Genomic DNA, 115,527 nt, shown 5'->3' with positions numbered 1-115,527 from the left:
AAGTAGATCCACAGTGAATGATATAAAATAAGAGATTTATTATAGGGATTAGACTTTATGCACATATAGGAGACAATGGAAAAGGCTGCTTGATCTGGTGTTGGGTATTAAATCTGTACAGGTAAGCTGGGCCAGAGTTAAAAAGGAGAGCTGGATGTGAGGTGGAGGAGAAGCTGAATGAACCCATAAGGACAAACTGGAAAAACTGGATATCCATTTGTGGAAAAAAAAAAGAATATTTACCCCTAGTTCACACCATATAGAATAAAACATACAAAATAAAATTATTTGAATATGTTATTGATCCAAATGCAAAAGATAAAAGTACAAAACTCTTAGAAAGGGACTTCCCTGGTGGTCCAGTGGCTAAGACTCAGCGCTCCCAATGCAGGGGGCCCGGCTTTGATTCCTGGTCAGGGAACTAGATCGCACATGCTGCAACTAAGAGTTCACTTGCCACAGCTTAAAAGATTACACATGCCGCAACGAAGATCCTGCACCAGCAATGAAGATCGCGAGTGCCGCAACTAAGACCCAGCACGCTCTTCAATAAGTGATGCTGGGAAAACTGGACAGCTACATGTAAAAGAATGAAATTATGAACACTAACACCATACACAAAAATAAACTCAAAATGGATTAAAGACCTAAATGTGAGACCGGGCACTATAAAACTCTTAGAGGAAAACACAGGAAAAACACTCTTTGACATAAATCACAGCAAGATCTTTTTTGAACCACTTCCTTGAGCAATGGAAACAAAAACAAAAATAAACAAATGGGACCTAATGAAACTTCAAAGCTTTTGCACAGCAAAGGAAACTATAAACAAGATGAAAAGACAACCCTCAGAATGGGAGAAAATATTTGCAAACGAATCAATGGACAAAGGATTAATCTCTAAAATATATAAACAGCTCATGCAGCTCAATATTAAAGAAACAAACACGCCAATCAAAAAATGGGCAGAAGACCTAAATAGACATTTCTCCAAGACATACAGATGGCCAAGAAGCACATGAAAAGCTGCTCAACATCACTAATTATTAGAGAAATGCAAATCAAAACTACAATGAGGTATCACCTCACACCAGTCAGAATGGGCATCATCAGAAAATCTACAAACAACAAATGCTGGAGAGGGTGTGGAGAAAAGGGAACCCTCTTGCACTGTTGGTGGGAATGTAAATTGATACAGTCACTATGGAGAACAGTATGGAGGTTCCTTAAAAAACTAAAAATAGAATTACCATATGACCCAGCAATCCCACTACTGGGCATATACCCTGAGAAAACCATAATTCAAAAAGACACATTCACCCCAGTGTTCATTGCAACACTATTTACCATAGCCAGGACATAGAAGCAACCTAAGTGTCCATCGACAGATGAATGGCTAAAGATGTGGCGCATATATACAATGGAATATTACTCAGCCATAAAAAGGAACGAAATTGAGTTATTTGTAATGAGGTGGATGGACCTAGAGTCTGTCATACAGAGTGAAGTAAGTCAGCAAGAGAAAAACAAATACCGTATGCTAACACATATATATGGAATCTAAAAAAATGGTTCTGATGAACCTAGGGGCAGGACAGGAATAAAGACGCAGACATAGAGAATGGACTTGAGGACACGGGGAGGGGGAAGGGTAAGCTGGGACGAAGTAAGAGGGTAGCATTGACATATATACAATACCAAATGTAAAATAGCTAGCTAGTGGGAAGCAGTTGCATAGCACAGAGATATTAGCTCGGTGCTTTGTGACCACCTAGAGGGGTGGGATAGGGAGGGTGGGAGGGATACACAAGAGGGAGGAGATATGGGGATATATGTATATATATAGCTGATTCACTTTGTTATACAGCAGAAACTAACACACCATTGTAAAGCAATTATACTCCAATAAAGATGTTAAAGGAAAAAAAAAAAAAGACACATGCACCCCAATGTTCATTACAACACTATTTACAATAGCCAGGTCATGGAAGCAACCTAAATGCCCATCAACAGATGAATGGATAAAGTAGATGTGGTACATAGATACAATGGAATATTACTCAGCCATAAAAAGGAACGAAATTGGGTCATTTGTAGAGTCATGGATGGATCTAGAGACTGTCATACAGAGTGAAGTAAGTCAGAAAGAGAAAAACAAATATCACATATTAACACATATATGTGGAAGCTAGAAAAATGGTACAGATGATCCGGTGTGCAGGGCAGAAATAGAGACACAGATGTAGAGAACAAACGTATGGACACCAAGGGGGAAAAGTGGCAGGGGGGATGGTGGTGGTGGGATGAATTGGGAGATTGGGATTGACATATGTACACTAATATGTATAACATAGATAACAAATAACCTACGTATAAAAATAAATAAAATAAAATTGAAAAAAAGATGTTAAAAAGGAGACCCAGCGTGGACAAATAAATAAATAAATACTAAAAAAAGAAAATGAAAAGGTAGTCAACCTTACTAGTCCCTAAGGACATGCAAAATAAAACTCACAAAAAAGGATAACTGAAATTCAACAGATGAACAATACCAAGCGTTTGTAAGGGTGTGGAGCAGCAGGTATTCTCTCATACCCTGCTGGTGGCAGTGTAAACTGATAAAAACTGCATTGAAAAGGAGTTTGACTTTATTTACTAAAGTTAAATACACATATACCCAAGGATTTAAATTTTTTTTTCCCTAAAGACCCAGCAGAGGAACTTCCCTGGTGATTCAGTGGGTAAGACTCTGCGCTCCCAATGCAGGGGGCCCAGGTTCAATCCCTGGTTGGGGAACTGGATCCTACATGCATGCCACAACTGAGTTCGCATGCCACAGCTAAGAGCTTGCATGCTGCAACGATAATCTGGCATAGCCTGCATAAATAAATAAGTAAATTAATTAATTAATTAAATTAAAAATAAAGACCCAACAGAAATGCCTGCACACATGTGCACTGAAAGACATGAACAAATATATTTATAGAAGAGCTATTTTTAATAATTTCAAATTGAAAATAACCTAACAATAGAGAAATCAATGGTGCTATATTAACTCCATGGAAGAGTACAGAGCAATGAAAAAGAACAAATTACAGTCACACGCCACAACTTGTGAGAATCTTACAAAATAATCTTGAGTGAAAGAAGCAAGATATAAAATAATACCTATCATATTATTCCATTTCTATAAAGTACAAAAACAAGCAAAACTGATCTATGATGTTAAAAGTCTGTTTAAGGGTATCCTCAGGGGAGGTAATGACTGGAAGGGGGCATGAGGAAGGGCCTCAGGATTGTTGGTAAAGTGCTCTTTCTTGATCTGGGTGCTGGTTACCTGGTGTGTTCATTTTGTGAACTATATACTGTATATTATTATGGTGTGTGAATATTTGGCCGCTGTTACACAGTCGTCATTGGAAGCAGAAGTTCTGTTGAGGTATTCCTCACAACCAATAATCGATTTTTATAAATGTTCCAAGTATACTTGACCAAAAGAAGGAATTTTCCAACTGTTGTATGTAGAACTATATACATGTCCATTAGGTCACCGTCATTAATTATGTTATTAAAATCTTTTATATCTTGCTTGGTTTTTTTTGTGATTTTTTTGACCTATTTGTAAGCATGACAGTTGTGGTGAAATCTTCCACTGTGATGGTGTGTGTATCAGTTTCTCCCTATAGTTCTAGCAATTTATTTTTACTGAAGTGAAATTCACATACCATAAAATTAACCATTTTAAAGTGAATAATTCAGTGGCATTTAGTACATTCACAATGTTGAACAACCGCCACTTCTATCTAGTTCCAAAATATTTCAGTCACCCTAAAAGGAGACCCTCTACCCATTAAGCAGTTGCTCCCCATCCTTCTCTTTCCCCCTAACCACCAATCTGCTTTCTGTCTCTATGGATTTCCCTATCCTGGATATTTCTTACAAATGGAATCATATAATAGGTGACCTTTGTATCTGGCTTCCTACAGTTAGCATAATGTTGTCAAGGTTCATTCATGTTGTACTTTTTCTCCATTTTTATTTTACTCTTTTTCTGGAATTCCTATTGTGCAGATATTAGAACTTGTTTTTCTATCCTCCCATATCTCTTTTCTGTTTTCTCTTTCTTTGTTTTTTATTTCTTCTTTTGGGAGAATTCCTTAACTTGGTCTTTCCAATTTATTGATTCATTCTCGATTATAACTTTATGGTATTAGATCACCTATTGTGTTGTTTCAATTATTGTGGTAATTTTAATATATGGTCCCATGTGCTTCTCCCATCCAAAGATGGGTTCCATGTCTGCCCACCCCTTGAATCTGGGCTTTGTAACTGCTTGACCAGTGAAATATGGCAGAAGTGATGCTGTGCCCATTTCCAGGTATAGGCCCAGAGAACTGTCCTGCTTCTTGGGATGCTTACTCATGGACTGTAGCCACTATACTATGAGGAAGCCAAGCAGCCCAGGGAGAGGTCCACATGCAGAGGACCCAGCCCCTGGTCCACAGCCCCACTGAGCTCTTAGCCAATAACAATTTGCTGGTAATGTAAATGAATCATCTTTTTTTTTTTTTTTTTTTTGGTCACGCCCCGCGGCTTGTGAGATCTTAGTTCCTGGACCAGGGACTGAACCCAGGTCCCTGGCAGTGGAAGCAGGAGTCCTAACCACTCAACGGCAAGGGAATTCCCATGAATCATCTTGAAAGTGAATCCTCCAGTCCTAACTGATGCCATGTGGAATAGAGATGAGCTTACTCAACTTACTGATTTGTGAGCAAATAAATATTTTTGTTGATTGTTGCTTTAAGCCACTGTTTTGGGGTAATTTGTTATGAAGCCATAGATCACTGGAATAATTATATTTTTCTCTATCTTATATTTCTGCTTGTTCTTTTTTATATTTTCATGTTTCATATTGCTAATATTCTCCCTTATCTTTTGTAATATGTTTATTAGGCTAATTTTGAATTTTTCATCCATGTATTCTAATCATTTTCCTGATAGATGTTTTCTTTTGAAATGTCTGTTCTTCTAAATGGTACAGGCTATTTGACCAGTCAATAGTATGGGGGAAGTTGTATCCTAGCTACAGAGTCCCCCAGAGTCTAAGGTTTCAGTTGTGCTGTAGTGGCCTGTCTTCCACACAGCACCTGACCCCACCCCTGAGGAGAGAGGCCAGGTAAGAACTATGGGGAACCTTTGCAGAGCATCAGGGAAGACCAAGGAGGGGGCACCTGTTCATTCTTTAGTCAAAAAATGTGTTGGGACCAGGACTGAAGATACCAAGGTAATGAGACCAAAATGGTCCTGACATTGTGAAATCCACAGTCTAGTGGGCATGAAAAATATTAAAGATCTCCACCAACACGTTTCTCCCTGCAGTGGATCCTATGAAGGGAAAGTGCCCCAGGGGAACACAATCCAGGGGAGGGTGAAGCGGGGTAGGGGGGAGGTGGGGTGTGTTTCAGAGAAGTCTTCTGGGGAAGTGGAACTCCAAGCTGAGGCCTCCTCCATACAGAGGAGTTTGGTAAATGAGGGTGGGGGCAGAGGGTTGAAAGGCATTCTGCCAGGTGCAAGTGCTGCACAGAAACTCCTTGAGTTTGGGGAAGTGAAAGAAGCCAAAGCATCTGAGCATCTGGTCTTCCGTGATGCTCAGCCAGAAAGGCTGAGGCTGGGGAGGAGGATAGGGAGAGATGCAGCTGGAGAGGTTGGAGGGGCCAGAGGGAGCAGGGCCTTGTGGACCAAGAGAAGAGCTTGGGCTTTTTCTTCAGAAGAGGTGGCTCTGCCAGGAGCAGGGAGTCCATTGGAAGGCTGCTACTGTGGGCAGGTAAAGGTGGCATGAAGGACAGGACAAAGCAACAGACCCTGGCCAGGATGACTGTGGGGTAGGGGAAAGAATAGGGGTCAGCTCCGAGGTCTTCCTGCAGGGCCCAGCGACTCTGATCCCTTATTCTGCTCCAGAGTTTGGAGGTCAGAGGGCGCAGAGTCTGAGGTAGGTTGGAAAGATACCACTAATTCTGATATTCTAAAGCCCTCTGAGTTATAAAAGGGAGGAAAAAAAATGGAGACAGAGGTGTGAGGTGGCCTCTGGGCTTTTCTGATAGAGAAACAAATAGCTAAAAGAATGGCCTAGAAAGATAAAGATGTTAAAGTAAAGCCAACTGGATACGTTATCTGAAGCAGTGGAGTAGAAAGTGAAAGAAAATTTAAGAGCAAAGAAGTAAATGGCTTGGGTAAAGGAATCCCTAAGAGGTGAGACAGCAAAAGATAAAACTGAGATGAAAGAACTTGGCTAAAGAATCCAATGCAGCGTCCAAAGAGGCAAACGGGTCTGGGCAAGGGGGATGGGTGTCCTTCCTACCGAGGAGGAAGCAGCCTCTACTGGAGGGGCAGGAATCCCCAGCAACCTCCAACAGGGAGACATGGAGGGTGGGGGAAGGGAGGGGACTTTCCTGGGTTTCCGTTTCCAAGGTTGCGGAGGAGAGAGGTGGAAGAGAGAGATGATGAAAATGGGGAGGGGGTACTCAGGAATGGTGGGAGGCCCTGGGCAGGACCGAAATGACCTTTGCGCTCCTCCCTATCCTTCCCCGTCCCTGAATCACAGAAATGTCACTGAGCGCTCACTAGGCACAAAGCGCAGGGCCAATGCACCCCGTACCCCATCTCACGGCCCTCAAGCAGCCCCAAGAGGTGGAAGCACATTTCCCCATTTTACAAGTACTGCAACTAAGGCTCAGAGAGGGCGGCTCACCACCCGAGGTCACACAGGAATCGGGCCTACCCAGCGCGTGGAGTACTACTCCCGCCCCGGGGGCTTCACTCCGCTTGGGACTCCCCCCTCAGGGAGGAGCCGGCCCGAGCCCCTCCTGCTCCCCGCCCCCGAGGGGCGGCCCGGGGGGCGGGCGGAGGAAGTGAGCGCAGCGGGGAGGAATGTGAGCGGGCGGGGCACGCCGGCCCGGGGCGGCGGGGACAGTCAGGCGGGCGGCAGGGGCGGCGGGCGCGGCGGGGCCGAGCACGCAGGATGCCTCATTTCACCGTGGTGCCGGTGGACGGGCCGCGACGCGGCGACTATGACAACCTCGAGGGTATCAGTTGGGTGGACTACGGGGAGCGCGCCGACCGGGAGGACTCGGAGGGTGAGGACGCGCCCGGAGGGGTCCTTGGCGGGGGCGGGGGCAGGGAAGCTGGCCACGCGGGGCCCGCTCTCACACCGACGCCGGCCGGTGCGCGCACACGTCGATGCGGGCCCAACTTTTCTTAGACTGAGTCGCCGCCAGCAGTCCCTTACTCCGCGCGCGCAGAAACAATTTTCTTCGGCCCCCGGCGCTCGCGCTTGCGGTCGGGCCTCCCTCCCCGCCCCAGCTCCTCCCTTGCGGGCCGCGGGCGGGGGCTGCAGACGTGGCCAGGCCTGCCGGGCCAGCCGGGCCGCCCGGGGCGCGGAGAGCGCTGAGCCTCCATCCCTGGCCCTTCCCGGCTGGGAGCAACGACCGCAGCCCGGACCCCAGACCCTTCACTTCCTACCTCCTGTGAACCGCCCCTAAGCGCTTCCCGTCTTGCCTACACTTTTGTGCGGCAGCACCTCTTTCCCTAAGACTACCCTCTCTCGCCTCCCTTCCCCTCCCCTTCCCCCTTCCCTCCCAGCACTCCCGGGCCCTGGAAAGAAGGCTGTGCCTGCCTGAGGGGGTCAGTGGGTAACTGCCTGTGAGTGCACTTGCGTGGATCCCAGCTTACATCTGTAGGTACAGTGGGCATCTGTGGAGCACTCACACGGGACCAGGCTTGTCTAGGCACTTGAAGTGAATTAACTCGTTTAATCCTCCTAATTTCCCCCATGGGATAGGTCATGTTACTCACGCTTAGAAAGGAGTGAATTGAGGCATGGAGCCTTTATGTAACTTGCTCTAGGGGATTCAAATCGAGGGTTGGAGCCTCCAGAGCCCTAACTCTTAACCTAGATGTTAAACTGGACCTGAAGGTAAACCCCTCCTCCCCTCCTAGGTGTCTGCCCTTGACCCTTTCACCATCTCCTCCCCCAGGAGCCCCCCAGTGGGCTGTCCTTGCAGGGCCACTCTTGGAGTGTGAACACTGCCGAGAACATGTGTCTGTATGTGTAGCAGCATATGCATGTGTAATTGTGCTTGTGCAAGTGTATAGCTGTGGGCTACCGCAGAGTGAAGGTGGGGTCAGGATAGCACTTCTTGTGGGCCACCATTTCCTGCAGGGTTATCGATGATGAGGATGGTGATGTGACTGATGACAAATGCTTCGTCTGTGACTGACCATGATGCAGATATGCAGGGAACGTGTGTGTTGGCATGTATCAGGTGATGTGATGTTGATCTGACTCTGACCTGTCTGTGATGGTGACATGACTGAGGTGATCCATGCCTGATGTGGGTGATGGCTATATGTGTGTCACCTGACTGCTGTGTGAGGAGATGGCACAGGACGGTGGCATAGGCTGCTGGACATCATGGTCATTTAACAGGCTTCACAGCTGTGTGGGTGCACACATCTCAACCCCTGCCCCATGCCGGCACCTGCCCCTAGCCTTGTTCCAGTGGCCAGAGCAGGAGCCAGCATCCACGCCTGCTCCTCTGTTAGCCCTTGGAGGCTCGCTCTCCCCAGAGGCTGGGCTGGGCTGGGCTGCATCCCTAAGATCAGCCTGGACCAGTGGGTAGGCAGAGCGGAGTCCTGCCTCTGGCCCCGCCTTGGCCTCTCACAGGCTGACTATAGGGAACTGGAGCTACATTGGCTGAGTCCTGTCAGGTCCCTCCAGGCTGGGCCAGCTCCTCCCGCTATCCCCCTTCTTCCTCCTCTTCCTCCCTTTCAGCCAGATCTTGACTGCGTCTGCTGTATGGGGGACACTCTGCACCCTGGTGAGTGGTTATGATCCTTCTTGGTGGGGGCTGCAAAGGGTCAGGGGCACAAAAATAGTGACCCCTCAGGTCCATCTTATGGGGACCCCCCAGCTTGGTGTCTGAATCTCTCAAGGCCCATACCTCTGCTCCAAAGGCCTAGATAGGCCTGTTCACCCAGCTCACTGTGGTCTGTGGGCAGGGGGTGAAGAGGCTCTAGAGGGGTACCCCTGGCAGATACCTGTGAGCAGAGGGATCAGGAGTGTCACCTGGATCCCTGCTTGCAGCTGGTACATTCACAGCTGCTGGCAGGAGCACACATATATATGTACCTCACAGGCAGCGCCCAGGCCCAGCCTTCATGCTGTGGTTCGCCAGGGGTCTCAGGTGGTATCTGAGCAGCTTTGGCCTGGCAGGCATGCCCAGACCTGCCCTGGAATTTTTGGAATAGCTGAGGGCAGTACAGATATCCAGGCACTGCTTAGACACCAGCCCCCCCTCCCACCCAATTCCCACAATCCTATGGGAGCTGTCTTTAGATGAGGTTTTGGGGAACTCCACGGAATCCCTGCTGGGTGTCTGGCACCAGATTGTCCCTTTTCTGATGCATCTGGGCAGTTGGAAGAGTAGGTGTTACTAGCTCTACTTCATAGAAAAGGAAACCAAGGCAACACAGAGAGGGTAGGCAGGTTGCCCTGGGTCACACAGTGGGAGGTTCAGGAATCCAAGCTAGTCTGCTGGCCACTGAGCACCAAGAGCCTTGGGTATGCACACCCTGGCCAAATTGCAAGCCCCAGACACTCTTCTCTAGTTAAAGTACTGCACCCTGGGGTGCCTCCTGGGATGGATGGGGGTCCAAAATAGGAGTAGAACCTACAACTCAGCTCCCACCTGGCTCTGGTAGATCCTGGGACCCAAGTTTGGCCCTCTCACTGAGTGACCTTGCCTTTGAATCTCTCTGAGCTTTACGTTCCTTGTTAATAAAAGGGGGTAAATGATATCTACTGGAGTGTTGCTGTGAGGACTAGAGGTAAGCCTTGCAAGGGCTCTGAGCTGCCCTGGACTCATGGCTGAGGGACAAGGATCAGCTGGGTCTTAGAGGACCATCCACAGGCATTTTGGGGGAACTGCTGTGTGCTCAGCTCTGTGTTTTCCGGATACTAGTGCAGTCTTCAGAGAGATGAGGTAACAGTGGTGGGGCAGGCTGCAGTGCAGGAGTTTAGAATAATTTATACTTTACTTTCAACCTACTTCCACAAAAGGATCAGAAGAGATATGCAACAGAAATGCCTCCCCAAGGGACTGTCACTGTCAGGTCAAAACCATGCAGAGGAAAGAGGCAAGGACTCTGAGACGAGGTAGATGGTGACTGCCATCTAAAAAATAAATTTAGCTTAGAGGTTCCTGGCAGCCAAGGTAGAAAGGGAAGTAAGATGAGCTCTTATAGTTGCCTTTTTTTGACAAAATGAAGCCTCTGACTTATTCAGGGGAGATATTTTTTTGTCACAAAAATCCAAGAGTACTTTTCAGAGGCTTCTCACTGAAGGGCTGTCAGTGTAATGGGCATTGTTACTGGGTTTTCAGATTTTTGTTGTGGCTTCTTATCCTGATCCTGAACAAGCATCAAGGGCACAGCAAACGTCACAGGGTGTCTGAGGAGCTACGTGACCCCACGAGGCTTTTTTAAAAAAATTATCTATTTATTTATTTTTGGGTGCGTTGGGTCTTCGTTGCTGCGCGCAGGCTTTCTCTAGTTGTGGTGAATGGGGGCTACTCTTTGTTGCGGTGCGCGGGCTTCTCATTGCGGTGGCTTCTCTTGTTGCGGAGCGTGGGCTCTAGGCACGTGGGTTTAAGTAGTTGTGGCACGCAGGCTCAGTAGTTGTGGTGCACTGGCTTAGTTGCTCCATGGCGTGTGGGATCTTCCCAGACCACCGCTCTAACCCGTGTCCCCTGCATTGACAGGCAGATTCTTAACCACTGCACCGCCAGGGAAGTCCCTCACGAGGCTTTAACATGGTTCTGTAGGTTGGCCTGAACTCCCACTACCTTTGTCCACTGTGCCGTTGGCATTACCCTACATACAGCCATGTAGCTTCTGGGACTGAGCTTCTTGGCTTACTTAGCTAATCCAGGTTCCTAGATGAGGCGATGTACCACTTTTACATACTGTGGGAAGGAACAGCTGATTTTGCCCCAGAAATTGTCATCAGCATGCTTTCCCTGTCAGTCTCTTTGGACAGTAAAGAATCCACAGTGCAGCACCTGCTGAGTGATTGTTGGCTCAGAGAAGGCAAGTTAAGTCTCATACTGATGGCAAGAGGATGTATCAGATGGAAGAGGATGTATCATCGTTCAGTATTCTTAGCTGCAAACAAGAGAAATGGATTGCGGGCTATTTAACCAGAAAAGGTTGGCAGGTAGCTCTCACAAAATCAGGCATGGCTGGAATACCCCACTAGGCTGGATCAGTGAAGACACTTCTGTTGCCGCCTCCATCACTGGACACCAGGCCAACACTGCTGCCACAGTCATTGCCATCCAACACCAACGTGGCTTCTTTGAACCAAGATGTCATCTTTCCATTTGCTGTGAAGCCTCCAGCCACTGCCACTGCAGCTGTCAGACTGTCTGAAGGGGGTTTTACTGTTAGCAACTAGAAAAGGAGTACTTGGTGTCTTCTGCCTGCTTGATGAAAAAATGGGAATGTCACCCACTGAGACTCACAGTGGACACAGTTTGGAAAACAGGGAAGAGTGTGAATGCCGGTGGCCAGAAAATGCAGCCAAGCTTTGAGAGTTGAGGCAGGCGTATAAAAAAAAGGTGCATCTGGCTCCTTTCTGTGAGGTTTTCTTGGTGCTGAGGCACTGCCTCACCAGCCTGGGGGGTAGGTGGATGCTGGGATTGGCCACTTGCCTAGTCTGGAGCAAGCAGCTGCGATCTGGGGACAGGGAGGTAGGTCAACAAGAGGGTCCTGCCAACAGTCTTGCTTGGTCCCACAGCCACCTGGTCAGGCTTCCGTAGGGCTTTCCTAGATGACCCTAGACAGCTTCAGGCACCCACTTCCGCTCTCTGGCCAGTCTCCTGCTTGCCCCTCCTCCTGGCATGCCTCGGGTGGCCCTCAAGGACGCCCCTGCGCAGTGCATGGTGGGGTGGCTAGTAGGCGGCCGGCTGGCCATGGCGGCAGAAGGAGCCCTGTGTGGCTTCATCTGTCTGGAGGGCAGCACCTTGGGGGAGTCCTGAAGACACCGAGCCCTGGGCACCCGGCACACTGGATATTCCCGAAGGGCTGGAAAATGCGAGTGTGTGTCTCAGGGGTGGTCTGAAGGTGGGCCATGACTGGGCCACGCCCTCCTGCAGTTGACTCTGCCCCTTGGTGTTAACACGTGCTGTCTGGGCCCTTCACACCTGTGCCCTCTGCTAGATGAGTGTACACGCTGTTTTTTTTTTTCTTTTTTCTTTTTCTTGCGTGGTACGCAGGCCTCTCACTGTTGTGGCCTCTCCCGTTGCGGAGCACAGGCTCCGGACGCGCAGGCTCAGCGGCCATGGCTCATGGGCCCAGCCAGTCTGCAGCACATGGGATCTTTCCGGACCGGGGCACGAACCCGTGTCCCCTGCATTGGCAGGCGGACTCTCAACCACTGTGCCACCAGGGAAGTCCTCTTTTTTTTAATTTATTTTTGGCTGAGTTGGGTATTCATTGACGCGCGTGGGTTTTTCTCTAGTTGAGGCGGGCAGGGGCTACTCTTCGCTGCGGTGCGCGGGCTTCTCATTGCAGTGGCTTCTCTTGTTGCGAAGCACGGGCTCTAGGCACACGGGCTTCAGTAGTTGTGGCATGCAGGCTCAGTAGTTGTGGTGCATGGGCTCTAGAGCGCAGGCTCAGTAGTTGTGGCGCACGGGCTTAGTTGCTCTGCGGCATGTGGGATCTTCCCGGACTAGGGCTTGAACCCGTGTCCCCTGCGTTGGCAGGCGGATTCTTAACCACTGCGCCACCAGGGAAGCCCTACGTGCTGGGTTTTGATCATAGGCCACTTCCAATTCTGGCCCTTTCAAGGAGGCTGGCAGGGTATGATGGGGAAACAGGCCCAGCATGGTAACACTGGCCCACAGAGTGCTCCACAGAGATGACAGCACGCCTGCTGGGGAGGAGTGCATGCTGGGGTTTCAGTAGGCAGCCCCTGACTGGGATTCCGTTCTTCTCTCTCCACAGGACATGGCAACCACAAGGAGAGCAGCCCTTTTCTTTGTCCCATGGAAGCTTCCAGAGGAAGTGACTACCATGACAGGAACCTGGCACTGTTTGAGGTAGCTGAGGAGCCACTCTGGGCCCCAGGTGTGGCAGGGAGGTGGGTGGGCAGGGACCTGTCAGGACCCAAGCTTTAGCTCAGCAGACAGGCTGGATGTTGTGCCTCCTTATGTCTCGGCTTCTCCTCCAGTCTCCCCTTGTCTGTCTCGCTCCCTTGGCAGTCAGGCTGTGGTTCCCTCGGCCCTTTGAACTGAAACTGCTTTCCCAGAGGCCACTGTACCCCATTACCACCTCCAGGGGTGTTCACCTTTGACTTCCATGCAGCCCCTCAGCAAGGTCATCACCTCTCAGTATTTCTTGCCTCAGGATTTCCTTTGTCCCCTTCACTTCTAGGACTTCTCATAGTCCATGATTCTTCCCTCTCCTGTGAACTCTTCCCTGGCCTTCCTGGTTGACTCCTCCAACTCTGTGCCCATCAAGTTTACTGAGCCCTGGTCCTTCTCACCGGATCTGCCCCCTCTAGCCATATCTGCAACCTCAGTGGATGTCTCTTTGGAAACATTCCCAATTTTGTGCCTTTGAACTTGAATTTTATCATTTTCAGACTCAAGCTTAGAAGTTGTATCTGGATTGAAGTCATGGTTTAGGCCCCTAAATTCTGACCACACATTCAGCTGCCCCATGGAAGTCTCATAAGCTCTTCAATCTCCATACACCTGCAAAGACCTGCATCTTTACTTCTTACACCAGACCAGTTTCTCCTCGTGTGTAGGGTCAGAAGGGAGCTGATAGACAGGGAAAGACTAAATGTGGGCCAGAGGCAGGCGGAGGCACAGTGCTGGGGAAGCTGTGCTAGATGCTGCACGGGAGCTGGAGCCCTGGGAGGCCTCTTGACCTGGCCCCACCTGCAGATGGGCTAGGGCTCCAGGATCCCATCTTGGGGATTGAGGTGGGTTACTCACGGGGTATGAGGCCTGGTGGAGAAGACCATGCAGGACAATCAGGGTTTGGGCAGATAAGAGAGACTTCACTTGTCCCACACCTCTTTTGACCTCCTTGGTTCCCTGGGGTGACTAGGGTGGCTTTTTTGTTGAAGGCAGATATGAGTCCCAGAGGCCTACTCACAGCTGGGAGGTGGCCAGGCCGAACAGGCAGACTGAAGCGTGCCATTCCCCTGTCTGCCAGCCGTGCCCTGTCCTGCCCTTTCCCCCCAAGGCAGGTAGTTTTGCAAATGGGCTGGTAGTGATTGTAGCCAAGGTGGGGCAGAGAGAAGTGAGTGCTGGGGTGTGGCACCCACACCTGCCCAGTGGGCTGGCTTGGGTTTCCCCAGGTAAGAGCCCAGGCCTGCCTCAGGGCTTGGCAAGCGGCCAGAGGCCAGGCTGCTGTCTACACACAGGTAGCCTGGTGCCAGTTGCCAGATTACCCTGTGGCTCTGTTTACAGGAAGAGCTGGACATCCGCCCGAAGGTATCATCTCTTCTGGGCAAGCTCGTCAGCTACACCAACCTCACACAGGGCGCCAAGGAGCATGAGGAGGCTGAGAGTGGAGAGGGTGCCCGCCGGAGAGCAGCCAAGGTGAGCTGGTCAGGGGCAGCAGAGAGGCCGCTCCTCGGAAGACAGATTCAACACCATGGAGTTGGCAGTTTCCCCACATGGTTATGAGCATCCTGGGGGAAGTAGGTGCCAGGTTTGGTGAGCATGGAGAATGGGCACTGAGTGCTTTGGGCTCAAGGAGACTTCAAGGGGTGGGCCAGGGAGGTGGCCCTCAGGGCATAGGACCAGGGAGGCCCTCAAAAATAACAGTGGAACGTGACGTTACTTAGGCCTCTCTGTGTGTGAGGCATCATGCTAAGCAGTGGGCTTGGGTTCTTGTATGTCGTCTTCACAACAAAGCTGTGAGGCAGGTGCTGGTTTCATCCCCATTTTACAGATGAGGAAGCTTGAGTGTTGGGGTATTAAGTAACTTGCCTAAGTTGACTAAGCTAAACAAGATCAATGCATAACGCTGGGAGACTTGTGGGCTTACTGTGAGGTATGTGACTATGTAGAATGCCAGATTACTGGCATCCCATCAGGATGGATAAGGATATTACCTTTGGATCCAGGAGCCTGGTTGTCCCTCGGGGCTATGTGACCTAGAGCAGTTGACTAAACCCTTTTGCTGTGTTAGCTCCACTGGCAGACCCCTCCGACAGCCCCTGGGTTCCTTGAGCACCAGGGTTGGGGGTGATAGGAGCATGCCTCTTGGGGCTTCCCTATCCCTCTGCTGGTCCCATCCCTAGTCGCTATCCAGGCCTCTGGGCCTCCAGCCGTCCTCTCTTCAGGATGACTTTGCACATCTTTGCTCAGCTCCCCTGTGTGACAGGGCTCAAGTTAACTGAATGCTGGGTTTTTTTCCCCCCTACGTTTTCAGCTTGGAGGCAAAGAACGTTCCCTCCATGTCTACTGACTCCCTGAGGTTTGGGAAGAAGCTGTGATTTGGAAGCAGCTTGAGTCTGGCACTAGCTGTAGTATTCTTGCTGGAGATCAGCACAGGCAGGAGGAGCTCTTGGTTGGAATAAGCCAAATCCCCAACCTCAGACCTGCCCATGAGATTTGGACCTTACTGAGGTGGGCCAAGGCGAGAGGCTGATGTGCACCCCTCGATTCTGGGAGGCAGACTAGCCCACGCTTGAGAGAGGGTTGACTATCTGTGGCTATCTGTGTTTAGCCCTGCAGAGGGTGATGGAATCCTTGGGTAAAAGCCTCCTCCCTGTCCCTTCAGACCAAGCCCAGGAAGCTGGTGGCTGGGAGTAAAAAGGTCCCTAAGAAAGGCTAGTGTACATCTCAACAAGGTGTCAGAAGAAATTCTGAGTTGGCGAAGGGCCATGGTCCCTTGGCCTTATGAGGAGCCTGTGAGGATGCTGGGGTCCAGCCTCAGCTTACCTGCCAGCTCACCTGGCCCTAGGTTAAAGATGTGAGAGGATGGCTGAGTGTCCCAGCGCCAGTGGCTTTTTCATGGAGAAAGCAGGAGCCTGGTCAAGTCCACAGAGAGTCAGTAGGAAGCTAGGGAGCTGGGGCCGCTGAGCTGTGGCCCTCGCCCAGGCAGGTCTGAGCAGGGGCCTCAGAAAAGGAAAGCTTAAAGCCGGAAGGGCGGTCCTCCAACCAGACCACACCAAGACCCAAGGCAGCCTCTCTATGGCAGCTGCTCCGTCTGTGGCCTGGTGACCTTCTGAGGCTGCCAGAGGTTATTTGGAGATGCAGAAAGCATTTCCGGCCCTGCCCTTTCCCACACTGCCCTTTTCCCAGAGTGACTCAGCCTCAAATGGGGGACTGGGAGCTGCTACTATCCAGCGGGTGGTCTGAGAAGGGCCTCTGAGAAGGGCTCAGACAGAGCCCAGATGAGGTGTATCTGTCACCTACACTGTGCAGGACAGTTTGAGGGACCATTTGTTTTTACTCGGGCCCTTCTAGGCCCTTCTGTGGTCCTTAAGGCTGCACACAGATCCTGCCCCAGGCCTGGACCCTTGAGAAGAGTTCCTGTGGCCAGAGTTCTTTCTCCCACCCCAGCTCCAGGGCAGCAGGCTTTGCTGGGGCTCTGGTGGAAGCTCTCAGGGCCCCAATACTCTGGGCTGCTCTCATGTGAGGCTCAGTTCTTCAAGAAGGCACCAGCGCATGGGGCTCCCCTGGTGGTCTAGTGGTTAAGACTCTGCACTCCCAATGTAGGGGGCCTGGGTTTGATCCCTGGCCAGGGGACTAGATCCTGCATCCCGCAACTAAGAGCCCACATGGCCGCGACTAAGACCCAGCGCAGCCAAATAAATATTTTTTTAAAAAAAAGAAAAAGAAGAAGCCACCAGCCCTAATCCTGTGCTTCAGCGTCTGCCCTGGCCTCCTGTTTGGCCCCTACTCTACCCTTAGGTAGCTGAGAAATCCTGCCTGGATATGCCCATTAGACCTTCCCTACCTGCCCTCCAGCCTGAGTCTCTACTCTCTATGCAGGATTTTCCCAACAGGTTATCCCAGAGGCCTTCTAAGGCATCGCTTGCTGGGCTCAGGAGCACCTTTTGAGTACCAGCAGGGCCTGCTGATAATACAACAGTGAACAAGCCACGTCTACCCAGTATGGTCATTTGAGTGAACAGTTACCGTGACCACTATGATAGAAGGGTATATCAGATGCTGAGGGGATGCAAGAGGAAGTACCAACTCCAGCTAAGGCAACCTGGGGGAACTTCCTGGGAGAGGAAAGAGTTAAGTCTCCTGAAGGTTTAACTGAAGAGGAATTTGCCAGGCAGTGAGGCAGGGGTAACCCTCCCAAGCAGAGCCCAGCACATGCCCTGGTTCAGAGGCTCTGAGGGACTGATGTTGTCAGGGGCTGAGGCTGACAAAGGTGATGGGGCAGGCCTGGTGGCCCAAGCCAAGGAGGCTGGCCCACACTATGCATTACAGTATAGACAATGCAGAGGGGTTTTAGTAGGGATGATGAGATTGGACTTGGTTTTCAGAGACCTGTTCTGGCAGCAGAGCGGGCTGGAGTGTGGAGAGGTTGAGAGGCACAAGAAGGCACCATCCAGGTGCCCCAGATGTAGTGCCCCAGGTTCAGGGGACTAAGGCTGAGGCAAGGAAGGCTGATCTCAGGGCAGCTTGAGAGGCAGACTGGGCAGGACTCAGTGTCCACTGGACTGAACTGGGGGGTTGGAGAGAGGGAGGGTCAGGAACAACTTCTTAGACTCTGGCTTGGGTGACATGGGTCATGCTGAGTGGGAAGGTGGAGATCTGACACAGACCTCACTTTGCAGAAGTATAAAAGAGGAGAGGAAGGGAAGGGGGCAGTACCATGAGGGGGAGGTGAGCCTCAAAAGCTCACACGTGGGGTTTTGAAAAGAATCAGGTTTTATACCTTCCCAGTCCCAAACTGTTTCTTCATGTATCAAAGTCAACACAGACATCCTCTCACCTTACCCCCTGCACTCCCCAGGACTCCACTTGGAATATCCCTCTCCAACCTGTTCTCTGGTAGAACACCCTGGGGGCGGGCGACTGTCACGTGACCAGGGGCTGGCCTTCCGTGGAGCATCTGGGCCCCTCTGACGCTCTGTCTCCCCCTCCCTCGCTTGCTCCATAGGCACCCAGCATGGGCACCCTCATGGGGGTGTACCTGCCCTGCCTGCAGAATATCTTCGGGGTTATCCTCTTCCTGCGGCTGACCTGGATGGTGGGCACGGCCGGTGTGCTGCAGGCCCTCCTCATTGTGCTCATTTGCTGCTGTTGTGTGAGTATCCCAGCTGGGGCAGGGCCAGAGCCCACCCAGCTGAGCTGCTCACCTAGGCCCTCCTTTCCACAGACCTTGCTGACGGCCATCTCCATGAGCGCCATTGCCACCAACGGCGTGGTTCCAGGTGGGTGAGCACCACTCAGGCCTGAGGAGGGGATGGGCCCAGAATCCACCTTGACATGCCTAGGAACACTTATTGCCCCCCCCCCCAGGCAGTTTTCTGGTGGGATCTTAGTCCTTGATGCCATGACAGTGCTACCACTTAGGAGCATCCTTGCTTGACAGAGTTTGAGATTGCTGTTGTTTTGTGTTTTGTTTGTTTGGGCTTTTTTTTTTTTTTTTTTTTTTGGATAAAAGTACTTTTTTAAAAGCGGGGGCTGGGGCTGATAAAGAAGGTGATGGGGCATACCTGGTGGCCCAAGCCAAGGAGTCTGGGCCACACTGGATTACAGTATAGACAATGCAGAGGGTTTTCAGCCGGGATGTTGAGATTGGACTTGGTTTTCAGAGACTCCGTTTTTTTACTTACTCAACCATGTATTTATATCACTGTGGACTCCTGGATATTTATTTTGTTCTTTGGCTCATAATCTTAGTACCATCATTATTTATTGTTTTGCTTGACCTGTTCCACTCTGGCTATTTGGCTATTCGGGTTGGCTTCTGTGTTTGAATCCTTTTCTATTTTTTTCAAATAACAGCTTTATTAGCATTAGTATAAAAGTAATAGGAGGAAAAAGGCAATATATGTTTACCATAGAGGGTTTGAAAGTGCAAAAAATGTAGAAAAGAAAATGAAAAGTACCCATAATCCCACCATCCTAAGGTCAAAACTGTTAGCCTTTTCATACATGGTCTTAGGGTCTTATAAAGTATTGAGATGTATTGTTTTCCCCAAACTGTGTGTGTGTGTGTGTGTGTGTGTGTCTGTGTGTGTCTGTGTGTTTCTCAAGTGCTGGAAACGGTTCATTTGTTTTTTTAAAACAGGATTGACATTACCTAATTTTTGTTATTCTCCTACTCTTGTGTTCTACTTTTTCACTATTGTAAACATTATTGTCATAAACAGCCTTGCACACTGATCTTTGTTCACGCCCCTGGCGGTTTCCTTAGAAGAGGGTCCTAGAGGTGGGATTACAGCATGAAAGGGATTATTAGCCTTTTTAAAGCTTCTTGATCCCTGTTCCCAGATTTTTCACCAGAGAAGTTTCATCAGGAGCAGCTTCAACCAGCAGCATGGGATTGTTCTTGTCCCCTGCACCCTCACTGGCCCTGGGGTCCAGTGTTGACTCAGTCTTGCCAGGGGTGTTAGACTCTGATGGAAGCACAGATTCAGGGCAGGAGGGTCAGCCATGGATATTCACCCAGTGGCTGGCCCTAGCGGCAAAAAGCTAGTCCCTGCCCTGGTCTGGAGGGTCAGACTAACAGAGATAGCTCTTGGGAGGGGTGAGGCATGCTGAGATGGGACACACCCAACCAGGGGAGGCTGCGGGGACTGACCTAACTGCAGGGAGGTGGGGGACAGTAGGCCACTTAGGCTTTGCTGCGGACCTAGAGCTGCCCCAGCAGAGTATTCGTGTCACTGGCCCGTGCTGGGTGTTGGAATCAAATGGAAATCAGGTCTAACCGCAGCCTGGCCACTTATTAACCATGCTGCCTTGGGCAAGTCTTCTAACCCTTCTGCTTGTTCATAAATGGGAAAAGCAGTCCCTGTCCCTCTGGATGGTTGTGAAGGGTTGTCATGGGAGAGGCCCCCTTGAAGAACCAGCCTTGACCTATGTATGCTTTTTCTGTTGTAGCTGGGGGCTCCTATTTCATGATCTCCCGCTCGCTGGGACCAGAATTTGGAGGGGCTGTTGGCCTGTGCTTCTACCTGGGAACAACATTTGCAGCGGCTATGTACATCCTGGGGGCCATTGAGATCCTGCTGGTGAGTCAGGCTAAGCCCTGGCCAACTCGGGTCTTGTCGAAACAGTCCATTTCCCATAGGCCCAGGCGGCTCATGCTCCCTTCACCTCTGGTCAGGGTCTAGGGCTTATAATGAGGGAGGCCTCTTCAAGGGAGAAAGATCTTTGTTCAAGCCAGTCTCCCCTTCAGCCCTTTCCCAGTTTGGGCCAGGCAAGCTAGGGGCCTGGCTGTCTCCACCTTGACCCTGGATGTTCCATCCACTCGGGCAACATTTCAACCGTGGCAGGTGGTCTGTGAACTACTGCATTTAACTCAGAGACAGGTCTTGGTGGTGACTCAGAGCCTGCCTCCCAGGCTCATGTGGGCTCTGGCCAGCTCTGTCTCCCCCAGGGCTCTGTGCTAATAAAGCCCTTCAGATCCATCTTATCCTCATCCCTAAATCAGGGTGAACAGCCACAGGACCCTGTTTGGAGGGCAGTGCCACCTCTGTGGGCCTCATGTGTGCTCTGACTCAGTTTCCCACTTCCCACTGAACTGCCCTCGTGGTGGGAGAAGAGGGGGAGGAGCAGTGGGGAGCACAGGGTAAAGAGTGCCCGCCCCTGGGAATCCAGATAGTAGATGTTTAGAGGAACTGCCTGTCTATTCCCACCTCCAGGTCCCCTGTCTGTTGCGTGGAGCCTGTTCCTGGATATTCTGGGGGTTTTGTTGTTTGTTTTCCTTTTTCTTTTTATAAATTTATTTATTCATTTATTTAATTTTTGGCTGCATTGGGTCTTCGCTGCTGCACGCGGGTTTTCTCTAGTTGCTGAGAACGGGTGCTACTCTTCATTGCGGTGCGTGGGCTTCTCATTGCAGTGGCTTCTCTTGTTGCAGAGCGTGGACTCTAGAGCGCAGGCTCAGTAGTTGTGGCGCATGAGCTTAGTTGCTCTGTGACATGTGGGATCTTCCCGGACCAGGGCTCAAACCCATGTCCCTTGCATTGGCAGGCGGATTCTTAACCACTGCACCACCAGGGAAGCCCTGTTTGTTTTTCTATTACCCACATTCCTACATTTTTTTTTTTTTTTTTTTTTTGTGGTACGCGGGCCTCTCACTGTTGTGGCCTCTCCCGTTGCGGAGCACAGGCTCCGGACACGCAGGCTCAGCAGCCATGGCTCACGGGCCCAGCCGCTCTGCGGCATGTGGGATCCTCCCGGACCGGGGCACGAACCCACATCCCCTGCATCGGCAGGTGGACTCTCAACCACTGCGCCACCAGGGAAGCCCCAACCCACATTCCTACATTTGTTATGTTGATTTCTTCTGTAAGGAAATTGTCCTTTTTCCATTTGTTTATTTATTCAACCATGTATTTATATCAGTATGGACTCCTGGATATATATATATATTTTTTTTAATTTATTTATTTATTTATTTATTTTTGGCTGTGTTGGGTCTTCGTTGCTGTGCGCGGGCTTTCTCTGGCTGTGGCGAGCGGGGGCTACTGTGTCGTGCGGGCTTCTCATTGCAGTGGCTTCTCTTGTTGCGGAGCACGGTCTCTAGGCAAGCGGGTTTCAGTAGTCGTGGCGCATGGGCTCAGTAGTTGTGGCCTGCGGGCTCTAGAGCACAGGCTCAGTAGCTGTGGCACGCAGGCTTAGTTGCTCCACAGCATGTGGGATCTTCCCAGACCAGGGCTCGAACCCGTGTCCCCTGAATTGGCAGGCAGCCTCCCAACCACTGCACCACCAGGGAAGTCCCATGGACTCCTGGATATTTATTTTATTCTTTGGCTCATAATCCTGTGCTGTCATTATTTTTTTGCTCCTCAAACTGTTCCACTTCTGCTATTTAGCTATTCAGGTCAACTCCTGTGTCTGGATCCTTTTTCTCTTTTTTGTAAATAATGGCTTTTTTTTTTTTTAATTTATTTGTTTTTGGCTGTGTTGGGTCTTTGTTGCTGTGCGCGGGCTTTCTCTAGTTGCGGTGAGCAGGGGCTACTCTTCATTGCGGTGCGCGGGCTTCTCATTGTGGTGGCTTCTCTTGTTGCGGAGCACAGGCTCTAGGTGTGCGGGCTTCAGTAGTTGTGGCTCACGGGCTCTAGAGCGTAGGCTCAGTAGTTGTGGCACACGGGCTTAGTTGCTCCGCGGCATGTGGGATCTTCCCGGACCAGGGCTCGAACCCGTGTCCCCTGCATTGGCAGGCAGATTCTTAACCACTGTGCCACCAGGGAAGCCAATAATGGCTTTATTAAGAGATAATTCACATACCATACAATTCACTTTAAAGTGAATTTAAAGTATACAATTGGATGGTTTTTGGTATATTCATGAAGTTGTACAACTATCACCACAGTCAATTTTAGAACATTTTCATCACCCCAAGAAGAAATCCCATGATCATTAGTGATCACTCTCCATTCCCCCCAGCCCTAGGCACCCATTAATCTGCTTTCTGTCTTCAATAAGATTTAATCAAGGACTTCCCTGGTGGTCTAGTGGTTAAGACTCCATGCTCCCCATGCAGGGGGCCCGGGTTCGATCCCTGATCAGGAACTAGATCCTGCATGCTGCAACTAAAAGATCCTGCATGCCGCAACGAAGATCCCGCACGCAGCAACAACGATCCCACGTGCTGCACCTAAGTCCCGGCGCAGCCAGATAGATAGGTAGATAAAAATTTAATCAGGTTTACCTATTCTGGACTTGTCATATAAATGGATTCATACAATATATGCTCTTTTGTGACAGGCTTTTTCTGAATACTCTTTTTTGGTTTTGTTTTTTTTTGGCCGTGCAGCTTATGGGGTCTTAGTTCCCCAACCAGGGATTGAACCTGGGCCACGGCAGTGAAAGCACTGAGTCCTAACCACTGGACGGCCAGGGAACTCCCCTCTGGATACTCTTAAAAAAAGAAAACCAAAATATTGGGCTTGACTCTCCACATAGGAAGATTGAACCTCCTCTATCTGTCTTCTTGTTTCAGACCTACATTGCCCCACCAGCCGCCATTTTTTACCCAACAGGCACTCATGACATGTCGAGTGCCACCTTGAACAATATGCGGGTGTATGGGACCATTTTTCTGACCTTCATGACCCTGGTGGTGTTTGTTGGTGTCAAGTATGTGAACAAATTTGCCTCACTCTTCCTGGCCTGTGTGATCATCTCCATCCTCTCCATCTATGCTGGGGGCATCAAGTCTATTTTTGACCCTCCCGTGTTTCCGTAAGTAACCTGGGAATACATCCAGGCATTGCACTGACATCCTTCCCACGTGGATGGCCTTTGATGCCTTGAGTTGTAGAGGCTACAGGGTGGAAGCAGGTTGGGGTCTCTGGCTGAGCAGGTGCTGATGCTTCTGTCCCCCCCCGGCCCCACAGAGTATGTATGCTGGGCAATAGGACCCTGTCCCGGGACCAGTTTGATGTCTGTGCCAAGACAGCCGTGGTGGACAATGAGACCGTGGCCACTCGGCTCTGGAGCCTCTTCTGCCACAGCCCCAACCTCACCGCAGACTCCTGCGACCCCTACTTTCTGCTCAACAATGTGACTGAGATCCCTGGCATCCCTGGTGCAGCTGCTGGCGTGCTCCAGGGTGCGTCCTCCCTCCTGTCCTGCTCCTGCCCCCCACACTGAGCAGGAGGTAGGGAATGAGCACGGAAGGATGGATTAGCACAGAGCTGTCCTTGTGTGGCCAGCTCAGGAATGGGAGGCAGTTCTGGCTGCCTTCCCAGCCCAGCCGTGTCCTCTCAGCCTGGCTCCTGGCAGCTGGGTTTTGGGTGAACGGAGCCTGTTTGGCCAGTGTCCCAGGCCTGCAACAACCCCCAGAAAGTTCTGGCAGCCCATTTCTCCCCAGCCACCAGCCCCTGACCCTGCCTGTGATTGTTCTCACAGGAGCCATAAAGGGCCTCTGTCTAGGAGGCAGGCAGTGGCAGGTGATGGTGGTTCAGCCACCTTCGCCTTTCAGACTTGTAGCCAGACAGCTCCTTCTCTGTGGCCAGAGCAGCCCGGTGGCTGACACCATAGCCATTCGGCTGAAGTCACCCCCCTGAACCCCGAGAACCTCTTACATTTGCAGCCTCTGGCTGGGCTGCCCCAAACTTCCCTGGGAAGTAGGTGGGGCTGCAGTGGTGATGCTGCTGCCCCCACAGAAAACCTGTGGAGCACCTACCTGGAGAAGGGTGAGGTCGTGGAGAAGCACGGGCTGCCCTCCACAGACGCCCTTGGCCTGAAGGAGAGCCTGCCCCTGTACGTGGTGGCCGACATCGCCACATCCTTCACTGTGCTAGTCGGCATCTTCTTCCCCTCCGTAACAGGTGAGCCCTCTTGCCCACCCACCCTGCCCTGCCCCCACTCCCGGGGAGCCCCTCAGGGAGTTTCCTTGTTTTTGGAGGCATTATGGCTGGCTCAAACCGCTCCGGGGACCTCCGAGATGCGCAGAAGTCCATCCCAGTGGGGACCATTCTGGCCATTGTTACGACCTCCCTTGTGTGTATCCTTTCCCAGGCCTGGGGTGGGTGGGGAAGGGGGACAGGAGGCACTTGCCTGTGTATAAGTCACCAGCTGGCACGCGCAGACACACTGCCTATGCGTGCATGTGTACCTCACCCCTCACACACACGCGCACACTCAAGGGGTGTGTACACAACACGAAACCCACAGCTGCAGGTGTCCCAGCTGAGTCTGCCAGCTAAGGCTTGGGCGAGGGGCCCTTGGGCGCTGTGCGGGGATGCACGGGGACGGCAGTGGCAGCGGAGGCCGCGGAGGCCGAGCTTTCCTTGACGCAGCCACAGACTTCAGCAGCGTGGTTCTCTTTGGCGCCTGCATCGAGGGTGTGGTCCTCCGGGACAAGTGAGTGATCTGGGCCCCTCCCCGTGGCACTGGACTCAGCTTTTGCTGCCCTGACACCGGCCCCCCTTGCACACGTGGTTCCACACATGTCCTCAGGCTGCTGGTTGCCAGTGGTGGGTCAGGCCCCAGCAGAACTTTTGCTTCTGAGAGGATGGTGACATCAGATCGGGACTGGGCTGAGGGGAAAGGATAGGGGCTGGTGGCCTGGCCTCTGCTGAGGGGCCAGAGCTCTGTCCACCATAGCCATCCTTCCTGACCTCTGCCAACCCTCACTCTGGGCGACCCCACCCAGGGTTTGGGGGGCTCCTTGCATGGAACATGGCCTGAGTCCGGCCCCTGCAGGTACGGCGATGGCGTCAGCAGGAACCTGGTGGTGGGCACGTTAGCCTGGCCTTCGCCCTGGGTCATCGTCATCGGCTCCTTCTTCTCAACCTGCGGCGCCGGCCTACAGAGCCTCACTGGGGCACCACGCCTGTTGCAGGCCATCGCCAAGGACAACATCATCCCCTTCCTCCGGGTGAGCCTTCTGCACTTCCCCACCGCCTGGGTGCTCCTGGCCCCTCACACCGGCTGGGGGAGAGAGGTAGGAGATAAGTATGGGCGCGTTTTATCCTGCTGGGGGCCAGGGCCATGCAGCTATCCATGGAGAGCTGCTGAGAGCTGCCCTGGCCCTGGCCCTGCCCTGCTGTTGGCAGAGCTGCTTGGGCCCAGAATCCCCAAGGCCTGTCTGTGGCTCATCCACAGCAGAGAGGCCTGAGGAAGTGGAGGGCAGAGGAACTCGTACCTATCAGGATAGGCATGGGTGTGACCTGAGCCCCAGAGGGACTTCATGACTTGTGGCCTTAGGTGTGGAATGGGGGCAGTGGAACCAACTTCTTCACTTCGGACCCCACTGACCCTGGTGCTTGCAGGTTTTTGGCCATGGCAAGGCAAATGGCGAACCAACATGGGCACTCCTCCTGACAGCACTCATCGCTGAGCTGGGCATCCTCATCGCCTCCCTTGACATGGTGGCCCCCATTCTATCCATGTGAGCTGGGGCTCAGGGCAGGGCTGGGGGATGGTCTTGGGAAAGGCTCCTTGCACTCTCAGCACCCCTCAGCCGGGGGCCCTGCCCAGCAGCTCTGTGACCTTGTCTGGTGTTGAGGGCGCAGTAGGGAGATGTGTCAGGCTGTATGGGGGGATGTTTGCCTGGCAGAGCTCAGCCACTTCTGCCTCTGGAGCGAGCCTGGCACTTACTCAGAAATTTTAAAGAGACCAGTAGGTCCCATGTGCCTCTGTGGGCGACCCCCAGAGCAGGGTCAGGGCAAGCGTTGGTCTCTAGCACCTTCATGAGGCCACCACTACCTCATCCGTTTTCAAAGTTGTTTGCTTTTAAAGTTCTGAAATGCTGGGCATCTGGATCTGCCAGTGCCCTGCAGGAGGTGGTGAGCACGCGGCAATTTCCAGGGGTCCTGGCGGCAGGGCTCGTGTCCTTGCTGTGTTCACCTCTGCCAGGGTTGGGGCCCACTCCACCTCTCCTCACACATCTTGCTCCACTGCCAGTGCTCCTTTTGCTTGTTCCGTTATGACTGAGCCAGCCTTCACTGCCCCACTCAGCCTGTGAGACTGAGAGGGACCCCCTTCCCCACGAAGTAGCTGCCCCCCAGCCCCAGCCAGGCCTGCTGGAGTCAGTGCTCTCTTGTTCCCCCCAGCACACCTCCGCCCATTACTGCCCAGCTCCACCCACACATCAGCGCACACCTGAAACTGTTCTTGCCACAGTCTTCTTGGGTGGTGGCCCCTTACTGCCCAAGTCAGAGGATGTATCTCAGCCTTTATCACGTGGCTCCTCCTGGCAGCCCTAATGGGACACCTCATGGGAGTCCCTGCCCCCTGGCACGCCCTCTTTCGTAAGCCCTGCTGCCTTCTTGTCTGTCCTTCCTCTCGTACCAGCTGAGGATAAAGGTTGGCGTCCCCTCCACTCAGCCCTCTGCCCCTCCGCTGTCATTCCTGGAGGGCTCATGGCGGTAGGCCTCCCCCATCCCAGTCTCCCACACCCACCGCAGTGTCCCTCAAGTGTCTTTAACTCAGTGATTCAAAATGGCCCTTGTTGTCTTCCCCTGACCCACTCTCCCCACATTCATGACAGCCCCTCATCCAACTGGTCACCCAGGCCAGAGGCCTGACTGTTGTCTAGCCGTCTCCAGACGCTGAGCCCTCCTTGATACCATCCTCTTCCACAGCTGTTCCCCCTGCCAGCAGCCCCCTCCCCTCCTCTGCCTGTGAACACTTGCCCATCCTCTAAGACCTGGTTCTGCAGACACTGCTGCAGTGTCCCATCTGCATCAGGCTGTGGGACTGGGTGTGGTGAGGCTGAGAAGACCTGCCTGAGCCTGTGCACGGCAGGGCCATGACATGTCCTGGTTCCTCATCCAGGCCCAGCCTGGAAGGGCAGGGACATCAGGTACCTGGCTGCCAAGGAGGCCACTCTGTACCAGCCACTCCCTGTGCTGCAGGTTCTTTCTGATGTGTTACCTGTTTGTGAACCTGGCCTGTGCTGTGCAGACGCTCCTAAGGACTCCCAACTGGCGGCCTCGGTTCAAGTACTATCACTGGTAAGCGCCAGCTGGGCCCCTGAGCCAGGTCCTCTGACACAAGAGCTATTGGGGAAGCCAGGAGCCCCATTCTGGATGGGGTTTGAATTTTCTGGGCAGCAGTTGCTATTGGTGAGAGATTGGGGGTCTGGGCCTGGGGCCCTATTGGTCTCTCCCTGATTCTGGCCCTTTCCCACTCTCTGGCCCAGGGCGCTGTCCTTCCTGGGCATGAGCCTCTGCCTGGCTCTTATGTTTGTCTCGTCCTGGTACTATGCCCTGGTTGCCATGCTCATTGCCGGCATGATCTACAAGTACATTGAGTACCAAGGGTGAGTGAGGGCTGCCACCTGCTTGGGGCCTTTGGGCCACTCTTCATTGGGTTGTGGGGAGCTGAGCCGTCCTTTGTTAGCCACCGTGGTGCTGGGGCTGGGGGACTGTGATTCGGGCCTGGCCCCTTCATCTCACCTACACACGGACACAACCCCTGGGTGGGACCAGGGGCTTACCAGCTTGTGGGGGCCTCTGCAGGGCTGAGAAGGAGTGGGGCGACGGGATCCGAGGCCTGTCCCTGAGTGCTGCCCGCTATGCACTGCTGCGGCTAGAGGAGGGACCTCCTCACACCAAGAACTGGCGGTGAGTCACGCCCGGCCTGGTGGGGCCCAGTCCAGGTTCTCAGGGGGCACTGTGAGGGTGGGAGAGTCAAGAGGTGCTGGCTCCCCCTCCCTAGTCCGTGCTCCCTGTCCTGAGTTGCCAGGGGCACCATCCTGCTTATTTGGCCCTTGGATCACTGCTACGTGTAGGGGCCTGTGAGCCAGGAAGGGAAGGAGCTGGGCTCCCTGGAAACCTCTGGCCCTGGTCTCAGGCTCCCTCTCCATTCGGCCACCACAGACCTCAGCTGCTGGTGCTGCTGAAGCTAGATGAGGATCTTCATGTGAAGTACCCACGGCTCCTCACTTTCGCCTCCCAGCTTAAGGCCGGCAAGGGCCTGACTATTGTTGGTTCTGTCATCCAGGGCAGCTTCTTGGAGAGCTATGGCGAGGCCCAGGCCGCTGAGCAGGTGCCTGCTGCAAGGGGGTGGTGTTGGGAGGACACTGAGCTGGACTAGAGATGTCTGGGCTGCAGGTGGTGCACAGCCAGCCAGGTGGACAGCACTGTTGCCAGCTGAGAGCTGGAGCAAGGGGGTTATAACTGTCCCATCTTGAAAACATGGCCTCTGGGTGGGCAGCTTGCCCCCATCTCCTCCCCCACCCCCACCCTCTGCGCCCTAGGGGCCTTGGTGGGGAGCCCAGCAGAGGGGACGCTGATGGCCTTGCTTTTTGACCCTGCTATGTTCCCCACAGACAATCAAGAACATGATGGAGATTGAGAAGGTGAAGGGCTTCTGCCAGGTGGTGGTGGCCAGCAAGGTGCGTGAGGGGCTGGCCCACCTCATCCAGTCTTGCGGCCTGGGTGGCATGAGGCATAACTCCGTGGTGCTGGGCTGGCCCTACGGCTGGCGACAGAGTGAGGACCCACGTGCCTGGAAGACCTTTATTGGTGCGTGAGGGTCAGGGCCTGGGCTCGACCACATAGGACAGGGGCAGGGGTCAAGTGGGGACAGAGGCCAGAGGGTCACAGGCTGATGATCAGTAGTGCCCCTCCTCCCCAGACACCGTGCGCTGCACCACGGCCGCCCACCTGGCCCTGCTCGTGCCCAAGAACATCGCCTTCTACCCCAGCAACCACGAGCGCTACCTGGAGGGCCACATCGATGTGTGGTGGATTGTCCACGACGGCGGCATGCTCATGCTCTTGCCCTTCCTGTTACGCCAGCACAAGGTGGGCCAGGCGGTTGGGCCCCGGTGAGAGGGGCTGGGCCCTTGAAGGGGTGGGGTGTGATTGAACCACCACCTTCTGTTGCCACAGGTCTGGAGGAAGTGCCGGATGCGCATCTTCACGGTGGCCCAGATGGATGACAACAGCATCCAGATGAAGAAGGATCTGGCTGTCTTCCTGTACCACCTGCGCCTCGAGGCAGAGGTGGAAGTGGTGGAGATGGTAAGCCACCTGCCCGACGTAGCCCTGTGGATACCCTGCCCCACGTAGCGCGGTCCTCATGGCTCACCCTCTCCCCAGCATAACAGCGACATCTCTGCATATACCTACGAGCGGACACTGATGATGGAGCAGCGCTCCCAGATGCTGCGGCAGATGAGGCTGACCAAGACTGAGCGGGAGCGAGAGGTCAGTGGCCTTCTCCGTCCAGGGCAGGGTCAGGCCTTGGGAGACGCCATCAGGTGGGAGCATCAGAATGATTCACCCCAGCCCCACCCATTTCCCTAAGGCTGGGTGATCATGCTGGGCCAGCCAGGCCCACCCTTTCCCATGGCACCGAGGAGACTTCCTCTGATTGTCCTCAGGCCCAGCTGGTCAAGGACCGGCACTCAGCCCTGCGGCTGGAGAGCCTGTACTCAGACGAGGAGGAAGAGTCTGCAGCTGGGACTGACAAGATCCAGATGACATGGACACGGGACAAATATATGGCAGCAGAGCCCTGGGACCCCAGCCATGCCCCCGACAACTTCCGGGAGCTGGTACATATTAAGCCGTGAGTGCAGCAGAAATGGACCCAGCCACATTAGGGTCTGGGATTGGAGGTGGGATGGGGGCAGACAAGCCCTGTGGGTGGGCCAGGGGCGGAGCCCATGTTCAGCTGCATTATCTTCAGGGACCAATCCAATGTGCGGCGCATGCACACGGCTGTGAAGCTCAATGAAGTCATTGTCACACGCTCCCATGACGCCCGCCTAGTCCTACTGAACATGCCTGGCCCACCCAAGAACAGCGAGGGCGATGAGAACTGTATCCCTTTGTAAAGAGGTGGACAGTGGGGAGGTGGACGGTGTGTGAGGTCAGGCCAGGAGCTCCTCTCCCTGGGTACCCGAGGGGGTGCCAGGGCACCCAGCTCTGACTGACGGGCGAAACTTCCCTGGGTGCCCCTTGGTGCTTCCCTGGGTGCTGCCTCCTTGACTCAATGCCCTACAGACATGGAGTTCCTGGAGGTGCTGACTGAGGGCCTCGAACGGGTGCTGTTGGTCCGTGGTGGTGGCCGTGAAGTCATCACCATCTACTCCTGAGCCCAGTACAGACTTGTGGCCTAGAGTGGAGGCATCCAGGGTAACAAACAGCCCCCTCCCAGCACCCGCCCGCCAGCCCTGCTTTGCCCAGCCCTGCCCTGGACCCAGCTTTGCTAGGTCTCCTTGGAGACTGGGCCCAGACCTGGCAATGGAGGTGGATCCGAGGTCCTGCAAGACCCTGAGAGGTTTGGGGACTTCCTGTCCAGCACCCCAGGACGCCTGTCCTGACTCAGAAGACTGGTGGGGGCTGATGTGGGGTTTGAAGGCAGCTGGCCCAGGAGCGCTATTTATTGCATATTTATTGTTTGAATGTCACCATCAGAGAGAAGGGGAAGGGCAACCAGGGAGGGGTCTGGCCAAGCCGGCCTGCAGGAAGATCTGACTCAGGCTACTGTGGGCAGGGACTCCCACCAAGCCGAGCTGAATGGAACCAGCCAGCTGAAGCCTGACTTTTTTCAATAAAACATTGTGTACTTCTGGGCCTCCCGCTGCCCCGGCTCTGTTTCCCCTGGCACCAAGGGAAGGAGGCGGAACTGAACCCAGGCCCAGAGCCGGCTCCCTGAGGCTGTGCCCCTTTCCGGAAATCTCTGGCCAGGCTGTCCCTCCCACTGACCCTGGGGCCCCTCCCACCCCGACTCCAGATAAGGCGAGCCCGGGACTGCTTCACTGGGCACTAGGCACAAGGGCTGGAATGGGGCCGCCCGGCTCCCCGTGGCAGTGGGTCCTGCTGCTGCTGGGGCTGCTGCTTCCCCCCGCCGCCCCCTTCTGGCTCTTCAATGTGCTCTTCCCCCCGCACACCACGCCCAAGGCTGAGCTCAGTAACCACACACGGCCCGTCATCCTCGGTAAGCCCCCACCAGGCCCCTGATACACCAGGGCAGACCTTGGGGAACCTGGGCCCCAGCCCCTGGTAGCAGAGCCTGCTGAGGCCCTTCTGCCCTTGCATTAGCCCTGATCCCTGCCTCAGCATCTGGAGGGGCCAAAGGCTTGTCCTGCAGAGAAATCAACCCCTTCTCGCACCACACTGTTCTCGTGTCTCGGAGTTGTCTCCCCGAGGTGGGTGGAGTAGAGGGTGGGTGTGCCTGAGGGCTTGGCCGGGGCATTACAAGCTGTGGTCAGCTGTAGCCACCGGACCCTGGTCCAAGCCCCACCACTCCTTCCTCAGCCCCCACCCCGGCAAGGACAAGGTGCCCAGCCCAGGTGAGCAGGAGAGGCTCATCAGGTCCTGCCCCTACTCCTAGGCCCGGCCCCACTCCCTTGTACTATTTGTTCTCCCCTTGGACTTTGGCAGTGATGGAGAGTCACGCTACATGTTTGCTTGGTGGGGGCAGGGGTCAGTGGCCTTGGCCCCTGTACCTTCCCTGACCGAGGGGAGCCTGGGCTTTGCGGGGACGGGGCAGGGGATGTGATCAGAAAGAGAGGGTCTTGTCCTTCATCCCTGGGGGTGGAGGGTGTGGGAGATGAAGGGGCGGGGCTGGTCACTGTAGTGTTGGGGAGGTGAGACCGGGGTGGGGTCCACTGCAGGGAAATGGGAGGGATCCAGAGTGAAGGCTGGTGCCTGCAGTGCCTGGCTGCCTGGGGAATCAGCTGGAAGCCAAGCTGGATAAACCAAATGTGGTGAACTGGATGTGCTACCGCAAGACAGACGACTTTTTCACCATCTGGCTGGATCTCAATATGTTCCTACCCGTTGGGGTAGACTGCTGGATCGATAACACCAGGTTCGTACCATCCCCTCTGGCCTAGCCCCCCACCCTACTCCTTGGTTGCCGCTCCACTGACTGTCCCACTGCCCCCAGGGTTGTCTACAACCGCAGCTCTGGGCGAGTATCCAATGCCCCCGGTGTACAGATCCGTGTTCCCGGCTTTGGCAAGACCTACTCTGTTGAGTATCTGGACAACAGCAAGTTGGCAGGTGTGTGTGTTGCAGGAAAGTGTGGGGCTCTAGGCTTGGTGGGCTTGAAGGAGTCACAGCCAGAACCCCCAGTGCCACTGCCTCGCCCACAGGTTACATGCACACACTGGTTCAGAACCTGGTCAACAATGGGTATGTGCGGGATGAGACGGTGCGGGCCGCCCCCTACGACTGGCGGCTGGAGCCCAGTGAGTGTCTCTGTGCACAGGGGGCTTGGGGCAGGGCAGGTGGCCCCTAGTCCCAGCTGTGCTGACCCATCCACCCCCCCCTGCAGGCCAGCAGGAGGAGTACTACCTGAAGCTTGCTGGGCTAGTGGAGGAAATGCACGCTACCTACAGAAGGCCTGTCTTCCTCATCGGGCACAGCCTTGGCTGCCTGCACTTGCTCTATTTCTTACTGCGCCAGCCCCAGGCCTGGAAGGACCGCTTCATCGATGGTTTCATCTCTCTTGGGGCTCCCTGGGGTGGCTCCATCAAGCCCATGATAATCTTGGCCTCAGGTGAGAGGGCCTCTGATCACTTGTGTCCCGTGGGGAGGGGTGGGGGGTGGAATGAAGCTGACCGTGGGCCTGCCCTCACTCCTGTTTCTTCTCGCAGTGCTAGGCTGGGGGTGTTGTCTACCACCTCTGGGGCACAGCCCCTTTCATTGGCCCTCTGAGAGCAGTGAGCCTGGCCTGGACCATTAGAGTGTCTCCCGACAGTGTCTCAGCGATGACAAAGGGGAAGTAAACAAAGAGGAAGTTAACCCCAGCAATCTGACTCATTGCTGAGGTCTGTTCCTTGTAGCCTCAGGTCCTACCCACTCAGCCTTCGGCTGCCTTCTGCTCCCAGGAGCCCCTTTGCCCAGGGATCTGCCCTAAGCCAGGGCCAGACCCCGGGAGCCCCTCTTGCCCTTCCCCAAGGAGTGGCATAGCTACCACCTGCGGAGCACCCACTGTATTCTGGGCACAGCCAGACGTGGCCTTACCCCTAGGAGCTTAAGTGAAGGAAACTCTCCCCAGACTATATCAATGAGTGTCAAACAGAGATTGGTCTCATTTCATTCTTCCCAGAACACAGCTCTGAGCCCTGTGCAGCACAGGCCACAGGGGCCGACAGACACTTGCCTGAGAGAACTGCCAGCACCATCCCCCACTGTTCACACACACAGGAAACCCCTCCCTGCCCTCCTGTTGAAGCTCTAGAGCTCTGCCTCACAGAGGTGCCACTAGGGCTTCTCACTTAACAAGTACACATGGAGCCCCTCCTGACTGCCAGGCCGGTTCTAGTCCATGACTTGGAGTTGATGTTTGGAGTGGGCAAGACAAAGTTGAGCATCCAGCTGAGCTTGGGCTGGGGGGCAAGTTGTGGGCCGGGGGTAGCCAGGACTGGCTCCCTGCCCTACCTTGCTCTGTGTCCACAGGTGACAACCAAGGCATCCCAATCATGTCCAGCATCAAGCTGAAAGAGGAGCAGCGCATGACAACAGCGTCCCCCTGGATGTTTCCCTCCAGCCAGGCATGGCCCGAGGACCACGTGTTCATTTCCACCCCCACCTTCAACTACACAAGCCGTGACTTGCAGCGCTTCTTTACAGACCTGCACTTTGAGGAAGGCTGGTACATGTGGTTACAGTCACGTGACCTGCTGGCAGGGCTCCCAGCACCTGGAGTGGAAGTATACTGTCTGTATGGCGTGGGCCTGCCCACACCCAGCACCTACATCTTTGACCATGGCTTCCCCTACACGGACCCTGTGGGTGTGCTCTATGAGGACGGGGATGACACTGTGGCCACGCGCAGCACCGAGCTCTGTGCCCAGTGGCAGGGCCTCCAACAGCAGCCTGTGCACCTGCTGCCTCTGCCTGGGGTACAGCACCTCAATATGGTCTTCAGCAACCAGACACTGGAGCACATCAATGCCATCCTGCTGGGTACCTACCGAAATAGCACCGCCGTACCCCCAACTGCCAGCCCAAGGCCCATGCCCCCTGAATAAAGACCTTCCTTTGCTGCTATAACCCCTGACGTGTGTTATGGGTTCAGGGAAAGGCACTAGGGTCCTCACACCAGGATTCATTCATCTGCAGACCTGTTGCTTTGTGGAGCACAGGGCAAGAAGAGCTTTGCTAGAGCCTGGGATTGAATTGGGCACCTTGAGATATACAGCTTCCCACTCTTCTGGTTGAGCTATTTAAGCAGCCTCTCTGTGCCTGCCTCTGCTCTGGGCATGGGGACTGGAGGGAGCTGCACACACAGCTGTAGAATGGGGGTACGTGGAGCCTAGGGTACAGGATGGAGAAGATCTGAGCTGCCCCTCCTAGCTCCCAAAAGGGCAGGTGAGACCCCACCTCTAGACAGAGACTTTTGAGTGCTAGGTGGGTGACAGAAGCACAAGAGTTTAGCATCTAGGAGAGTGACAGCCACTAAATAGGTCATTTCAATATTGAAGATTTAATTAATGGAGCTAAGTGATCTGAGAGAAAAGGTTAGGGAGGAACAAGGTGGTGATTCTTATGGGTCAGGGAAGGCTTCCCAGAGGAGGTGGTGCCTGTGCTGAGATCAGATGGAATGAGAAGGGTAACTGTAAAGACTGGTTTCAACCTAAGAGCAGCATGCAGCTGATACAGGGTTTAACCAGGGAAAGGGTGTGACCAGATCTCCAATCTAGAAAAGAGCCCCCTCTCTGCAGGGCAGAGTGTAGCCTGGGGGTGGGGGGTGAGGGGCAGGAAGTGTGGGGAAACCAGAGAGGCCAGTGCAGTGTCCAGGGGAGAGGATGCTAGCTGAAACAAGCAGTAAGTAGGAGAAAGAAGTGGATAATGGGTCATTTGGGATGTGAAATAAGGCTTAGCCATGGGTAGAGCCCAGCATGCCTACGAGCCACCAGATGGACACCTACGGTGCCCCTCTTGAGAGAGGGAAGACAGCATCCGAGACATGGAAGACGGAAGGATCAGCATCACCTTGGCCGAGGACTGAGCCTCCGTGTTTGAGGTTTTAGGAAGAAGGCAAAGGTAGCAAAAGAGAGGCAGGAGTTGGGAGAATGACAAATGGCAGCCATGACTGATGCTGTTGGAAAGCCACTAACAATAACAGAGACCTGGTCAATGTGACAGCCTCAGGACATTGGGACCTGAGGTTAGAGTTGGGGTCAGGGTGGGCAGAGCTCGGGGCTCAGGCTGGACGGTGGCCAGAGAGGAGGGATCTGTCCCTCTGTTCAGACAGAGGGCCCAGGAGCAGCATGGAGAGCCAGGCAAGGGGCATCTCCCCCTTCCCAAGCTGCCTAGGACCAGAGCTGAAGGTGAAAGTGAAAGAGAAGATGCAGAAAAAAGGGGCTGGCATGCTCTGAGGGAAGGTGAAAGCGAAAGGAGGAAGCTCAGTAGTGCAGCCCGAGAGAGGTCAAGGCTTCGGCCTTCCTCCGTGTTGATCCCACTCCTCTGACCCCCTGCCCACCCGGAGATGCAGAAGACAGCGCCAGAACCTCAAAAGGGCTTCTCCTTCGAAAACTGCGAGAGGTGAGTGGGGGGATGGTTGGTTCCCCAGCTGCCTACGCCCTCAGTGGGGGCTTCCGGGAGTGGGAGCCCCAGGGTCTTTAAAATTCCTGGGGGCGAGGGTGGGGGAAGGTACGTGTGTGGAACGATTTGGGTTCCCAGGCTTACCCGAAAGGTGAGGGTAACCGGGACGGAGTTAGGGGATGTGATGACGGTCCCAGAAGAACTGAAAGCTGGGTTTCTCCCCTCCGTTTCCAGAAACGCAGCCTTAGAACGCTCCCTCCCGGGGCTCCGTGTCCCTCATGCACGCAAGACCGGAACCACCATCGCAGGCCTTGTGTTCCGAGTGAGTAGGGCGTTGGGATTGTAACACTCAGAGGAGCGGCCGGGTATGGGAGGTGGGCACTGAACCAATGGGTCCTCCCCCTCCCCCCCAGGACGGGGTCATCCTGGGCGCGGATACGCGGGCCACTAACGATTCGATCGTGGCGTACCAGAGCTGCGAGAAGATCCACTTCATCGCCCCTAAAATCTAGTGAGCATTCCCCCGCCCAGTTCCCCCCTCAAGAACCGCCCCCTCGTTCCCATCCCGGGTCCCAGAACATCCATAGTCCCGCCCACACGAACCCTCCCTTCGCCTTCAGCTGCTGTGGGGCTGGAGTTGCCGCGGACGCAGAGATGACCACGCGGATGGCGGCGTCTAACATGGAGCTACACGCGCTGTCCACAGGCCGCGAGCCCCGCGTGGCCACGGTCACCCGCGCTTTGCGCCAGACGCTCTTCCGGTGCTGGGGCGGGGCTAAAATGATCCTGGGGAGGGGCAGTTGCGGGGAGGGCAGGGCTGAGAGGAGGCTTGACAGGAGAAAGGGCGGGGCCTCGAGGTCCGAGAGACCGGAAGAGGCTGGCCTAAGAGGAGCTAAGAGAGTGGCAGGAAGGAACGCTGTTGGTCACGGGGCGCCAGACCACGGGAAGGGGCGGGGCTCGGGTGCAGGGGTGTTATCGAGGAGGGGCGGGACCTAGATTCCTGTGCGTTCGACTGACCGCACCCACTCCGCGAAAAGGTACCGGGGCTACGTGGGCGCCTCGCTGATTGTGGGCGGCGTAGACTTCACCGGACCGCAGCTCTACTGCGTGCACCCCCACGGCTCCTACAGCCGTCTGCCCTTCACGGCCCAGGGTGAGTGCTTCCGCCCCCTTCCCGCGAACCCCGCCCGTGGGACCTCAACGTTTATCCCGCGACTGGGAGGCCGCGGCTGACCTCCGATGCCCTTCCTGCCTGCAGGCTCCGGCCAGGATGCGGCCCTGGCAGTGCTGGAGGACCGGTTCCAGCCGAACATGACGGTGAGCGACATCTCCCCCACACACACTACGCGTGCATTGGTGGGAAGTGTACACCCGGGAGCTGGGGAAACGCAGAGGTACCCTGGCCTACTCTAGAGCTAGGCTTCTCGGAGGTGACGACTGAGTGGAGACTGAGGGTCCAGTGGAGTGAGGGTGAAGTGCTATTCCAACAGTGCCAAAGCTTGGACTGTCCCAGAAGTCAAAACTCAGAGAGGGCCATTTGGTGTTGAGGGAGAAGGGAACAGCAGGTGGGGTCTGGAGTCTGGATTTTGTTTAGGGTGGATGGAAGCAGAAGGCATATGTCACTTTATAGGTGCTTATGGCCCAGAAAGAAAAAGACAGTGAGCCAGGGATTGTGGGTGGGTGAATAGCCCACTGGAAGCAGAGCCACAAGTGTGACTCAGAGAAGTTTGTGAAGATGGGGGCAGTGGGAACATTGGGGTCTCTGGAAAGAGGGATACTGAAACCAGGGTAGAGGAGCCTGGGGTGGAGATGGGGATGTAGGGAGAGAGAGGAGTTTGGGTGTGAGAAAATGGTAAATAGTTCAGCCTTCAAGATTAACAGTCTCCAGGCTGTAGCCTGAGGGTGATACTAAAGGGTCCATCAGGACTCACACACACACACACACACACATCTTTACAGCTGGAGGCAGCGCAGGAGCTGCTGGTGGAAGCCATCACTGCAGGGATCCTGGGTGACTTGGGCTCTGGGGGCAGTGTGGATGCATGTGTGATCACTGGGACCAGCGCCAAGCTGCTGCGAACACTGAGCTCTCCCACAGAGCCTATAGAGAGGTAGGAGCATAGGAGATGGGGGAATCACAGGGGAGGATGGGGTGGTAGCAAGGGAAATAGGGGGCTGCAAAGAGAAGACAGGCCACTTGATGAGGTCATCCTTTCTCCTTCCCAGGTCCAGCCAGTACCGCTTTGCCCCTGGGACCACAGCTGTCCTGTCGGAGACAGTGATGCCGCTGACCCTGGAGCTGCTGGAGGAAACTGTGCAGGCCATGGATGTGGAGTGAAGTAGGCTGAGGCTTAGAGCTTGGAACAAGGAGGAATAAACCCAGAAAACACAAATACCTAGACAGATGGCTGTGTCCTTCCTGGGTGGAGGGGGACAAGCAGCCAGCAGGGCTCTGTACCTAAGGTATCCCTGCAGGGGCCACTTCCTCCCATGGCTTCAGTGCCTAGCCTAAGGGGTGCACTTCACCCATCACCTTAGGCATCTACCCCTCCAGAACCCCAGCCCCGGGAAGTATCACAGGCTCAAAGTGGAAAGCCCCCCTCCTGACTCTCCACACTACAGAGGCTCCCCCTACCACTCCCATGCCTTGCTCTTGCCCTCTAGTCCACTGAGGGCTGTTGTACAACCCAAAAGGCCCTATGTATTGCCCCCACATAGAGCCTTTACCTGGCTCATCAGTGGCCAAGGACACAGCCCACAGCTCTCAGTCAGACCGCCCCCATCCCCACTGATGGCTAAAATGCTGGTGGAGGAGCTGCTCCCTGATTCCAAGGGCAAGTTCTCACTCCTCACCCCTACAATGCCTTTACCTGTGAAACCCCTCTGATGACCAGGCATACCTGAGGTGCTAACATGATGCTGAGCTTCTGTTTGCACATGTTGGGCTGTCACTAAGGGGATTGACTCCAAGTTTTCTGGGTGCCAGGGATCACAGGGCTCATGTGGGGAGAGATAATATGACACATTTATCCAGCAGACTTTTGCTGAGCACCCACTGAGTGTCAGCCCAGGTGCAGGTTGCTAGTGGGAGCATCCTGCCTTGGGAGAGAATGGCTGAGCTCCCCTGGAGCTTTGGAACTGTTAGAGTCTGCCCAACCCCTGGGGAGGGTCTACTCCAGGCTGGACATCCCTGGGTCCCCGTTTATGCTTTTTCCCTCAGTATTTTTATTATGAAAATTTTAAAACATAAAATCTGGAAAAAAGTTGAACACCTATATACCCACTGCAGACTTTACAATTTGTATTTTGTTATATTTGCTTTACCATGTATCTATCCTTCCCTCTAGTCAGCAATTAACTCGTTTTTTTGACTGATGTGTTCTTGAATCAGCCAAAGCCCTCACACCCCTAGAAGGAGGCAAGCCAACTTACCTGTTGCAACTTTGCACACAGGGGTGTCTTCTCTCCCTTGGGTCAGGCTCACCTTGGGGCTCTACAGTGAATGGACTGTAGACACCAGGGGCTTGTCCATGGGAGCCCCAAGGCCTGGAGGCTGTCAGAGATTTGATGGCTGTCATTCTTCCACCCCTGATCTCCATCCAGGATCGGCCAGTCACCAAGGGCTCATACCTTGCCCTCCTGTGCACAAGGCCCCTCCTAGGTGTATCATCTCATCACGAACAGTGTGGGCTTTGGAGCCAGACAGATGAAGGTTTGGGTCCAAACACACCATGTGGCGGAAGAGTCAGCATCTCCCTGAGCAAACCGTGACACCCATTCCAAGTTGAAGAGGAATCACTGAGGTGATATGTTAGGATTTGCAACCCGCCAGCACCCCCGTCCTGGCCCTGGCCCTTCCACAGCAGAGCCGGTGCAGGTAGACATTCCCTCTACCAGTCAGGAACACCCCTGGGTGCTGAGCAGGCTTCTGTGAGTTTGGTGCTCCTGATAGCCCTGGGAGACTTCCCTGATCCCAGCCACCAGGTGGTTACCGTTAAGTCTAACCACAAGTCCTTGGTACCTGGTGCTCAACATTTGGGATGTGAGGTGGTTCAGGGATCCAGTCAGGGCCAGGCTTTGGGAGGTGGAGGAGGTGAGAGCCTCACACCTGGGCTCTGTCTGATAAGTCAAGGCCTGAGTGGAGGACCTTGACCCAAAGAGACCCTCCTCCTGCCTAGAGCAAGGAAGAATAATGGCAGGGAGCTGAACCTCCACAGCTGCCTGGCCTCAGTCCTGGGACTTTGGCTCAAGGATGAAGAGAACCATAAAGCCAGGCCCAGTTCTCAACCTCACGCCTGCCACAGTGTTGCTGCTCAGCCTCATCCTTACCCTGGTCCTCCTTGGCTCCTCCTTGGGTAAGTGGGCCTGGCCCAGCCCTCACTGAACAGCCTTAGGGCAACCCAGCTCCCAGCAGCAGCCCAGGCTTCCTGCTCAGGGGCTCAGGGCAGGGGCCAGGCTGGCTAGAAGGGAAGCAGGTGGACAGAGTAGGCAAAGGAGAAAGGATGTGGCAAGGCTGGGCAAGAGGGGGTCAGGGGCCAGTCTCACAAATGGGACAGGAGCTTGGGCTGGGCCCAAGAGCCGGGGAGCGTTTAGGAAGCTGAGAAGCAAAGGTTGGACGTGTAGTTTAGGAAGAGCCTTCTGGCTGCATGTGGGGTATGGACCGTTGAGGTCTGGAGGGAGTGAAGAGGCTAGGAAGGAGACGGGAATATTCCTGGGGACAGGGAGAAAAATGGCCTGGGATTGGGGGTGGGGTGGAGTTGGGGAATGGTGGGGCATAGGTTGGAGAGAGATGAGGAAGAATGAACAGAACTTGGGGGCTGGTTGGATGGGGGCAACTGAGATAGCTATAGAGGCCCAGAGGTGCTCAGGGTGAGAATGGGTAGTGATGAGCCCTCTTGATTTGGACCCCTCTGGGGGGCACAGCCTGGGAGCACCCAGGAGGAGGAGAGGAGAGGTGTGCTGGGATGTGGGAAGCAGGTCCTCACCAGCCCAATGGTCAGGTTGTGGCGTTCCTGCCATCAGACCGGTGCTGAGCTTCAGCCAGAGGATTGTCAATGGGGAGAATGCAGTGCTGGGCTCGTGGCCCTGGCAGGTGTCCTTGCAGGTACATGCACCCTGGGTATGGGGCAGGGTTTCAGGTGTTTCATGCCTGGGTGTAGCCTGGGCCCACCCCCACTTCTGACCCCTGACCCCAGGACAGCAACAGCTTCCACTTCAGCGGTGGTTCCCTCATCAGTCAGTCCTGGGTGGTCACTGCTGCCCACTGCAATGTTGTGTGAGTGCTTCCCTTCTACCTGCACCCCCCCCCCCAGCCCCCACCTCCCCACCCCCTTGCCCTGGAGGCCTCTCTCTTGTCACTCTGCCCTCCTTGTGGCTGCCCAACCCCGCTCTCACTGCAGCCCTGGCTGCCACTTTGTCATCCTGGGCGAGTATGACCTATCATCCAGCGCTGAGCCTTTTCAGGTTCTGTCCATCTTGCGGGTCAGTGCCTGGGCTGCAGATGGGGAAGGAAGAGTGGGCAGTGTAGGTGTGTGGGCTCTGGGGGTGAGGAATTTGGAGCATGCCCTGGCCTAGTCCCCTCAGCACCCATCACACTGGGGGCCTGTGCCCATCCCCATCTTGCATGGCCCCTTCCTGGCTCTGCAGGCCATCACGCACCCTTTCTGGAACCCCACCACCATGAACAACGATCTGATGCTACTAAAGCTCGCCTCCCCAGCCCAGTACACAACACACATCTCACCAGTTTGCCTGGCTTCCTCAAATGAGGTGCTGCCTGAAGGCCTCACGTGTCACCACTGGCTGCGGCCGCCTCAGCGGTGCGGGTAGGAATTTGGGCCAAAACTCTGGGTGGGAGGGCAAGGTGGGGACAAGTCATCTGGGACCTAACCACCCACTCCCGGCCCACAGGCAGTGTGACTCCTGCACGCCTGCAGCAGGTGATTCTGCCCCTGGTCACCGTGAGTCAGTGGCCAGCAATACTGGGGCTCACGCATCACCAACTCTATGATCTGTGCAGGGGCCTCGGGGCCTCCTTGTGCCAGGTGAGCACTGGCACCCTGTCCTGTCCTCTGCACTGTCCTGTGGCACTCCCACCCTCCACACTGACTTCTCCCCTCCTTCCATCAGGGTGAATGTGGAGGCCCGCTTGTCTGCCAGAAGGGGGACATGTGGGTGCTCACTGGTATTGTCTCCTGGGGCGCCAATAACTGCAACGTGTGCGCGCCTGCCACATACACTCAGGTTAGCAAGTTCAGTACCTGGATCAATCATAGCCTACAACCAAGCCCACCACAGGCCCTCTCCCCGTCTCAGTCCAATAAAGACCCCAGGCTCTGTCCTCTTGTGTATGCCTGTCTGTCTTCCTGGTTCAGGGAAAAGCAGAGGCTAGGGCTTCCCTGGTGGCACAGTGGTTGAGAGTCCGCCTGCCGATGCAGGGGACGCGGGTTCGTGCCCCGGTCCGGGAAGATCCCACATGCCTCGGAGCTGCTGGGCCCGTGAGCCATGGCCGCTGAGCCTGCACGTCCGGAGCCTGTGCTCCGCAACGGGAGAGACCACAACAGTGAGAGGCCTGTGTACCGCAAAAAAAAAAAAAAAAAGAGAGAGGCTCTTGGGGGCCCCATTCCCCAAGCGGAGTTTGTCTTCTGGCACGGCAGGTGTTGAGGAGTTAGGATCCTCCTAGACTAGCCGTGACCAGGTTGGGCTCTTCCCATCTCCCCACCGCCTCCTGGGCAACCTCTTGTCCACAGCAAGAGACTGGGCTGTTGGAATGAATGGGCAGCTTTCCCTGGGGAAGGCAGCCTGTTTATTGAGTACGAAGGATACATTTACAAACTTGAGTACACAAAATAAATAACTGCACATTCTCCATCCACAGTCCATGGCATAAAGGCCCAAGTCTCCAAACTCCCTCCGTCCTACCTTCAGGACCAGGCCCATCCTGGCCAAAAGAGGAAATAAATCCCCAGAGGCACTTGGGGAAGTAGGGGGAATTCTGAGGCCATGGGGCTTGGGCTTTCCACTGCCTTGTGCTAGGAGAACTGGAGACAGGAGGAGGGGGTGTACAAGGCACGAATGAGTTGGCCCAGAGTGGTCTCTTTTGGCTTGGTTTCCCACTGGAGGTGGCACATGCAAAAAGAAGAGGGCCTAGCCCAAGGGAACCCACTGGGAGGAACTAAGAGCCAAACCCTCCCTGCTGGCAGGGGACCTGCAGTCCAGCTAAGGCTAAAGCTGGGCCCTGGCTCCTTCCCACCCACTGAAAGCAGCTGTGGAGGGACAGGGCTTGGGTTCCAGCCCCGTCTGTGGTGGTGGGGAGGCACCATGACTGACGCGGGATGGTCTGGCTCAGACCTCTGGGAAAGCAGCCACCCAATTCCACCCACCTCTCAGAGGGGCTCCCTCCAGACGGAGATTCAGCGGGGCCCAGAATGGAAGGGTAATGCTGTGAAAAGAAGCAGGGACAGGCTGGACTGAGCAAGGCCACCGTGAGAAGGTCAGTGCCCCAGGCACTGAGGGTTCAGAGGCAGGTCACACAGTATGGCTAAGTTCCAGGGGGAGCTGCGCAAAAGCTCAGCAGAAGGGGATAGGGTTGAGCACCCCGGGGACCCTCCCTCAATGCAGCAGCTCCTTCCTTCCGACTTCCTCTTGGAGGATAAAGGGAGAGCATGGTGCTCATTCCTCGGCCGCCCATACTCATGCCAGACACTAGATGGCTCCTTCATGCAGCTGCATAGGAGGGAACAGCAGCACCTGAAGGGAGAGGCAACACCAAGGGCGGAACCCAGGCTGACACTGGAATCCTGATGGGGCTCTCCCTCGGAAGCCCCTGCCCTTTGCTTTGGCCCAGGTGCCCCCATCCCCCAGGTAGCAGCAGTGGGGCTCCTTTTAACCCCACACAGTTGGGAAGGAGGCACCTGGGGAATAGAATGGGCATCCAAGGGGGAGAGGGAGGTGATAGTAGGCTCTGTAAAGAAGGCACTGAGTGCAGTAGGCTGGTGGGCAGGAACTCTCATAGTCAGAGAGAGGCTGAAGCCTGGAGCAAGCCTGCTACCAACATGGCCACACAGTCCAGAGGGCCAAGGACCATTCCACGGTCCTACCACCAGAGATCCTGGCAAGTCCTGGGGCCGGGAGGGGTCCCCAGGGGCACCATGAAGGAAGACAGATCTTGGCTGGGAGGTGGGAGGCTGTTTAGACTTAGCCAGGGGCTGAGAGTCCAGCCAAGGCACAAGCTGTGGGCCTACCTGGGCCTCTCACTGGAGCATAATCATGAGGATCAGGATGCCATGGAATGTGGGGCGGGGGGAGGGCAGACAGGAAGGCTTGGTAGAGGAAAGGGGGGATTCCAGAAGTAACTGTCCCAAAGAGTCCTGGGACCACAAGACACCCTCTACCTGGCACTGCATGCTCCTTTGGTCTAGGGAAGAGCCAAGAGGTGAGGAGACTGAAGGCCAGGTCCTGCCCTTCCCCCAATATGTACCAGAGCAGTTGTCCACCAAAAGGAGCATTAGTGCCAGACCAGGCTCCCCGTTCAGGGGGCTCTTATGCCCCAGGGCTCCCTCCACTCTGTCGCACCAGACTCAGGCCCAGGGTGAAGATGGGGACTGCTGAAGGCACAGAGAAGGGGGCTGGGGCCATTCACCTACCACTGACCATACAGACCTATCTCTAGAGAGGGCGGTGGGCCCAGATGGCACAGCAATGTGTGGCCAGGCTGGGGCCATGCCATGTCAGCACCCCAGCCTGCCAGCTCAGCCATTGTACTGCTGCTGGTAGCGCAGGTTGAGCTCCCGCAGCTCTCGCTCCCGCACTCGGCGAGACTTGTTGGATCGTGTAGAGCGGCTGGAACGCGTGGACTGGGCAGATTTGGTGCTCTGGCAGCGCGAGGAGGCGCGTTTGAGGAGGTTCTGGGAGATGGAGCGGTGCAGATTCTTCATAGATGAAGAGGCAGCCATGCTCACCACCCACGGATGCCTCAGGGCCTGCAGTGCCGTCATACGGGCGCCGGGGTCCACCGTCAGCAGGCGGTCAATGAAGTCCTTGGCCAGGTTGGACACACTGGGCCAGGGCTAGAAGCCAAGGACAAGCATTAGCGCGAGCACACTCAACATTGCCCTGAACATCCCGATGAGGTCACCTACACAGCACTCAGACCTGTCCAGTAGCCCTGCACTCTCCCCCTAGAGAGAGGAACTGCCCGGCTCCTCTCACGTAGAACATTCCGGGCCTCCCCTTCCCACCCAGTGCTGACCCAGGCCACTGAGCAGAGGCTGCTCTCTGAGTGACAAGGAGTGTGATAGGAGGAGAAGGATCCACCCCCTCCCTGAGGAGCAAACTTCAAAGGTGCCCTGGACTCAAAGCCTGGTTCAAGGAGGTGGCCCCCGTCAAGACCACCCAACCTACACCAGGACCACCATAACATCAGGGCGATTTAATGAGAACGACCCAAACCTTCCACCATATCTTGAGCCGGACTTAAGCTCCCATCACTGGATGCCCATACTGAGTCACTTCCTAGTCCTTAGAAACAGGGTCTGCCCTCCCTTCCAACTGAAAAAGTGGCCAAAATAATCACTGCATTCTCTGCATCAGCCTCAGCCTCAGCCTCTCAGCCATGAGGAGAAAGGAAACAATTCAAGGCAACTAGATTTCTCCCTCTGCTGGGATGGCAGGGGGATCCTGGGAGCCCAGCAGGGATTAGGACTCTTCTCAGGGGTGCTTCTCATGTCTGCATGACCTCTCTAAGCCACACAGGGGCTCCTGGCAGTACCCTGTGCCAGCCTCGTTTTAGTACATTCTTTCCTCAGCACAAAGCCTGCTCTGCTACATGCACCCACGGCTGCCTCATCTCAGCCACACACCAAACAGCCGTCTGTCTCAGGGCCTCAGCCCGCACAAATTGTCTTCACCTGGCTGAATCCTCAGGTTCTCAGGTTAAAGGACACTTGCTCACACTCCCTCTCTTAGCCACCAGTGCTAAGCAACTATTCGAATAATTTCAAGTTTATTGTTCCCATTAGACCATGCTTAGCTATTCACCAGTGCCTGGTGCCGGGCATACAGGAGGCACTCAGAAGACAGGGGCTCAGAGAGTAAACAACCCATGCATGGCACCTGATGGGTGCCCTCTCCTGCAGCTGCTTCCAGCATGTGGGGCTCAGATGCCCGGGCCCTTGACTTACTCTGCTGAAGGAGGGCAGATGCAGCACTTCTCCGAGTCCCTGCATCTCTTGGGAGCACTCTGGCACGGGCTCTGACACTCTCCAAAGGGTGGGTGGCTAGGACTTCTGCTGAGCCTGCTCCTGGGATGCCAGGTGTCCTATCACCCTCCTTCCTGTCTGGTGAGAGGTCTAACTGTTCTACCCCGTGGTGCCCTTCACCTTGAGGAGCCCCTGAACACACTCTCCAAGGGGCTCCGGAAAGTCTGAGAGCCCACATTTGGGGTAGCTGCATGCCCACTCAGCAGACACACTAACACAGTTATCGCTACCCCCAGTCAGGCTTCCTTGACCCCCAACTCTTCCCCCATGCCTTTCCCCACTGATGTCGATGTACCGGGAGGCAGTGGGTGGGGTGGGGTAGGAAACAAGGAAAAGACTCATCTGGAGTCCTGAAGAAGGGGTGGAGCTACTTGTAGTTGTTATCCTTACCTGCCCTTTGGAAGGCAAATCTCAACTTTTACTGAGCTGAACTGGAAGAAAGTCACAGAAAGCCCAGATTTCTAAACAGCCACCTAACAGGGTCCTCCTCACCAATGGGCCAGCTCCCAGTGATTCCTGGTAAGCGACTGGCCTCCAGGAGGAGGGCAGTTCGGGCCCATAAATCCCGTGCTGTCTGAGAGCAGTGAGGGAGAGCAAGGAGCAACAGCCCTCCCACGCAGGCAGCCTGGTCCACATTTCCCTGCAGGCCTGTGTAACTCAGGGCTCTGATACTGAGGCTGACATGCAGGGTGACTGGACTAGACAGTTGCCACAGTAGCTGTGGGCTCTCAGTTCAAGAAAGCCCCATGGCTTGCTGCTGCCACCTGAACACAAAGAGCCATTGTGAGGGGCCAGCCAATCTAGACCACAGACACACTGTGGCCCCTGTCACTCATTTGAGAAATGGAGAGACGCAGGCATAATGGGGCCACTGATGGACAAAGCAAACCTAGAGCTGGAACAGGTCATGGGAATACCTGTGCTTGTGCTGCACTGCGGCTTTTATGGTCTCCAAGAAAAGGAGAAATCACTGGGGAACACACTGCAGCTCAGCCTAGCCTGTTGGTGGGACAGCTCCAAGACAGAGCTGCCAGCCCAGGCCAGCCAAACAGGGCTGGGACATGGATTCTGCCCCTGGCCCTTGGTCCAGTCAAGCCAGAAGAGAGGCAACTCCTCTGCAAAGGACAGAATAAAAAGTGGCAAACCTGGACTCACAAGTCAGGAACCTGAACACGGATGGATCGGAGGCATCCCCACTTCATAACCATACCCAGCCAAACAAACCAAGGCCCCCTGCAGCTCCAAACCAGTCCAGTGCAGTCTCAGAGGGCCTCCCACTAGACACGCACTGTGGGCTTAAGCATCTCCACCTCCAGAGTGACACAGGCTCACACCAGCTGTCAACCCCTGCTGCTTGTTGCCATGATCGCCAAAGTGAGCCGGATTGATCTGCCCCTCCTCCTCCCCCAGGCGCTCGCCTCTCCAATTACCTGGTACAGGCAGCAGTGTGAGGAATGCTGATGGGCTCATTAGTCTGAGGGCCTGCCCACCCTCTTTGGCAGGCCCCAGCTCTCCCCATCTTTGAAGAACTGTGCGCAGGCGGGTCCCCTAAGACAATGTGACTCGAGCTGTCCTGACATGAGAACCGGGCTGTGCAATGGCACCCAGCCTAACCCTCACACACTGAGGGACCTGCAGCGGGAAGTCAAACAGGACAAACACGGGAAGGTGGTCCTCGAGCCAGCCCACTGACAGCGGGGCAGGGGCTTATGTTGACCTCCAGAATAGTGGCCCCTTGGAGGTCTCCAACAGGGCTCACAAAGGAGAAGCAAGGCCTTCCACACTCACCCATGGCCACACTTCTGGCCAAGTCCAATTCAGCACCTCCTGAAAAAGCGATCGGGACCTCCCTGGTGGCACAGTGGTTTACATTCCGTGCTCCCAATGCAAGGGGCCCGGGTTCGACCCCTGGTCAGGAAACTAGATCCCACATGCATGCCGCAACTAACAGTTCACATGCCACAACTAAGGAGCCCACATGCCGCAACTAAGGAGCCAGCAAGCCACAACTAAGAAGCCGGCAAGATGCAACTAAAGAGTCCTCAAGCAGCAACTAAGGCACCCTCGAGCTGCAAATAAGGAGCCCACCTGCCGCAACTAAGACCCAGCACAACCAAATAAAAAAGAAAAAGAAAGCGATCAACACATGCAGACCAACCCACCTGCTTCCCCAACATGCTCAGGCTTCTGGAGCCACATGAGTATGTCTGGCAGCCTCTGACTGACTGGCCAGGTAACATTCTGTTCCTCATATGCAGCCAAGTGAGGAAAAGAAAAATGGGAAATTCCCTGGCAGTCCAGTGGTTAGGATTCCACTCTTCCACTGCAGGGGGCACGGGTTTGACCCCTGGTCGGGGAACTAAGATCCCACATGCCGCACAGTGGAGCCAAAAGAAAGAAAAAGAAAAATGGGCATGAGGAAAAAGGAAAATGATAAACTGTCATGCTCTTCAGTTTCCACAGCTCTAACTGCCAGCTGTGGGTAAAGGAGAGATATACTTTTGCCTCAGTATACTTGGGGCCAGATCAGGGACACATGTAAGCCTCAGGTGGGTGGCAGAAGGGACAGGCCCCAGGTACCACCTGGCCAGTCTCCTAGAGGCTTCCACCCATTTCTGGGCTGGCAAAGAGCATGGGGCATGAAAGGGAATATCAAAATGTCAGTCGGCCTTGCCTCCAGACACTCAGGCCTCCGTGAGACCTGAGTGTGCAGAGGACAGCTGCAATACTCAGGGTGACAGCCCGCACCCTCCTGTCCAGAAGTCAGTCTTTCATGAGCTGTGTGGGTGAGGGGTCCTGCCCCAAGAGGAGGACAAGAAGAGGCTGTAGGAGGAAGGCTATCACCTCCACCCTGTTTCTGACCATCGAGCTGGCCGCCCTTCTGCCTACCCTGTAACCCCCAGAGTCCTTGCAGTTCAGATACCTACTCCTGATGCTGTAACAGCAGAGAAACCAATAGGGTAGAAGAAGGATCTCCCCCATGAGTACTTCCTAACCAACTTCACCCTCCTCATCGCTCTGCTTCTGTGAGACCAGTCACTCCTGTGACACTCAGCAGCTGAATCCAACTCTCCCTTCAGAGGGAGGCACCAGACCAGAAAGGGTTTGCCACTCCAGCTCAGAGGACACACTTCCTCCCGTCCCAGTCTCATTCACTTGCTCTAGCTCTAATGTCACAAGGGCCTGGCAAGAATGTTACCCAAGCTACTTCCATGGTCCTGCCTTGAGCCCCAGGGCTAAGGGAACAAGGGCTGGAACCAGCTCTCGAGGCCTAGGCTGCAGAGGGAGGAGGAAGCTGCTTCCTTCCAGTAGCAAACCCAGCTCACGGGGCATACCCTAGACTCCCTCTGGTAAGCAGGTCTGACGGCTCTCAAGTAAGGGGAGAAAAAGGCCTAGCGTCTCTTTGGGCTGGAAGCCCAGTGACCTGTGTTCTAGGTCTACCGTCTTGGCTGACCGTAGAGAAATCACAGCCTCCTCACTTTTAATATGAAGGAGCTGAATGCAATGAATTCTAAGTCTCTTCCAGTTTATAAAGTCCTGGGTTGTAAGAAGATGGCTCCCCATCTTTTTTTCCCACTTGGCTGCATGTGAGGAAGAGAAGCAGAGCATCTAACGTTTAAGCTGACTTGACGTCTTGACCTTTATGGGTTCTCTTCGAGCCCATGATGACACTGGGGAAGGTTCCCTGGCAGAGAAGGAAGCCCAGGCAAAGAGATGCTAGGGGAAGAAGGGGGAGAAAGAAGCCTGGGCTTTGCTCCCATGACTCAGTTCTTCCCTCAACTTTGTCTCAACATGTGTCTTCAGATCCAGCATTCCCATGTTCAAAGTCCTCCTTCCTGTACTGACATGGGCCTGAATGAGAGCAGAGAGAAGGGCACAGAGGATATTCTGGGAAATGGAGCTTCAGGTTTACTCAGGAGAGCAGAACTATTAGTGTGAAAAGAACAGCACACTCTGATGTTAACCATGAGGAAAAGTGTTTTGAAAAAATCAGCACAATTAGACACTGTGGGGCTGTAGAGCCAGCATCTCCTCCTCTGGTCAAGACACTCACCATCCTGGTGTCTGGACTTCCAGAACAGACAGTATCCAACAGGCTGAGACCACGCTGTGGGTGGGGGGACCTGAGCAGCAGAAAAGAGAAAGATGTTGAGGGAGAGAGGCTGACAGGAGAAAAAGGAGGAAGATAATAGAGGTTTAAACAGAGGCAGAGGAGCTTCCCTGGTGGCGCAGTGGTTAAGAATTCGCCTGCCAATGCAGGGGACACGGGTTCGAGCCCTGGTCCGGGAAGATCCCACATGCTGCGGAGCAACTAAGCCTGTGCACCACAACTACTGAGCCTGCGGTCTAGAGCCCACGAGCCACAACTACTGAGCCTGCGCACTAGAGCCCGCATACCACAACTACTGAAGACTGCATGCCTCAAGGCCATGCTCCGCAACAAGAGAAGCCGCCGAAATGAGAAGCCCACGCACTGCAATGCAGAGTAGCCCCTAAAAAAAAAAAAAAAAAAAAAAGAGTAGCCCCTGCTCGACACAACTAAAGAAAGACCGCGCACAGCAACGAAGACCCAACGCAGCCAAATATAACTAAATAAATAAATTTATATATATAAAAAAAAGAGGCAGAGAATCTCAAAGATAAAAATAAAATGAGAAAAGGCGTGACAACTTAAAGGATGGTAAAGCTGTGTTCTAAAACTTGAGATGGGGACTACCCTGGCAGTCCAGTGGTTAAGACTCTGTGCTTCCAATGCAGGGGGTGTGGGTTCAATCCCTGGTCTAAGATCCCACATGCTGTGCGGTGCGGCCAAGAAAATATTTTAAATTATTAGAGAAATGCAAATCAAAACTACAAGGAGGTATCACCTCACACCAGTCAGAATGGGCATCATCAGAAAATCTACAAACAACAAATGCTGGAGAGGGTGTGGAGAAAAGGGAACCCTCTTGCACTGTTAGTGGGAATGTAAATTGATACAGCCACTATGGAGAACAGTATGGAGGTTCCTTAAAAAACTACAAATAGAACTACCATATGACCCAGCAATCCCACTACTGGGCATATACCCTGAGAAAACCATAATTCAAAAAGACACATGCACCCCAATGTTCACTGCAGCACTATTTACAATAGCCAGGACATGGAAGCAACCTAAGTGTCCACTGACAGATGAATGGATAAAGAAGATGTTGCACATAGATACAATGGAATATTACTCAGCCATAAAAAGATACGAAATTGAGTTATTTGTAATGAGGTGGATGGACCTAGAGTCTGTCATACAGAGTGAAGTTAAGTCAAAAAGAGAAAAACAAATACCTTATGCTAACACATATATATGGAATGTAAAAAAAAATTGTTCTGATGAACCCAGGGGCAGGACAGAAATAAAGACACAGACGTAGAGAATGGACTTGAGGACACGGAGCGGGAAAGGGTAAGGTGGGACGAAGTGAGAGAGTAGCATTGACATATATACACTATCAAATGTAAAACAGGTAGCTAGTGGGAAGCAGCTGCATGGCACAGGGAGATCAGCTCTGTGCTTTGCAGCTACCTAGAGGGATGGGATAAGGAGGGTGGGAGGGAGACGCAAGAGGGAGGGGATATGGGGATATATGTATATGTACAGCTGATTCAGTTTGTTATAAAGCAGAAACTAACACACCATTGTAAAGCAATTATACACCAATAAAGATGCTTTAAAAAAAAAAAGATTACTCTACCCGGCAAGGATCTCATTCAGATTTGATGGAGAAATCAAAAGCTCTACAGACAAGCAAAAGCTAAGAGAATTCAGCACCACCAAACCAGCTCTACAACAAATGCTTAAAGGAACTTCTCTAAGTGGGAAACACAAGAGGAGAAAAGACCTACAAAAACAAACCCATAACAATTAAGAAAATGGTAATAGGAACATACATATCAATAATTACCTTAAACATGAATGGATTAAATGCTCCAACTAAAAGACACAGGCTTGCTGAATGGATACAAAAACAAGACCCATCTATACGCTGTCTGCAAGAGACCCACTTCAGACCTAGGGACACATACAGACTGAAAGTGAGGGGATGGAAAAAGATATTCCATGCAAATGGAAATCAAAAGAAAGCTGGAGTAGCAATACTCATATCAGATAAAACAGACTTTAAAATAAAGAATGTTACAAGAGACAAGGAAGGACACTATATAATGATCAAGGGACCAATCCGAGAAGAGGATATAACAATTATAAACATATGTGTACCCAACACAGGAGCACCTCAATACATAAGGCAACTGCTAACAGCTCTAAAAGAGGACATCGACAGTAATACAATAATAGTGGGGGACTTTAACACCTCATTTACACCAATGGACAGATCATCCAGACAGAAAATTAATAAGGAAACACAAACTTTAAATGACACAACAGACCAGATAGATTTAGTTGATATTTATAGGACATTCCATCCAAAAACAGCAGATTACACTTTCTTCTCAAGTGCGCACGGAACATTCTCCAGGAGAGATCACATCTTGGGTCACAAATCAAGCCTTGGTAAATTTAAGAAAACGGAAATCATATCAAGCATCTTTTCTGACCAAAACACTAGGAGATTAGAAATCAATTACAGGGAAAAAAACGTAAAAAGCACAAACACATGGAGGCTAAACAATACGTTACTAAATAACCAAGAGATCACTGAAGAAATCAAAGAGGAAATCAAAAAATACCTAGAGACAAATGACAATGAGAACACGACGATCCAAAACCTATGGGATGCAGCAAAAGCAGTTCTAAGAGGGAAGTTTATAGCAATACAAGCCTACCTCAAGAAACAAGAAAAATCTCAAATAAACAATCTAAACTTACACCTAAAGGAACTAGAGAAAAAAGAACAAACAAAATCCAAAGTTAGTAGAAGGAAAGAAATCATAAAGATCAGAGCAGAAATAAATGAAATAGAAACAAAGAAAACAAGAGCAAAGATCAATAAAACGAAAAGCTGGTTCTTTGAAAAGATAAACAAAATTGATAAACCTTTAGCCAGATTCATCAAGAAAAAGAGGGAGAGGACTCAAATCAATAAAATTAGAAATGAAAAAGGAGAAGTTACAATGGACACTGCAGAAATACAAAGCATCCTAAGAGACTACTAGAAGCAACTCTATGCCAAGAAAATGGATAACCTGGAAGAAATGGACAAATTCTTAGAAAGGTATAACCTTCCAAGACTGAACCAGGAAGAAGTAGAAAATATGAACAGACCAATCACAAGCAGTGAAATTGAAACTGTGATTAAAAATCTTCCAACAAACAAAAGTCTAGGATCAGATTGCTTCACAGGTGAATTCTATCAAACATTTAGAGAAGAGCTAACACCCATCCTTCTCAAACTCTTCCAAAAAATTGCAGAGGAAGGAACACTCCCAAACTTATTCTATGAGGCCACCATCACCCTGATACCAAAACCAGACAAAGATACTACATAAGAAGAAAATTACAGACCAGTATCACTGACGAATATAGATGCAAAAATCCTCAACAGAATACTAGCAAACAGAATCCAACAACACATTAAAAGGATCAAACACCATGATCAAGTGGGATTTATCCCAGGGATGCAAGGATTCTTCAATATATGCAAATCAACCAATGTGATACACCATATTAACAAACTGAAGGATAAAAACCATATGATCATCTCAATAGATGCAGAAAAAGCTTTTGAAAAAATTCAACAAATTATGATAAAAACTCTCCAGAAAGTGGGCATAGAGGGCACCTACCTCAACATAATAAAGGCCATATACGACAAACCCACAGCAAACATCATTCTCAATGGTGAAAGACTGAAAGCACTTCCTCTAAGATCCGGAACAAGACAAGGATGTCCACTCTCGCCACTATTATTCAACATAGTTTTGGAAATCCTAGCCTCAGCAACCAGAGAAGAAAAAGAAATAAAAGAAATACAAATTGGAAAAGAAGTAAAACTGTCACTGTTTGCAGATGACATGATACATAGAGAATCCTAAAGATGCCACCAGAAAACTACTAGAGCTAATCAATGAATTTGGTAAAGTTGCAGGATACAAAATTAATGCACAGAAATCTCTTGCATTCCTATACACTAAGAACAAAAGATCAGAAAGAGAAATTAAGGAAACACTCCCATTCACCACTGCAACAAAAAGAATAAAATACCTAGTAATAAACCTACCTAAGGAGGTAAAAGACCTATACTCAGAAAACTATAAGACACTGATGAAAGAAATCAAAGATGACACAAACAGATAGATATACTATGTTCTTGGATTGGAAGAATCAATATTGTGAAGATGACTATACTGCCCTGCTGCCGCGGAGCCAGGCGGAGGCGGAGGCGCAGGCACGGGTGCACTCTAGATTCGGCTCCACCCGTAACCCACCGCCATGGCCGTAACCCACCGCCATGGCCATAACCCACCGCCATGGCCATAACCCACCGCCATGGCCGAGGAAGGAATTGCTGCTGAGGGTGTAATGGACATTAATACTGCTCTGCAAGAGGTGCTTAAGACCGCCCTCATCTACGATGGCCTAGCACGTGGAATTCGCGAAGCTGCCAAAGCCTTAGACAAGCGCCAAGCCCATCTCTGTGTGCTTGCGTCCAACTGTGATGAGCCTATGTATGTCAAGTTGGTGGAGGCCCTTTGTGCTGAGCACCAAATCAACCTGATTAAGGTTGATGACAACAAGAAACTAGGGGAATGGGTAGGCCTCTGTAAAACTGACAGAGAGGGAAAACCCCGTAAAGTGGTTGGCTGCAGCTGTGTGGTGGTTAAGGACTATGGCAAAGAGTCTCAGGCCAAGGATATCATCGAGGAGTACTTCAAATGCAAGAAATGATCAAATAAAAAAACTGGGCTCTTGTTCCTCAAAAAAAAAAAAAAAAAAAAAGACTACACTACCCAAAGCAATCTACAGATTCAATGCAATCCCTATCAAATTACCAGTGGCATTTTTTACAGAACTAGAACAAAATATCTTAAAATTTGTATGGAGACACAAAAGGCCCCAAATAGCCAAAGGAGTCTTGAGGGAAAAAAACGGAGCTGGAGGAATCAGACTCCCTGACTTCAGACTATACTACAAAGCTACAGTAAAGAAGACAATATGGTACTGGCACAAAAACAGAAATATAGATCAATGGAACAGGATTGAAAGCCCAGAGACAAACCCACGCACCTATGGTCAACTAATCTATGACAAAGGAGGCAAGGATATACAATGGAGAAAAGACAGTCTTTTACAATAAGTGGTGCTGGGAGAACTGGACAGCTACATGTAAAAGAATGAAATTAGGACACTCCCTAACACCATACACAAAATAAACTCAAAATGGATTAGACACCTAAATGTAAGACCAGACACTATAAAACTCTTAGAGGAAAACATAGGAAGAAAACTCTTTGACATAAATCACAGCAAGATCTTTTTTGATCCACCTCCCACAGTAATGGAAATAAAAACAAAAATAAACAAATGGAACCTAATGAAACTTAAAAGCTTTTGCAAAGCAAAGGAAAGTACAATCAAGATGAAAAGACAGGGTTTCCTTGGTGGCGCAGCGGTTAAGAATCCGCCTGCCAATGCAGGGGACACGGGTTCGAGCTCTGGTCCGGGAAGATCCACATGCCACGGAGCAACTAAGCCCGTGTGCCACAACTACTGAGCCTGCGCTCTAGAGCCTGCGTGCCACAACAACTGAAGCCCGCATGCCTAGAGTCCATGCTCCGCAACAAGAGAAGCCACCGCAATGAGAAGCCCCCGCTCACCGCAGTTAGAGAAAGCCCGCGTGCAGCAATGAAGACCCAACACAGCCAAAAATAAATTAAATAATTTTTTTTTAAAGTTGAGAAAAGACAAAAAGACAACACTCAGAATGGCAGAAAATATTTGCAAATGAGAAACAGACAAAGGATTAAACTCCAAAATATATAAATAGCTCATGCAGCTCAATATTTAAAAAACAAACAACCCAATCAAAAAATGGGCAGAAGACCTAAATAGACATTTCTCCAAAGAAGACATACAGATGGCCAAGAAGCACATGAAAAGCTGCTCAACATCACTAATTATTAGAGAAATGCAAATCAAAACTACAATGAGGTATCACCTCAGACCAGTCAGAATGGGCATCATCAGAAAATCTACAAACAACAAATGCTGGAGAGGGTGTGGAGAAATCAGAACCCTCTTGCACTGTTGGTAGGAATGTAAATTGATACAGCCACTATGGAGAACAGTATGGAGGTTCCTTAAAAAACTAAAAATAGAATTACCATATGACCCAGCAATCCCACTACTGGGCATATACCCTGTCTTCAAAAAGACACATGCACCCCAATGTTCACTACAGCACTATTACAATAGCCAGGTCATGGAAGCAACCTAAATGCCCATCGACAGACAAATGGATAAAGAAGATGTGGTACATAGATACAATGGAATATTCAGCCATAAAAGGAACGAAATTGGGTTATTTGTAGAGACGCAGATGGATCTACAGACTGTCACACAGAGTGAAGCAAGCCAGAAAGAGAAAAACAAATATCGTATATTAACGCATATATGTGGAAGCTAGAAAAATGGTACAGATGAACCGGTTTGCAGGGCAGAAACAGAGACAGAGATGTAGAGAACAAATGTACGTACATCAACGGGGGAAAGTGGCGGGGGGAATTGGGAGATTGGAATTGACATATATACACTAATATGTATAAAACAGATAACTAATAAGAACCTATGGTATAAAAAATAAATAAAATTAAATTTAAAAAAAACCCAAGAACAAAAAAACAATGTCCTGGAACAGCCCTAGAAGGTTCTGGATTTCAGAGCTAGCTACATAATGGTCTCTTCTATCTCCACTCAAGGGTTCTGCTGAAGTGAGGTGATTTCCAGGGCCTAACCTGGCTTTTTTTTTTTTTTTTAACTTCTTCCCATTCTAATTTCTGAGGCAGTTTGGATCCCTGGTGGCTGTCAGCATGTCACCCCTACTGTGGCCTCTGTCCCCAGAGGCTTGTGTCCCTGGAACCCTGGGTACAAAGGACTCGGCTCAGGGCAGGCACTAGGTCTACATGGGTTGGCAGGATGAGTGAAGAGACGAAGGTGACTCAGTCTCCTGCTCCAGGCTGGCCGGGCCATGCTGCAGCAAAGCTCAGGTCTGGGCACCACACTCGCACTGGGAGACAGAGAAACCTACGAGGAAGGAGAGTCTGGAGAGGCACAGCCGGGGGGTGTGGTTGGATCAGGTCACCTTTAACCACCTCAGTGGGGGCAGGCAGGGGATGAGCGTGGGAGGTCATAAGCAGATTTAAAGAGGTCAGAATGTGGGAGAAACAAGAGCCCCAGCAGGTCCCAGAGGAACTTAAGGGCCTAGAAGCAACAGGGCCTGTGAAAGGGCAGAGCTATTGAGGCAGACAATGGGAAGAGCAGGAGAGGGAGGGGATGGATAGGGCACCAGAAGCTGCTCTGAACGCAACCCACAATATACCCCTTTGTTGGAGGAGACCTCAGCAGGGCGGTGGGAAACAGCAGTAATGAAAGGACCTTGGGATAACGAGATGCTGTGGGTGGTCGGAGCAAGGTGTTTTGGCAAAAATGCTAAATGCAACAATGTGGGGAGATGGGCAAGTTTCTGCCACCACAGGAGGTGAGTGTGTAACCAGGGCAACAACAGCAGAGGGATGCCAAGAGGATGGGGCTCCAGGGAGCCAAGCAGTAGCCCAGAGGTGGCACATGAGCCCCTATCCACATTGGCCATGGGAACACGAGGCAATTAAAGGCATCCAGCAGAATCCAAGCACGAGCCCAGAAATACACCACCTGCCTCCTTGCATTCCGCTCTGCTGCCCACACACGTCCAGTCACCAGCTCTCCCACGTCCCCCGTGCAGTCCACCCCATGGCTCTGGGGCAAGGTCTTATCCCTGCTCACCTGGCCGCTCCGTCAGAGCATATGAAGCAGGCTGCATGAGCAGCCCCCACAGGCGCAGGTGCCCTTCACGTGGAGAGCACCAGAACACACCACATGCCCTGCACTTCATTTTACTCTCAACATCCCAGGGTAGAATGGCAAGTGTCAGAGTCACTTTTGGAAGTGGCAAACAGCTGGGATGGGAATGTAAATGTCAGCTCTGGCTCTGGGCACTCATCCTACTGCAGGGCTATCAGAACTACCACATGGTGTAACTCACAGTCCCTGAGCAAGTGCCCCTTGGCCCAAGTTGATGGATGGTCAGCCTGCAGCCCAGAGACCTACCCCTGGAAAGCTACCTCCCACCAACACAATCCCCCGGGAAGTGGCAGATCGGTCCTGCAGGTGAGCTTCGTCTCCCACCAGGATTCTGTCCTCCGCCTGGCAGCACTCACTCTCCTGAACAAGGCTCTGTGAGAACCTTTGCCCAAGCCCACCTGTTCCTGGTGCAGTCACCTGGGCTCGCCCACAGCTCAGAGACTGCCCAAGCAGAGGAGGGTGACAATTAAAAGTTGCTAAACGTGGCAGACAGCAAAGCTGCTGATGGCATCACTCTGTCATCATTCCCACAAGAGCCTCTTCATCCATCCTGCCTCTAGGAATAGAACTCTTGACAAAAGCAATAACGTTAGGCCCACAACGTCGCATTTCATGTCAGGTGAATCACAGAATCTCCAAGTTGGCGGGACCATAACAGTCCTCTCGTACGGTCTACAGATGGTGACTCACCTTCTGTGTCACTCCTTTAGAAGCAGCTGCTCCAGGCCTCCCATGACAGGAAGCTCCCTCTTTCAAGGTGACTCTCCTTGTCTTCAAACTGCTCTCACACTCACACAGGCCTTCCTCACATCTGGCCAACATGTATCTCCCGATCACTTCCAACATGACCCTAGCTTGGCCCTCGCCACTCCAGCACCTCCAGTCACTGGATAAAAATTCAGATTTCTCCTCTCAAAATCACCTGTCACAGGCTTTCCTTTCCAGAACTCTCTCCTCTTCCAAGATTCCTACATTTGCTTATATGCAGGTCTGGCCAACAACCCCCTAAGTGCATCTCCAGCAGGCTCCCCACTTCTTCCTGGAGCCCAGCCCCAGAAGAGAACACTCCCAGCCAGCAGGAGCAGCCTAGTCTACCTGACAGTCACTTCTGGGTCCTTGCCCAGGGCCTCACCTGCAACCACTGGTGCTTCCCTCAAGAGAAGCAGGAGAAAGTATTGGGAGCATATGTACTGATACACATGCTGTCCTCAAGAACCTTACAGGCTGGGGAGGGAAAAGATGTCCACAGATGACAGCCTGGGAAAGTGCTGAAACAAAGACTCCAGCAACACGCTAAGGCATATGTGTCAGGGAAAGTAGACTGTAGGCATGGGAAGGCCAAGAACTCTGAAGCCAAGATGGCCTGGATTCAAATCCCAAGCCTGCCACCCTCTGTGAGACCCTGGACAAGCTACTTAACCTCACTAGCCTCAGTTTACTAATCTATAAAATGAGGGGATTATACCCACTGACAAGATTATTGTAGAGATTAGACATGCTGGGTGTAGAACCCTCAGACCTGTGCCTGGTACTCAGTAGGCTACACAATGGCAATGGTTGGCATGATTCTTAATGGAAGCAATCTTTGAATTGGATGATTGAGAGCCAGTCAAATTTCTTAGGTTGACACTGAGAATAGAGGGAAAATCCTGAGCAAAAGCATAGTGTGGAGTGAAAGGAGCAAACATCTCGGGTCCATGGTGTGTAGGGAATGGGGTGGAGCGTGGGGCCAGGGCTGGGGGCTAGAGTGTCTAGAGTGTCAGCATTGTGGGGCAGGTGCTGAAGGAGGCCCCACTTGTGTGCATCCCTCCACTACTGGGTCCCATGTGGGGATGTCAAAGCAGGACTCTACGTACTCTCCGGGGCAGAGGGCAGCTTGGGGTCTTTTCTCAATCTGCCTCATGAGATGATGCTCCTCCTGCAGGGCTGCAGGATGGCTCTGCCCCCCAACTCCTTCTCTTTCTAAACTATGGCTCACATGTACTATGTTGAGCCCACTCGCTAGAATCCTTGATCTGACCCAAACATCCCCAGGACACCAGGCTCCCCCATTCCAAACTGGGATTATTCCAACAGCCCCCAGTTAGTTTCCCTCCAGCTAGTCTCCCACAACACTTCCTGTTACATTTCCCCTTCACTGTCAGAGGGCTCCCTCCCACCTAATGCTTGGAATCTCCAAATAATCCCTGGCACTACAGAGCTCCCAGCAACAAACACCAGGCCTGGCCCGGCCTCATCAACCTCTGCTGTTATTCCCAAACAATCTCCTGTTTATTCTGGAGCACAGTGAGCAACATCCCCTTCTCTGAGCTTCCTCCTCCTCAAAGCCCACCTCCTGAAGGAAGTCCTCTATTCAAGTCCACAGAAACTACTGAGCCTGAAAGAGAGCTGCATGGATAGAGCCCCTGGGAAACAAGCACACAAGACAGTGTGGTATACATGAGAAACCACTATAAGGGGGCAGGGTGCCTATTAGAAAGGCACCAAGTGCCATGGGACTTACTGTCAGGTGAGGAATGCACACCTCCAAACCTTGCTGAGTTCAAAGTGGGCAGTCCCTTATTTGCACAAGAAGCTAGACGGAAACACCTTCCTGAGGCTCTCAGACAGGGCCTTGCTTACTCAGAATGCCTTCATAAGGGCAAATGACCATCACACAGTAGAAGACAGATGGTTGGGTGAGGATGGGGGCAGGGCCCAGTCCTAAGAAGGGGGGCCAATCCACCACCTGACCTGCGCCCCATGGCCCATGTTCCAGACTGCCCAGGCCTGTGCTGGCATGTGCCTGCCAACAGGGGTTCGTTCTGTGGCCATTTCCTATTCCTAGTCCTTTCTCCCGGGCAATCTCAAGTTTCATGGGGATGGGGAACAGGCCTTCATGTCTCTCTGCATCATCCCCAGTGCACTTACGGGTAGGCAATTACAAGCAAAAGAGAAAGATGCCTGGTCTCCAGCTCAGAGAGCCTGATCTAATGATAAGGTATCCTTACCCAGGAAATACCCCAGACAAACTCCTCCCAATCCAGAGCTCTCTGCAGATGGTGGTGGAATCTCCTCTCAGGGTCTGCCAAGCTCCTGGTAACAGACAGGTGCCATCAGTGCTGGCCAGGGATTTGAATCTGGGACTGGGAACTGATGTTTTCAGCTTCAGATGAAGGGCAGTGGGGGCCAAAGGTTGGGCAGTGCCCCCATACACACCAGGAGCCCCAGACCCGTGCCACGTGATTCCAGCAGAGCAGGAAGCAGAGTCTCAGGACTCAGTCTGTGGCCACAATAGGAGCAGGAAGCCTGAGTTCATTCCCCACCCTATTTATTTGTCATTCTCTCACCCTCAGATAATCAACAGCCAGTTAGCAAGGCTCTGCAAGCTCCCATTAGATAAACTGCCTGATCAACGACTGCCAGAATCAGGAACTCCTGGGCAAACCTACAGACTTCTGGAAAGAATCCTTCCTTTGTCAGCAACTCTTGGGAAACCTCCCTGCCTCCTGTAGCTAAGCTACACCACACAGAGCTCCAAGGGCAAGCCAGGCAGGGCCCTGGCACAACACTGCCTCTGTGAGGTCCCACATCTTCTGACCTGTGATGAAACCCAGCCCAAAGGGTGAGCAGGGCGGTGTCCGCTGTGACCACTGCATCACAGCCTGGGCTTCCCAGCCAGTTGGCATTTGTTTTGTTGAATCCATTTGGAGCACAGAAGAAAACATGAAAAACTTTAGGGGAGAGCTGGAGAATGTCCCAGTTTCTCCTTCACCTGTGGTCAGCACAGAGCTGGCTGCAAGAAGGTGGCTTCCCTCCCTTCCTCTCACCACCCTGAGGCACGTGATGTGGGGACCCCCTAGGGAAGGCCAGCCCCCATGCTCACAGGAGGGAAATCCTTGACTGACCCCACGACCATGTCCTGAAGCTGACAGGGAAGATGATCGAGCACAGGACCACAAGCACTGCAGGCACTTTGCCTTCATGAGGCTTTGGGGCAACTCCTGTAGGAAATGCTGCTCTGGGCCAATTGGTTGAGACCAGGGAGGGCCCAGTCCAACATTCCTGGGAGGAAAGCTGGGCTGCAGAAGGGAGCTGGTCCCAGAGCTCCCTCCCCTCTCCATGGGTTGTTCAGGAGGCATGGATAGCAGTGCAGGCCTGAGAGGAACACTGTGGGGAGCACTCTGCAGGGGCCACTTGGGGAGGGGCCCTCACTGCCTTGGCAGAAGCCTGTCATCCTGCAAAGCTTACCTCACCTCCCACATAAAGCCATCACACATTCTTCTCTTCACAACCTCCCCAAGAACATTCTATCCAGCTTGCTGTGTTCACCGTTTCCTGTGGTGAGCCTTGTCTCCTACCCCGTCAGCATCCTGTCTGAGGACCAACCAGTTCTTACTCTTTCTGCACCTCCCTTCAGCTCCCAGCAGTGCTGAAACCTAACAGGTCTTTTCAGGCATCAGGACTATCAATGGATCCAAAGACACAAACTGATGCCCTGCTGGTTGAATTAGGGCCAGAAGTAAGCATTTGCTGGGTTAAGCACATGGTACTGCTTAAATATGTGAATTATATTTTAACACTTTAAGATCAGATTTTCTGGCTTCTCTTTAAAAAACTAGAATGTCTGGGTGCATGGAGTCCACCCTGCTCTGTGGCAAAACTGGGCTGAGATGAGAAGCAGCTGTTCCTTTAGACAGGGCACGGTCACTAGCTTGCCCTAGTCCTCTGGACTAGATGCTATGGATGCCCTGTCCTGCTTCCTCTCAGCCCACCTCTGGGCTCGCCTGCAGCTGCAGTGCTCACGTGCGTGCTGACAGCTTCCCATGGCCAGTGCCTGTATCTCTCTGCTTCTTTGCCTGAGGACTTTCTCCACCACTAGTTGGCATTCAGAACAGCCCAGAAGTGCCAGGCGTTAAAAGCCCCTGCAAAGAAATTCTCGACTCATACAAGAGTCAGTGGATTAAAACCCACCCTCTTTCCTGCCCCTCAGTGGTACAATTCTGAGCACATTCCACATGATTATTCACAGGGTCCTCAGTCTGCTCCCAAGTCCTTGTCTCAGGGCTCACTTTTGGGGAAATTCAAGCTAAGATACCCTACTAGTCTCACTTTACCATTTTTACATCATCTGTCTGGCCCCACGAACACGGCCCTGAGAGCACATGCCCCTGATTAAGGGCTGTAGGATAGGAGCCCCCACCCACCCAGGGGCCTCCCAACGTCCCCGAGACAGAAGACTCACCTCCCCCGAGTAACTGTACTTGCCCCTGAGGATCTGCCGGTACAGCCGGGTGCGGTTGTCATCCTCAAAGGGCATGGTGCCACTGAGCAGGATGTAGGCGATGACGCCCAGCGCCCACATGTCGACTGAGTTGGTGTAGGGCTTGCGGACCAGTACCTCAGGGGCAATGTACTCGGGTGTGCCACAGGTGGTCTTCATCAGGCAGTCGTCACCCTTCTTGCGGGCACTGGCCAGGCCAAAGTCGGTGATGATGATCTTGGAGTCAGTGCCTGGGTGGTAGTAGAGCAGATTCTCAGGCTTGAGGTCTCGATGTGTGATGCCCAGTGCATGCAGATACCGGACGCCATCCAGTACCATCTGCAGCACTCGAGTGGCGTCACGCTCAGTGAAAGAACCCTTGGCGATGATGCGGTCAAAGAGCTCTCCACCAGTGGCCAGCTCCATCACCATGTACACGCGCTCCTGTGTCTCAAACACCTCCACCAGCTGGATGATGTTGGCGTGGCGCACCCGGCGCAGCACACGCAGCTCCGACTCACACACCTCCCGCCCCTCCCGGTACTTGGTCTCAATCATCTTAATGGCATATGGCTGCCGGGTTGCCCGGTGCTCCACACGCACCACTCGGCTGAAGCTGCCTCGGCCAATCAGGGCTTTGATGTCGTACTTGGCTGTCACACGTGGGTCGAACTTGGCCCTGTACTTAGCCACCCTGGCCCTGCGTGGTGGCTCTGAGGGAGGCTCTGTGTGGCCAGTAGTGGGGGCACCAGGGCAGGGGTTTGCACCCTGACTGGCTTCTGGGAACCCAGCTTTCAGAGGGCCAACACTGTCCACCTCTGTAATGAAGTGCTTGTACACATCGCTCTTAGTGCCACTGAAGGGCTCCACCTTCTTGACCAGATCCAGCTGGACATCCTTGGGCGGCTCGGGAAGGACCTTGCTTGTCCCACAGCCCATCACGGACACGGGGGCATCCTCTCTAGCGAGGCTGGCAGAACCTGCTCTGCAGGCAGTGCCCCGTCTACACCTACACAGACAGAAGAAAGGAACTCAGCATAGCCAGGGACACTTCTGGAGGGATCCCAGCCATCCTCCTTACCCCCTCCCCCCTGGCCCTGGATAAACCCAGACTGAAGACCTGACTCTGGTATGGTTCCCTGGAAGGGAGAATGGCTTTGGCCCCTGAGTGCTTAGAGCCCAGATGCCATGAAGGATCCACATGAAAGACTGGGTCTGAGTTCCGTGGTCTTGATGTACATCTCCAGGGGTATAATTTTCATGCTGCTCTTCAACTCTGAGGAGGGGCAGGAACATGCACCAGGCTCAGCTGTCACTGCCTCCACCCTCCTCCCTACTCTCTCCCTGGGTCCCTTATCATAGTTGAAGTCCTATGTTTTTTAAAGGTTAAAATTATTCCTCTTATTACTCTGACTCATCTTTTCTGAAACGGGGGCGTGGAGTGTTGGAGGCCTGTTCTCCAACACTATCACCCACCAGGGTGTAGAAAGCCACTTCCCCAAGGCCTCCTCCCTCATGGATACCTTCCTAGCCCTCTAGGCCTCCTGCAGGGGTTGATCCCCCACTGCAACAACCCACCACCACCCACTGCTCTGGGTGCTGCCCTAACCTCACTCTTCCCTGGATGGCTCGCACTACTTTTCTAATGCACCATCTTCACCCTGGCAGTTTAACACCCTGTTCCATGGTCTCTCACTTCCCCAGTTTACCACATAGATGGCTAAAATGCCACACAAGTCCCAGAAATGGCTAAAATCAATTCCAGTGAAGTAGGAACCACAAGCCTTAGCACACTGCCACCAGATAGCCACCAAACTAGCCTGCGATTCATTTAAGAGGCAGAGGGGGGAACTTCCCTGGTGGCACAATGCTTAAGAATCCACCTGCCAAGGCAGGGGACACGGGTTCGAGCCCTGGTCCGGGAAGATCCCACATGCCATGGAGTAACTAAGCCCGTGTGCCACAATTACTGAGCCTGCGTGCCACAACTACTGGAGTCCACGTGCCTAGAGCCCGTGCTCCACACCAAGAGAAGCCACCGCAACAAGAAGCCTGCGCACCACATCGAAGAGTAGTCCCCGCTTGCCACAACTAGAGAAAGCCCGCTCAGCAAAGAAGACGCAGTGCAGCCAAAAAAAAAAAAAAAGAGGCAGAGCGGGCCTTGAGCTCAGAAAGGACACTAACAACTTCATCCAGATGAGACTCAGGCTGTGGATTGGGGCACTCTGCTTCCATGGGATGAGAATCCAGGAGACTTTCCCATTTGCTTTCCAGACAAAGATGTTCCAACTATTAATACCTTGTGGCTGGTGGGGCCCTGGACAAGTTGAAGTGCTGAAGTACCGTTTTCCAGAGGTCATTTCTATCCAGCCTGCCCTTCTCTAAGTCTATCTGAGGGCCCCAGGGGTGAAAGAAAAGAGTTGAGAATTTCCTATTAATTAGGATATACAGAATTGGGGATAAAATGATCAACTCAGAACAAGCGTTTACTGAACATCTACTAGCGATACAGGAATGAATAAGACGTCCAGTGCAGGTATATTTTAACATACCCAATACAGGCAAAACATGGTCGATAAACTCATCGTCTAAATGAAGAGCAAAACATCAAAACAGGTAATTTCAATATAACAAAGTAAATGTTAGGCTTGAGAAACAATAGTAGATACATGAATGACACAAGAATGACACAGGGATTAGGGAAAGCTTCCTGGAGGAGGCGACCCCCATGCTGAATTTGAAGTAAGAATGAGGCAGGTGAGGAAAGGTGGGAACGTTGTTTCAGACAGAGAGAATGACACACTCAAAGGCTCAGAGGCCCAGAGCAGCATCCCGTGCCTGGGAATGTGCAGTCTGGTGATGTGAAGACAGAACTGGGGGCTGAAGTGTTGGAAGGTCAGCAGGAACTAGGCTGTGGAGAGCAGCCCAAGTTATAGCGAGGAGCCAGGACCTTCCTGGGAGGTGAAAGGAAGCTACCAAAGGGTTTACAAGGAGAGGCGACTCTGTGTTTAGAAACAAGTATAAGGCTGAACTGGAGGAGGGTCAAAGTGGACTGAAAGGGCCAGTGAGGAAGGTAGCAGCACAGACAGGGTGGCGGAATGGAGAGAGGTCAGCAGGAGAAGTGACAGGGACCGGAGGCTGGACATAGGGGTGAAAGGGAGGAGAGGACAGCACTCCAGTCCCTCACTCCAGCTCCTGGGCAGAAGGTCAGGAGTGCAGCAGGAGGGACAGGCTTGGGAAGCAGTAGGAAGAGTTCAGTTCTGGAAGTGCTGCAGTGGGGTGGCTGGATGTAGAATCTAATGGTTGAAAAGATCTGGTCAACCAAGGGGGAAAGAGGGGGATAAAATGGGAGATTGGGGTTGACATATACACACTGCTTTATATATAAAATAGATAATAAGGACCTACTGTATAGCACAGGGAACTCTACTCAATACCCTGTAATGACTGATATGGGAACAGAATCTAAAAAAGAGTGCATATATGTATATGTATAACTGATTCACTTTGCTGTACACCAGAAACTAACACAACATTGTAAATCAACTACACTCCAATAAAAATTAATTTAAAAACAAAAAAGAAGAAGGAAAAGAGCTAGTCAGGGTCAGAGATTCCATGGCTGCCCAGGGGCAACACCAACCCCCACCCCCAACCTGTTTCAAAGCCAGCAAAAGATCCCATGAAAGGCAGCAGAGGGAGACCCAGGGAGGTTTTTGCTGGGGCACCTTGAGGGTCACAGAGAACCCACACAGAGGCCCTGAGTGAGAGTCTGAATCCAAGATGGTGGTAACTGACCAATGTGGCTAAGGTGGTGATAACTGACCAATAACTGACCAATGTTCCCAAGGAAAAAGCTCACCTCTGAAATGTACACAAGACCTTGATTACCAATCCATCAGACAAAAAGACCAAAGATTAAGGGCTCAGGTTTTAATCAGTATGTCAGTATGACTCTCAGCAGAATGAGATTTATCTTTCCTCACATAAGAGGAAAAGATTCCTCAACCAACATGGGCTCTTCAGGATTTGCTGCAGTTTTCACCCAAATGCCCAGGAGATCCCATATAGCAGCTTAGGAAATCATGTTTAAACACAGGCATTTAGGGATTCCCTGGTGGCACAGTGGTTAAGAATCCGCCTGCCAATGCAGGGTACACGGGTTCGAGCCCTGGTCCAGGAAGATCCCACATGCCGCAGAGCAACTAAGCCCGTATGCCACAACTACTGAGCCTGTGCTCTAGAGCCTGCGACCCACAACTACTGAGCCTGTGTGCCACAACTACTGAAGCCCACGCACCTAGAGCCCGTGCTCCAAAACAAGAGAAGCCACCGCAATGAGAAGCCCATGCACCACAACGAAGAGTAGTCCCCGCTCGCCCCAACTAGAGAAAGCCTGCGCGCAGCAACGAAGACCCAATGTAGCCAAAAATAAATAAATTAATAAATTATAAAAAAATAATAAACAAAGGCATTTAGAAACAAGGTTCTTTTTCACAGAGGCCAAAGATTAGAACTGTGGACTTTGGAATTTTGCAGACTCATCTCTTCCTTCAGGGAAAATACAAGACTTAATACAGTAAAGGGCTGCAGCTCAGGAAAAAAAAGCTCTTGGGCCAGGATTCCTGAGGCAGAACACAGGCCCTGATCCCCAAGACCGCACTGTGAACAACATCTACCACCATTCAGAGAGAAGACAAATTGCATGGGTGACGCAGCACAGCTACTCAGATGTCACTTCTTCCTGGAGAGGAGGTACAACCCTAGATCTGCAAAATAAGTAACTGTCTCCAGGTGTACCCACAGGCTCTTTTTGTTTAGATGTGCATATCTAGTCTGGTCCTGATGAGAAAAACTAAGGTTTACAAAAGAAAAGGGCTGACTTTTCACTTTAAACAAAGTCTAAGCAAGGATCTCAAGTCAGCAGTGAGACAGCCAAGGATTATCCCTCTCTGACCTTCCTTATTCCTTTCTGGGACACAGTTTCTCTCATATTTGTTCCAATTAGAAACTCTTCAAAGACAGGCTGATGCTGGTACTCCACCTTCCCAACTACAGATCAAGAGTGCAGGAAAGAAGGTACCAGCTCTGATGCGGGGAATTGCTGATGACCTCCAGGTGATCATAGCTGCTCCACACTCCAATCACATCTGTTAAATTCTCTTTTCACATCAGTTAGGTGAAAAGGCAAACAGGGACAAGGGAAGCAGCTGGCAAAATTCCTTCTGTGAAGAGGGCAAAGTGTTTTCCTGTCCTCAGCTCTCATGTATGTGCCCCCAGCAGAGTGACCAGGGTGGGGGTGAATGAGGAAAGCCTCGAGAAGCGACCTCCCAGGAAGGTCATGCTATGCCAGCTCTCACAAATCACTATTCTGTCTCATGACACCAATCCTAACACATCTTACAGAAAGTATTGAACTCTCTGGAGTCGGCCTCCACACCTTCAACTCCAAGCCTGACCCAAAGCACTCCTCAAAGAAGGTAAGCATATTGGACAGAGTGCAGCAGTAGGCATGAGCATTCAGCACTACTGTCCTCGCTAACACTTTATAGAAATGACATGCCAAAAAGGTAGAAACTTGTCCAAAGCCACTCAGATAGTGACAGTCGAGAATGAACCAAAATCTCATTCTCCATCCAGAGCTCCTTCCACCAAACCAGATAGACTCCAGAAGTGCCTGGGGCCTAGCTGAGCTCAGACTCACCAGGCCAAGGTCTCAATCCTTCCTCATACCACTCAGCTGATGAATCAACGAACCTTCACGAGGATCTTTTTTTTTTTTTTTTAATTTATTTTTGGTTGTGTTGGGTCTTCATTGCTGTGCACGGGCTTTCTCTAGTTGTGGCAATCAGGGGCTACTCTTCGTTGCGGTGCGCAGGCTTCTCATTATGGTGGCTTCTCTTGTTGCGGAGCACGGGCTCTAGGCTCACGGGCTTCAGTAGTTGCGGCACACTGGCTCAGTAGCTGTGGCTAATGGGCTCTAGAGCTCAGGTTCAGCAGTTGTGGCACACAGGCTTAGTTGCTCCGCGGCATGTGGGATCTTCCTGGACCACGGCTCGAATCCGTGTCCCCTGCATTGGCAGGTGGATCCTTAACCACTGCGCCACCAGGTAAGCCCAAGGATCTTTTCTGAAGGGCATGTTCCAAAACCTCCATTCCACGTACAATCTGGGTCACACTGCTCACGGCTATACTCTAGATTACTTTTGATCACTAGAGTTGTCAGCCTTTTGAGGGAAGGGGCCACTTCTCAGGTTTCTAGAACTCTCTGGCTCCCAACCAAGTGCTGAGCTCTGAACAGGCATTCAATGTTTGTTAACACTGAGTGAAAGGTGGGCTGGTTCTCAGGCTTCTTTTTGCTGCAGGGCAACAATCCCAGAACCTCAGAAATTTTCAAGTGGCAGGAAGAGGCCAGATTGGTGGTTAAACCAAAGCCATGCTCTTTGGGCGCCTGTATAAATGTCCTCAAAAACAAAGGAAGCCAGAGTTCTCGGGTCTATTTGGGTCTTACAGATTGTTATCTGAACTCCAAAGCAAGTTTGTCCATAAACTGCCAGACCCATCTGTGGGGAGACCAGGGGCCTAGGAGCAGAGGACAGGGATGGATCCTGAAACAATTTTCCCGGCCACAGAAGTCTGTGGATGCCTCCCAGGCAGGCACCCAGCCCACTCCAATAACACCTCCTAAGACCGTTCTCCACGGCAAAGCTTCACAACCTTTTGCCTGCAAAGATCTCTATATTCTGCTCCCATGTTTTGAAAGACTGTCTATCAAAATGAAGTAGGCAGTAATCTCTCAGGAATCCCAGAAATAAGTAACTGCTAAACAGCACTTCTAACCATCACGAGGCAAGCAGGGATAGCAGGCAAAGAAGTCTGTCACTTTAGATAAAAACCCCTGACCACACACAAAAATAAACTCAAAATGGCTTAAAGACTTAAATATGAGACAAGACACCATAAAACTCCTAGAACACAGGCAAAACATTATCTGACATAAATCGTACCAATGTTTTCCTAGATCAGTTCCCCAAGGCAATAGAAATAAAATCAAAAATAAGCAAATGGGACCTAATCAAACTTATAAGCTTTTGCACAGCAAAGGAAACCATAAACAAATCAAAAAGACAACCTATGGAATGGGAGAAAATATTTGCAAATGATAGGACCAACAAGGGCTTAATTTCCAAATTATACAATCAGCACCTACAATTCAATAACAAAAAAACAAACAAACCAATCGAAAAATGGTTAGGGCTTCCCTGGTGGTGCAGTGGTTAAGAATCCGCCTGCCAATACAGGGGACACAGGTTCGAGCCCTGGTCCGCAAAGATCCCACATGCCACGGAGCAACTAAGCCCGTGTGCCACAACTACTGAGCCTGCACTCTAGAGCCCGTGAGCCACAACTACTGAAGCCCACGTGCCACAACTACTGAAGCCTGCATGCCTAGAGCCCGTGCTCCACAACAAGAGAAGCCACCGCAATGAGAAGCCGGCGCACCACAACGAAGAGTAGCCCCCCCTCACCACAACTAGAGAAAGCCTGCATGCAGCAACGAAGACCCAACGCAGCCAAAAATAAATATAAAAGAAATAAAATAAATAATTTTTTTTAAAAAAAGAAAGAAAAATGGTTAGAAGACCTAAATAGACATTTCTCCTAAAAAGACATACAAATGGCCAATAGGCACTTGAGAAGATGCTCATCATCGCTAATTACCAGAAAAATGCAAATCAAACCAGTGACGTACCACCTCACACCAGTCAGAATGGCCATCATTAAAAAATTGACACGGCTTTCCTGGTGGCACAGTGGTTGAGAGTCCGCCTGCCGATGCAGGGGACACGGGTTTGTGCCCCGGTCTGGGAAGATCCCACATGCCGCGGAGCGGCTAGGCCCATAAGCCATGGCTGCTGAGCCTGCGCGTCCGGAGCCTGTGCTCTGCAGCAGGAGAGGCCACAACAGTGAGAGGCCCGCGTACTGCAAAAAAAAACAAAAACAAAAACAAAAAACATGACAAATAATAAATGCTGGAGAGGGTGTGGAGAAAAGGGAAACTCTCTTACAGTGTTGGGAGGAATGTAAATTGGTGCAGTCACTATGGAAAACAGTATGGAGGTTCCTCAAGAAACTAAAAATAGAGTTGCTATATGATCCAGCAATCCCACTCCTGGGCATATACCCAGAAAAAACTATAATTCAAAAAGATACATGCACCCCTATGTTCACAGCAGCACTATTTACAACAGGCAAGACATGGAAACAACCTAAATGTCCATCAACAGATGAATGGATAAAGATGGGTGTGTGTGTGTGTGTGTGTGTGTGTGTGTGTGTGTGTGTGTGTGTGTGTGTGTGTGTGTGTGTGTGTATGGAATGGAATATTACTCAGCCATTAAAAAGAATGAAATAATGCCATTTGCAGCAACATGGATGGACCTAGAGATTATCATACTAAGCAAAGTTAAGTCAGAGAAAGACAAATACCATATGATATCACTTATATGTGGAATCTAAAATACGACACAAGTGAACATATCTAAGAAACAAAAACAGACTCACAAATATAGAGAATGGACTTGTGGTTGCCAAGGGGCGGGGGGGAGGGAAGAATTGGGAGTCTAGGATTAGCAGATGCAAACTACTGTATATAGAATGGATAAACAACAAGATCCTACTGTATAGCACAGGGAACTATATTCAATATCTTGTGATACATCATAATGGAAAAGAATATGAAGAATATATATGTGTAACTGAGTCACTTTGCTGTACAGCAGAAATTAAACACAACACTGTAAATCAACTATACTTCAGTAAGATTTAAAAAAACAAAACAAAACCCTGAACAAGGACCTCTGCAACCTTAGGGGGAACCACACGATTCTGCTTTCTGAAACAGGAGAACTGGGACTTCCCTTGTGGCGCAGTGGCTAAGAATCTGCCTGCCAATGCAGGGGACATGGGTCCGGGAAGATCCCACATGCTGCAGAGCAACTAAGCCCATGCACCACAACTACTGAGCCTGCGCTCTAGAGCCCGCGTGCCGCAACTACTGAGCCCGTGTGCTGCAAATACTGAGCCTGCATGCTGCAACTACTGAAGCCCGTGCACCTAGAGCCCGTGCTCCGCAACAAGAGAAGCCACCGCAATGAGAAGCCCACACACCACAACGAAGAGTAGCCCCTGCTTGCCACAACTAGAGAAAGCCCGCGTGCAGCAACGAAGACCCAATGCAGCCAAAAATAAATAAATAAATAAATGTTTAGAAAACTAAAACAGGGAAACTGACACAAGACCCAGCAATTTCATTTTCAGAAATAATTCTACAAAACCACTTCCACAAGTACACAAAGATAGATTTGCAAAAGAAGGCTCATGGAACCATTCTTTATAATAATGAAAAAATTGAAACCCAAATATTCATCAGGAAGGAAATAATTAAATAAACTAAGATACAATCACATAATGGAATGCTCTGCAGCTGTTGAAATGAATGAGGTAAATCCATATATATTGACAAAGAAAGATACCCGTCAGTTTGATTGGCTTTGTACTGGTATGCACGTCTGTGATGTACCAAGGAGTTTAAAACAGTCTGTGAAGGGACTTCCCCAGTGGTCCAGTGGTTAAACTCTGCGCTTCCACTGCAGGGGGGCAGGGGTTCAATCCCTGGTCGGGGTAGTTCCGCATGCTGCGTATTGCAGCCAAAAAAAAAAAAAAAGAGTATGTGAAGCATATGTCTAATGAGAAATTTCTAAAAAGGTATAGACATATACATGGGAAAAAAATATCCTGGAAAGGTAGAAGAGAAGCTGTTGACAGTGACTGTCTCTAGGGTATGGGAATGTCGGGGGAACAGGTGGAAGGAAGGGAGACTCTTACTTCTCACATTACATACTTCTGTGCTATTGCTATATTTTAAAGTCATCACCATATATTATATTTTTAAAGTTAAAAAATACATATTGTAGGGCTTCCCTGGTGGCTCAGTGGTTGAGAATCTGCCTGCTAATGCAGGGGACAAGGGTTCGAGCCCTGGTCTGGGAGGATCCCACATGCCGCGGAGCAACTAGGCCCGTGAGCCACAACTACTGAGCCTGCGCGTCTGGAGCCTGTGCTCCGCAACAAGAGAGGCCACGATAGTCAGAGGCCCACGCACCGCGATGAAGAGTGGCCCCCGCTTGCCACAACTAGAGAAAGCCCTCACACAGAAACGAAGACCCAACACAGCAAAAATAAATAAATAAATTAATAAACTCCTACCCCAACATCTTCTTTAAATAAATAAATAAATAAATACATATTGTAGAAATGCATAGACTAGTATATACATAAGAAAAAAAGCTGGGGGAATATACACCAAATTATTATACCAAATATACACCAAATTATTTTAAAAATGATTAGTGTTTGTGTCTAAAGACACAGTTCATTATTCACTTCCGTAATGTTTTAGCTTTTAACACCATTTCATAATAAGAATTGTTACAACTTCTCTTTGGAATATAGTAACTCAGGACTCCACCTCTTAAAGACTCTATGCACCACTGCTCTACATGGTAATAACTGGTGAGCAGAGACTCCTGCTTTAGGGCTGAGAGAAGGAGAGTTCAACAGTTTGTCGTGTCCTCCTCATTTTATCCTGATCCTCAACTCCATCTGAGACATCCCACCCACTGCCCATCCCATCATCAGAAATACAGCCTCTGGCAATGTACCTGGGGTTCTCCTTCCAAAATCCCAAAGTTCAACCCATAAATATTTACTGAGCTCCTGCTGTGGGCCAGGAACTCTGCCAGGGGCTGTGACAGATAAAAAGAAGGCAGTTATAATCTCTGTTCTCAAGGAACTTACAGCCCAAATGGCTCCACACCAAGTGTCCCCTGATCCATTACTCTTATGATGCCCTGTGAGGCCACTTCAAGGCTGGCAGCCTGGAAGGGGTCCCTCTGTGATAATTTTCCTCTAGCAAATGAAAACAGCACATTTTTCTACTTTAGCATCACATGAGATGCCATGGCAACAGAGGGCTGTACCAAGAATTAGCTCAGTGATGACCTAGCCAACACAAATTGGCTTAATACTTACTGAGTAAGATTCCTGGAAGAAAAGAAAGTTCAAATAAATAAGTCTCTCTCCAGCTCTCAACAAGCGGAATTGTTTCCTTTCTTCCAGGGCTGTACTTCTCAAATTTTTCTCTGTGCACCCTGGGCCAATGGAGACAGCTGTTCTCAGCTATCTCAAAGCTTAAGGGTCAGTACTTTGGCACACCTATAGCCACTTCACATCACACAGTTAGGAAGCAATGGAGAGGATCAAAGTTGCCCAAACAGGGCTTCCCTGGCGGCGCAGTGGTTGAGAGTCTGCCTGCCGATGCAGGGGACACGGGTTCGTGCCCCAGTCCAGGAAGATCCCACATGCCGCGGAGCGGCTGGGCCCGTGAGCCATGGCCGCTGGGCCTGTGCGTCCGGAGCCTGTGCTCCGCAACGGGAGAGGCCACAACAGTGAGAGCCCTGCGTACCGCAAAAAAAAAAAAAAGTGCCCAAATAACATGCTCACACTTACAAAGTAAAAACAGACGGCTAAACCAAAGTCTCACTCACTTAACGATGAACTTGTGAGTGACAGAGAACCCCAGTATCTAGTTCAGATTTCACAGACACTAGGATCTTCTGGGGTATTCCATTCCCAGTGAGGCTCAGCTCTAGCTCAGTGTAAGAGGCAAACTAGGATCTTCTGGGGTATTCCATTCCAAGTGAGGCTCAGCTCTAGCTCATTGTAAGAGGCAAACAGGTTTCCTGAAAGCTGCACTTTCTTTAGCTCATTTACACAACTTAACAAGAATTGCAATTAGACCTGGACAACATACTTATTCAGCAAACCCGCCCTCCAGTGAGTCAGCAATCCACATCTTTTCTAGGGTAGTGGCCAACTGCAACTGCCCTGAGTAGAAGCAGTTTTGTCAGAGCTATCTCTGATGATCAGAAATTACCTCAAGGAAATCACATAACATAAGGTAGCTTCCTACACAAGACTCAGTCTGAAGAGCAAACAGGCTTACTAAGATGAGATCCCCTTTTGACATGGGATAAACCCTGGGAAGAACAGCCATTAGTAATAACAGTGGCTTCCATTTCCTAAGTTTCAACTGTGCTAAGCGTCTTATATGCATTCTCACTCCTCTCTGCAACCACATAAAGTAGGCATGATTATTCCTATTATGGGATGAGCAAACTAGGACTCAAAGAACCTCAAGATCTCATAAAAATCAAGAACTGAATCAAAGTCTTTCTTATTCCAAACCCCATACTTCTAACCACCAAATCATCCTGCCTCCCCAAGATATGGGAAATGAGACTGCAACAGCAGTTGTGTGCTACAAGGCACAGCTGGCCCTTCCCACTGGACAAAGACACAACAGTTTCCTGGAGTAATGACAAAGATTTTCAACTAAGGAGCATAGTAAAGTCACCTGGAGAGTTTTAAAAAAATACAGATTCCGGGCTTCCCTGGTGGTGCAGTGGTTGAGAGTCCGCCTGCCGATACAGGGGACACGGGTTCGTGCCCCGTTCCGGGAAGATCCCACATGCCGCGGAGCGGCTGGGCCCGTGAGCCATGGCCGCTGAGCCTGCGCGTCCGGAGCCTGTGCTCCACAACGGGAGAGGCCACAGCAGGGAGAGGCCTGCGTACCGCGCAAAAAAAAAAAACAAAAAAAACAAAAATACAGATTCCTACCAGATTCCAGATATTCTGCATCAAAATCTCAGAAAATGAAACTCTTGAATTTGTATTTTGAAAAACCACCCTAGGAGATTTTAGATCATCAGGTTGACAAGGCTGCACCACCTACCACATGCACACGTGTGAATGTGCAAACAGGACACTCGCATTTGCTGTGCTCATCTCAGGTCCTGGCCCCTGATATGTGCTCAGTAGTATAGCTGAATCTATATCCATTCTTAAATCAGCAACCCATCACAGTTGACTCAGCTCCTACTTTATGCCAAGCACAGAGCCAGACACTGATATGCAGACAGAAGAGACAATCCCCAGGCCAACCATCAGGTGACACAACACAATAAACTCCAACAGTAGTCACATGAATTGAAGTACAGAGGAGTCAATGGTTACATGTGAAGGGAGGCTTTTCCAAGGAAATTAAATCTAAGGTGGATTTTAAAGGACAGATGTAAATTTTCTAAACTGGTGGGTGGAGGTGGGGGTGGGGAAAAGAAGAGTAGTACAAAGTGAGAAAATTGCGTATCTAAAGCGAAAGGGTGTTAAAACACAGAGCTAACGGCAGATATACATACCCCCAACAACAAACTATGTATGCAGGAGACAGAAGTGCCCAGGTGTTAACTTCAGGATTATGCCAGATTATGAAGAGCCCTGAATGCCCTGCTATGAAGTTTGGCCTTTACCCTGCAGGTACCAAGGAGCCAGTTTTAGGCAATGAAGGACTTATTCAGATTTTCAAGTGGGAATTATCACTTCACAGTTTCAGGAGAGGGAGTGAGCGTGGGGGAGCTGGGCTTCCCCTTATAAAAGCAGAGGGATAACTGGGTTACAAAGCAGGCGACCCGGCTGGACTCAGGTGTGATTTTCCCCAGCCTGAACAAGGAAGAGACTAGCTGCCCCCCGACCCTGTCGTTCAGTAGCAAAAGAGGAGGTGTGGAGTAGGTGCCAGACACGAGAAGGTAGTGAGGACAACCAGGTTGGTTCACCCTGACCGATGTCGACTGGTTGAACAGCTGGCAGGACAGCTGACCACGTCCACCTGGCCCTTGGGGCCTCAGAGACGGGCTACCCAGCGCAGCAGCATGTTTCAAGGCCAGTCAAGCCTCGGACACCAGGGACCCCAAGCAGCCATCGCCTGGCCTGCTACCCACTCCCCCTAGGCCCCGGCGCAGCGGGCACAGGCCGAGGGCTCTGGGCTGGGCAGGGACGGGCCCAGTGCTCCAGGAAGCGACCGTGGCTGCAGCTCGTCAGCCCCTCCCGCCCATGGGGCCGTCGGTCCTGGCCGGGCCGCCTCACCTCGCGCGGGCGGCGGGCTCTTCGGCGTCCGGGCGACTGTGCTGACCCTCTCCGGGCCGCGGACACAGCCCCGACCACCAACACCGCCGCCGCCGCCGCCGCCGCCGCCGCCATCCTCAGGCGTCAGCGTCGTGGCGTCATCACCGCGCGCTCTTGACGCCAAAACAAATCCGGGCCGCCCACGGGGCGGGACAGGGGCGGACTCGAGAGGGCCGGGCTACGTGGTTGGCGGCTCTCCGAGCGTGGCTTGCCAGTCAACGCCTTCAGGGCGGGGTCGGGCTCTCTTCTGGAGTAGGAGGTGAGTCTCTGTGTCGCTCCAAGTGTCTCGACCTTAGGTTTGGGGTAGGCACCGTGGGAAGTAGGGAGAAAGTGTCAAGATTCAGGTTGGGGACAGGGCGCTTTATAGTGCGAGGTTGGGTGGATTTCCATGGAGATCCAGAGGTTAAGACTCCGCACTCCCAATTCAGGGGCCACGGGTTCTATCCCTGGTGGGGAAACTAAGATCCCGCATGCCGCGGGGCGCGGCCAAAAATAAAATAATAATATAGTGCGTGGTTGGGGACGTAGTGCATTTCAGGAGGTTTCTGGAAGTGCCTCTGGAACTCGGGAAAGGATCGGTGTAAATTTAATTAACAAATTATTTTTTTAACTGAAATTAAAATAATTCAGGCACTCAGATATGTTGAATTTGACCTCCATCACATTGGAGTTGCAAATGGTTAACGAGAATAGGTGAGATTAGTTTGGGGCCAACTTCAGAGTAACAGTTTAATTATTGTTGTTTTTATTGTTACTAAATTTAGTATATCCTGAGGCTGCAAAACAAGTAGATTAAAGAAAAATTGTTACCATTAACAATTCCGCTATAGGGTCAGAATTATCTCACTTAACTTTACAATCAACCCAGATTCGGGGTGGAGATGGGGGGGAAATAAGTGTCTCAAGTAATAAGGGGATTTTTTTTCCTTCTTTAATAATATTTTTATTACTTACCTTATATTTACTATTGGGGCGCAATCCACGTGCTTGGTGGAGTCTTTCACTGAGCAACCATAAAGAGCAGGGCTGGAGAACAACCCAGTTTCTTTCTTTAAGGCAACAGCATTCTTCCCCAACTGGCTGTGACTCAATAGGGATCACCATAAGGGAAAGGTGGCATAGTTTGGCAGGATTTGAACCTGCGCAGGGAAACCCCAATGGATTTCTAGTCCATCACCTTAACCCCCCTGGCCACAACTACTTTTGAGTGATGATGGGATTGTAATCTCCATACATCTTCCTCATTGCAGTCTGTTCATTTCTTAAAATCTTTATTGAGCCCTTACTTCATACATGGAATTGTCTTTAACTGTATAAGCTAATGGTATACTTTAAACCTAAACATATATTAACACCAATAAAATATCACAGTCTGTTTTATGTAGTAGGGCTTCATAAAAGATTTTATTAAAAAAGAAACCTTTAGGGACTTCTCTGGTGGTCCAGTGGTTAAGACTTCATGCTTCCACTGCAAGGGGGCGTGGGTTCAATCCCTGGTCAGGGAACTAAAATCCCACAGGCCACTCAGCCAAAAATAAAATAAATAAAAAGGAAAAAGAAAACTTAAAAAATTATTTCCATATGTCTAGTGTGATGCTTAAGGGAATGAACTTAGGGGCCAATCAAACTTGGGATCATATCCCAGCTCTGACACTTCCACAGTTGTGTGAACTGAACTTAAGCAAGACATCTTCCCCTCCTTAAGCTTCATGTTTCTTATCTGTATAATGGGGATCATAATCTTGACCTCACAGTTATTGTGAGGGTTGAAAATAATATAGAATTCCAGGGTTGATGGGGCTTAGAAATCCACACAACACCTCTATTTTACAGACATTCAGCAAATTAATTCAATAAATGTTTATTGAGCCCTTGCTATGGAAGGTGCTGGCCTGGGCTCTGGTGAAGAACACGGGGGCCCTGAGATGAAGAGGTATATTGATGCAGAGGGGACTGGGCTCAGGATATCCAACCCCCAGATTCTCCCCTGAACAATAAGCTGTTCCACGTCTGCAGAGCTGCAAACATGAGAAGCACCATTATCATGATGCTCTAGCCTGGGCAGCTGTGTCTAGGGCTCAGCCCACTTGGCTCTCTGCCCACCCCTTTCCTGCAGCTCTGGGATAAAACACACAAAGCTCTTAAGCCCCTGGCCAGAGAGCAGATTCTGTCCCCAACCCCACCCCCCTGCACACACTCCAGGTCACTCAATTCCAGGGAAGAGCAGGGACTTAGGGGGCAAAAACCAGGGGAAAGTAGGTCACAGCAGGAGGATGGTAATCCCTTTGATGGCTGGCCAACACAATCGAGCCCCTGCTCCTGGAAGCGGCCTGCTCCTGGCCACCCACCAAGAGTAAGAGTGGTTCTAGAAAGACTTTTGGGGTTTGGAGCCCCAGCACCATCCCTCCAAATAGTATGCTCAGGTTAAGAGGGCTGCCCCAAGAAGACACATCCTCCATACTGAAGTCATTCTCAGTCCAAGCTTTTGCTGACTGTAACACTTCCTATGCAGGATTTAGCAATTCTGTTTTTCATTCCACGCACTCCCACAAGTACACTCTTTATACCCAGCCTTAGGCTGGGTGCTAGAGACACAAAGAGGACGCTTGGGGAATCCAGAGTGGGGAATTCTGACCTAGACCCAGACAGTAAGAAGCCAGTGAACCAGTGTTATCCGTACAGAGACAGAAGAAAGCCCAGGAGCTCTGTGGACCTGAAGGAGGCTTCTGATTCAGCTTGGAGTCAGGGTTAGGGAGGCGGTAGGTGATACTGAACAAGAAGTAGGAGTTCACCAGGAGGAAATGAGGAAGGTTATTCTGAGCACAGAGAATAGATGTACAAAGAATAAAAGGCTGGCCTTTCCTTCTGGAAGATACTGGTGGTCAAAGGGGGTGGATCTGGGAGGGTTTTTTTCCTGAACCTTCTCCTTCAGGTGATGTGAGATGGGTAAGGAATGGATGAGAGAGAGAGAAGTGGGGATAAAAATACAGGTGAATGAAGTACAGGAGAAAAGACAGGGCAGAGAGTGAGTTAACTGAGGCATCTTAGCTAACTGGAATGGGAGGGTGTTTGGGAAGCGTTGCTGAAGTAGGGCTCCTACATGATAAAGTAGGGTGGAGGTCTCTGGAGGCACCTGTCACCCTGGAGCCTAGTCAAGGGTCCTATCAGGCCTGATTCTGTCCTAGGGCCAACAACCTCCCAGCATGGGCTTTAGTGCAAACCTGGCCTGCCAAGTTCTGGACTCCCACCCCTCCTCCCCTCCCAGCTGATTGCCTGGGCCCCTCTTGTAAAGTCCTCTCCAACTCAGCCCCAGTTCTCCTCCACCATTTGTAAGTCTTGTATCCTTACCTCCTATCACCCTCTATCATGGTCCTTCTCTGAAACCTCCCCTTAACCCAAGGACTGAGTAGGTAGATCACTCCTCTGTGCTACTATAGAGGGGGAGTTGAAGGAGTAGACTGAATAAAATGTCCTATATATAAACATAGCTGGCTTACATAGGGCCTTATAGACAATGAAAAGGAGTTTAATATCAGGATCAGTTTTTCAATTTAGAAAATGGAGAATAAAGTGGAGGGAGTGAGAGTAGAAGCCAGTGAGGAGGCCATGGCAGTGCCCACACAAGTCGTGGGGTGATGGCTTGGAAGAGGGTCCTGGCAGGGACAGTAGATGACTGATCAATAGAGGGTCTCACCCTCTCTGAGGCCTCCTCCTTCCCTCAGGATTCTGCCCGTTCTGATTCTTGCTCTTCTTCTCCACCATGATGAACTGGGGCTCCTCTGTGCTTCCAGAAAGCCTTCCGGGATTGTTCTGACCTCACGCTGCACACCTCTTCTCAAAGAACAAGCTTGTGGAGAGCGTAAGGCCAGAGGAACCCTCATCGTGACCCCAATTTCTGCAGCTCCAGGTCACCTCAGGTACTTGAATGTAGACTCCAATGGGGGCTCCCCATCTTCTGGAACAGGCTCCCCTTAGATTAATCAGGACCCCAGAGAAGGAGAGGAAAGGGTACTTAATCTGAACTGTGTCTTGAAGGCTAAGGTGGTAGTTCAGCAGAGGGAAGAGGAGGTGAGATGGACAGGAGCCTGGAAACTGGAAAGAACCTGGGGAGGGGGATGGACTGGCTGAGGGTGGGGGTGCGGACACTCTATCACCTCACATGGCCCCTAGGGGCCAGGACAGGAGGGGCAGGTAGGGCTAGGAGTTCTCCCAGCCCGGGAGAACAGAGAAATATGTGCATTCCCACACATCTTGGGTCACCACCAGAAGTCTTGGAACCTGCTGGCAATGGAAAGCTCTGCACTGCCCCTGGGAAATGAGTGTTTGTGAAGAGAAAGACTGAGTCCCCTATGGTGGTCTTCAGCCCGCCCATCTCATCCTGGGGATTAGCTTCTTGAGGCCTCCACCCCAGCCAGGTGGGCCACAGTGGAAAGAAAGGAAGGAGCTTGGTACAAATATAAATACGTTTAATGAAAGCCGAGCGCTTTCGAGACGGGGCGGGTGGGGGGGGCAGGGGGGGCGGGGGGGGGGACACGCTGCTACCCGGCCAGACCGGCTAGGCCAGAGGACCCAGGAGGCAGGCGAGTGCCAAAGCAGCCGCCAGCAGAGGGGGCTCGGGGACCCGAGTGGGTGCTGGCGCTGTCGCCCGCAGCGTCTCCTGGTTGGTCTCTGGGCCCGCCCCGTGCTCCTGAAGGCGTACAGGGGTGCCGCACAGAGTGTGCAAATTATCTGGGTGTGGGGCCCGGCGAGCTTCTTGCTGTAGTGACTCCCACACGGCGGCGGCCTCCTCAGGGCAGCCCAACAGGACTCGCGAGGCACAGGTGTGGAAATCATTCCAAGACCTGTCAAGGGTGTGGGGTTAGGGTAATCAGGTGGGGCAGGGGGCTTTGGAATGGGAGGGAAGAGGTTCAGACCCCAAGGGTGTGGGGTTGGGCTGCTGCCCTCACGCCTGCCCGTACCTGCAGACGCTCTCCAGCTCACCTCCGCGGCCCATGCCGTCCCCCAAGCGGATGAGACACTCGGCAAAGCCCTGGTATATGGTGTCACAGCGGCCTGGGACCGCTGTAGTTGCTGCCAGGGGAGATACAAGGACTGGGGGTGGGGGTGGAGAATAGTTGATAGGATGAGGTGGCGTGCCCTCACCATCCCCGCCCCTCGCCGCCAAACCCCAGGGGCTTGTTTACCAGGGAGCGTTCTGGGGACGTGACTCAGCGTGAAAGGGGTGCCCCAGGGAACTAAGGGGCACATCTGGGGACCACCTGCCTCTGCCCCCTTCTAGGCAGACCTGGACAGGATAGGTGGGGATGGGGGAAGGAGAAGCCTCGTCCCAGGAGTTGGCTCTTCTTCCGAGCTGCTGGGTCCCAGGTCAGGTGAGAATGGTCCAAATGAGAGTATGGACATGGTGAAAGGAGGCAGGTCCCCTGGCAACTTCCAGTTTCTCTGCAGCCTAGACAATCTTTGTTTGGCCTTTCCATCCCCTCCCCAGAGACAGGTGTTTTCTGACGGGTAGGGCAGAATAGAGGGGGTTGGGATCCAGGTTCGACCCTAAGAGAGGACCTCAGAGATCCCACGGTTGGTCTGGGAGTCCCGCAAGAGGTCAAGTCTCCCCTTATCAGGATGGGGACTGTGGAATTTGGGGGTTCTTCCCTCCGAAACTAGGGTTCAGTTCCCACCCTCACTTTACGTCCTGAAGCCACTGGCACACAATCCCTCCCTGGAGCCCTCACCTCCTCTCCACCCTGACTCTCAGCGCTCAGGAGGGCTGTGCCTCAGCTCCCACACAACCTACACCCAACCTGGGGAGGGGGTGTGTGGACTGGGTTGGGTCCAGCACGCCGGCACTCACCAAGGGGCGGCAGCAGCAGCAGCAACAGCCCCAGTGCACAGGGCGGTTGCCAGCGGTGACAGAAGCGGCAGCACATCTTCCCTGGGCTGGGAGCCTAGTGCCAGAGCTGGCAGCTTGGAGTGCAGCCCTTCGGCCCAGCCCGCAGAAGGAGGAACTGTGATTGGATGGGGGCTGAGGGTGGAGCTCAAACCAGCCAGCAGCCCCGCCCCCCAGTTCAGATAGGCAAAGAAGGGAGGGACTCCAGGGAGGAGAACCCAGGAGCTAGGGGTGGTGCTGAGCTGATCCCAGGGCCCTTGCCTTGCCTCAGAGATGGAGAGCGGAGATCTGGGAAGGCAGTTGGGCAGATGAGGGTGGGTGTCCAGGGCCCTGGGGTGGGTTGGCCTAGACAGAGCTCCAGGAGAGGGGGCAGGTAACAAAGGGCAGTTATCAAAGTCATGCCAAAGAAAAGCATACACATACTCCATTTTATTCCAAAAGCATTTAATTGAATTTCTCAATGTTTTTCAAAAACAAAAAGAACCAAACTGGTGGTAAAAAGGAACATGGAAAATTCAACTAAAGTGGTGTCATAATCTCAGGGGTCATGCTCCAGGCATGGCAGAACCCAAGAAGGCACAATACCCACCCTGGGCCCAGCCTAAACCTGCTGGCTACCACAACCTATAGACCATAGCCAGTGCTATCCCCATCAAACACGCCAGAGGTGGGAGCCTGAGCAGGTAAAGGGCAGACATGACCCTGCTTTGGCCTAGGCCTGTCTGCTGACCTTCAGTGCCACCCCATCCTGGGCAAGGCAGGCTGAGCTAAGGGAGGCTGGGGGTCATAAGGCCGTGCAGCATGAGGCTGAGACGCCGGGCCGCTTTGCCAAGTGAGTTGTGTGGCTCCGCCTGCAGGAACTGGAAGAGCTTCTGGCGCACCTGGGCCATGACGGAGCCCATGTGGTCCCGAGTGATGGGGTCACTGTGGTCCAGGTGCATCACAGCCTCTTCCAGGTAGCTGGGGGTTTAGGAAAAGGACAGGCTACAGGTGACCTCCAGCAGAGAGGAGTGCCCCCTGGTGGCAATGAGGCCCAGAGGCTGATAATGGAGGCCTCAAAGCCTGAGATGGGTGGGGACAGAGGGGATTGGTGGAGAAAATTAAGGAGGGGAGTCAGGCAGGAGTGGGAGTCACTGCTTTGAACTGCTCCCCGCCCTTCACCACAGCCCTAGTCCCTGACTATGCCCACTCACCTGAGCTTGAGGTCAGTTCGAGTGCCAAGGTCAGAGGCCAGTTGCTGGATGAGTGAAAGGAGTACAGGCTGGGAGAGGGGGCAAGGTGGCTGCCCAAACACCTGGCCTGGGTCTACAGTTTCACACACGTACAGCACCAGGTTCAGGTCGGCAGCTGTCAGGGCCTGAGTAGAGAACAGAGTTTATAGCTAATGTCAGGATGGAATGCCTGCTTGTCTGGCTATGTGGCCTGGGAGAGGATGACCAGAGTAGGGCATCCTGAGGGGGATGCTTTGGGGCCCAGAGAGAGCACTGTAGGGCTGTGTTGTTACTCTAGGGAATCAGGAAAGTTTTCCTGAGAAGGGTGGTTCTGAAACAAGGTAGACTGAGGTAGGAAGAAAGGGATCCAGGGTCCAGACAGAGGGAAGAGCAAGGGAAATGCCCTGGAGGCCAAAGAGAACCAAAAAGAGTCTGCTGAGGCCAGACCACCCAAAGCATGATGGGTAGAGTGGAATGTATGATGTGTGAGCCTTGTCAGGAGACTCCTGACTCTATCTGGGCTTAGTGCCCGGCTTACCTGCTGGAAGGCCTGGTTGAGGTGGCCCTGCTGCAGCAGCTGCAGGATATGGGCTTGCTGGGCTTGGCAGTCGAGGTGGGTGGTAGGGACAGGTGTGCCAGCAGCTGAGCGCATGGCCTGCATGATGCTAGAGGTGACGGCAGCCTGCTGCTCCTTGAGTGCCACACTCACCTCACCCTTAACAATGCGCTGCACCTGTGCTAAAATTGCCTCTTGCAGGCTGCAAAGGCAAGTGAGGGAGATGAGGCTGACAGGCAGTTGGGTCTGGCCCTTTCCAAACACACCACCTTGCTCAGTGCCCTGCCCACACACCTGCCCACAGCCACGTGCAGCTGGTGCTGCACCTCAGCCCGAACGCTGCTGGACACGGTAGCCGCCATCTGCTCCGTGGCTCCCTGCAGCGTGCTGACCAGGCCCCGCAGCTGGGCCAGCACGGGCTCCCGCGCCTCCTGTTCTCGTGCCTTTCGGCTCTTCATGTGGCTCTCCAGCTGCTGCAAGTCTGAGAAGTGACCATGGGGGCCATGAGAGGGATGGTAGGGAGAAGACGATAGCCCTTCCCTTCTTGGAGCATATGACCCTACTCACATTCCTGCGTGCCCAGTCGGAAGCTATCATTGATCTGCTGGAACATGGCCTGGCAGCTCTTCTCAAAGGCGGGCAGTACCACGCTCTGGAAGGCTTCACGGTAGGCGGCCTGCATTGGCCCCTGTAACGTGTCTGCGGCTGCTCGGGCAATGGCATCTGTTAAGTTCTGGGGGTGGAAGAAGGGGCCTGAGTTGAAAGCTTAGCCCAAGCCCACCAACCACCAACCTCCCTCACCTTGGGTCCCATAGCACCTTGGACTTCAGCAGCTTGGAGATATTCTCTTTCATGCTACCCTCCACGGCTGTGAGCTTGGTGGCCACTGAGTTGCTCAGTTGGCCTGCCACGGGCTCCAGACTCCTAGACACACCTGGGACAGGGTGAGGAGGGAAAGGTAGAGCCATGAGAAGAAGCTTGACAGGTAGGGGGCCCCACTCCCATCTGGCCCACCCAGAAGTCTCCATGCAAAACTCACATGGAGGAACCGTCTTCTTGATCTCATCCCGTATGCTGCGCTCCAGCCGCCCAGCCACAGCTGAAGATAGCGCTTGGGACAGCTGTTGCGTCAGCTGCTCCTGCAGCTGCCCACCACGCTGCTGTCCCTCGGCCAGTGCCCGCTCCAGTCGCCGCTCTGCATTGTAGCTAAGGAACAGGGCTGCAGCAGGTCCCATATCCCTTCCTGGGCCAAGAATGCTGCTGCCGCCCCATGCTGTGCCACTGCCCACAAGGATACGCTCCTGCTCGTGCCGTGACTCTAGGGCACGTTCTACGTGGCCCGTGACGGTGCTCTGCAGGCCTTCAAGTTGGGTGCACAGACGCTGTAGCAGCTCTTCTTGGCTGTGTCGAAGCTGCGCCAGCTCTCTCTGCTGTTGCCAAATTAGTGCTGGCCAGTCCTCAGGGGCCTCTGCCACCTGCCAGGAACACCAACAGTCACATGAAGCCCACCCCGCCCAACCCCACACACCAGACCAGGGGAAGGCTTGGACCCTACCCCACCCCCACAGGCAGGAGTCCCAGAAGCAGAAAGGGTGTTTGCTCGCTCACCTGGTGCTCTGTGAGCCGGGATCCCACGGACGAATCCCTGCCACAGAGGAGAAGCACCTCAGGCCATGTCAAGCAGGCAGCCTGAAGACCACCCCTCTCCCTGGCCCCAGGACCCGTCCTACCCGTCATCCTTTTTGCCCTTTCGCTTGAGCTTGGGTGAGGCCCGAGGGGATCCTTTGGTCTTCCAGTCCTTGGCAGGAAGACGTGGAGTGGGAACTTTGGTGCCAAAACCCCCTGCAGCAGAGGCCAGGCTGGCCACCTCATCATCATGGTCGCTGTGGGAAGGGCAGGGAGAGAAATAGGCACCTACCCACTTGTTGGCCCTCCCTGTGAGAGGAACGGTGCGGGGTGGTGCCTACCTTTGCTCGGCACTGGCGTCCTGACTGTCGTGTTGCTGTAGCAGGTGATAAGGTGGTCGGTGAAAGGCCAGGCTCTTGTGCTTTTCCTGGAGGCCATTCCGGGGGCTGGGGGGACAGGCCAACTCAGCAGTGGATGACGCTATCTGAAGCCCCTACCATCAGCACATTTCCCACTCCTAAGCTCCTCACCTCTCTGCCAGGCTGCTGCAGGTCTCACGAGTAATGTCTGGTGCCGTAGGCCAGACCTGACTGTCAGGGGCCGTGGCCTCCTGGGTCAAGGCTGCCTCCAGGAGGGAAGGGGTACTATGCCGATCCCCATCCCCAGGGCCTCCATCCAGGCTAAGCTGGGGGCCAAGCTCGGGTCCCGGCCGGGGCCGTGGAGACAGCAGGTGTAGTGCTGAAGCAGCTGAGGCCATACTGTCTGGCTCCAGGCCCTCCGGAGCGGAGGAGCCAAAGCCACGGGACAGCGCCTCAGATGCGATCTCAGGGATATCCTGGGACAGGGCAGTGGAAGCCGAGGAGATAACATCGGGGGAGCGGGTGCGGCTGGGGGACGCCTGGGGTAGCCCCAGGGGCTCCACTTCCTGCAGCTCCAGGGATAGTGTAGAGGCAGCAGTAGGCACCTGAGGTAGGCCAAAGGTGGGAACTTAGGTGGTGGGAAGTAGGAGTAAAAGGAGTACAGAGACGAAGCACTGGTGTGTGTAGTGATGAGAAATGGGACAACAGGGAAGGGGGAGGAAGGTCAAAAATGGCCGCAGCCCAGGAGGAGAGGAGGTGGGGATGGAAAGGCTGAGGATCTGCCCTCCAAGGACACCGGGGGCTGAGATACCCTCAGGGGAAACATGGACCACCTGAGGAAGAGCAGGACCAGAAGACAGGGTGCTGTGGGAGGAGACTGCCGCCAGGCTTCCCACTCCCATATACCTTCTATACTGCACTTCACACACACCCACATACGCACCTGCCCAGGCCCTTTGGGAGGCAATTTGTCGGCCGGACTTGGGAGCAGGCCAGGCAGGAGGCTACGTGGGCTTGCCTGCAGGCTGCTACTGCTGCTTATTGTCAGACCGCCATCCAGCTGTAGCTTGGGGCTCAAGGTCAGCTCCTCAGGTGGCCTGCTGGCAGGAAGGATGAAGTGTAAGCAGCCAGAGCCTGGCATCACCTGGCACCAGCCCCTGACACGCCCTAACTCTGACCCTCATTTCACCTGGGCAAGGAGGGGTCCACGGCCGAAGTACTGCTCATGGCAGACACCGCCGTAAGAGAGGAACTGCTGCTGCTGCTGCTGCTGCTACTGGGAGATGCAGCGATCTGGGGAGATGTGGAGAACGAGGGCTGTGGCTGTGGGGGGCACTCCCAGGGCCTCCCGCCCTGTGCCCCACACTCTGCCCGCAGCATACCTGCTGCAGGGAGGTGCTAGGTGTCATGAAGGCGTCAGGTGTCATCAGCTTGGGCTTGGTCTCACTGCTCAGACTGAGGAAGTCGGCAGGTGCAGGCAGCTCCACGATGCGTCGGAGGTCAGACTGGGAGCCGTGAGTGGCCGATCCCAGGCCCTCAGAAGCCAGTTCTGGTCGAGACTCTCCAAATGCTGTGGGAAAAGCTGCCACTTGAGTCAGATCTCAGACTCCAGTCAGAACCTGCTTTCCTGTCACCCCCAACTCACCAAAGTCCTCATGGGCAGGGTGTGTAGGGAGCGGGACCACCACGTCAGGGTTCAGCTGTGGCTGGAAGCGGATCTGTACATCTTGCAATGCCCTGCAGGGAGAGCAGGGGGAGAATATGAGAGTCAGAGTCAGCAGGGTAGGGAGGGGCACAGACAGGGCACAGGCGGGCCTCCCCAGCACACTCACTTAGTGTGCACACAAAAGAGCTTGATGAGCACACCAGCTGCAGACTCCATGGCACCAGCTCCGTGGGTCCCATCTGCAAGGACAATGTGGACGACTAAGCCCCTGGCCCTCTGAGCCTCAGCACTCCCCTACATCCCAACACACATCCCTGACCCTGAGCAGCTCACCAGCCCCTAGGCTGTCATTCTCCTCCTCGGCTGGCAGCACCTCAGTGTGCCGCAGCCGGCAGCGACTCACAACCTGGATACCGAAGCTCAGCACAGGGTGGGTGAGCAGGAACTCAGAGATGGAGCTGAAGCAGGCACGGCCCTCCTCCTGGTTCTGCAGCAGTTCCATCACGTAGAGGACCTGCACAGGTAGCGAGTTCACAGCTGAGCTCAGGGGCTGGGTGAGCTGTGGATGTGCCACACACACCCTTGTCCTCCCTGATGATATCAGCTCTGCCCAGAGCGTCCCCACTGCAGCCCACCTTCCGTTGCACATCGCTGAGAATCAGGTATTCTGCTGAGAGGTCCAGGCAAACCTTGAGGCTTGGGGGCACACTCACTGAGCTGAAGATATCTGGGGAGAAGCTGGAGGGGGTGGCCACGAGGCAGGATGAATGAGACTGAGAGGGTGGAAGGAACCCAACCCTGCCCCTGCCCAGCCCCACAGCCCCTGCTTACCGAATGGTCTGCAGGCAGGTCCAGGACACCGTGCACCACATCTTCAGCTCCCGATTCTGGTCAGCACCAGTAATAAGGAACCTCCAGAAGGGGACCCTGCAAAGCAACAAGGCACTGAGTGGCTGGCTGGGCCCCTGCTGGGATCCCAAAGTCCAGCCCACCACCCTCTTGCCTGCCCACTCACTCACTCAGGATCCTGTTTCTTGTGGTTGTCACAGAACAGGAGGCAGGAGAGGGGCCTCCCATCGTGAGGCTTCCACTCGTGCAAACACCTGCAGGCAGGTATATGAGTGGCCTGAGTGGGTGATCTGATCTCCTACCTGGGAGAGCCCAGGCCCTCAGGCTCCACCTTACCTTGGCTCATCCTGCCCCTCAATGTAAATCTGCCAGAACTTGACGAAGCCATCATGACTTGCGGTAGCCAGGACAGTCCCATCAGGTGAGAGGGCCCCTTCACTTAGGCACTGGGAAGAACCCAAAAAGCCTTGCTTTGCCACCTGACTAGAGGTGGGAGCAAGTCCTCCTCAGGTGAGGATGGCAGTGAGCTAGGCTGACCCAAAGCGGATCTGCGTGTTTGTATGAAAGACAATGAATGGGGGCGGGGTACTGTAGAGAAAACCAGCTCCATAGGGTGCATGGTTAGGTGTGAGTGCCACAGGAGACGGGTCCCTCTGTGCTCCGAGTACCCATGGCAGAGTGCTAGAAAGCTATGTGGGCAGCTGTGAGAACAGGGAATAGATGAGGACATAAAGGGGTGGGGAGAGGAGGGCAGCAAAGGCAGTCAGTTGCAGGCTTACTGTGCTGTGGCCTTTTACCACGATGAAGCCCTGCTTGATCTGGCTGACATCCACGGGCCAGGTGCTGTGGTTGGAGCGGAGCATGTCCAGGTCCCACACCTCAGCCTAGCAGGTACAGGGAGGTGAGCGTTCAGCCCATGACCACACCATTGCTACTTGGTCCCCTCCTTTCCCCCCAGGCCCAGCCCCCTCACCCGGTCCTCATGCAACAGGGCCACCGTTGGGCTGCCCTCCTCACAGCAGTCCTCACTCTCTTCGGGGATGAAGGGGCACCAGATGATCCTGCGGAAGTGATTCAGTGGAGTGCCCTCTGGCTGTCGGATATGGACCAAGATCTCTTCTCTGAGCAGGGTGTTAAGGGCTAGGCAGGTGGATAATGATGTACGTCTGGCAGACCCAGCTCCGCCCACTTTTCTTCAGTCCCCCATCCCACCCTGGGAAAGGATACTGAATTTTGCCATTAACCAGGGCCAAGCGCCACACAAACAGGTTGCCTGCCTCATCCAGGCAGGCCAGCTGTGGGGAATTGAGGTGTGCAAAGGCCAGATCAGCCACACTGCCTGTGAAGCCTTTGAGCAGGGTCCTCTCTGAAGTGCTGACACTGATCACCCGTACCATCGCTGAGCCGTTGTTGGCAGCTAGAATCAGGAGAGCGGTAGGCCATGAATAAGTATCTAGGCCCAGGCAGCAGCAGAGAAGCCCTGCCCTTGCCTGCCTCTCTGCCACTACCAGTCTCAATCTCTGTTTTCTCACTCGGCTCCAGAAGGCCTGGCAAAGCTGGGGCCAGCACAGACAAGCCTTCCATTATACCTCTACGGTCTGAGTGGGCTGAGTGACTGGACAGTAGAGCTGCATCTCTGGGGCTACTAGCAGAACACCTCCCTCCTCTGTACTGTGCCTACTCACCCCGAATAGCATAGGCCAAGAAAGAGTTGGACACAGCAATCAGGTTGCCATAGTAGTATTTCTGCTCCCAGTCATACTTGGCGACGGGCTGGATTTTCACCTGAGAATCAAGAGTGAGGAAGGTCATAGAAATCGAGGGCTGGGGCAGCTTTCCTGGAGCTGAGGTAGCCCCCAGCATGCCTGGGGACAGTAGAGGCCATATGCGCAGGCCCAGCCACCCATTCACAATTCTTGGGGCCAGATTCCCACAGAGACTTGGCAGCCAACCCTGGCTTCCTGAGACTGGGATACACTACCTGTCTGTCAGGATAGTCCCCATAGGTACTGGCCGCATGGAATGGGGGAGGGACAGCCTAAGTGTGCCCCATCCATTATACATGCCATGACATCCTGGTGCCCACCTTGTTGCTCCCCCGTGCCTTGCTCGAGATGCTAGAGTCACTGCTGGCCACAATCTCCACCTCCTTGGCCAAAATTCCGATGCAGGTGGAACTGTCGTCTCCTAAGAGGCAGCTGGGGGGAGGGGTGCATAGCGTGACTCTTGTCCACCCAAAGTCTCGATGGGCAGGGTTGGGGGGAGAAGATACAGACACTCTGGTGAAAGTGTAAAGTCCCAGATGCCCAACTCTGCCTGGTTCACTGGTCCCCAAACCTACAGCTTCCCTTGCTCACCTCCCTCCTTGGGAATGGCCCTACTTCCATGCTAAACCAGGTGCCCAAACTTCAGATCCAGGCCAAGCCCTTGAGCTTGTCGTTGCCCCTCATCCTAGTGCAAACTCAGGTTAAGTGTTCCACCCCAGGTCATCTAGTGGGGAAGCAGCAGAGGCTGCTAGACCCTCTCCCCTCACCTTATGCCTTTAGTTCACAAATGCCTCAAAGACCCCATCACCACCACTGCCATCTCCCAGACACTCACATGACCTGCTTTTCCTGCAGGTTAATAGGAGGCATGGCTCGGAGACCAGGCTTGTTTGTTGAAGTACCATCACTTGAGCAGAGGGGGTCTGGGACCAGGAGCCCATTGAGATCTCCATTGTAGGCATTAGATGGTCGCTGGCTCTCTGCACTGGGACCTAGAGACAGAAAGGGCCACTCTGATGAAGTTATTCCACCTGCCCACTGGCCTCTCCTCCTGCAGAGCTTCACTCAAGAACCATGAGGTGCTCTAGGAACACTCAACAAGGCTCGTCAGTGGCGAGGAGGGCCTTTTGTTCAACCTTTATCCCATAAACACTGATGGTGAACCTAATGCATGCTAGGACCAAGGATGAGCATGAAGCTCTTCTACCTGAGGGAAGGGTATAAGAATGCTCTGAGTCCAATTAATACTCAGGCCTGGGTCAGTACAGAGGGACTCTGTGTACTTGAAGGAGGACATGGGAAGGGTCAGGACAGACTTTACAGAGGAGGTGCCATCAGAGCCAGCGTGGCTAGAACACACAAACATGGGAAGGATGGAGGGAAAACAAGGCTGCAGAGGTCTCGGGTATGAGGCTAGGGTGCTTAGATTTTCCCTGTGGTAATGAGAGCCACAAAAGTTTTAAAAAGGAAAGTGACATGATCTGCTATGGCCAGAGGACTGACTGCTCTAAAGTAGCATGCAGGATAGTTGAGAATCCAGGTGAGAGATACCAGGGCCTACATCAAAGTAGTGGAGGGGTTGGAGAAGAGAGGGTGGGCTTCTAAGGCATGGAAAAACATGATAAGATGTGGAAGTAAGAAAGGAAGGAGACTGCCTGACACGGAAATGGCTCAGAAGAAGCCACCCTGGAGGAATGGACATGAAGGAGTTGGACAAAGAGTAGAGAAATTATGGGGTAGGGTGTGCAATCAGGAAAGACAGCCTTTCAGTTGTTTACCATTGGCTGTGTTTCAAGCACCCTCATAGGTTCAGACACTACTCCAAAACTCCCAGGTAGCAAGGAGAGTAAGGCCTCATATTCAAGGAATATGACAAGTTTCTAGTCACAAAACTGCCTGGGGTCTCACATGGTCCTCCAGTGAGAGGAGACAAGCAAGGGCTACTTGGCAAACAGGGGAATCAAGTACCAGTCAGTAAGCAAAGAGTTAAGAGGACCACCTCACTTGCATCACAGCCACCTTAGCTGCTCAGGGGTAAGCTGACCACTCTCCTTTCCAGGCAGGCTACCATGAGGACAAACAAACAAGCTACACATTACCCATGCCAGGCTCTACCAAACCTTTGTGAAGACTAGTTTGCTAGCAGCTAATAAGCATGAGAGGGCCAGGCCAAGCCCATGAGTCCAAGGAGCACACACTCCAGGCCTGGGGAAAAGGGTTTGGTGGTTCCAGGCAGCAGATAGATTTTCTCAGAGATTAGAGGTTAGCTAAACCCAGGAGTGAGCACCAGTGCCTGCTTCCAAAGGGAACCAGTTTGGGCCTTCCAGCAGGTTTCAAAACAGGGTCTGAGGAAACACCAATTCTCAGCTCTGGCCACTGCACATCCACACCTCCATTACCAGCCAGTCTCTCAACCACTACAACATTTCACAGGTCCCTGAACCTGCCATGAAACTTTGGTACTTTCACATATGCTATTTCCTCTTTGCAGAATGTCTTTCCTGACACCCAAGCCCCTCTCCATATTACAAGACCTAGCCTAAAAATTGCTCTTCTCTCAGATCTGTTCTCAGGCATTCTCCAGCCCCCACCCCACCCACCCTATCCCCATCACAGTGCCAAACACTTCTCTCTTTCAATGAGAAGAGCATTATATTACACCTTGTTAGCTCTGTGTCCTAGGAGCTCACTGAGGGCAGGAGCAGCTGAGGTACCACTGCAAACCCAAGAAAAGTTTAAACGAATGGACGTAAACTAGGGCTTGCAGATGTTTGTAGATCCAATCAGGACTGTGCAGTCTGTGATTTGCCTTAAACCCAAAGAGGACACGGAATTGGGGGTGGTCACCGTCCTCCTGAAAATCAGTTTCAGAATCGCATGCCTAGAGTCTGTATTCCAGAAGGAAGGGCAAGTTGCATAGGGAGATCAGCGGCTCTTCATTACAGCGCCTAGGTCTAGATCCAGAACTCCGCATACAGAGCCCAGACTAGGCCTCTGAACTATGGCAAAAGGGTAGGGAACCCGGGCCAGTCCCAGGAAGACTAGAGACGTTGCGGCCAGGACACCTGGTGGGCTCTGCGAATTCAGAGAAGGTGCCTCACCTTCAGCCGAGACGCTGAAGGACGAGGCAGAACGGCCCGGCTCCGGGATGGGGCAGGATTGCACCCAGGGGTCTGCGCCCTTCAGCAAGCACGCTCAGGGATTTGCCGCTCCGACCCTCGTCTGCCCTCACCAGCCGGGAGGATGCAGAGCCGGTCCTGAGTGACCCGAGGGCCATGAGGGTGGCCGAGGCCCGCACCGCCCTTCTGCCCGCTCACCAAGGACCCACCCCCACCGTTCCGGCTCACCCCCCGCGGGCCGGTCCAGCTTGAGGATGTCCCGCAGGTGCTGCGTGGCGTCCTCGATGTCGATGCTCGCACAGGAGGAGGCCATGGGCCCAGCCGCGGGCGCCCGGGTCCGCGCCGCGTTCGTTCGCCGCCGCCGCGCACCGTCCAGCTGAACACTACCCCGCCAGCACCAGACAGTGGGACCAGTCACTACACTCGGTCCACCCAAAGCTCGCAAACCGCCACCCGCGCCGCGTCCCTGAGCCCCGCCAACCCCACCAACCGCCTCCACTTCCGGCCCGCCCCAGACTCGGCTCCCGGAACCTGAGCAGAGCGGAGAAGAAAGGTTCCGGGCTGGGGGTCGGACGCTTCGCCCCTCCCGGAGCCCGCCCCTACCGCGGTCCTGCCCCTGCGCTAGTAGGGTCTGGGGAGTTCCTTGAGGCTGAGGCAGAGCAAATGTCCACCTACTGGACCGCCCAAAGCGCCCTACTTGCCTCAGGATATCCCGCCCGGTCCATGTCCACTCTCAAAGCATGGGCTCATGGTGGGCCTAGGACCGGGTCAATTTGGTTGCCCAAGCTGAATCCCTCAGATGCCCCAGGAGCAAGCTAAATTGGTAGGAGCCTCGGTTTCCCCTTTGGGAAGTGGGTCAGTGTAACCCAAGACCTGAGGGGACCCGTGAAGTCACGGACCCCGGAATTGCAAGGGCAGAGGAGATGGTCCCACCACAAACATCACATTGTTCCCTAACGTCTCCCAGCATCCCCCTGCATGACCTGGCACCCTCAGGCAAAAAGAAAGGAACCATAGTTTACAAACACCTCTTTATTGCAGACATTTCAGGCACAGATACATGGAAAAGCTGTATTGCAGATTTTATACAGGGTGGTTTAAGAGGCAGCAGGTTTCTACCTCTCCCCCCAAACTCCACCCCCCAAATACACAGCAGCCAAGAAATCAGCCCCATTGAAATCTCCTGAGTATGCTGTCCTTTCAAACAGCACATCATCCAGCCCAGTGCCCAGTGTAGCCAGGCAACCAGTGGGGGTCTGAGGAAGTCCTTGGCTTCCATCCATAGTGCAGGAGGGAAGGGGGCTGTGCAGGTCAGGCAAAGCTGTGGTGCCCTCACCAATCCTAAAACCCCTAACAGGGCATCAGCCCAAGTCCTGGGTTTGGTTCTAGCCTGTGGTTGCTACCTTGCCACGAGTTTTACACCACCAAGGTCTCAGGGCTCAAGGGCTAGATTTGTACTAGGCAAGGCTTGTCCCCAAAACTGAGGAGCAGAAACTGCCCCAACAGCTGAGACTTCCCGGGATTTGAAGATAGTGTGAAGGTGTGTGTGTGTGGTCAGGGAGGGAATTGGAGGAGGCCTAGAGATGCCTTGCAGAGGTCTCAGGGGTGAGAAATCCTAGAACCTAAATCCCTCAAACTCAGAATGCTTTCTTTCGTAGTTCTAAATCTATACTCCAACCCAACCGGGCCTGGCTCCATGGGCATTGGAGGCTAGCTGTTCGAGTTACTCCCCTTTGGGTAATGATATCCACAGCAGATGGTACAGCATCAGAGCTGCCCTCTGCTTGGCTTGGGATTTACAGGGCACACTGGATGTGATCCTGACCCTTCTGTGGATAGAACAGGCCCTTCTCCCTCAAACCTCTGCTCATACTTGGCCTTGCTGAGCCCTCAGTTCAGAGGGCCTGAAGCTAATGGGCCATTTTTGCCAAGGCTTTTCCATCTTCGGTGGGGTTCTGGGTCATCTCACATGTCATTAGAGCCTTGACCCTACCCAGCGTAGACATCACAGGAGGTGTCAGAACTGACTGCAGAGGCTTCAGTGCAAGGGAAGCTTCAGGTCAGACCTGAGCTCTGCCTGTCTGCAGCTCACTTTCCCAAGACCAGGTGGGCCATGGAGGGAACACTATGCCCTACAGGGCTTCTGAGAGAAGCCAGCTGAGAGTGCTGCTTCAGCGTTTTCTCCTTGCAACAGGTATCGCTGAAGTGGGGCAGAGGTGGGAGGGTGAGACATGAGAGAGCCAATGAGGCAGGGTAGTTACTGATGCCCAGCCAACTATTAAACTAATTAAAACAATTTAAACTGTTAAGAAAATTTTTGTGGTTTTATTGTATCATGAGGCATTGAAACATCTGAACAAATCAATATCTCGGTGGTGAGGCAGCTGCTTTCTCCTTCACTTCTTTGGGTTACTAGAGCAACTTGTCAGTAGATTAAAAAAAAAAAAAAAAAGACAACCTTTCGCATTACTTAAGTCTTTCCAAGGCATGCGCTGGTACAACACAAACTTCTCCCATCAGATGCAACTAGTCTAGCGTCCAAACATCATGCACAATACCTCGGCAGCAGTAGCGCACTGCGCCCACTCCCACCGCGGCCCTGCTCATTTGTGTATGATATTTGGAGCATCTGGAGGAGCATGAATAATATCGGGAAGAGGAGGGAGGAGGAAACAGCATGAGTGCCTGGCTGGGAGGAGGTCAGCCGAAGTTGTGCAGGGCAAGCCTGAACATGTCATTGGTGCAAACCCAAGCATCATTGATGTTCTTTAATAGGAACATCTGGTGGAACCCCATGATGGGGTCTTCATCGGCCTGTGAGGAGAGAGAAAATGGTTCAGTAAGGTGGCCAAGGAACAGGAAGGGTGTTCAGCAGGAGGTGAACGCTGACTTGGGATCAGGCCCTACAATTTGGACGCAAATCCTAGGAGAGCTAAGGGGTACTTGTGACTGTGAATTGACACAATGTATGAAACACTAAACTGGGCACTAAACTGGGCACTAAACTGGGCCTTGAGATGGCAGCTCACACTGCTATGTACACAAACTGCAGAACAACTCACCAGTTAGCTACAGCAACAGAGCAGAGAACGTACGTGCCTCTGAACCCATGTTTCTGGGCACAAATGATCAATTTGAAAGAGTTCTGCAGCACTTACCATGTAACTCACAGTAATCTGTAAACTAAACAATCTTAGTGTCTGATTATGCCAGTTAGTCCAACCAGGAGAAGGTACTACTAATACTGACTATGGCCAAGTACATGAGAAAAGGCTCAAAACCAAGCTCACACTGATTACAGCTCTACAAGCGAAAAAAACCAATGCAGCACTATCAGGTAATCTGTTTCTTGTCATGTAACATATTTGCAACGAAAAAAGAAAGGCGAGAGACTTCCACCCAAACTGCAGAATACCCAGATGAGGCCTAGTTGAGGTAGGAGCCCAGCCAACCAACAGTGTTTCTAATATCACTGTTTTTTCCAGGAATTATCATCAGCAAGGAGGCAAATCAGTCTTTTGGGGGTTGGACAAAAACACCAGAAAGAACCTGAAGCCAGGTGGGAAGAGGCACTGCTAACTGATTCCAGCCTGGGAAAGTGGACACTAAGACCCCAGGAGAGACCTCCTCACTCCCAAGGCCTATTTGAGCACACTTGCTGGGCACGGTATCTTGGACAGGCAGGAGAAACTAACAGGAAAGAACAGGCCAGAAGGCAGGTCCGTCTGGGTCCACTGGAGAGGCCTAGCCCCCCCCCCCCCCCGCCACTTTCTTCCACCCTTGTAACGGACTCAAGAAGCCCTGCCTAGCCTAGGGAGAAGGCATGTGGGCCTGTTACTCTGGGCCCCATGATGCCACAGGCCCAGGAGGTTGGAACCTGGTTAAGGGGCAGCTCATTTGTCCTGCTTTGGGAAGGAGCAGAGGCTTTTTTGGGAAATCAAGAATCTGGCTTCAGCCTGTTAGAGCATAACAAGTAGGAGTTCCTGGGGGGTACGGGACCACAGGAAGGCTTTGAAGGTAACAGGTCTTGAGAAGTGGAAGGAGAAATGCAAAGAGAAGCAAGGGTTTCAGGAATCTGCTTTGCTCAGCAGGTGGAAGAATCAGCAGCCAGCTTGGGGAGTGGCAGCATGGACTCCAGCTCAGGATCAGCTGCCTGCAGAAGGCCCACCTACACCTTGAGGCAGTGCAAAGGCCCAGTGGCTTGGATCACAGCCCCATCCTGCTCCTATACCTCTTGTCCCTTTTCCAAAAATGCTCTATACGAGTGCTCTCCAATAGGACTTGTTGCAATAACAGAAATGTTCTATGTTTGCGCTGTCCAATAGGCAGCCACAAGCACTTGAAGTATGACTAATGCAACTGAGGAACTACATTTTAATTTTATTTCATTTTACCTAATGTAATTTAAAAATCACCACATGTGGCTGATGGCTATTGTACTGAGCTACACAGCTCTAAGCATCACTTTGGGTGTCCCTTGAGAAGCAGGACAGCAGCACTGCAAGGCAGCAGCACTATTACCTTGAGCTGGCCCACAACCATGCTGATGATGCAGCTATCTGGCGTGGGCTGATGGTCCTGCGCCGTGATGCTATGCTGGATTTTCTGGAACGGAAGGCTCTGCAAAGGAAAGAGTGGGTGGTGGGCTGTGGCCAGTGGGGTGGGGAAGGAGCTGCCTGCAGCCCAGCCCTGGCCCTTACTTACAGACAATTTCTCCACAATGGCAGCTTTCCCCTGGAATTGCTGTCCTTCCCACGTAAGGCATGACGCGTCAATCTGAAAACCAGGAAACCTGGGGTCAGGGCTTCAGAGCACAAGGAGTATCTCTGAGGCCCTGAAAGGACCCTGAAAAGGGTCTTGCTTGGGGAAATTAGTTCATGTCTTAGTTTCCCTGCCTGTAAAGAAGGAAAATGAGGGTAACTTCCAAACTTTACAGGATGAACAACTTCTTTAATTACACCCCAGCACTGCAGAACCCAAGCTCTGAAAGACTATGTAACAAAATACAAACTTATTAATAAGTTCACTTCCCACCTTTTATTCAAGAAGTTGTATGGCCTTTGATATGCATGAGCTCCAGGCTGGCTATATGTGGCCAGGGCTCAGTCAAAAGCCATCCTGCTGCATGGTCAGTCAGCACCAGTCCCAGAAAAGCCATCAGTGAGTTCCAAAGAGGCCCTTCCCATGGGGTCAGAGAGGAATGGAGGCTGACAAGGCCTTGCCTGGGACCCTCCCTACCATCAACATGTAACCCATTACCTTCACTTCTTCCCCACCCCATCTCTCCTGCCACAGCCTTCAGGGGCAGAACTCAAAAGTGCCTCTGCTACTTACCAGCTCTGACATTAAGCAAGCTACTTTTTTTTTTCTCCCCCTGAGTCTCAGTTTCCTGATCTTTAAAAGGAATATGTGCTGAGGTTTATATAAAATGACATACATAAAGTACTCTTTTAGGACCTTGCTAACTCTTCTCTGGGTCAGGCCTGCTTTAATTGATTTTAAAAGCAATATGGTAGAAGTGCCAAGGATCCCAGAGTCATACCAGTTTGAGTTTTTAAAATTCTCTACCTATGATAGTGACAATCAAATACCTGTGCTGGATTTGTTCTTCCACTGGTAAGATCCTTTTCTTTTCTTCAAAATTTCTGAACTGGCCCTGACTTTTTGGAGGGAGACACAAAGGAGTTTGCCCACAGCCCAGTCAGGCTGCAAGGCTATGCTGGATGACTCCTACCTCTCCTATCCTGGGCAGACCTGCTAGGTGTGGCCTGATCAATCACATTTCTGTCTTGGGCAGGGTCAAATACAATTAACTCTTGGTATATATGAACATCACTAAAACAGCAGCAAATCATACCTGCATAGAAGGGTTTCTCAAGACACACCAACCTCCCTGGACTAACCCCATTTGTTTTCCATGAGCATTCAGCGGCTTTTGGCCCCCCAAAGGAAGGTGGACCTGGGGCCTCCAGGAGAGATCAGCGGGGCACTGATGATGCTTACAGCTGCTGCCTCCAGAGGGCACCATGAGCCCTAGCCTCTGTCTGCTGCTGCCCAATCTAGAACAGAGGCACTCCCAGGACCATGGAATGGCAAGCCCAGAACCTGCTGCCTAGGGTATCAGAATCCAGTCTTATAGATGACAGAAAGGAATGTGTGGACCAGGGAGTTGGGCTAGGCCTTAAGCCCCCTGTGCCATGGAGAGTAGCTCAGATAAAAGGGGACAGCCAAATTCAGTGAGGGCTGCCAGAACTTCTGAACTGGAGGCACTGGCCCAACATGTGAATTGATTCCCTGAGGTCCCGTTCTGGTCCTAGAGCTGAAGACTTACATAAATTGCGCCTAGTTGGGTTCTGTCGTTATCAAATAACTGGTAGTAATGTTGAATGAAGCTGGATCCAATCTGCTCCCAAATTGGCTTGTCTCCCATTCTGGAGCGTCACCCGGCCTCGTTGAGACCTGCAAGTCCAGTGAGACAGGGAGGGTAGTGTTGGTACCTTGGTACCGTGGAAGCAGGAGGTAGCCAGCCAGTCTCCTCACTGACCCCCACCCCTCCCAGACCTCCTTGAGTAGGGAGTCTTTTGCTGACGTCTGTTCTCCCAGGAAACACAGAGAGGGCCCAGGGAACTGACAGGCGATCCCTCAATACAGACCAGTGCAGGGAGCCCAGAGGTGGACCAGACCCAGACCCTCCTTTGAGGGGCTCTCGTGGATGAAACAGCAGGATGGGTGCTGAGGGTGGAGCCAGGACAAAGGAAGGTCAGAGCAAGTCCAATGGAGGGATGGGCTTTTAAGGAGGAGCTAAGCACTCTCTCCATATCTTTTCATTTAATCCTCTCAACAACCTGCAAGGCTGTTGAGAGTTATTGCTATTCTTCCCACTTTGCAGGTCGGGAACTACTGATGTCTGTATGTGGAGTGTCTTCTATTGCAGCCTTCAGGCCCACTCCTTGTCCTGCTGAGACTCAGCACTCAGTCCCTCAACACTGCCCTCCGGGCTTACTGGCAGGTGGAAGAAGACCCATTGGGAGTGGGGGGAAATGGCTCCTCAAGGCCCCAGTTGCAACAAAGACAGCGAGTGAATCCTCCCGCACACACTTTGTCTTAAGGGGGTAGTTACGTCTTTGAGGCCAGGTGACATGATTTCGTCACTGATGGGGGTTATATCTACCCACTTCAGAGCTGGAACCATGGGTTCAGAGGATCACAGGTAATAACAGAAATGTTGGGAGGGGAAATGAAGGCTGTGAGGGGGAAATGTGTCATGTCTTCACATCCCCATCCCAGCACTCACTCCATCAGAAGGGCTGCCCCTCTCCAGTCTCTGAGGGGGGGAGGAGAGGGAGGGGTGGGCCCCCCCGCTACAGATATCAGGGACCCCAGGCTGCTAGACGGAAAACCCAAGCCCCAGATGAAAGAGTCGCTCACGCTTTGGCAGGCCCGGGTAGGGTGGCGTGCATCTCCCTGCAGGATCCATGACAGCAGACCTGTGTGTTGCTCTGTAGTCATCTCTGACTGTAGAGGAGCCCACCCCCTCTCTCCTAATAACAGGAACTCTGAACCAAAGCAGTAAGGAGGTGGGTTTGGCCCTGGCAGACAACCATTGGCAGTAGTGGGATCTCACACAAGTCACTGCACTTCTTAGGGCCTCAGCCCCCTTCTCTATAAGAGGGTGGAACCCTGAGGTTGCTAGTGGTTGTGGTCTCACTAAGGGAACCTAGTAAAGCCCTCAACTCAACATGGTAAGTGCTAGTTTGCTCCAGTCCCTATGACCTCACCCAAGGCCAGAAGAGCCAGAGGGAAGGACAGTGTTAGTGGGCAGTGGCTTATCCCCAATCCAGCCAATCTCCCTGCCTGTGACCAACACTCCAGCCAATGAGGGGCCAGGAAGCTGAGCCAGCTTTATTTTAAGTCCCCTAGGAGGTGGTGGCACTAAAAATAGCAGTTCAGTGCTGGGATGACTAAGAAATGTCCAGGAAAGTCTAAAACAAGCAGAGGAGAAAGCTTGGACCCGGTCACGCCTGCTTGGGACAAGGTGTATCCCAGTTCACACTCTGCCAAGAAATACATCAACAAATGGGAAAAACATAGGATCAACAGCTAGTCCCAGCTGCTCTGTCTTGGTCACATTTCCAAGGGGTCAGACTGTGACTGTACCACATGCAAACGGGTTACTGGAGGCAGGACACAGCCCCACATCTCGCATCTCTGCCCCTTCCACCCTAGTATTCACTATGCTTGGCTCACTCATTGTGGCCCAACCCTACCACATCATGCTCTCAAGATGCCTTGCTGAGCATCTTGAACTCTGGGGCAGGGGGAAAGCTGGAGTAATGGATGAGGGCCATCTCCCGCTCTGTCCTAAGCAGCCCTCAGGGAAGATCTTGGAGAAAGGAGTATGCCAGTCAAAAGAAACAGAAAGAGCCTGTTTAGAGCCTCAGAAAGAGATTAGGGCAGGAAACCGAGAAGCTGGAGATGGAGGATGAGGGGAAATAAGGCCAGAAGCTCATCCAAAGAAAAAAAAAGTGGCGCCATGTGGTGGGACAGTGAGGTGAAGGAAGTGGGGGGGTGTTTTTTCCTTTTTCAACATTGTTCTTAACAGTGTGATTAACATGCTAATACAAAAACTACTTGGCAGAAGTAGTGGTAGAGTAAAGAGGTGGAGGGATAAAAGGACAAGAAGACCCCTTTGGCCCGGTGGAGTGGGACAGGGCAGAGTGAGCTCTCCTGAGGAACAGGACTGCTCAGGGGCTCCCAGAAAGTGGGAGAAGGAACCTTCAAAAGTATGTGGACTGAAGACTTTGCTTTAAAGATGTCAAAATGGGGCTGCTGAGGCCAACACCAACCTCATTCGAGGCCTTCTTGACCTTCATGTGTTTATCTCTATGTCGTGATCACATCGCCATGTGGTCAGATTCCACTGTCAGCCCACTTTACAGGTGGGAAAACCAAGGTTCAGCTGGTTGCCCCAAGCTCACCCAGTACATCAGTGCTGATACTGGGTTCTCTGGTCAAGGTCACTGCTTGCTTTCTGCTAACTTTGCATCCCTGAGCTCTAAACCACAAGGCTGTCCATGTCCCTCCCCTACAAAACCCTCACCCTTGGGTTAAAGGTCAAACCCCCAAAGCTCCACATGTGGCTATCCACACCCGTCCCTGACTCCTCAGCCATTCTCTCCTATCTCCATCCAGCTCCACACATAAACACACCAGAACTCTCTGAGTGCTTGCTCCCTGTGTCTTTTGCACAGGTGAGTCCTCCTGCCATGATGCCCGCCCTCCCCTCAGGTCACTGTTCAGATGCCACACGTTTGGGTCCTCCTTTCCAGACTCAACTGTTGACTCCAACCCCACGTGCAAAGCCATATCAACACACCCAGGGCTCATTCCTCTGCCTGAACACAGCTCTGGGCTGTGAGGGTTCCAGTGTGGTTCCTGCCACACCCGACCCCACCTCCTCAACCTCCCAGCACAGAGTCCAGCAAACTACAGGATTTATAGTTTCTGACTCCAAATCTTCCACAAAGCTTTGCACTCATAGCCAGGAGGCAGCATTCCTGAGTCCAGAAAAAGCAACAGGGTGCAGAGCCCACCTCCCATCCCCATGCAACATAGAGGAGAGGTGGGCCAGGCTGGGAGGATGTTCCCCAGGATGGCCAGCCAGCCTTGACCTTGTTTCTAATATATTTATTGTGGAAAGAACAGCCTGGAAAGAAACAAAATGCCAAGGCTGAGGGGCAGCCTCACATCAGATTGGAGAGTGACCTTCATGACAGCTTCTCCTACAGCTCTTCCAAGAGGGCTGCTGACCACACCGTCTCCTGCTTCACTTAGGCTGACTAAGGCCAGGCTCCTCGAGGAGCAGAAATGACCTTGGTGACCTCTCACCCACTGAGCTTCAGCTTTCACTGACCCTTAGGTCTCTGTGGGTGCAAAGACGCTCTAAAAATGTCTCATAAACCATGGCCCTTTCCCAACAAATTTCCGCAGAGGCAGAGATGCCCCAGCCTTGTGAATGATTTCAACTCATTCATACTCCCTGAGGTTGTCACAGACCCCAGGTTAAAACCTCTGGCCCAGGAGATTCCATTGGGTAACAGAAAAAACTTCATTTTTATCCTCAAATTCTGGGTCAGTGTTTCCATATTTTGAAACTTGAAACAGCAATGTCCGGCTGATAATGTCTCATTTTCACTAATGTGTATTACGTGTAGAAATGTGCTAAGGGCTTTACGTGCATTTGTTCTAACACCCTGTGAGTCAACTCCCATATTAGAGATGAGCAAAATGAGGCCCAGCAAGGTCAGCTAATTTGCTCAAGGTCACAAGCCTAATAAATGGTGGAACTGGATGGAACCAGGCTTAGTGGACTCCAGAGCCAGGACTCCCAGTGATAACTAGTCTGGAGATAAAAATGAACAACATGGGGGCTTCCCTGGTGGTGCAGTGGTTAAGAATCTGTCTGCCAACGCAGGGGACACGGGTTCAAGCCCTGGTCTGGGAAGATCCCATATGCCGCGGAGCAACTAAGCCCGTGCGCCACAACTACTGAGCCTGCAGTCTAGAGCCTGTGAGCCACAACTACTAAGCCTGCATGCCACAACTACTGAAGCCCACACACCTAGAGCCCGTGCTCTGCAACAAAAGAAGCCACCACAATGAAGCCTGTGAATCACAACGAAGAGTAGCCCCTGCTCGCCATGACTAGAGAAAGCCCGCGCACAGCAATGAAGACCCAACACAGCCAAAAATAAATAAAAATAAAATAAATAAATTTTTTAAAAAAATGAACAACATGTAGGGCTGAAGCCCTGACCTTGGCTTTCTCAGACAGGGGCAAGACAGGGGCAAGACAGGTCTGAACCAGGGCTTCTGCCTCCAAACAATGGCACCAGGCAGACTGCCACACTAAACAATGGGTGTTTTCACCCATTGGGGATGATCTCACAGTTTTCCCAAATCTTCAAAGTCACAACCCCATTCTACCATCTCAGCAAAACAGATATAGATGCTGGCCTAGCTGGACCTGGGTCAGGGCTGGAGGCAGGAGAGTGATGAGGAAGAGGACATTACTGACTCCAGACTAATAAAACAGAAGGATGCTCACCTCTGAGGGCCCATCACCGAGGTCCGCAAAGAATGCCAGATATGCTGAGCTTATAGTGGGACCCTTGAAATTGGCACCAACCATCTCTATTACCCTCACACCTACTGTCTGCTAGGCCTCCAAGAGCCCTGAAGCAGAGGCTGAGAAGGACTCCGACAGGTGGGACTGACAGACAACCTTGGCTTAAACCCAGAGCACAGGCGTGCACTGTGGGGAGTGAGAGGGAAGGCTGCATAGTGCCTGTCCTTCAGGAACAAACTGCACCTCTTTCCATGATCTGAGGGGTGCTGTATATCCTGTCCTACGGCCCTCCAATGACTTCCCTTCCCATTCCCCACTGACAGTCTCAACCATTTATCCTGGCTTCAAGGCCCTGGGTGGCCTGGCCTCCCAGCTATCCAACCTTGTCTCCTGCCACCCACTCCTTCCCGTCCTCTGCAGCCACTCTGGGCATTTTCCTGTTTCTGGAACATGTTGAGCCTGTCTCACTGGAGGGGTTTGCAACTGTTGATCCTTCTACCTGGATCACCCTTCTTCGTAGATCTCCATGTGTCTGCTTCCTTGTCACATATGTGTCAGGTCAAATGTTACCTCCTCATAGATACCTTCAGACACTGTGACCACTCGTCTAAAGCAGCCACCCATTTACTCACTTCACCACCCCGTTTCATCTTCTTAGCACTTGTCACTGCATGAGACTGTCACATTTACATATTTGTTTATGGTCTGTCTCCCTGACTGGGGCACCCCTGTTCCCATGGTGCCTGGCCCAGCCCCTCTGCTCTGGAGGACTGAGCTCTGGGCAAACCCTGTTCAATTTAAGTGGCCAAGTGACCCACTTCCCCTCCTCCCACACCTTCTGTCCAAGTTGTCAGGAAACAATCCTTTGCCTTCCACCCAGCCATCTGTCTGAGGCGTGTGGGAAGTGGGGCTTAGCCCCAAACACCCTCCATCCCCCCACAAGGCTCTGATCACCTGAGGGACAACTGGGGCTGAATAGTAGGCACACAACCACTTCCCTCAAAGGCTTGGCCTCTAGTTTGCTTCTCCTCTCCCTCATGGTATGACCCTCTGACCCTGTCTCTTCATCAGTAATTATGAGGATGTTAGGGGTAATCAACTGAGGGTATAAAGCAGGACTCAGCTGTAAGCAGTCATTGGCAGGTGCTAGGTGAATACTAGGTCAAGAGCTAGGAAGAAGGTGGATATCTCAGTCTCCTATAGGGACACCACACTAAAGAGCAGCCTTGACCGAGGACTGGCAACAGCCTCGTCCACCACTCCCCTGCCTGAAGTTGGGAGGGAAATCAGCTAAGGTCTGCTGCCCAGATGGCTGGCCAGGACAGAACCCTCTCCTGGGGCAGACCCCTGATGTCTAGGTGCCCCCAGCACCCTAAGGGCCTTTTCCTTATCTTCTATTTGAAGAAAGGGCTCCAGAGATTTCAGGCTGCCCTGGCTGGCCCAGAAGGTGAATCCCGAGACCTGCATTGTAGTCCCTCTGCTCCATGCTTATTCAGTCCTTGAGTGGCCACCCCTTCCCAGGTGGCTCAGGGATCTCTGAGGCCCCCGTCCTAGAGAGCTCCCATCCATGAACTTGCTGGTTCATGTACTGTAAGTCAAACTCCTGTAAGCCAAACAGTTACATGTGTTCTCTCATTGGAGTCTCACAGCCCTGAAAAGCTGGTGTGATTAGTGTAACTTTGTAGATGAAGAAACCAAGACTCTGAGAGATTAGGAAAGAATTCAAGACCACAGAAGGCCACTGGCATAGTCAGCATTAAAATGTCCACAAAATTGGCCTGGACTGGAGCAGCTGAGAGCCCATGTCAAGCAGCAGAAAGCATAGATGGCAAAATGAGGCTGTGAGGAATGGAGCCCAGGCCTTTTCTTCCCTTTTGAAATCAGCAAGCTCCATGGCCATCAGAACAGAAGCCTCTAAGTGCATGCTCAGCCTGTCAAAGCAGGTTTACAACCTACAAATGAGAACTTGCCTTGACTTGGGCCTCACCATCTCTGCAAGTGAACCAATGTCTCTTTACAGACATCCTTCCAGGGGGCCACAGTTTCTGCCCTGGTGAGACCCAGTGGCTCTAATGCAGTACCTGAGGCTTTAAGAAACAAACATTCCAGAATTCCCCCAGTTTACTGAGGCAAACTACCCTCAGTTCCCAGGTACCCTGGACACACCCCTCTCATGAGGGGAGGTTCTCCTTCTCCAGCGTAGCCCCCACTCCAGCCTGGGTGCTTAAGGAGTTGGTACATAGCAGGTACCAGCAACAAATAAAGAGAAAGGCCTAGGGTAGTGAGAAGGGCCAACCCCAGCTCTCTTGTGTTCCTCTTCCCTGGCCACTAAGACACTTCCCTAGTTGTAGCCAGGCCTGAGCAAATGATTCCTCCCAGGAAGACACATTCCAGCTGATAGGGTGAGAAGGAGAAGGCGCCACACAGACCTGGTGGTAAGGGTGATTACCAGAACGATCAGTCACTCCAGACTGACTCCAGGCCTGGAAGTCACTGCAGGGATAACCCACTGCTGTGGCCTCCCTCAGGGAGAGGGTCTTCAAGAATTCCTGTCACATACGGTCAAAGCAAGAGAATCACAGAATCTCAAAGTTAGGGAAGGGGTAGTCAACTCAAATCCAACTCCACACACACAAACATCCTCAAATGGCCCATCAGAAAAAAATAACTTTAAAAAGAGGCCCATCAGTGTATACGACAAACCCACAGCAAACATCATTCTCAATGGTGAAAAACTGAAAGCATTTCCTCTAAGATCAGGAACAAGACAAGGATGTCCACTCTCACCACTATTATTCAACATAGTTTTGGAAGTCCTAGCCACGGCAGTCAGAGAAGAAAAAGAAAAAAAAGGAATACAAATTGGAAAAGAAGAAGTAAAACTGTCACTTTGCAGATGACATGATACTATACATAGAGAATCCTAAAGATGCCACCAGGAAACTACTAGAGCTCATCAATGAATTTGGTAAAGTTGTAGGATACAAAATTAATGCACAGAAATCTCTTGCAGTCCTACGCAATAACGATGAAAAAATCTGAAAGAGAAATTAAGGAAACACTCCCATTTACCATTGCAACAAAAAGAATAAAATACCTAGGAATAAACCTACCTAAGGAGACAAAAGACCTGTATGAAGGAAACTATAAGACACTTATTGAAGAAATTAAAGACAACATAAACAGATGGAGAGATATACCATGTTCTTGGATTGGAAGAATCAATGTTGTGAAAATGACTATACTATCCAAAGCAATCTACAGATTCAATGCAAACCCTATCAAATTACCAGTGGCATTTTTTACAGAACTAGAACAAGAAAATCTTAAAATTTGTATGGAGAAACAAAATACCCCGAATAGCCAAAGGAGTCTTGAGGGAAAAAAACGGAGCTGGTGGAATCAGACTCCCTGACTACAGACTATACTACAAAGCTACATTAAAGAAGACAATATGGTACTGGCACAAAAACAGAAATATAGATCAATGGAACAGGATAGAAAGCCCAGAGATAAACCCACACACCTATGGTCAACTAATCTACGACAAAGGAGGCAGGGATATACAATGGAGAAAAGACAGTCTCTTCAATAAGTGGTGCTGGGAAAACTGGACAGCTACATGTAAAAGAATGAAATTAGAACACTCCCTAACACCATACACAAAAATAAACTCAAAATGGATTAGGTCCTAAATGTAAGACTGGACACTATAAAACTCTTAGAAGAAAACATAGGAAGAACACTCTTTGACATAAATCACAGCAAGATCTTTTTTTATCCACCTCCTAGAATAATGGAAATAAAAACAAAAATAAATAAATGGGACGTAATGAAACTTAAAAGCTTTTGCACAGCAAAGGAAACTACAAACAAGATGAAAAGACAGCCCTCAGAATGGGAGAAAATATTTGCAAACAAATCAATGGACAAAGGATTAATCTCCAAAATATATAAACAACCCATGCAGCTCAATATCAAAAAAATAAACAACCCAATCAAAACACGGGCAGAAGACCTAAATAGACATTTCTCCAAAGACATACAGATGGCCAAGAAGCACATGAAAAGATGCTCAACATCACTAATTATTAGAGAAATGTAAATCAAAACTACAATGAGGTATCACCTCACACCAGTTAGAATGGGCACCAGAAAATCTACAAATAGGACTTCCCTGGTGGCGCAGTGGCTAGGAATCCGCCTGCCAACGCAGGGGACACAGGTTTGACCTATGGTCTGGGAAGATCCCACATGCCACGGAGCAACTAAGCCCGTGCACCATAACTACTGAGCCTACGCTCTAGAGCCCGTGAGCCACAACTACTGAAGCCCGCGTGCGTAGAGCCTGTGCTCTGCAACGAGAAGCCACTGCACTGAAAAGCCTGCCTGCCACAACGAAGAATAGCTCCAACTCGCTGCAACTAGAGAAAGCCTACGCACAGCAATGAAGACCCAATGCAGCCAAAAATAAATAAATAAAACAAATAAATTTTATTAAAAAAAAAAGAAAATCTACAAACAACAAATGCTGGAGAGGGTGTGGAGAAATCGGAACCCTCTTGCACTGTTGGTGGGAATGTCAATTGATACAGCCACTATGGAAAACAGTATGGAGGTTCCTTAAAAAACAAAAAATAGAATTACCATATGACCCAGCAATCCCAGTACTGGGCATATACCCAGAGAAAACCATAATTCAAAAAGACACATGCACCCCAATGTTCACTGCAGCACTATTTACAATAGCCAGGTCATGGAAGCAAACTAAACACCCATCAACAGACGAATGGATAAAGAAGATGTAGTATATACATACAATGGAATATTACTCAGCCGTAAAAAGGAACGAAATTGGGTCATTTGTAGAGATGTGGATGGACCTAGAGGCTGTCATACAGAGTGAAGTAAGTCAGAAAGAGAAAAACAAATATCGTATATTAACGCATACATGTGGAACCTAGAAAAATGGTACAGATGAACCGGTTTGCAAGGTAGAAATAGAGACACAGATGTAGAGAACAAACGTATGGACACCAAGAGGGGAAAGTGGTGGGGGGGTGGTGGCGGTGGTGGTGGGATGAATTGGGAGATAGGGACTGACATGTATACACTAATATGTATAAAACAGATAACTAACAAGAACCTGCAGTATTAAAAAATTAAATTAAATTAAATTAAATAAAAAAGGAGGCCCATCGGGCTTCCCTGGCGGTGCAGCGCTTGAGAGTCCGCCTGCCGATGCAGGGGACGCAAGTTCATGTCCTGGTCCGGGAAGATCCCACATGCCGTGGAGCGGCTGGGCCCGTGAGCCATGGCTGCTGAGCCTGCACGTCCGGAGCCTGTGCTCCACAACGGGAGAGGCCACAACAGTGAGAGGCCCGCGTACCGCAAAAAAAAAAAGGCCCATCAGGAGGTTCAGCTCAACCCCAGCGCACAGAAATCCTGCCCAACTTTCAATGTCCATCCTGTGGAAAACTTTTTGGATCCACTCCCCTCTCTCCAAAAGGACTATTCCCTTTCACTTCTGGGGAGAGTGCCTCTGGTCTGACTCTGGAAGATGTCCTGATATTTATCACTCCAGGAGCACTGGGCACTTGAATAAGTGACCTGAGAGGGTCTCAGAAGAGACAGAAGCCACAAACCCAGGTTCCAGGCAGGGAATAAGGCCACACACCACAGAATGCTGGTGAGATTCTCAGGCACCAGGAGAATACCCAGCAGAGACCCCTGAGGAATGCAGGAGCTACCGATAGAAGACAGCTGCTAGACTCAACAGCCACAGCAATTTGGAGTGGTGACAGCCAAGTTTCTCAAGGGACTCCAGACTTTCCTGGCCCCAACATCCTGAAGTATACCTTGTTCTGTGGTTTCTCCAGGCACTGGAGAGGAGAGTGGGCTCACTAACAGACTTTCCTCTCTGGTGCTCTACTCATTCAGAAGCCCCCTCTTTTGCAAAGGGCCAAGAGCCCCTTGTGGGTCCCTTCAACTTAGCCCTCAGCACATAATAGCAACATTACCTCTGTCTCTTCCACTACTGTGACATCCTTTTCCCAGCACCAGGACTTGGTAGGATTCATTATTCTACCTCCAGCCTCAGCCCAGTGGGCTGACATATAGAAAGCGCTGCAAGAATGGTTGCTGAATAAAATGGATCATTGGTGTAAAAGGAGAAAAAAAAAATTTCAAGCAAGATACTAATGCCTCAGTAAGGGTATTCCAGAATTTTTTGATACAAGGTGCCTTCCAGTTCTAAACTTTGAGAATTCTTTCACTTAAATCATTCTTCCCATCCCAACCCACCAACTGCAAAGACAGCAGAATAAAGTGAAACGTGGCTCAGAGAGGAGAGGTGGTCTCCATGTCACTAAGGGACCTAGTTGAGCTGGTTGAGAACCCAGCATCCTCACAGCCTGCCCGCTTGCTTACGCAGCCATATCCTGACTGTCCCATGCCAGGCCCCACCTCCCAAGACAGCCCTACATGAATAGAGGGTGCAGATTGATTCTGGAGAACCTCAGGGTTCTTTAACGATTGGAATGAGAGGGAGGGACCTGAATTCCTCCTGTTCCCAAGTAACCTTTGTTCCTTTTTCCCAAGGAACAGCAGCATTTTGACCTTGAAGAAAACCCTTGTTTTCAAGTCACCTAGGGCTTTGCAATGTGTGAACTAATCCACAGCCATAAAGCCTAATTCACCTGACACCAGTGTCCTAGAAAGAACCAACCCAGACAATCTCAAGGTCTTGGAACAACTACTTATAGCACTAAGAGATCCAATCACACTGATCCTATTTGTGTCCTGTGGGTGGTCCCTCCTTGTTGCCCACCTCCACTGGCAAACCAGGCCTCTCCTAAGTCTGCTGAATGAACCTGACTCCCATGTGGTCGTGGGCTAGGATGTGGACTAGGAGGGTTGAGTCCAGAGAAAACGCAGGCCCTGGTGACGAGATCTGGACAGAACCTTCCTTGCCTGTCCTCCTTAACCAGGGAGAATGCAGTTCAACTGCAGGAAAACTTCCAAGGCTAGAGTTCAATGACCAGAAAAATATTACCTGGGGAAATACTCAAGGGAAAAAAATTCCAAGGATGGTGGCTTCCTGCGTCACAGGCCTAACTCAACTCTCCTAAAAGAACTGCATGCTGCTGAGGCCAGGTCTGCAGAGACTTAGCTGCATCTTTATCCCTGCAAGAGCTGTGGCTCAGAAGCTACATTGGGGTCAGAGGAATCAAGGCTTAACGAACTGTCTCTTCTCCATATCCCATGGTCTTCTCTGGACTTGTCCCTTAATTTTATCACCAATCAGGAGTGCCTTTACAAAGCCTGCTAGAAGACTACCCTATGGCTAGATACTTCCCTACTCCCAGAAATCAATGGAATCCTTGGAGCCATCATTAAAGGCAATTTCCCAAGGCCCAACCAGCTTCCTGCCTGTTCATAGGTCACTCAGTTGTTGGAAAGTGAGCAGGCAGGTGAGGGAAGCCTGACTTTGTGCAGCCTCCAGCTCTAGTCCTGCCACCCAGGCTTCAGAAGGGCCTCACAGAGCATGAATCTGAACCCCACAGCCCAGATGTGCCCTATGCCCAATGTTGCTTGCAGCCCAGCCTCTTGTTTGGTACCAGGCTCAGGGACCTCAGACCTGGATTCTACTTTCCCCTCCATTAAACCCCACCTTACCGTTACCATTCTTATCGAATCATCCTCCTCTGTGGGAAAAGGGCAGATGACTCTGGGAGGGGCAGAAGTGAGGATTAGGCTGTGCTGAAGAGATCTAACGATGTGTTGGAGGCTCACACATTCAGCCTTACCTCCTTGGCTTCTTCCCTCCCTCCACTAACGCGGCCGGCCAACCCACCCACGGCTGGGGCCTGATCACTGACAGAGAGAAGGGCGGGGACTGAGCCTACGAGTCCGGAGCCGCCTCATCTCATCAAGCCAGATCCTCTAAGACTGGCCGGGGATGAAGTCCCACGTGGAACCCCCTCCCTACCCCAGATTCCCTGACCCTGGCCTCGATGCAGGAGAATCTGAGTTCCAGAGTGGGAGATAGGTTTCGTGCACTCTCAGCGGGCAGACAAGCAAGGGAGCGTTCACCTACATCCTAGCCGAGCTATGGTTGAGAACCGGGTGAGGGTAGGGCTGCGGCAGGCGGGCGCCCTTACCCAGTGCTGACTCCGGAGCGGGCCGGGTGGCACCTGCCCATCCCCGGATCCTTGGCAGGCGGGCGGCAGGACGTGTGGCTGGGGTCCGCCCGCTAGCCTGCCTGCAGAGTTTGCAGGACTCGGGCTGGCCGGGCTAGGCCAGACGGGGCGGGGCCCGGAGAGCCCCATCCGGGTGGTCCAGAACAGAGAAAAAGGCCCGGCCCCGGCGCGGTCCGGTGTGCCCGCCACGGGCACGGTACGCCTGAAATGGGTTCTTGGCTGTCTCTGTGTTCCCCCTGGCCGCCGCCTCAGAGGACCGACGGGAGGCGGAGCCGCGCGCGACACATGGCCCCGGCCCCGCGCGGCTTCGGGCCGCCGGGGGGGGGGGGAGGGGAGGGGCGGCCCTGGGACTCGCAGCTGAGGCTCCAGGCGACCCGGAGCGCGGCTCCTGCGGTCCAGCCCCCGCCCCAGCGCGCTAGCCCAGACACTCACCCGAGGGGCTGGCACGATGGCGGCAGCGGCGGCGGCAACCCAGCGCGGTCTGCGACCGACTGTCCCTTCCCCCCTGCCTTCCCTTGCCACCCCGCTGCACTCTGGGAAACGCAGTTCCCCCCGTTCTCCTTTTTGGCATAGATGCGCCAGGAGAAAACTACAGTTCCCGACGTCCTATGCGCCGAGGCCCAGACACGGCCCGCAGCGCGGGAGGGGAGACTAAGTCAGGGAGGGAGGCCGCCGAGGCGAGCCCCTGAGAATTGTGGTCTAGCGGAAGCCTCTGGAACACCCGAGCTTGGCGCCAGGCGAGGGTCAGGGCTCAGTTATCGCCAAGTCCCAGCTGGTCCGGCCCAGCTCTGGTTGCGCGGCCGTTCGGTGTTGGCCCCGCCTCCGTGGGAGCTCGGCCTGGCCCCAAACTGGCCTAGCCGCCCCTCCCTGGGCCCCTGAGCTGTTTCCGCTCGCAAAGCCCCCTCCCCTTTGGTGCTCTGGCCGCCCCTGCAGCCCCTTCGAGTGTTGCTCTAAGGCCAGCCGGGGCGGAACGCACAGCTTCTGTTTTTCCCAACATTCTTGCGCCCTGCCCGGTGCTAGTCGGACCCAAAGCTGGTTTCAAGCAGGCGAGGCTTTTCTTGGGCTGGAGACACGATTACTCTTTAGATTTCTGCAGTTAGGGTCTACAAGACATTCTCACAAGTTTGGTTTTTGTTTTTTTTTCCAGTAGGCATGGCAGCTAAGAGTTTAATTTTTATTAAGAGAAAAGAGTAATAACTGGCACGCCCAAACCTTCCCCATGATTTAAGTGATAAAATTGTCCATAATCTCCCTCCTGCCCATTGCCCTTTCCTTTCAACCCCCATTTTCATCGTTTCCCGGGCAACGCAAACTTTTGAAGTAAGGCCAGTCTCTAGTTC

General features: G+C 52.3%; 8 protein-coding genes across 13 annotated transcripts; 4 read left to right on the top strand and 4 right to left on the bottom strand.

The window, feature by feature from the left end:
• Positions 1–6,986: 6,986 nt before the first annotated feature.
• SLC12A4 (solute carrier family 12 member 4) lies at positions 6,987–31,264 on the top strand. 3 transcript variants are annotated; one of them, XM_059999176.1, is made up of 24 exons: positions 6,987–7,133; positions 13,063–13,157; positions 14,541–14,672; positions 18,205–18,351; positions 18,424–18,478; positions 20,154–20,284; positions 23,224–23,465; positions 23,621–23,835; positions 24,392–24,556; positions 24,634–24,732; positions 25,034–25,091; positions 25,434–25,608; positions 26,003–26,121; positions 27,590–27,688; positions 27,877–27,996; positions 28,196–28,300; positions 28,556–28,724; positions 29,008–29,203; positions 29,316–29,485; positions 29,573–29,704; positions 29,783–29,890; positions 30,067–30,254; positions 30,375–30,508; positions 30,692–31,264. In XM_059999176.1, exons 1-24 carry the CDS (start codon positions 7,019–7,021, stop codon positions 30,781–30,783), a joined length of 3,261 nt encoding a protein of 1,086 aa, XP_059855159.1. In that variant the 5' UTR covers positions 6,987–7,018; the 3' UTR covers positions 30,784–31,264. The 3 variants fall into 3 exon arrangements, with proteins under 3 accessions (XP_059855159.1, XP_069396256.1, XP_069396255.1); XM_069540154.1 differs by lacking the exon at positions 6,987–7,133 and adding an exon at positions 8,840–8,876; XM_069540155.1 differs by lacking the exon at positions 27,877–27,996.
• Positions 31,265–31,412: 148 nt separating this feature from the next.
• On the top strand, positions 31,413–34,696 carry LCAT (lecithin-cholesterol acyltransferase). The gene is made up of 6 exons (XM_059999177.1): positions 31,413–31,628; positions 32,348–32,504; positions 32,583–32,698; positions 32,791–32,886; positions 32,973–33,197; positions 34,100–34,696. The coding sequence occupies exons 1-6, from the start codon at positions 31,475–31,477 to the stop codon at positions 34,672–34,674; spliced, it is 1,323 nt and encodes a 440-aa protein (XP_059855160.1). The 5' UTR covers positions 31,413–31,474; the 3' UTR covers positions 34,675–34,696.
• A 988-nt stretch (positions 34,697–35,684) lies between these two features.
• On the top strand, positions 35,685–38,591 carry PSMB10 (proteasome 20S subunit beta 10). 2 transcript variants are annotated; one of them, XM_059999180.1, is made up of 8 exons: positions 35,713–36,190; positions 36,425–36,512; positions 36,604–36,701; positions 36,811–36,951; positions 37,228–37,343; positions 37,449–37,507; positions 38,150–38,301; positions 38,417–38,591. In XM_059999180.1, the coding sequence occupies exons 1-8, from the start codon at positions 36,135–36,137 to the stop codon at positions 38,526–38,528; spliced, it is 822 nt and encodes a 273-aa protein (XP_059855163.1). In that variant the 5' UTR covers positions 35,713–36,134; the 3' UTR covers positions 38,529–38,591. The 2 variants fall into 2 exon arrangements, with proteins under 2 accessions (XP_059855164.1, XP_059855163.1); XM_059999181.1 differs by lacking the exon at positions 38,150–38,301 and having other exon boundaries at positions 35,685–36,190.
• A 142-nt stretch (positions 38,592–38,733) lies between these two features.
• Positions 38,734–44,800, top strand: CTRL (chymotrypsin like). The gene is given in 12 exon segments (XM_059999296.1): positions 38,734–39,993; positions 40,369–40,545; positions 41,191–41,294; positions 41,386–41,465; positions 41,590–41,671; positions 41,837–41,982; positions 41,984–42,015; positions 42,101–42,162; positions 42,164–42,256; positions 42,320–42,545; positions 44,611–44,624; positions 44,768–44,800. Coding segments are annotated over 11 exon segments (975 nt in total). The 5' UTR covers positions 38,734–39,993; positions 40,369–40,442.
• On the bottom strand, positions 43,572–77,886 carry PSKH1 (protein serine kinase H1). Its single transcript, XM_059999178.1, has 3 exons — positions 77,787–77,886; positions 63,726–64,752; positions 43,572–45,258 (listed from the first exon to the last, which is right to left on the bottom strand). The coding sequence occupies exons 2-3, from the start codon at positions 64,680–64,682 to the stop codon at positions 44,941–44,943; spliced, it is 1,275 nt and encodes a 424-aa protein (XP_059855161.1). The 5' UTR covers positions 64,683–64,752; positions 77,787–77,886; the 3' UTR covers positions 43,572–44,940.
• A 4,440-nt stretch (positions 77,887–82,326) lies between these two features.
• NRN1L (neuritin 1 like) lies at positions 82,327–83,746 on the bottom strand. Its single transcript, XM_059999295.2, has 3 exons — positions 83,671–83,746; positions 82,784–82,895; positions 82,327–82,666 (listed from the first exon to the last, which is right to left on the bottom strand). Exons 1-3 carry the CDS (start codon positions 83,744–83,746, stop codon positions 82,381–82,383), a joined length of 474 nt encoding a protein of 157 aa, XP_059855278.1. The 3' UTR covers positions 82,327–82,380.
• Positions 83,747–83,898: 152 nt separating this feature from the next.
• On the bottom strand, positions 83,899–95,338 carry EDC4 (enhancer of mRNA decapping 4). 3 transcript variants are annotated; one of them, XM_060000985.1, is made up of 29 exons: positions 95,087–95,338; positions 92,575–92,731; positions 92,060–92,171; positions 91,659–91,758; positions 91,201–91,390; positions 90,947–91,094; positions 90,753–90,857; positions 90,310–90,419; positions 90,144–90,227; positions 89,956–90,051; positions 89,760–89,862; positions 89,458–89,638; positions 89,291–89,363; positions 89,104–89,195; positions 88,841–89,028; positions 88,648–88,751; positions 88,402–88,558; positions 87,630–88,063; positions 87,441–87,545; positions 87,204–87,356; positions 87,082–87,118; positions 86,771–86,948; positions 86,513–86,668; positions 86,292–86,407; positions 86,041–86,206; positions 85,768–85,954; positions 85,456–85,675; positions 84,900–85,063; positions 83,901–84,666 (listed from the first exon to the last, which is right to left on the bottom strand). In XM_060000985.1, the coding sequence occupies exons 1-29, from the start codon at positions 95,169–95,171 to the stop codon at positions 84,474–84,476; spliced, it is 4,194 nt and encodes a 1,397-aa protein (XP_059856968.1). In that variant the 5' UTR covers positions 95,172–95,338; the 3' UTR covers positions 83,901–84,473. The 3 variants fall into 3 exon arrangements, with proteins under 3 accessions (XP_059856967.1, XP_059856968.1, XP_059856969.1); XM_060000986.1 differs by having other exon boundaries at positions 88,402–88,555; XM_060000984.1 differs by having other exon boundaries at positions 83,899–84,666; positions 86,513–86,948; positions 88,402–88,555.
• Positions 95,339–97,161: 1,823 nt separating this feature from the next.
• NUTF2 (nuclear transport factor 2) lies at positions 97,162–114,754 on the bottom strand. Its single transcript, XM_059999175.1, has 5 exons — positions 114,620–114,754; positions 101,190–101,317; positions 99,563–99,634; positions 99,380–99,478; positions 97,162–97,672 (listed from the first exon to the last, which is right to left on the bottom strand). Exons 2-5 carry the CDS (start codon positions 101,286–101,288, stop codon positions 97,559–97,561), a joined length of 384 nt encoding a protein of 127 aa, XP_059855158.1. The 5' UTR covers positions 101,289–101,317; positions 114,620–114,754; the 3' UTR covers positions 97,162–97,558.
• Between the last annotated feature and the right edge of the window lie 773 nt (positions 114,755–115,527).

The sequence above is a fragment of the Delphinus delphis genome, chromosome 20, assembly GCF_949987515.2.
Source record: "Delphinus delphis chromosome 20, mDelDel1.2, whole genome shotgun sequence".
NCBI classification, from domain to species: domain Eukaryota; kingdom Metazoa; phylum Chordata; class Mammalia; order Artiodactyla; family Delphinidae; genus Delphinus; species Delphinus delphis.
Note: the sequence above shows the minus strand (reverse complement) of the source record. Positions and strands in the feature narration are given on the sequence as shown.

What these genes read in the sequence shown, in the direction of transcription:
- SLC12A4 (XM_059999176.1), top strand. Translation starts at nt 7,019, where the DNA reads ATGCCTCATTTCACCGTGGTGCCGGTGGACGGGCCGCGACGCGGCGAC. An exon ending in TGCTCATTTGCTGCTGTTGT is followed by an intron (nt 18,352 to 18,423) that starts GTGAGTATCCCA and finishes TCCTTTCCACAG; the next exon opens with ACCTTGCTGACGGCCATCTC. An exon ending in TGTTACGACCTCCCTTGTGT is followed by an intron (nt 24,733 to 25,033) that starts GTATCCTTTCCC and finishes ACGCAGCCACAG; the next exon opens with ACTTCAGCAGCGTGGTTCTC.
- LCAT (XM_059999177.1), top strand. Translation starts at nt 31,475, where the DNA reads ATGGGGCCGCCCGGCTCCCCGTGGCAGTGGGTCCTGCTGCTGCTGGGG. An exon ending in CACACGGCCCGTCATCCTCG is followed by an intron (nt 31,629 to 32,347) that starts GTAAGCCCCCAC and finishes TGGTGCCTGCAG; the next exon opens with TGCCTGGCTGCCTGGGGAAT. An exon ending in CGACTGGCGGCTGGAGCCCA is followed by an intron (nt 32,887 to 32,972) that starts GTGAGTGTCTCT and finishes CCCCCCCTGCAG; the next exon opens with GCCAGCAGGAGGAGTACTAC.
- PSMB10 (XM_059999180.1), top strand. Translation starts at nt 36,135, where the DNA reads ATGCAGAAGACAGCGCCAGAACCTCAAAAGGGCTTCTCCTTCGAAAAC. An exon ending in TCCTTCGAAAACTGCGAGAG is followed by an intron (nt 36,191 to 36,424) that starts GTGAGTGGGGGG and finishes CTCCGTTTCCAG; the next exon opens with AAACGCAGCCTTAGAACGCT. An exon ending in GGTTCCAGCCGAACATGACG is followed by an intron (nt 37,508 to 38,149) that starts GTGAGCGACATC and finishes ACATCTTTACAG; the next exon opens with CTGGAGGCAGCGCAGGAGCT.
- PSKH1 (XM_059999178.1), bottom strand. Translation starts at nt 64,682, where the DNA reads ATGGGCTGTGGGACAAGCAAGGTCCTTCCCGAGCCGCCCAAGGATGTC. An exon ending in AGTACAGTTACTCGGGGGAG is followed by an intron (nt 45,259 to 63,725) that starts GTGAGTCTTCTG and finishes CTTGGCTTCTAG; the next exon opens with CCCTGGCCCAGTGTGTCCAA.
- NRN1L (XM_059999295.2), bottom strand. Translation starts at nt 83,746, where the DNA reads ATGTGCTGCCGCTTCTGTCACCGCTGGCAACCGCCCTGTGCACTGGGG. An exon ending in GCTGCTGCTGCCGCCCCTTG is followed by an intron (nt 82,896 to 83,670) that starts GTGAGTGCCGGC and finishes CTCCCCTGGCAG; the next exon opens with CAACTACAGCGGTCCCAGGC. An exon ending in GAGCTGGAGAGCGTCTGCAG is followed by an intron (nt 82,667 to 82,783) that starts GTACGGGCAGGC and finishes CACCCTTGACAG; the next exon opens with GTCTTGGAATGATTTCCACA.
- EDC4 (XM_060000984.1), bottom strand. Translation starts at nt 95,171, where the DNA reads ATGGCCTCCTCCTGTGCGAGCATCGACATCGAGGACGCCACGCAGCAC. An exon ending in CCCTGCCCATGAGGACTTTG is followed by an intron (nt 89,029 to 89,103) that starts GTGAGTTGGGGG and finishes CTTTTCCCACAG; the next exon opens with CATTTGGAGAGTCTCGACCA. An exon ending in CGAACTGACCTCAAGCTCAG is followed by an intron (nt 84,667 to 84,899) that starts GTGAGTGGGCAT and finishes CTAAACCCCCAG; the next exon opens with CTACCTGGAAGAGGCTGTGA.
- NUTF2 (XM_059999175.1), bottom strand. Translation starts at nt 101,288, where the DNA reads ATGGGAGACAAGCCAATTTGGGAGCAGATTGGATCCAGCTTCATTCAA. An exon ending in CCCAACTAGGCGCAATTTAT is followed by an intron (nt 99,635 to 101,189) that starts GTAAGTCTTCAG and finishes CCTGGTTTTCAG; the next exon opens with ATTGACGCGTCATGCCTTAC. An exon ending in TGGTTGTGGGCCAGCTCAAG is followed by an intron (nt 97,673 to 99,379) that starts GTAATAGTGCTG and finishes CTCTCCTCACAG; the next exon opens with GCCGATGAAGACCCCATCAT.